This window comes from Cryptomeria japonica, chromosome 8 (assembly GCF_030272615.1).
Source record: "Cryptomeria japonica chromosome 8, Sugi_1.0, whole genome shotgun sequence".
Lineage (NCBI taxonomy): Eukaryota > Viridiplantae > Streptophyta > Pinopsida > Cupressales > Cupressaceae > Cryptomeria > Cryptomeria japonica.
In genome coordinates, this window is record NC_081412.1 from 557,751,875 (window position 1) to 557,896,053 (window position 144,179).

Consider the following 144,179-nt stretch of genomic DNA (forward strand, 5'->3'; position numbering starts at 1 on the left):
CAAGGAATTAGGGTTTGATGTAGATAGTCTTCATAAAACATAGAACATGAATATCATCTCCAATGCTTGAATCTGGACTTCACTTCTGCTCTAATGCTTGATAGGAGATTGATTTATTGATAACTTAGAATGTAATTGCTCAGTTGATTGATTAGGTGATTGCTTATGTTTGAAATGAGAGGGGTAGACATCCTTTTATACTTTCTAGTCGAAAAACAAATTGAATTTTGTCATAGGCTGACATGGGATCTAGGTCCCTACCCAAATTAGGTGACCGTTATGACACCCCAAGATGGGCCCTTTTTGAGAGTAGCATGGTCCTAGTTTAGGGCCATGGTGTCCACCACCATGGTCCTGGAAATCGGGGCTCCAGGATTAAGGAGAGACAATGTAGACAATGAAAAGTTATGTTTGATAGTTGGTATGAGCAGAATCAGTTCTTCAGTCAATCCTTAGAAGATGAATGCCAAAGTGAGGCCTAAGTGAGGACAAAATTGTAGGCAAGTACAATTTAAGATGCTACATCCAGCCCCTACTTTAGCGGGAGTATGAGACTAAGCATACTTACAGTAAAGTACAAAGTTTTGCATTGATAATTTTTATCGAGACATCAAAGAGAAGACACACAAAGCCCCCAGAGACTTTAGAGTCTTACTACTTCAATATCAAGATAAAAGGAACATCATAAGAAAGAGGATTTAGAGAGGGAATCATGACAAATAGCCTAGATAGGTTCACTTACTATGAAACATGAAAAATAAAAATACCAAATTACAAAGAAAAAGGCTCAATTTGCAAAGTAACTTGAGTATCAAAACATGTTATGATGTGTGCATAAACTGAAACATTAAGTGAGTGTATTCCCCCATGTTAAAGTGATTCAATATGCCTCATCGAGAGCAATTGCTTTAATGTAGCATGCATCCAAAATATAAGCACGTTACCACAATGATATGCCCCCAAGAAAGGACAAATCAAAGGATAATAGTCACAAAACATAGCACATAAGGTATCCACTAACTCTAGGGTCAGTATACTCTTATGAAAGAATGTATATTATGAATATTTTCATTGAATTGATCTCAACCCCCAAAGGTAGCAAAACCACAAACACAATGGAAGAAGAACACATGTGTCTTTTGAGTCAACATGGAAGAGACCAAAAGAGATCTCAATGCTTTGCATCATCCCAAGTAGACAACACAAGGGATAACAAATAGAAGAATTGGGATACAAATAGAAGAATGTCACAATAGATTCAACCTCTTTATTACCTCACACCAATGGAGTGATAAGGGTCATCCAAAGAGAACCTAACATAACACATCATAGGAAAAACACATTACGAACAAGAAAGAGAAGAGAGAGAATCTATAGCATGAATGAGGCTAATCAAGCAAATCATCTACCTCCTAATCTTGTTGAACATTGTTTTGGGAAGGTGGACAAGATGCAAGAGGAGCCACTTTGAGCATGGTAGATGGAGCTACAATAAGTTCCAAAAAAGGACCATGCTCTAATGATGAGTCACTTTGTCTTTCACTAGGAGCTAGGATTAATGCTTTTGAAAATTGTTTAGATAAATAATTGTCAACATCAAAAATCTCATACATATCATTTGAATCATTATAATCAATATTTATAGCATGAACAACATCATCATCCATTTCTTCATCAAGATTAATAAAAATAGGATCTTTAACATGAAAAGAGCATGAACCATCATTTTTCATAAGCATTTTTAATCTTGATGATTTAGGTTGAACTTCCTCCCTAGGGTTAGGCAAAGGGTGGACAAATGGGACCAAGTTAAAATTTGGTGTCTTTGGGGAGAAAATGGTTTGAGAAGCAAATTCACAAGCCTTAGCTCAACGTCTTTGTCATCACACAACGGTTTCATTTAGATTTAGTCAAGGATTGTGAAGGTTTAGGATCAATGAATATAGGCTTCTTTTCTTCCTTTAAAGGAGGAGAAATGGGAGAAGGTATACTAAGTTGAAAAATAGGAGATGTTGGGTGGTTCCCTTTATAAGACGTAGGAGGGAAGACTGCAACATAGATAGGAGAAATAGAAGGTGTAGGAAGGATACTAGGTCCATCATGGGGAGGAGGAATAGGTCTAGGATCTCTAGGCTTACTCAAAGATAAGATCATCTCATTTTTCCACCTTTGATAAGATAAAAAGAGAGCATCACTTCGAGGCTTAAGAGGCTCAAATTGTTTAGGTCAAAAGTAATCAAGGGTGACATCTCCACACCTCACCGTGAGTTGGTACGTATTATGATTGATTATTATGATAGTGCCATTATGAGGGAATTTTATACATTTGTGAATATTAGAAGGGATCACTTTCATGGAAGAGAGCCAATGATGTCTGAAATTCACATGAAATTGATCCTATGTAGGAATGATACCAAAAGTCACATCTAAGCGCTTGGTACCAACCTCAACAAGAAGAGTAATAGAACCAATAGCAAGGAAAGAGAAACCATCACACACCTTGACCATTGCATCATATTTATCATATGTTACTTTATGCAATTGTAAAGTATAGAGATATTCTTCAGTGATGACATTCACTATACACATTGGATCATTGAGCACTCCTCATGAGAGTTTGTCTTTGATCTTCACACTAATATATAGTGGGCCATCAAGTGCATCAATAGTCTTACTAAGATCAAAGGTAATGCATAAGTCTTTAGGGGGGGTAGGTTTATCAACAAGATTCACAATATTGTTAGACTCAACACTAAGGTGATCAAGAGAATATGCAAGGGGCTCAGACTCAACCACATTAGTAGAATGGGAAAGAAAAAGATTAGTAATGATTTGGAGGTTTTGATTAGGAGGAGCTATGGATTTGTTTCCTTTCATTTCATTGAAATAAGCTCAAAATTAAATAGAAATTGGTATATTATACAAACTTCACAATTACAATGATTATATTAATAATTATTTGATTTATTTAATATTATATTATTTAAATTATAGAATCATTCAAAATAATAATTATTAATTTTATAGAAAGGTCTTGCTAATAATTATAATAATTAGTAGTAATTTGAATAGAGTTTCATTGAAAACCATCAACATCAATGTGATTTTGTGGCCTTGTGTTTGATAGGATGGCTTCACTTAAATTTAGCATAAAATAGATACTATAATTATTCTATGGCAAGAACAAACAAAGGTTGAATTTTAGAACGCCTATAGGACAACAAATTTGAGAGGAAAGCAAATAAATTTATAAGAGAAATTTAGCTAGCATAGAGTTGTCTAGGTAGTTGTGAGAACTATTGTATATGGTGAAAATGGATAACAATAACAACAATATTGAAAGGCTAAATGAATCCAACCACTAAACCCTAGCCTAACAATGAACAAAGATCCACCATAACATGTGAAGATTACCTAAGACAATGCAAATAACTCAAAATCACAAAGATTATACCAATCACATGTCCACTAGGGTTTTGATCTCCATTCTTCCTATCTCCATTGATCTTGCTTGATGTATATTTGCTCTCAGATTTTTGTATGCACAAGAGCTCAATAAAGAACGGAATGTGGTTGCAAGTAGGATCGTAGTGTAGCCAAGTCTTCAAGATTAATCCTTAGGATGCATTAGGGTTTGACAATGAAGAAAGCATCTTCTTAAATAGAAGACACAATATGAAATGGAGGGATAAGATTGAGAGGTGTAAAAAGAGAGGTCGGCTAGGATTAGAGGGTAGGTAAAAGAAATACCAAAATAATGAAAGAGGTAGGTAGTGTAGGAATTAAGAGATGAATGACATGTGTCATGTGTAGAAAAAGCTAATGAATTAATTAAATAAATAAAGATTTATTTAATTAATAGAAGAAATAGGACAATTAAATAAATAAAATATTTATTTAATTTGGGAAAAGGATAATTTAAATAAATAAATGTATTTATTTAAATGAGAAATAAGGCTAGAAGAGGATAAATGAATTAATTAAATAAATAAAAATTTATTTAATTAATAGAAGAATTAGGCTTAGATAATTAAATAAATAAAATATTTATTTAATTAGACATGACAATTTTGGGTGTCTACATTTTGCCCCTCTTTGAGACAATGCGGCTTGTCGCGTTGTTTCAAAGAAGATAAGATGAACTGATACAAAGTTGCCCCAGAATGGGAATAATATGCCCCCTCGAGAGATTGGATGAAAATGTCTGAAAAGATTACAGACAATCTCTCAATAAGAAAGAAAGGCTAGAATGGACTGACCGGATAAAATGACAGAGTCACGGGATAATGAAGACTGACTCGGGAAATGAGAGCCAGGGCTAGGGTAGGCTATAAGATAGATCACGGGCAAAAGACATCCTCATTGTCATCTACACCCTCACGAGATCACAGTGCAAAGTGAGAAAAGAGCAGTAGCAGTCAGCAGCGATGGCTTTCGTACACAGATTCGAGCGCGTTCGCCGATTTCAGAGGCCAGCAGAGGCAGGAGAGCCGGTAAGTACCACCAAACCTCCTCGTACTTTCACGCATTTCAATTTTTGTCATTAATGCTCAATAGGTAGCAATAAATGCGCTAGGAATAGGGTACTTAAAAAATGCAAAAACGTAGAACCGCGTCTGTGTCAGTGCCAGGCGCGTCTGTGTCCAACAGGCGCGTCTATGCCTGGGACCGCATTTGTGATAAATGCGGACGCGTTTGTGAATTTTAGAAGCGTTTATGTCATGTAGGGACGTCTATGTTCCCTGGCCGCATTTGTGCATGATATAGGCACGTTTGTGTTCAAAAAGCGCATCTGTGTTGCAGAAGCACGTTTGTGCAGTCTATAAGCGCGTTTATGAGTTTAAAGCGCGTTTGTGTGTCAAAAATGCATGGTTTTGGTCTTCTAGGTCAAATCGGCAATTCTGTGATAAACATACGCTGTCGATTGGATAAGCTGCTGAGAGGATACACTCAAACAGGTCCTCTAGGAAGACTAGGATAGATCAAGGCACTTTGTGATGAATAGGGAGCACCAAGATAGAGTACTTTGTGATGAACAGGGAGTACCCAAATATGAGCAGCACTTTGTGATGAACAGTGAGTGCAAATGTGAGTAACACTTTGTGATGAACAGGGAATGTCACACACGTAGTGCTTTGTGATGAACAGGGAGCACTACTAGGATAGATAGCAACACTTTGTGATGAACAATGAGTGTCACTAGGATAGATAACCATATGCATTTAGATAGCAAGTAGCATTTTGTGATAAACAGTGAATGCCACGATAACTGACATGATTGATTGTGTGACTGCAGGAGTATCTGCCTATGTTAGAGTCATGGGAGAGATTCCCGTCTACACAGAGATTGCGACCAGAGTTGTCGCTTGAGGATAGAGCGGCGATCGAGGAGATGGGCCTCCGACATGTACTATATGTACCTGAGTTTCGGGCAAACATGGGTTTGCTGACTGCGCTGGCGGAGAGATGGCACTCTGAGACATGCACGTTTCACTTGCCGATGGGGGAGATGACAGTGACCCTCGAGGATGTATACAGGATTCTACACATACCGATCGATGGGGAGCTGATCCCATATGATCGAGATGGAGATAGAGAGGCGCTGAGACGGGTGTTCCAGGATCCCGGGTTGGAGATGAGAGCAGGGCATGTGGCATGGGATACCATGACCGTTACAGGTTTAGCTTTACTAGCTGTGATCGAAGGAGCCATCAGTGGTTTCTTGTGTCCTAACAGGGCTACACGGGGGTTGGCAGTGGGCTGGGGAGGAGCACTGGAGATACTAGTGACTGAGCACACTAGATATGCGTGGGGGCCATGCATCCTGGCACATCTATACTATGAGCTGCATCAGTTTGTCTATCACGGATCAGTAGGACTGGGCTGCGGAGTGACTCTGTTACAGGTGTGGACATATGAGCACCTTCCTATCACACGACCTATTCATTTCAGAGGTAGAGGACATGGACGGAGCTTTGTACACCTCTATGATATGATTACGTCATAGCCTCGGATTGGCCGGCTAGAGCACTGGAGGCGTGTGATAGATGACATTGATGTGGTCATCTGGAGGTCGTACCTGGGGTGCGAGGAGTGGGAGGATGACGCAGTGGAGCTGCCATATACATTCAGGAGCAGATATCTAATTGGGCGGATGCCCTACATTTTGGAGAGACAGCTGGTAGACAGGGTTTGCCGATAGTTTGGCAGGATCCAGAGGATGCCACGAGGCTCGGGTATGTATGCCCGTACAGTCAGGGATCAGGCACAGTTCGGGCCATTGTTATCGTATGATCAGGCCGTCACATAGCTGGCTGAGATGATGCCACTACCCTGGGATATGTGGCCGGAGGTTGAGGATGCAGGCATGGATGCAGAGTACTCCGCGTATTGGGCAGAGCATCCGTTTCCACGGTTGACAGATCCGGGAGAGCTGCTGGAGGGAGAGGTTGGAGGGGATGATGATGATGATGGTGGAGGGGATGGTGGCCGAGGCCGACGGAGGCGGAGGGGAGCAGTGGGGGAGAGGAGGGTGGCACCTCGGAGAGAGGCGGGATAGGAGGGACCAGCACAGGTGGTGGTGAGAGGTCGCGGTGGAGTGCCCCTACAGGTACCAGCAGCACAAGGTTTGAGACAGGGACAGGTACAGGGATAGGTACCAGTACAGGCACATGGACAGAGATAGGTATAGGTGCAGGTACCTGCAGAGGCAGAGCCACAGGTAGAGGCAGAGGGTGGGGATCCAGAGGAGGATGAGCTGATTGAGCTCAGGGAGATCTGCCAGGGCCAGGCAGACGAGATCCAGGAGTTGGAGCAGGAGAGGGATCACCTCAGGATCAGGCTCAGGGATACTGAGCAGGAGAGGGATTAGGCGATTCAGCGCTATACTGAGGCTGAGACAGCGCTGAGGGCAGGGAGGCAGGCGGCGGAGGACACAGGGGCAGGCTACGCATATGTCTTGCGAGCCGGAGAGGAGATTGGTTACTGGAGGGACCTCTACTATGGTGCAGTGCCAGTAGATCAGCGGGCGAGGAGCTTCCATAGACCATCGCGGACAGCGACGACTACGGGAGGGAGCCGGAGGAGGTAGGCATCTAGTGGTGGGGTCATGGGTCCTCCACCACCACCAGACAGGCAGGGCGATCCTGGAGCGGGTCCTTCTATAGCTCAGCGTCCGTCGAGGCCAGGCGGCTCCGAGGGAGGGAGTTCATCATAGCCATAGAGGGCTCCCTTGTATCAGTATATGTACCATTTTTGTATTGTAGACACCTGCGGGTGATTTTGTAGCCATATGATTCTTTTGACATCATTGTATCATGACACATTTGATTATATATGAGAGATGATTCATTTTTGCGGCAGCTATATGCATGTGTACCTTATGTGATGAGATGTTCTTATGTGATACATGTTTTATGATATGGATGCTTATATGATGCAATACAATATATTTTTGTTCTTTTATGTTGTATATGTGATGCATGATGCAAATGTGAATGTATGTAATGCAAATGAATATGATAATGCAAATGATTAGTTACATGATGGAAATGTAAGATGTGCTAACATGTGTTGTATGCAGAATGTGATGCAATTGTGATATCTATATGTATGTATGAAATGCTTATATGTGGTGATGCAGGTGTAAACTATATGAAATGCAAATGTTTTTGGTGTGTCATTATACTCAGTCATGTGATAGCGGGCTACGCGGACTCGAGAAGGACGACGGAAGTCAATCAAGAAAGGGGGATGGAAGACAGAAGATATGAAAGTGAAAGAGCTTCTTGTGCGTTATCATTATTGAGCTTATTATGGCAAAATAGGTTATGACAATCGAGGCATATGTTCGACCCAGAAAGTCATTGTACCTATTTGCATGGAGATAAGACAGTCACAAACAAGGAATGCTCCAGTTCATACTAGACTTACAGTGTCCTCATATCCTTGGACAAGTCATAGCATTACTAAGAGACAATCCACAGATAGCAAATACAAATAGGTGACGATACCCCATCCTCGCCTTTCTAGTCAAAGACATCCTGGAGATAGAATCTTTAGTCAGAGACATCCTGGAAAAGCTAAAAGACATGTCACCAAAAAGATGAAATCAAAAGAAAACCAAGACTCGACACCAACATCCACTGTAGTCCTCAAGTGTAGTGTCTCTTGTCACTTGTATAAGTCTTATTTGATTGTGGTCACAATGTTTACTTTCACAGAAAGGATAGATAGCACTGAACCATATGTTGTCTGAGTCTGTTGAAAGATTTGATTTGTTGAAGTCCATTGTTGCTGCTGTGTCTCATCTGAAACTGACTGAATCCATGAAACTGATACTTTATTGCGGAGAAGATGAAACTTTATTGCGGATCTGTGATGCAAATGTTGCTTTATTGCGGATTATGCGCGAATAGACTTGAAGAAAACTGTACTCCTCGAAACATGCGATGTCCTTAGTTCCACACCCATCACTAGACGTAGGATTTGCCTTAGTCACAGATAGGATCTGATTTTATTATGGATGGCAAGGGAGTGAAAAGGGAGGGTTATGGATGGCTAACCAATTCTTAGGTAGATCAATAACAAGCCATGATGGGAATGGGTAAGTTTATTGTGAGTGAATAGGTTGTGAGTGTGTGCAATGTGAAGGATGAAAGAGAATCCTGAAGGAGAGAGGAGCAAAGTCTCTACACATGGCACTGGTGACCCAGTTTTCACCATGGTACTTGCCCAGGGTGCCACCGAAGTGGTTTTCACCGTTGGACGAAATTATTTCTCTTTACTTTTTTTGATTTTTCAATTTTTTTGTGTCACAAGGCGCCTGTTTGCCAGGTTTTCACCAAGTAACGATTTTTTTTGTTTTAAAATTTTTTTTTGTATTTTTGAAGTTTTTGATTTTTTTGTATTTTTAAATTAGGATATTCCGAAGAGCTTATGTGTAGAACCTGCGAAGGTGCATGCTGTTGATAGGATCCTCCAAGGGTTCACCTTCTGTAGTTGAGAGTTGATATGCCCCAGATCCATATACCGCTGTGATGATGTAAGGACCAAGCCAGTTTGGTTTGAACTTGCCCTTCTTCTCTCTATCTTGTTGATTCTTGGGATTTTCTCTGAGAATCAAGTCACCTACCTCAAATGTGCGAGGCTTGACTTTGTGATTGTAGCTGCGACTCATTCGTTGTTGGTAAGCCTTGAGATGATTAAAAGCAGTGTGTCTTCGTTCATCCAGCAGTTCTAGTTCTTGTAAGCGAGAGACCCTGTAATCTTCATCGTTGATGATGTTTTGCAAAGAGACTCGTAAAGAAGGTAACTCGACCTCAATAGGCAAGATAGCTTCAGCGCCGTAGACAAGTGAGTAGGGTGTAGCTCCTGTAGGTGTGCGGACACTTGTGCGGTAGGCCCAAAGTGCAGGATTGAGTTGGATATGCCAGTTACGGCCAGCGTCGTCGACTGTCTTTTTGAGGATTTTAAGAATTGTTTTATTAGACGCCTCAGCTTGGCCATTACCTTGGGGGTAATATGGTGTGGAGAAACGATGAGAGATATGGAAGCGCTCACAGAGTTCACGAACATCCTGATTTTTGAAGGGACGCCCGTTATCAGTGATAATGGAAGTGGGAATACCATATCGGCAAATGATATAGTTAAGGATGAAGGTAGAAATTTGTTTCCCAGTGACTTGTGTGAGAGGCACGGCTTCAATCCACTTTGTGAAATACTCTGTAGCTATGATAATGAATTTATGACCATTGGAAGAAGGAGGGTGAATCTTGCCTATGAGATCGAGTCCCCACTGACAAAAGGGCCAAGGAGACGCAAGTGGTTGTAATTCTTGTGCTGGTGCATGTATTAGGTCTCCATGAATTTGACACTGCTTACATTTCTTGACAAACTGATATGAGTCTCTTTCCATAGTAGGCCAGTAGTATCCAGTCCTGATGAGTTTCTTGGCCAAGGTAGGACCACTAGTATGCGGACCACATATCCCTTCATGCACTTCATGTAACGCAATCTGAGCTTCATCACTTTCTAAACAACTAAGGAGAGTGCCATCTAGACCTCGTCGGTATAGGATATCAGCTAGAATGACGTATCTAGAAGATTGGCAAATGAAAGTGCGGCGTTGGTTGTTCGATAGATCGGGAGGTAAGATATTGTCGCGAAGGTATGTGAATATGGAACCATATAACTGGGATTCAGGACCAACAACGCATATCATTTCAGTAGGAGCGATCTCATATGAAGGAACTAACAGGTTGTCTACCAGAAACTCATAGCAAGTCTCATTCTGCAGTAGATCAATTAGTGAAGCAATTGTAGCCATGGCATCTGCAGCACAATTCTGCTCTCTTGGTATCTGCTCAAAATCTATCTTTGTGAAGTGCTGTTTCAAATCATCCACCAATTGCTTGTAAGGCATTAATTTTTCATCTTTTGTTTGGTAATCATCAGTTGCTTGATGGATAACCAGTTGAGAATCCCCAAAAACATGAAGTTCTTGGATCTTCCATTGAACTGCAATTCGTAATCCAGTCATTAATGCCTCATATTCCGCTATATTGTTAGTGCAAGGAAATGATAAGCGGTATGACTTTGGTATAGAATCACCCTGAGGAGTTATAAAGAGAATACCAGCTCCTACCCCATGCTATGTGTATGAGTCGTCAAAGTATAGTTGCCATGGCTTTGCATGTGATATTGTTAAAATGGCTTCATCTGGAAATTCTGACTGTAGAGGAACATCATCTATCATGGGAGCATCTGCTAATTGATCTGCGATTGCTTGTCCTTTTATTGCTTTTCGATCCACGTACTCGATGTCGAATTCACTCAGGATCATTACCCACTTGGCCAGTCGACCAGTAAGTGTAGCTTTGTTGAGAAGATATTTTAGTGGATCAATTCTTGCAATCAACTTAGTTTTATGAGTGAGCATATAATGTCGTAATTTTTGTGAAGCAAAGACCACAGCGAGACATGCATGCTCGATTGGTGTGTAGTTTAGCTCATATCCCACCAATGTGCGACTGATATAGTATACTGCTTTTTCCTTGCCGTCAGCTATTTGTTGTGCTAGGAGTGCCTCCAGTGCTGTTGGAGTAGCTGATATGTATAGTAGCAAAGGCTGATCTGGAACTGGTGGCATCAAAACTAGCGGATTTAAAAGATAATCTTTGAGCGTCTGAAAAGCTTGTTGACAGTTATCATCCCATTTGAACTTTATATTTTTATGTAGCAGGTGCTGAAAAGGATTACACTTATCTGCAAGTTGTGCTATGAATCTTCGTATGGACTAGAGTATCCCTTGTAAAGATCAAAGTTGACTGATATTCCTTGGTGGCTGCATGTCTAAGATAGCCTTGACTTTTGTTGGATCGGCTTCGATTCCTCTTTTAGACACAATGAATCCTAGGAGCTTCCCGAAGGTTACTCCAAAGACATTTCTTGGGGTTTAATCGTACCTTGTATTTTTCCAACCGATCAAAGACGATTGAAAGTATGTCCAAATGTGTATCTCTGTTTATTGATTTTCCCACGAGATCGTCAACATAATCTTCCATGGTAATGTGCATGAGATCATGAAAGATAGTGGTCATTGCTCTTTGATATGTAGCACCTGCATTTTTTAGCCCAAAGGGCATGACATTCCAACAGAAAGTTCCCCACGGACAAGTGAATGTTGTTTTATGTTGATCTTCAGGTGCAATCCTGATTTGATTATAACCGAAGAATCCATCCATTAAAGATAACATTTCATGACCTGCTGTAAGATCAACGATCAGGTCGATGTTTGGCAATGGGAAGTCATCTTTTGGACAAGCTTTGTTGATGTCTCTGAAATCTATACATATTCGGATGCTGCGATCTGGTTTACTGATAGGTACTAAATTGGAGATCCATTCAGGATAATCAATTGGGCGTATGAATCCAACATCCAATAATTTCTCCAGCTCTGCTTTGACTAGTAATGCCACTTGTGGGTGCATTTTCCTTAATTTCTGTCTTGCTGGCTTTGCCCCCGGTTTGACTGTCAAATGATGCATTACCAAATCTGGATGTAGTCCAGGCATATCAGCGTATGACCATGCAAAGTTGATTTGTCGTTCCTTGAAGAAGCTTATGAATTTTGACCTTTCGGATTCTGTTAATGATTGCGCCAGGAATATGTTGCGTGGAGCTTCTTCTGTACCAATGTTTGTCTTTATAGTCTCCTCTACCAACATGGATGATTTTTCCTCATATGATGCTGGGAGAATGTCGAGCCTTCCATCTTCGGGTGCCTCAGAGACGTTTTCGCCCTCAGATACATCCTTTCTTTTTACTTTTTTGGAGTTAGATAGCGCCACAGTGTGGTTTTCACCATAAGACCCTTGTTTTGTTCTTATTTTCACATTTTTGCGACTGGAAGGTCCAACACCCTCACCAAAATATGCCACGTTGTTGAGTTCTATGGTGTATCCTGCTTTATGATCTCCAGGGGGAAGATCATCTCGTATGCCAAGATAGTCGATAATGGCTTCGTCATTTTGAAATGTATCAAATTGTGCTGATCCTTCATAATCCCAGTCAATGAGTTGGGGATGAACAAGGGGAAGGTCTTTAATGTTTTCAGAGTTTGCAGGGCTAAGAGTGAAGATGTGGTTATATTCAGGTATATCGAGGCAATTGTCGAGGTCATCAATGGCACTCTCCTCATCAGTTTCGATCGTAAGCGAATCCAAATTGTCGTCACTAGTAGCGCCTTCCGGGACAGGTGTCCTCATCCTATGTGATTTCGACCTAAGACCTTGAAACGAAGACTGTGGGAAATCCTTATGGGTTGGTTCTTGACCAACTTTGAACCTTTTACAAAATTGCTCTTCTTCTGTGGGTTCATCTGGCTCTCTGAATGTCTCGGTGAGCTCATAGTCACTGGAAGATTTGTCTGAACCCCATTCTCATTCGTTGGAATCTGTGGAATAGTAATCTTCTTGTTGAACTTTAGCAACTTTGATTTGTGATGCCTCTTCTGTCCTTTTAGTGTGGATCTTGGAAGTCAGAAAACCAAGTCCCTTTGAGCGTTCTCCTTTTATAGTCAATTCAGGTTGTAAGGGTTCTATGACGCCTTCTTTGCGTAACCCAAGAGGGATTTTTCCATCATACCCGAATTTCTGTAGAATCTTGAAGCCTTTGCCATATTTCTCACAGGGTATATTGATCTGATCTTGTGTGTCATCTTCAATGTCTTTATATAGCATTTTGTATAAATCTTCCTCTCCTAGTTCGCCCCATTTTTGAAAGGTAGTAGGATCCCATTTGAGTATCATGATGGATATTTGCTTGTTAGGATGTGGCCTTCCATATTCTTTTGGAGAGCTCATGACTTGTCGCAAATACATGGTCTGATTTAAAGTGTATTCTCCCATGCCTTTGTCTTGAAATTTGCCTTTAAGTTCACCTTGTTTTGATGTCGAAGGTTTTAATGACTCAGGGTCAATGTATGCCGAAGAAGGAACAGCTTCACGATTACTGGGAATGATGGTCTCAGTATGTGATCTCAAGTTATTACAATATATGAACAGATTTGGATCACCGTTGACTGTTACCTCGACTCCATTATGAGGAAACTTAATGCATTGATGATATGTTGATGGGACTGCCCTCATTTCATGAATCCAGGGACGTCCTAGCAATATGTTGTATGTGAGATCCAAATCTAGGACTTGACAAACCACATCCTTTGTGACTGGCCCAATTCTTAGAGGTAAGGTGACTGTGCCCTTGGATGAGCACTCTTCATCATCATATGCCTTGATGGTGATTTGATTTTTTGAATTCACAGCTTTATCAGAATATCCCAATTGTTTAATGGTGCTCAAGGTACAAATGTTTAGACCAGCTCCTCCATCTATCAGGACTCGCTTTATTCGATGTTTATGTATGAAGGCTTTCATGTGTAAAGGTGCATTATGTGGCTGACTTACAGAGGCGTCATCAGCTTCTGTGAAGGTAAGGGAGTGTGGTATGGAAAGGTATCCCACCATGGCTTGAAACTGGTCCACGTTCAGATCAGTAGGAACAACAGTATCTCTCAAGATTTTGTCAAGGATAGCTTTATGAGCAGGGGATATGTGTAAGAGCTCAAGAATGGAGATGAGCGCGGGTGTCTTCCCTAGCTGTTCTACAAGGTCATACTCAGGTTTGGTTGATGAAGAAGCGGCATTTTTAGTGGAAGCACCTGGCAAAGTAATTTTACCTCGACGGGTTGTAACATGACATTCAGAGGTATGTTCGGAAGAAGATCCAACACCTCTTAGGACAATCTTAGGTCTCTGAGAAGGATTCTTAGGGTTTTTGTTCTTGATAGTAATAGTAGAGATATGATTGTCCATTGAGATGTGATTAATAGTTGAATCATAGTTGTAAGGTGCTCTAGTATAGTTGGCCTGATCATCTGTGACTTTGGCTTTTCCTTTGTCATGCTTTGGGAATGGTTCCTTAAACATCTCATGTTCTTGATTGGATGAGTGTCCCTCAATCTCAATGTCACCTCTATCAATGAGATCTTGCACAATGTTCTTCAGTCGATGGCAATTACCTATCTTGTGACCCTTGCTCTTATGAAACTCACAATACTCATCATCATTCCACCAATTTGGTTTGACCTTTGGTTCATATGGAGGAAAATCTGGAACTGTGATCACTTTGTTTGCCACAAGCTTTTTGAAGACTGATTCAAGTGGTTCTCCCAATGGGGTGTACTTCCTTCGTGGTCTAGAAGTTTTTTGAGTATTCACTTGATTGTTTGTAGAACTTGATCCCGAAAAGATGAATTTGGGTCTCACTGTATTAGCATCAACAACACCATCATTGACCGTGTTCTTGTTTTTATTCCAAAATCTTGGCTTGTCTTTCCCTTTAAAGTCATCTTTGTTTTCCTTGAATATCTTAATGACTCCTTGTTCAATTAGAACCTTTTCTGTTGCTAAGCCCTTTTCAATAACATCCTTGAAGGTGGCCAAACAAGCTTTCCTTAGATCATACCCAATGTCCTTGTTAACGTTTTGAGTGAACATTTCTACCATTTGTTTCTGTGGGATTTTGCAAGAGCATCTGCTAGCTAGATTTCTCCATCTTTGTAAAAATGACGCAAAAGATTCTCCCTCCTTTTGCTTAGTATTGCACAAAGTAGTGACTAAGATATCTGTTTCTATATTGTAGGAGAAATGTTGAATAAATGCCTCTGCTAAGTCACCCCATGACTTAATACCAGGTGGTAATTGAGAGAACCATTCCATAGCTTGATCGCCTAAGCTTTGCGGGAACAACCTCATCAAATATGTTTCTTCTGCCGCTACCTCAATGCAAGCTGTGAAAAATTGTCGTATGTGTGCCTTGGGGTCTCCTTTTCCTCTATACTTGTCAAATTTTGGCGTCACAAAGTGTGCAGGAAATGGAGGCATTGGAATGCTCTTATCAAATGGATAAGGACATATGTCTCTCATTGTGTATGTTGGTTTTGGTGTACTCATGTCCTCCATTTTCTTTTGTAGATCTCTGATTTGTTGCTCCAAATTATTCTTAGGTGGCGATCGATTTCTTGTAGCATACCCCATGTTTGAGATACCAATTTGAGGAGGAGCTTGTTGCATGTATGGATGATATTGATCATAGACATGTTCATATGGAGGTCTATATTGATGTGGCATATATGGAGCACTTGGCATAACTTCATGTTGAGGGACCCCATATCTATTTTGTGCATATATACCATATTCAATAGGCATTTCATTTTCCATTGTGTTGCCCCCAAATTTGACATGAGGTTTCCTTGTGTCCAAATTTTGAGCATGCCTTTGAGTGTCCAATTGTTTTGGTTGATTCATAGTTTGAGAATATCTATCTGCATAAGACTTCCATAATGGTCTTTGAAGGTAAGTATCATATGTTTGACCGTGTGTATGTGGGATTTCTGGTTTTTGAAGCAAAGCTGATGGTGATTCAGGTACCATATGTGGTCCTCTATTTCCTCCACTATTAGGTCTCCTTTGATCCATGTTGGAGTGAGTTTGTTGCAAAGGCCTATTTTCCATAAGTTGAGACATGTCAAAGTCATGAGGTATTTTAGCTCCACTTTGTGCCATCATGTGTAAGAAGTATTGTCTATCCCTCTTCATTATCTCTTCAACCAATCTATTAAAATGAGGATTCATTATGGATTCTTCTATATCTGCTGATTGTATTGAAAAGTTGTCCACATTGTCATTGTGTGTAGCATTTTTGTTTGTAGTGTCTGCATTTTCCACATTTGGAATGTGTCTATAAACATCCATGTCTGGTAATGTAGTGTGCTCAGGATTATAAAATAAATCATTGTCATACTCATAAGAACTCATGTTTGCGGATTCTTGAGCTTCTTTAGCTTTTCTCCTAGATCTTTGAAGACGGGTTTCAACCATGAACTAGGTGTTTGACCAAGATGTGAGAGACTAGATGAAAAATGGAAAGAGTATGGAAGATCAAGAGTTGTATGGAGTGTAAATGAATCTTGAGGTGTACTTGCAATGTCCAAAGTGTAAGACCAAGTATGTAAGTAGTAGAGTAGGTGTGACTTCCAAAGAGATGATCGTTTCTCTTGATGAGGTAAGCTGACCTTGACTCTAAGTAAGACCAAATGAGACCCAAAGGTAAGAAACCTTGATGAGGGACCACTTAGCAAAGTGTTGTTGTATGTAGTATGTTGACAAAGTATGACGAGGACAAGCAAGTGACCTTTTGACCCAAGTTTAGACAAGTATGAATGTAAAATGAGATGTGAAGCAATGATGGACTGTATGAGACCCAAGGACAAGTTGAATGCTAGATGAAACCTGAAGAAATAACCTAGGAAGCTCAAGTATTCCGAAACTGATTTTCTTTATTTGCTGGACTGTAAAAATTTTCAACTCTGGACACAGACGCTTCTGTATGCTTCACAGACGCGATTCCCAGACACAGACGTGTCTCTGTTCGACACAGACGCTGCTAAAGACACAGATGCTATTCTGCCCTTCACAGACGCGGTTAGATTACCCAGACGCGGTTAAAACAGACACAGACGCGTTTCTGTAAACTTCATGCAATTTTTCCAATCTGTGAAGTTGTTTTTTTGTTGTGACCAAATCTGAATGTTTGACTGTTTTTCGTGACAAGAGGACACAATGTTGTTGAGGACTCAATGTTTGCAAGTGTTTAGACTCAAAATAACTCCAAGAAAAGTGTGTTGTTTGATGTAAAGTTGTTTTGCATACACTTGAAGACACAAAAGACATAATGTTTTGTTGTTTGGTCTTGAATGTTTTGAATGTTTAACATAAGACAAGCACAATTCTTATGGCTGGCCAGGACAATAGTTGTTGATCCCACATAGGGTTTTACCCCCGAGGCTACGCTATTCAGAGCGGATACTTAGATGCTTGACCTCACTGGCTCCACCCTCGGCACTCACTTCTCGGGTCAGCCAAGCATCAGTCCCCATGAAAACTCCCCATGGCGAACTTTGTATCTCTACTAAGAACCGTATGTGTGTGGGCCGCTACCAGAGGTCCGACCTCCTGCCCCAACAACTAGAAGGATTTGGGCCTCTAAAACAAAATGGTGCTAGTAAGGGCATCCGCTCGTGTGGCCATACATGCGGCACTTTCAGCTCTGTAAATATAGAACGCTCCTAGCCGGTAGGGGTTACGCCCTACAAATGATCAAATAAATTTGATCAAACGGGTTTATGGGGAGACATAGTGTCGGTATGAACTAATCAGCACACGTTATTCATAGTTTTCACCATGAATACATTTGATTATAGTGGTTTGGATGAGGTGGGTTTTCCTCGCTACCACTTGGGTCGTTCTCTTCTCACTAGTAGTCCTAATGACCACACGGGAAGACAGGCCCTCTAAAGATTAAACAAAAAGAGCCTATTGCTCAAGACACAAAAGACTGATTCAATTTTAGTGCACCAATGGAAGTGTTTGCTAATCTATGAAAACAAGGCACACAACAAAATTTCAAAACCCTAGCCAAGGACCTGCAACAAAATCTGTTAGTAGTTTGGGTTGTTTCAAATGATAACCCCTTCCTGCAAACACACAAGTTAGGTAAATTTTAGAAAAACCCAAAAGACTTTGTGAAAAGGGGCCTTCAACAAAACGTTTTTGCTTCCAAAACAAACTGCACAAACTTGGTTAGCTAGATCTGAAAGGGTTAGTCCAAAATATAAACCAGTTCTGAAACTCTAAGTGCGAAATCCGAAAAATTGAATCAAAGCAAAATTGAAAATTTCAAAACAGTAAACACAGACGCTGTTATACCAGACACAGACACGTCTGTACGACACAGACGCGCTCAAAACACACAGACGCTCTTCCAGGACGCAGACGCGATCAGATGCAACACAGACGTGTTTCGGATACACAGACGCGGTTCCAGAAACCTACAAAATAAAAATTTGGCAAAAACATAGACACGATTTCTGATCTCACAGACGCTTCTGAAACCCAGAGATGCGATCCGAACGCTCGCAGATGCGGAAATACCTAAAATGCCGTCGAAAAATGTCCGATCTGCAACTTCAAAAACGCAAAATCTGCAACAAAAATGTTAAATGCAAAGGGACAAGAGTCCCACCGGGCGTGCCAAAATGTATATGGTGAAAATGGATAACAATAACAACAATATTGAAAGGCTAAATGAATCCAACCACTAAACCCTAGCCTAACAATGAACAAAGATCCACCATAACATGTGAAGATTACCTAAGACAATGCAAATAACTCAAAATCACAAAGATTATACCAATCACATGTCCACTAGGGTTTTGATCTCCATTCTTCCTATCTCCATTGATCTTGCTTGATGTATATTTGCTCTCAGATTTTTGTATGCACAAGAGCTCAATAAAGAACGGAATGTGGTTGCAAGTAGGATCGTAGTGTAGCCAAGTCTTCAAGATTAATCCTTAGGATGCATTAGGGTTTGACAATGAAGAAAGCATCTTCTTAAATAGAAGACACAATATGAAATGGAGGGATAAGATTGAGAGGTGTAAAAAGAGAGGTCGGCTAGGATTAGAGGGTAGGTAAAAGAAATACCAAAATAATGAAAGAGGTAGGTAGTGTAGGAATTAAGAGATGAATGACATGTGTCATGTGTAGAAAAAGCTAATGAATTAATTAAATAAATAAAGATTTATTTAATTAATAGAAGAAATAGGACAATTAAATAAATAAAATATTTATTTAATTTGGGAAAAGGATAATTTAAATAAATAAATGTATTTATTTAAATGAGAAATAAGGCTAGAAGAGGATAAATGAATTAATTAAATAAATAAAAATTTATTTAATTAATAGAAGAATTAGGCTTAGATAATTAAATAAATAAAATATTTATTTAATTAGACATGACAATTTTGGGTGTCTACAACTATAACAACATACAAGATTTTTTTAATAATATATACAAGAAAACAAGAATGCCTAAATAATAGGTCTAAATATGACGTTTAACCTTATCTATCAACCAATTTTTTTGTGGTAGTTATATATTCATAGTTTCTCTTCAAATATTCTTAGATGTAATTCCTGGGTTTAATTATGGGGTCCCAACTAAAGAAGTACAACTAAAAAAGAGACTAATATAACTAAGACACCCACACCAAAAGGGGTGAAGAAAATTTTGAGGACCCATAACCATAAACATAATTTGCACAAATAAGGCTGAATTTTTTTTCCTATAAGAGTGAAGAACCATGTGGGAGAAACTTTCTTATTTTTAATAAAAGTCCAACCCACTATATCCCCCTTCTCCTCCTCCTCCTCCTCATAATCTAAAGAAACATGATACATAGGAAAATCCTAATTGATTATGTATAGCGTAGATTTTGATATGTTTGCTCATATCCCTCATTCCTCAACTTGAGATATTATTAGAGTGAAACCTAATGTCCATGTCATGGTGCTAGGCTTGACAAGGAAGGAGGGAGAGGCTAAGTAATGTAGAAAATGTTTTGTCATTGATGTTGAGTGTTATTTTTTGTCAGCAGTGTCCAACTATGTTGTGGTTGATCGCTTCTTTCTTGTTGATCTGAGCTTCTCGTCCAACCCGCTTTCTTGAGTTCGTATGTGTCTAAGTGGAATTTTTGTCTCAGTATGTCTTGTCAGTTTGGAACGACAGAAATGCCCAATATTCTCTATTTTAGCTCATGTTTAGTATGAGCAGTTTTCTCAGATCAGTTACAAATTATCCCGTTAGGGAAGTAACATTTTGCTTGCATCTTTTGTTGTAACTGTTGTTTCAGTTTTTTGTAGAGTAACTCTTTTGTTTGTGACAGAGAAGTTTCATATTCTCTGGAAGTTGGTTGCAGAGTAATATAACTCCTATCTTCAGCCTTTGGTTTGTTTGAACTGCTGACAACTCTTATACAACATCTTTTCATTATATATGTTTGAATGATTGTTTGGATTTTTTTTTTAGTTTAGAGGAAGCGTATAAAATCTGAGTAAGATGTGTTTTAAAAAAACTGTATTCTTGTATCTAAAAGCTTGATCTTGTATATCTATGTGTCAACACATAGGGAGAGCTTATCTTTTGTTTAAAAGCTTTTTGGTGATTCACTTTTGTTGTGGAAGTGACTGATTCATTATTTTTTCTTCCGTTGTTGTATCAGACAGTAAGACAAAATTTTGGGCTGAAAAATTAGATGTGGATGTGACAAATATGATATTGTGATGCCAAGTTGATTGTCATTTTTTTGTGAGTGTGCATTGGTGCCTTTTTGGTGTTAGAACTTGTATCTAGCAGTTGTTGGAGAGGATTGCCAGTAGATACGTCTGTGTGTATGGATGAGCTGCTACAGGTTTATTTGTTAAAGATTGCATATGTTTAAATAGTGGTGGTGTTATTTTAATAAAAAAGTTGAGTGGAGTTAAAAAAATGGGTGGAAGCCATATTGGAGACTATGCATAGTTGTAGCTTGAAGAAATGAATGACTAGCTAAGTAATTTATGTGAAGCTTTGCGATTTTAAAAACTGAAGACAATATCGTTTGGAGTGATTTTCTGAAGAAGTTGTGGTGAAATTTTTAGTTATGCTGGGTGTGTAGGCTGTAGTTGATTGTAAAGAATATATTTGTGAAAGCCTATCTTCAGCATGGTCTGTTACATAAATGGGTTGAAAGTCAATTTACTGTGTGTTTCATTTTGATGGCTTTATATATAACAATATAAAGCAGTGTTATAACCTTTGTCATTTTCATATAAATCTGAATATAGTTTTTGAGTCGCAGCTCAGACTGAGGTTGCAGCCTCTGGTATATGAGTTGGTGCTCATCTTAAGTTGATAATTGTACAAGAGTTGGTGCTCTATTGTAATTATGGGTTGGATCCCAGTTCATTTAATGAAGTTTATTCATGTCGTGGTTTTTTACCTTGTTGGGTTTTCCACGAGATAATACTTGTGTTCTCTCTGTGTTGAGTGTCTCTATATGTTTTGGTTAAGGCTATTTAAAAGTATTAAACTACTAATTTACCCCCCCCCCCCCCATCTCAGTAGTTTTGTTTTGTTTTTCAATTGGTATCAGAGCTAGTCATCTTCTGTCAACGCTTAAAAGCTTGAAGATTTGATCCCGATTGTTTGAAATGAGTACTCTAGAAGGTTTAGCAACCAATAGGGCTCCTTTGTTTGATGGGTGAAACTATGTGTTTTGGAGTGTTCGAATGAATGAAAGCATATATTATGTCTCTTGGTTTTGATGTCTATATGACTCTGATTAATGGGTATACTTTTCCTTCTCAACCACCTACAGATCCTGATGGAAAGAGGGACTTTGAAAACAATGTTAAGGCCATGAATGAGATTTTGTGTGGTCTGTCTGAGTTTGAGTTTGTCAAGGTCATGCACTGTGAGTCAGCCCAAACTATGTGGGAAAAATTGCAGAATGCCTATGAAGGGGATGAGAAAGTTAAGAATGCAAAATTACAAACACATAGAATATTGTTTGAAGGTCTCAAAATGCGAGAAGATGAAAATATAGAAACATACTTCTTAAGAGTTGATGAAGTTGTGAATTCTTTAAAGGATTTGGGAGAAACGTTGGAAGATAAAGTTTTGGTTTCAAAATTTTTAAGGTCATTGCCCCTAAGATTTGATGCCAAAGTTTCAGCAATAGAGGAGATGGTAGAGTTGGACAAATTAACAGTAGATAAGTTGCATGGGATCTTGACTGCATATGAAATGCAGACTAATGTTGAGAGTTCATCAAAGAAGGAAATAACTTTTAAAGATTAAAAGAAGGGTAAAGAAAAGGAGCAAAAATCCAATGAGAGTTCTGAAAAAGGCTCTGAGGATGAAGTGACACATCTTGTTAGGGAGTTGTAAAGAGGCTCTAGTAATTACAAGGGCAAGCTGCCATTAAAGTGCTTCAATTGTGGGAAAATTGGTCACTTGGCATCAAAGTGTCCTTATGAAAAAGAAAATGACAATGATGATGAAAAAGAATCAAGGTTCAAAAACAATAAGAAGTTTGTGAAAAGAGAAAGGAAGTTTCAAAAATTTAAGAGAAGTCTCTACTCCAAGGAAGACATTGACTCTTCTCCTAGTAGTGAAGAAGAAAATCAGAATGATGAAATCTTGTTCATGACAGTTGAAGACATTCAAGGAGAAGTGGATTACTTTGATGAAGAAAATGTGGAGGTTGATCTTGAACAAGAGCTGATTAGTGCTCTTAGTGAGATTAAGAGACTAAAAAAGAAAAATCAGAATCTTAAACTACTGCTACAGGTAGAAAATGGCAAAGTTTATGAGAATAATGTTGCACTAGAAGTTGCTGGAAACTTATTGAAGGCCTTAGGGTGCAGATTGAAGAAGTTAAAAATATTGAAGAAGATCTCAGAAAATAATTCAAGGACAAGGAGGCTACTTGTGAAAGACTTGAAAAAGAGATTGTCTCATTGAGAAAGCTTGAAAAATCCTCTCAATAGTTCATTAAGGAAAATACTTTTTAGAATAATACTATGGCACTAGATGGCTTATTGAGCTCTAAAAAATAGTTACTTGACAAGAGTGGAGTTGGTCATGATTAAGGTCAATGTTCTAAATCTTCTGGAGGTGAACAACAGAATCCTAATGCTGGTTTTGTTCCTAAAAACATAAATGGTAACTTCAATAAGTTTTTTAACATTAGACAAGCTTGTATGACTAGTTACAAAAATGCTTATTTCTATGGTTACTGTTTTTCTTACAATTACTATGGTCATAAGGTTGTAAATTGCAGAAAATTTCCTACGAAAAATTTTAGTTTTGTGAATCAGAATTCTTTTGTGCCTTTGATAAATTATGCTATTGTTTGTTACAAGTGCAATAACCTTGGTCATTCTGCAAAATTCTGTAAGAGTGGGTTGACATATTTGCCTAAGAAGGAGGATAAAGAAGAGAAAGGGGAGAAGAATATGGAAGTTTGGAAGAAGAAAGAAAAGTCAGGTCCTGAAGTAGCTTTAGTTGTGCAAACAACTTTCCTTGCTCAGAATGAGAAGGATATTGTTTGCAACAACAATGAGGGAAAACTGAGAGGGGGGGGGGGGGGGTGAATCAGTTTTCACTAGATCTACAAACTTAATCACAAAAATAGATATGATAAACTGCAACAACAACAAAGATAAGCAGATAAATAGCACAACACACAACACCAAGATTTTGACGTGAAAAACCCGGTCAAGGGAAAAACTATGGTGGGAACCTACCCACAATAAGATGATACTCTGCAATAGTATGTGAAAATATTATAATGGGGAATGCACATGTATTTGGGCACACTGCCTGGAGCTCACTGCTCAAAAGATAATGACCTAGAAGGATACAACCCTCAGGGAAGTCTCACTAACTTACAAAAAGATTCGAACTACAATCCGGAAGGAATGAACTGAAAGAATAACATCTCCAAATGCCTGATGACAATTCCGGTTAAGCATAATTGTTTGCTTTGCAACACCAAACTCTGCTCAATCACAATGCCAAATGATGAATCACTTGATCACACATACACCACTCTCTGATAATGCAGACACAACCACCACACCCAATTTACATGACAATATCACCTATTTATACAATTCATCAACCTTGACAACAAGGTTTGCTACACCCTCAACTCACAATTACAAAATTACATCACACGATACAAAGATCAACCACTGGACCAATATAATGATTTACATGACATAACATGGACCTAAATCAAATGTACAAACATACAACACCACCAAAAATCATGCCGAGATCAACCGCAACACGCTACACCACCAAGAAAACCGCATAACACGAAGAACATCACCGGTTCAACAAAATCACCAAAAACTTGCACAACGATCAATGCAGATCATCAAAATGAATAGAACACGATTAGGAAACACTAGCAAGTACGCTAGAATCACCAGTAACAACTGCACCAACACCACTTATCAAATCTTCATCTGTCAACGTCTGAAACTCAAGAATACTGAAACAACAACAACTGTCATGAAGAAAGATAACTTGTGGAGCACCAAGTCATGAACCATCTAAAATGAAGATACACAAGACCATCCCAAATAATATCCCAAAATATCATCACAAGATCTGATCACACCTGAATATATCGGAGGAAATACTGAATTCTATAACGCACTGATCAGATAAACAAACTACAAAACCGGATTATCTGATATGATCAATTAAGCTTCCCGGATCATCAACACTAGTATAGAAGAATATAATGATACTAGAGATAGTCCATACACCAAACCATAATCCCAATAAACCAATCTGCAATCATCGAAGTAGGAATATGTTGACATTAATGACAACAACATATCCTAGCAACAACAATGTCCAACAGATATATTGATGCAGGAGCATCCCCGGTTCATGGCAATCTTGCATCAATCCAAAAGCATTTTATTTCTGTTTTGCTTTATGTTTGTAGTTTCAACATTTCTTTCTGTGTGTCTTGGTTTTCACTCACTAGATCCCGTGGAGTTGGATTCTACTTGAAGACTTGATCATCTTTCTTGCTTCTAGATTGCATCGCATTTGGATCATTTTCCAACAAGATATCACTACCGGTTTCCTTGACAGTTTCATGTTACCGGTTGGTAGTTCTTGTTACCGGTTGCCTGGACCTATTTTGGTGATCTACCGGAACCCCTTTCGAATCTTGTGGAGCCTTGGGCGTTGATTCTGATGTTTCTTGGTGTGTGGTCGACCTTTTCCCACGATCTACGTTTCATCCTTTGGATTTTTCGAAGGAATCTCTTGGCGGAGGTTGACCTTGTTTATTTTGTATATTAGGTCTTGTTCTTCGAGTTTTGATCCCTTTTGGGCCAATTGGATCCTTTGGATTGATATATATAATTGTAATTATGCATTAAAATGAAATAAACCAGAGAATCAAGTAGCTAGACTATGTGTAGAAGATAGATCTCACGATTCAAGGTCCTGGTTGTGACCTATTCTGTATGTTCTACTAGGCCCGTGAGCCAGTATGTTGTAACCGAGTTGTTATCGATTGGATGTAATCAACTTTCATGAAATAAAACAATATGTTCTGCATTGCCTCCATCATATCTTTGTGTTTCCATTGTGTTTACTCTTGCCGACCGGCCTGGATTGATCTCTTTGAGGTCCCTCCTCACCGGTGAATGCTTCATATATGGTACATTGATAGTGGCTATTCCAGACACATGATGAGTGACAAAAGTAAGTTCCTTATCTTAAGAAAATGAATGGAGGTAAAGTCAGGTTTGGAGGTAGTTCTTTCGTAAGAGTTGTAGGTATAGGCACTATTGTTTTGAATGATGGTGAAACAAAAGTAGAGAAATGTGTTATACATCAAAGGTTTGAAACACAATCTGTTAAGTGTCAGGCAGCTATGTGACCAAGGATATGTTCTTTCAATTTAAATTGTTGCACTATAAGCAGAAGTGAAACATTTTATTGCTAATGCTACTAGGGCAACAAACAATCTTTATATTCTTGACGATTCTAACAGTGAGACGTGTTGTTTAAGTCAGTTTGATGAAGCATGGTTATGGAATAGGAGACTTGGGCATATGAATTTTGAAAATCTGATTAAAATCAACAAGAAGGAAGCTATAAGAGACATTCCACAACTTGAGAAACCTGCTGATATTGTGTGCAAAAATTGTCAGATGGGGAAGCAAACTAGAACCAGTTTTAAATCTAAGGACTTATTCAGTTCAAGACCACTCGAGTTAGTCCATACTGACCTATGTGGACCAACTAGGACAACAAGCTTGCAAGGGGAAAAGTATTTTATGCTATTAATTGATGATTTTACTCATATGACATGGGTGACCTTTTTAAAAGAAAAATCAGAGGCCTTAGAAAAATTTAAAGCATTTAAAGCTTTAGTTGAGAATGAAATAGATTTGAAGATTAAATGTTTGTGCTCTGACAACGGTGGTGAATTTACATCTAATGAGTTTGTGAGTTTTTGTGAGTAAAATGGAATCAAAAAATAAGTTTCAACACATAGAATACCTCAACAAAATGGTGTTGTTGAGAGAAAGAATCGAACGGTACAAGAAATGGCTCATAGTATGATAAATGAGGCCAAGGTTAATGATGCTTTTTGGAGAGAAGCTGTTCATATAGCTGTTTATATACAAAATAGAGGTTTGTTAAGAACTAAATATAACAAGACACCTTATGAGCTGTGGAAAGGTAAACTAGCAACAGTTAAATATTTTAAATTTTTTAGTAGTCCTTGTTATATCAAAAGAGATGATGATAATATAGGTAAGTTTGATCCTAGATAAGATGAGGGCATTTTCTTGGGTTATTCTTCTAAAAGCAAAGCTTATAGGTGCTTCAACAAAAGGTTGCATAAAATTGTTGAAAGTGTTAATGTAAGAGTTCATGAGATGACTAACACTTCTTATGAGAATGAAAATGGCAGCAACAATGCTCAAAAGGAGGAGAAAAGTAGTGTTGTTCAACCCTCTTCTTCACAACCACAAGCAAGGACAACAAATAACAACACTTAAAATACTTCTAAATATTCTCAATCAGGAGCCGGAAATGCATCTTCTTCATCTAGTACATGCAAAATGGGACAACAAGTAGTGAAGTTGATAAGACCTCTTTCAAGACTCCTTCTAAATTTGTGCAAATAAATCATCCTATTGATAAAATTTTACTTGAAAATAGAGCTAGAGCCACTAGAAGAAATGTAAAATATTTTGAAGATGAAGATGTTTCTTTACTTTCTATGTTTGAACCTAAGCGTTTTGAAGAAGCAGTTGAAGATAAATATTGGATAGCTGCTATGAAAGAGGAGCTTGAGCACATTCAAAAGAGTGACACGTGGGAGCTTGTGCCTAGACCCAAAGATAAGAATGTCATTGGAATGAAGTGTGTCTGTATAAGCAAACTAAATGAGGAAGGTCAAGTGGTAAGAAATAAAGCACGCTTAGTATGTAAAGGATATGCTCAAATAGAAGGTGTGGATTATGATGAAACTTTTGCACCTGTAGCATGTCTAGAAGCCATTATACTTTTTCTTACCTTTGACTCATATAAAGGATTCAAAGTGTTTCAAATGGATGTTAAATCTGCATTTCTTAATGGTAATCTGAGTGAAGAAGTCTATATTTCAAGCATCCTGATGGATTTGTGTTGACTAACAAACTTGATTATGTTTGCAAGCTAAAAAAGGCACAAATGGTCTTAAACAAGCTCCACGAGCTTGGCATGACAGGCTGGATAAGTACTTGGAGCAACAAGGCTTCAAAAAAGGTGTTGCGGACAACAATCTGTATGTGAAGGAAAAAGGTAACAACATTTTGGTTGTTGTTTACGTGGATGATCTAATATTTGGCAGTGATTGTGTAGGTATGAGCAAAGAGTTCGCTGCAAACATGAAACAAGAGTTTGAAATGTCTATGTTGGGTGAGTTGTCTTACTTTCTGGGTCTTCAAGTTCAATAGTTATCGGAAGGTATCTTCATCTCTCAAACAAAGTACATTAGAGAGATGTTAAAAAGATTCAGAATGGAGAATTGTAATCCAATTAGTACACCTATGGAAGCATGATGTAAACTCAGTAAACATGATGAATCTCCTAGTGTTAATAAGACACATTATAGGTCTATGGTAGGCAATTTATTGTATGTCACAACTATAAGACCTGGTATTATGCAGGCAGTTGGGTATGTTGCTAGATTTTAGGCCACACCTAAGGATACTCATGTGAAAGCAGTAAAGAGAATTTTTAAATATCTCAAGGGTACAAATAATTTTGGCTTATGGTATTCTAAATGTTTAGATTTTACACTAACAACATACACTAATGCAGACTGGGGAGGCTCAGTAGATGATAGAAATAGCACGAGTGGTGGAGCTTTCTTTATTGGTGGCTGTCTTGTCTCTTGGCTTAACAAAAAACAAGCTTCTATTTCATTATCCAATGTTGAAGTGTAGTATATTGCAACAATATCTTGATGTACTCAGGTTATCTGGATGAAACATACCTTACGAGATTTTAAGGTTGAGTATGTTGAACCTATTTCTATCTAAAGTCACAATACGAGTGCTATTGATATTTCAAAAAATCCTGTGTTGCACTCTCGTACTAAACATATTCCCATTAAATATCATTATTTGCGTGAACAAGTTGCTAATCAGATTGTCAAGTTGGATTATGCATTTTCTAAAGAACAAGTAGCTGGCATTTTTATGAAGCTGCTTGCCAAGGAAACTTTTGAATTTCTAAGGGAGAAACTTGGAGTGATTTCACTCCACCACTAATTTACGGATTGAATTTAGGGGGAGCATTTATTGTTTTATTCTATGCCCCATATCAAATATACAGATTGTTTTCAGTTTTACAATTTTGTTTCAGTCATTGATGTCAAAGGGGGAGTAGCGACATAGGGGGAGTTCTCTGGTTTAGTTAGTTTGGAATTGTTCAGGTGGTTTGCCATCAATGTCAAAAAGGGCGAGATTGTAGAAAATGTTTTGTCATTGATGCCAATTGTTGTTTTTTGTCAGCAGTGTCCAGATGTGCCATGGTTGATCGCTTCTTTCTTGTTGATATGAGCTTCTCGTCTAGGCTGCTTTCTTGAGTTCGTATGTGTCCAAGTGGCATTTTTGTCTCAATATGTCTTGTTAGTTTGGAATGACAGAAATGTCCAATATTCTCTATTTCAGCTCATGTTTAGTATGAGCAGTTATCTCAAATTAGTTACAACTTATCATGTCAGGGCAGTTACATTTTGCTCGGCATCTTTTATCGTAACTGTTGTTTTAGTTTTTTGTAGAGTAACTTTTTTGTCTGTGACCGAGAAGTTTCATATCCTCTAGAAGTTGGTTGTAGTGTAATATAACTCCTATCTTCAACCTTTGGTCTGTTCAAACTGCTAACAACTCTTATACATCATCTTTTCATTATATATGTTTGCATGATTGTTTGGATTTTTTTTAGTTTAGAGGAAGCGTAGAAAAGTCAAGTAAGATGCGTTTAAAAAAAAAAGTATTCTTGTATCTAAAATCTTGATCTTGTATATCTATGTGTCAGCACATAGGGATCAGTTGTCTTTTGTTTAAAAGATTTTTTGTGATTTGCTTTTGCTATGGAAGTGATTGATTCGTAATTTTTCCTTCTACTATTGTATTAGACAGTAAGACAAAATTTTGGGCCGAAAAATTAGATGTGGATGTGACAGATATGATATTGGGATGCGGAGTTGATTGTCATTTTTTTATGAGTGTGCATTGGTGCCTTTTTGGTGTTAGAACTTGTATATAGCAATTGTTGGAGAGGATTGTCAGCAAGTACGTCTGTGTGTGTGGATGAGCTGCTACAAGTTTATATGTTAAAGATTGCATACATTTCAATGGTTGTGTTGTTATTTAAAAAAAAAAGTTGAGTTGAGTTAAAAAATGGGTGGAAGCCATATTGGAGATTATGCGTAGTTGCAACTTGAAGAAATGAATGACTGGCTGAGTAACTTATGTGAAGCTTTGCGATTTTAAAAACTGAAGACAATATCGTTTGGAGTGATTTTGTGAAGATGTTGTGGTGAAATTTTTAGTTATGTTGGGTGTGTAGGCTGTAGTTGATTGTAAAGAATATATTTGTGAAAGCTTATTTTCAGTATGGTCTATTACATAAAAGGGTTGAAAGTCAATTTATTGTTTGTTGCATTTTGATGGCTTTATATATAACAGTATAAAACAGTGTTATAACCTTTGTCATTTTCATATAAATCTAAATATAGTTTTTAAGTCAGAGCTCAGACTGAGGTTGCAGCCTCTGGTATATGAGTTGGTGCTCATCTTAAGTTGATAATTGTACAAGAGTTGGTGCTCTATTGTAATTATGGGTTGGAGTCTAGTTCATTTAATGAAGTTTATTCATGTTGTGGTTTTTTACTCTGTTGGGTTTTCCACGAGATAATACTTGCGTTCTCTATATGTTTTGGTTAAGGTTATTTAAAATTATAAAACTATTGGTTTAACCCCTCCCCCAACTTAGTAGTTTTGTTTTGTTTTTCAAGTAATAGCATCAAAACTTATAATTTTTATTGGAGATGTTGTCACAACCATCTTTGAAGTTAAAAGATTGGGAGAAAGCATAGGAAAAACACTTGTCCTTGGGGACACATGAACCACATTAACATAACTAGGAGGTAAGGATGAGACTTATCCCTAAGTTCCTTTTGCAATCATTGAACTAATAAACAATGAATGATAGAGGGGCTTAGACATAGGAAATTGTGTAGAATCTATAGGAACCCATTATACAAGTGCGCATCCACTAAGTAGCTTTTTGGGGTTTATGGTTTACTTAAAGGGTGATCCATTATACATGACCTACTTGAAAATATTTGCATCTAAAAGCTAGTTTTTAATATTTAATAATATATTTCCAAATATTATCCTCTACTTGAAGCCATATTTCATTAGGTGGGCCTATTGACATGTCCTATTCTATTTGAATCTTTACAAGAGTGGAATGGACCAAATCATTAATGTTTGGGTCAAAAGTAAGACTCATTTCCAAAGCATTACTAATACCTTGTAAACATGAATGTACCTAGGACTAGAGTAGAGATAAGGTAGCTACACCCAAATAAGTGAAATTGAGAAGCATTTTGCTAGTGGATTAAATGTAGGAAACCATGATTTAACTAGTAAAATATTTTTAGCCTAAAACCATACGCCTTTTCCAAGATTAAAGTCCTCTTTTCAAGTGATTTATAGAGAATTAAAAAACATTTGAGCACTTGAAAAAAATCTAATGAATCTTGAAGGCTAGAATGAGAAGTTTGAGAAACCCAAGCATTTAGATCCAAAATGCTTGACCAAAAAGAGTTAAGATTGCACTATAGAACTAGTTGGGAATACTTTACCTCTTCTTGATGACATCCTTAGTGCTTGACCAAAAAGTATTAATCTTGCAAATTAGAATTAGTTGGGAATACTTTACCTCTTCTAAATAATATTCTTAGATAGGGCTAAAACATGATGATTTCTCAAATGAGGAACTAGATTTAAACAACCCTTTTGATTCTCCATTGCCACATATGACTTTCTACAATGAGAGTTAGGAATATCAATAAAACATGATTTCTATTGATCAAGAAACTAAATCTAGACATTACATTTGATTTTCCATCACCATATAAGACTTCTTAGGAGGAAACATGAGAATATCAATGTTTGCTCATAAAACTTTAGAGCTCAAAAGATGAACCTTGACACAACAGACCTCGACAAATCACATACCTCACCATTTAAACTCAATTTGAGGGTTGATAAGAGTAGTTGGTGCAAATTCTCTATAAAAAATGGGATCTACAAAGCTAAGATCCAAATTGATAGAAGTGTTAAGGTTGAAAGCAATAGGTATGACATTTTCTAACAAATCATATGAAAACTTGACAAAGCACCCTCTCTCAAACAATCTCATATTATAAGCATACATGTTTGATTATATTAATTAATGCATGACAAAATTAATTAATTTGCATGATATAATTAATTAATACTTAAATGTTATATTGTTCAATTTTATATGTTAATATGATTTTTATATTATTTTCTTATTGTTTTTTGATTTTATGATTAAAAATTATAATTTGGCAATACCGTTTGAGTATATGTTTTAAAATTAATATTATATTTATTATTATTATTATTTTAGTTAAGTACTACCAAGGAGGTAGCTCCCTCTATTAATAGCTTAAAAAATGTACATTGACAGATATTTGTAACACATCAACATGACCATCGACATTAGAAAAGAAATATGAAAAGCTATAAGTGGGTCACATGGCTAAAGTAAAACTGATTATAAATTTATTATTTTAATCTTAATTTCAATCTAATTAGTTTTATATTTTTTTCTTTATCTTTTTCTTCTAATTTTCCTTTCCTTTTATTAGTGACCTTGATCCTTGTGCCACCTGCACCCTCTCTCCCCTTATCTTGATCTGCAACAAGTTCATTTCTTTTCCTCCCAACCTTGATGTCCAAAAAGTTGATGAAAAACTCCTATACAATCGAATTTAGAAACAAGATTGCCCTTCAAAATCAAAACAAAACTATATATATATACAACCACAACTTTGCACTGTTCAATTCTTTGACGGTCAAGGGAAAATCTCCTTGATTTCACGGCAAAAATGCTGGAATACGGCCATACGGTCATCAAGTTTAGGTTCTGGAAGAGGAGGCTGCGAGAGTTATTGGTCACACTGGCACATGTTCTTACCCCGTGTGGGGCTTGCCAGCTTATGGAGAGCGCTCATTATCAGCCGTCTACAGAGAACGTCGGGGACAGCTAAAACCAAAGAAACACAAGAACCGACCTTTGATATTTTCATGTCATTTGGATGACTCAAAAGCACTAAGATATATAATGATCAGATTATGATATTTTCATGCCATTTGGGTGACTCAAAAGCATTAAGATATATAATGATCAGATTATGACAGTTCACAACTCGAAAGTAGTAAAAATGATCTTGTTTACAAACGCGTGGCATGGAGGTAAAAGGTAGCAGTACTATACAATCAAATAATAAGCCCACCGGGACAAGCCTGTCGGGTAACAATTAGGTACTTCGTTTAAAAAAAATTCGTTATAGAAGTTACAATCTTCTGTATGCCCTTCTTATTTAAACTGGATCTCAGTATTGTAATGGCTGACCTCCTCCTTTCACCTGCTCTGCCAAGGATTTTAAAGGTTTAGTGGAAGGATTAATTGGAAATTTATCTATATCAATGGAGAGCCCGGATCGTAGCCTTAATTCAAGCAAGCCATGGAAGGTGGAATACGCCAAATCCTCACGATCTTCCTGCAAAACGTGCAAGAAACCCATCGAGAAAAGCACTCTCAGAATAGCAAAAATGGTCACCGCCAGGCAATACGAGGGAGTTATGCCTGTAATATTCCTTCCTTTCTTTTTCGAGTGGAAAAATAATGAATATGATTTTTTCTTTTTCAATTTATTTGCATTAGCATTTCAAATATTTTCTGGGGTTTAAGCGTTTATTTGGAAAACAATTAATGATAGATGGTATATGCAACCCAGGTCCACTGTACTGGAAAAATGATTTTTTGCCTTGATTTGCCAACTTTACGATGTTTGCTTAATATGATTAGTGTTTGGAACAATTGCTTTAGATGTTGTAGTCATCTTTTTGTGCAAGGGCTATTTTCCATTGTAATAGATATTAGCAAGTCAAAGAAAACCCAAGCAGGCTTTGTGTTTTAGAATCAACACGTGGAACTGAAGTGGTAAAGCACAGCAAATTCTACCCTTAAACTTAGGGTCTAGTCTTGCATGCCATGTCCTAGTGGTAACTGGTAAGGCGAGGCAGCCCTGTTGGATCCAAAAATGTTACCTGTGTTGAACGGCAAATTTTTTAATAGCTTCTATGAAGGTTTTTTTTTCTTAAAAATATGTGAAGGGTGATTTATTATGCATTCCGTGTGATACATATATGTGGGTCTAATAGTTAATAAGTTCAACATTTCAAGAGAACCGAGGACAACATTTTAATGAATCTCAAAATAAAAACATTAGAGAAACTGCAGAAGTTATAAGAGTAAATGAATGTGGGTTTAATAGTTAGTAAGTTCAACATTCCAAGAGAACTGGGGACAACATATTAATGAATCTCAAAATAAAAACACGAGAAACTTCAGAAGTTATAGTAGAATTTCGAAGTTTTGCAGTGGCTATTTAAGCAAACTATTGATAGCTAAATGCATACTAATGGGGGTGTCATGGATAATATCCAAACTCAATTGACAAAGTAGCATGCATTAGCATGTATAACTTATTTGTACAGAAAAGAAATGCCAAAGTAGCATGCATTAGCTTAACCAAGATGCCATCTTGTAACTGTATTAACCATTGTGCAATGACAAAAGAAGCCATAGTCACATATATTCTTAACTCCTGCCATGCATACTTCTGTAATTGGCATCAGAGACATTTCTCGGATTAATGCCTAAAGCTTGTGCTGTCAGAAGCTGATTCTTCTCTAGTATTTTAACCTCGCTAGTATAATAGTTCAAGCATAAGTGACACGCTACATTCGGCTTACACTCTCTTTTAACTGAAATTTTTAAAATGCCTAATTTTAAGCATAATCTCTTCTCCTTTGAAACATGGATATTACAATATATCTCCAAAAACAGACAGGAGAAGTCATTTAAAGAGTAAAATCTCTGCCTTTTGTCCACTGGATGACTAAATAGTAAATGCCACATACTCTAAAATCCACTTTAGGCCATGGAATGTGTTAATTTTTGTGCCCTAGATCAGTAATCAGATTTATGTCTTTTAATTATGCCCTAGTTTGTTAATCAGATTTGTAACATTTTAGTAAACCATAATTCAGTATGAAACAAGTAAACAAGAGACAAACACAGAAATGAAACAAGTAAACAAGAGACAAACACAAATACCCTAGGAAAACCTCCAAGGAAGAAAAACCCAGCATTAAAGACCCACAACCCACAGGTCAGATTATATATTCTCTCTTAATTGCACAAATACAATACTTAGCTTGCTTCTCCAGATTATATATTCTCTCTTAATTGCACAAATACAATACTTAGCTTGCTTCTCCAGATCTGATCCTTTTTGTATGTCAGATCTGCACTTCTAAGCACTTCAAGTCTGCACCAAAAAGGGCCTATGTCCTCTTGGACAAGTTCGCACAATCCTTGGGTAAATTCGCACCTTTTATTTGCTGAGCTAGTTTGCTGATTGCATGAATGAATGTAGTGATTGATTGTGTTTGCACTTTATCTTTATTTATATTGATCTTTGACCTAGGTTGGCCTTAATCCTTTTGGCGCCAATTTATATTATTGTGGCGTGAGGCTTTTTAGTGTAGCGTGGAGGATGGGGCCGGACTTGTCTTGGGGGCACGCTACCCCTTAAAGATAGGACCCAGTCCTAAATGGGTTTGGATGTTGCCTTAAGGCAATCTGAACCCATTTTCCCTAGTTATAAACAACACTCCCTCTTAACTAGGGAAGAAGAGAATACATAATCTGAACCTTTAGAGTTCCATCTAGCACACAAGCATAGAATGGATCTAGCACACAAGCATAGAATTACATCTTCCACCTAGCACACAAGCATAGGATGGTTCTAGCGCACAAGCATAGAAAGTGTAATACACAAGTGGGTCTTTACATAATTACAATTTTCCATCTAGCACACAAGCATAGATTGAATACTATTCATTCTTGCACACAAGCAAAGAATGATCAAAGCACAGCAAATTGAGTCACTGAGATTGGAGCTCCCTCTCAACCAGGGTTTCATTTTCCACAATACCAAGTCTGTCTCTGAAGTATTCGAACTTCACTCTGGATAAGGGTTTGGTAAGGATATCCACAACCTGTTCATCTGTGCTAATATACTTTAGCTGAATGACACCTCTTTGCACCATATCCCGAATGAAGTGATAGTGCGTTTCCACATGTTTGGACCGGTCATGGAACACAGGATTTACTGACATCTTTATACAGCTTTGATTATCACAATGAATGGTGGTAGGACCACTAGCTTGACCAAATAATCCAACAAGGAGTTTGCGTAGCCACAATGCTTCTCTGGATGCAACGGATGCTGCAATGTACTCAGCTTCTGCAGTGCTTAATGCTATGGAAGATTGCTTTCTACATGCCCAAGAGATTACTGCAGAGCCCAAATTGAAGTAGATACCCGAAGTACTTTTCCTGTCCTTGGCATTTCCTGCCCAATCTGAATCTGAATAGCCTTCCAAGAAGATTGAGGTATTAAGTGAATACTTCAGCCCATAACCAATAGTGCCACACAGGTATCTTAGAATGTGCTTGGCAGCCACCAGGTGAACAAGTTTAGGCACATATATCTGGCCTTGTATTGACTAGATACATCAAGGATCCAATCAACTGCCTGTACTTAGATGGATCTGCAAAATCAGAGTTAGCTGCAAAAACACTTAATTTCTTTAAGTTAGATTCCATAGGAGTATGCATGGGTTTACAATTCATCATTCTAAATCTTTTCAGAATATCAATAGTATATTTTCTTTGACTTAGAAAAATTTCATTGGAATTTTGCCATACTTCTAACCCTAGGAAGTAATGCATTAGACCTAAATCCTTCATTTCAAATTCTGAGGCTAATTCTTTCTTACATCGTATGATTAGTTTATTTTCACCAGTGAGAAATAAATCATCCACATACAAAACCAAAATAAGCATATCATCATTATAAACCTTTAAGTAAATGTTAGCATTAGCACCATTCTTATGAAATCCTAAGCTTAGTAAGTACTTATCAATTCTTTCATACCAAGCACGAGGAGCCTGTTTGAGCCCATATAAGGTTTTCTTCAACCTGCAAACATGAGAATCTCTTTTATGGATTACATAACCTTCTGGTTGTTCAATATAGACTTCCTCCTCAATGACACCATTGAGGAAGGCTGTCTTAATGTCCATTTGATGCAGTTCCCAACCTTTGGTTGCAACAATAGCTATTATAGATCTAATAGAATTATATCTAGCAACAGGAGCAAAAGTTTCTTCATAATCTATTCCTTCCTTTTGAGAGAAACCACGAGCTACAAACCTAGCTTTGTATTTTTCAATACTACCATCAGCATTATACTTAATTTTAAACAACCATTTAGAAGAAACAATAGACTTACCTTTGGGTCTGGGTACAATGTCCCAGACATCATTCTTGATGATAGACCCATACTCTTCATCCATGGCTGATTTCCAAGCATGATGGGACATAGCTTCTTCGACATTGTGAGGTTCAGACTCAATGATATTACACATCATAGAAATGTAGTTGGCATGGTTTTGGAATCTCCTACTATCTCTAAAGGTTCCTCTGGGAGCAGCAAATCCTTCAGCATCTTGAATCGTGTTTCTAACCCAAAGTGGTCTCTTCTTGCAGACCACAATATCCTGAGGTATATCGGTAGAGACCATGGGTTCTGTTGGGTCATTCTGAACTTCCTGATTCGGAAGGTCAGTGGACTCTTGTATCTCAGGGTTAGCATCAACTATTGAATCTCAACATACCTTTGACCTGAAATGTAGATCCTGAAGGCTTTGGAAGATTCACTGTATCCCACTAGGATGCCTTTCTTTCCAGAGGGATCCAACTTGGTTCGTTTTTCTTTAGGCACATGAACATACACCGGGCTCCCGAATATCCTTAGGTGGCTGATGTCAGGTTTGATTCCTGTAAAGGCTTCTTCAGGAGTTACATTCTTTAGAGCACGATGAGGACATCTATTCTGAATGTAAATTGCTGTTTTGGATGCTTCTGCCCATAGAAAAGGTTGCAGATCTTGATCATGAATCATGGCTCTTGCAGCTTCAACAATGGTCCTATTCTTTCTTTCAGCAACTCCATTTTGCTGAGGATTGTAGGGAACACAAAACTCCCTCTTAATTCTTGCCTTAACAGAGAAGTCATAGAAACTACCTGAGGTGTACTCACCTCCATTGTCAGACCTTAAACATTTAATTCGATTTCCTATAGTGTTTTCAACTAAGGCTTTAAATTCTTTAAATCTGTTTAGGACTTCTTCAGACTCTTTAGATTTAAGAAAGTAAATCCATGTTTTGCTAGAGAAATCATCTATGAAGATAACATAATACAGGAAACCGCTAGGAGATGCTACAGACATAGGACCACATAAATTTGAATGAATAAGTTCTAACTTTTCTTTAGCCCTACTATCGTTTTTATGAAAAGGATTCTTTACATTCTTACCCATTGCACAACCTTACAAGCATCATCATGAGATAAACTAAGTTTAGGCATACCTTTAACCATTTTACCGAGAGTGGGGAGAGCTTGAAAGTGTAGATGTCCAAGTCTTCTATGCCATAGCTCACATGATTCAGGGGCCTCATGGATGAGATCTTGAATTGGATTAGCTGCAAGCTTATATAAACTATCACATCTATTTCCAATAACACGAGTAGTTTTGAAATTAGATTTCTTAGACCAAGCAAGTACTTTCCCTTCAGAAAATGCTATTTGCAAACCCTTATCTTCTAAGGCAGAAATGGAAATAAGATTTCTTTTAATACCAGGTACAAAAAGAATATCACAAAGTTGTAAGGAAATACCAGAATCTAGTTTTAAAGAGGTAGTACCAGAACCTTTTACCGAGTATCGAGCATCATCACCGATTACCACATGAAGGTTGGTGTCTTTTTCATTTAGATCTGAAAGATGCTCACAAAAACCTGAGATGTGTCTGGAGGCACCATTGTCAATTATCCAAGTATTACTGTCCGTAGGAACATTGCTGGATAGAGCATAGATAAGAAGATAGTCCTCACTTTGATCGGCAACTTCATTTAAATTGACTTCCCTTTCCTTGGGATCATTTTGACAGTCTTTGGCATAGTGACCATACTTATTGCATTTGAAGCAACGAATGTGAGAGGAATCTCTTGACTTCTTCCTTGGATCATAGGAGGAGGATCTAAAATCTTTGCTTTCTTTTCTTTCTTCCAATGTCCACCTTTCCTAGATTTAACTAAGAGAACATGATTATCATCTTTGTGAGAGTTCTTGAGTTTTCCTCTTACCTCAATTCGAGATTCCTCTTCAATGCAATCAGATTGAAGACACTCAAAGTTGGGACGATCAGCTCTTCCACCAATGCTACGAATGAATGGTTCCCATTCATCAGGTAGACCATTTAATGCAATCATAACAAGATCTTTATCAGAAATTTGGCAATCAAGAGTGCTTAGTTTGTCCTTTAGTTCATTGATCGTCATGAAGTAGGCTATGATTGAGTCTTCTTTCATTTTCATGTGAAGAAGCTGCTGCCTTAGAGCAAGAGCCCTGCTGAGGTTGTTGACTTCATACATCCCTTCCAAGTGTTTGATCATTTCCCTGGCAGATGCAAATTTTGATATGACAGTGACAAGATGATTCTTAACGGATTCAATTATGATCTTCCTAGCCTTGAGGGAGTCTTTCTTGAACTGCTTCAGCTCTTCAACATCTTCCGGAGTGGACAGCCTTTCTTCTTCTACGAATTTCAGCAGATCATTCTCTTCAAGGATCAATAGAATACGGACTTTCCAAGCAGCAAAATCAAGGGCTCCATCAAGTCTATCTTCAGCCCTCAAACATGACATTTTAATCTGAAAACAAACAACAACTATATTTAGTAAATGATTTACTAAAATCTGAAGTTAGTGACACCTTAGCTCTGATACCATGTTAAATTTTGTGCCCTAGATCAGTAATCAGATTTATGTCTTTTAATTATGCCCTAGTTTGTTAATCAGATTTGTAACATTTTAGTAAACCATAATTCAATAAACTCAAAAATGAAACAAGTAAACAAGAGACGAACACAAATACCTTGGGAAAACCTCCAAGGAGGAAAAACCCAGCATTAAAGACCCACAAGTCAGATTATATATTCTCTCTTAATTGCACAAATACAATACTTAGCTTGCTTCTCCAGATCTGATCCTTTTTGTATGTCAGATCTGCACTTCTAAGCACTTCCAAGTCTGCACCAAAAAGGGCCTATGTCCTCTTGGACAAGTTCGCACAATCCTTGATAAGTTTGCACAATCCTTGGGTAAATTCACACCTTTTATTTGCAGAGCTAGTTTGCTGATTGCGTGAATGAATGTAGTGATTGATTGTGTTTGCACTTTATCTTTATTTATATGGATCTTTGACCTAGGTCGGCCTTAATCCTTTTGGCGCCAATTTATATTATTGTGGCGTGAGGCTTTTTAGTGTAGCATGGAGGATGGGGCCAGACTTGTCTTGGGGGCACGCTACCCCTTAAAGATAGGACCCAGTCCTAAATGGGTTCGGATGTTGCCTTAAGGCAATCCGAACCCATCTTCCCTAGTTATAAACAACAAAATGTTTCTTCCAACACAGTAGAAATAGTAGGATTCAAAATTTTGCTAATCATTCATATTGAACGAGCATCATAAACTTTAGCCCCCGTTTGATTACCTTTTCTGTCATGCTAGAATTCACAACCCCTGTATTGAAGGCTTTGCAAGCAGCAATACACTAGAAAGGGGAAAGATCTTTCCTTTTCTAGAATATAGAACTCTTACCCAAGACATCAGGCATGCTTCAAGGTGGCTTTCAAAGCCAAAATCTGGAAACTTAGCTCAACATAGTAGGAGGGATGGAAACTGGAAGTTCAGAGAGAATAGGAAACTGACTATGATACTAAGCAACATAAATAGGGCGCTCGACTAAATCTTCATCTTATGAAACCAAAAATGCCCACTTTCTATCAGAGCAAGACCAATTGAAAGCATCATCCTGAATTTAAGCAGACAATCCTATCCTATGTAGTATCTGCATGGGAAGCATATGTTAATCTAGCACTTTTATGTCTGGTAGAATGGATCCTAGATGAAGATGGCTATCGCAGATTACAGTACTATATTGCCCAATCACCATCTGAGTATTAATTAATATTGAAAAAAGGACGCTTGATGGAGCATCTAGAATCTAGATAGATTAATTCTATGCGCTACATACATTCCAGTTATACCAAGAAAAATCTGTGATTGCATCCCATACAGAAGCTACAGAATTTCAAACAAGGCTTTATAAAATGCCAGAAGATTATCCGAGTAGCAAAAGTAGCACACAATATTTTGAGATTTATATGACCAGACCAAAACATCCCTCTTAAATTTCCAGCTCTATATACACAGACAATTAACCAGAATGCATTTCTACAATGGCTCAGAACTCTCTCCAATAGATTAGCACAGTAAAATTTACAGGTACAGGTAATACTCTCTGACTTAACTATTCCAATGCAGAGATGACTCCAGATTATGCAATCTTTAAGACAGATTTTATTACAATATATAGATTAACAGACACAGCTCCACACATAGGCTATCAGCATACAGTATTAATCATGATTTCAATTGACAATCACTCTCAGGCCCTCAGCTAATCGGATCAGATACAACTTGCTAGTTCCTTCAACCGTTGGCAACTCCACTTTAGTGATGTGCGATTAGAAGCAATGCGCCTTATAAGTGGCACATTTAGTGAAGTCAGGTTGATGGGACTGTGCTCAGGTTCAATATGAACTGGATTGTCAATCTGCCATTTGCCATCCCGTTTGTATGTAATGTGTGCTAGGTTTGCCCAGTCATCACAAAATCCTTTTAGAACAGCAGAGAGGAAATCACGCTATCGCTCCAGTTGAAGCTCATCCTTGCACCCACAGCTGGTCTTCTCAGTTCCCTTGGATGGATCCAATCACACCCAGTCACAATACTTAATTTTGCATCCAAGTATTTAATGCTAGGTAATAGTAGAAACTTTGATAAAGAGTGTTCATGCAAGATTTGGCATCCTTCCTGATCCAAACTTCTGGGTTGGCATAAAAGAGCTCAAATGCATTTGTTTAATGCAAACTGATGTAAAAATCTTCGATGCCTTTCCCCTACAACGGCATACGCATATAAACAAATCCATCTAAACGCCACAAAGTCAGTCCAAGAAATAACCCCCAAAAGAAGCAACGAGGTTGGCCTGAAGGAAACCGATGAGATTATTTGATAATTTTATTTATTTAATAAAAATGCAAATAAATGACCCGGCTGACCTAGTGTCTAACAGAGGTCATTACAGTCCGCCTATCCTGGATGTTGCTTGTCCTCAATCAACTTTAGACTTCGATCCACACCTTCCCATGTTACCTTCTCTGTATCCTCATTGGAAATTACCTCTATATAATTGTTTTTGTCTCTTTCCCAAATACCTATGTCCTGGTTGCCATAATTCATGATTCTCTGCATGTGAAGCATAGATTTTCTTTCACAGCTCATTTTTAGACAGCTCCACTTGATTTGCATAGGTGGTAGCATACTCTTTTGAGAAGATTTCTTTGATAGCATAGGGGATGTTTTCTTGGAACTCAATCTATCCTTAGTCATTGAATCTTCAAAATTTGTAGCCCTTTTGATGGCTTCTTGCAATGAGCTTGGATCAAATGCCCTTGCTAAACCTTTAAGGGGTTTGTCTTGACCTTCCACGAAGAAAACTATAAGCCTTTTCTCTAACACATCAGAAATCATTACTGCAACAAGCTTTTGAAATTCTGCTACATAGTCTTCCACCTTACCCTCTTGCTTCAGCTGTGCTAACTTCCTAAAATGAGTCTCTCGATTCTTCCTATCAAACCTTTTTATCAATCTTTGGCTGAAGTCCTCCAAGGTGGTGATAGAATCATGCCCTTGGGTTATCAGGCCATGGTACCACCATTTGCGAGACACTCCTTTAAGATGCAAGGTGGCAAATTCGATAGCATCTTCTTCAAACATTGGATTCAAAGAAAAATGTGTCTAATGCAACTAAGCCCTTGCTGAGGAATTTCCACCACCATCAAAATTAGGAGTGGTGATTTTTCCCAAATGGTGCTGAATGTCTTTCCTCTCTTCATACCTTCTCCTCCTATGCCTAGTTGTTTCCTTCACTAGATGTCACTAGATGTCAAATCTCTGCATATGGTAGGGTTTAAGGCATAGCATGTATCATGAAATATTATCATGTCTTCCTCTGAATTAGGTTATTCTTCCTCCATACTCATTGTTCCTTCTTTTTCCAAAAAATTGGCCTTGACAGTTCGTGTGTTTGTTGAGGCTTTCTCATCGCTAGCTGAAACTTTCTTCTAGTACTTAGTTGCTGGTTCATTTGCCTTAAGAGTTGAACCATCTCCATCGTAGTATCCCTCACACTAGTATGGATCTCTTTGATCTCTTTAATGAATTCTTGGGGATCTGCCTCTTCCCTATAACCCATGGCCTTCTTCTTTTCTCTTTGCTGGTATCTATGATCCCTATCACTGATTAATCCACAAGCTGGCAGAATGCCAACCTCTGATAGCACTGAAATATCCCTCTTAAATTTCCAGCTATATATACACAGATAAATAACCGGCACACAGAATACACAGAAAGCTTGCAATTCAACAGTGGCTCAGACCTCGAGTTCCAATAGATTAGCGCAGTAAATTTACAGCTACAGATAATACTTTCTGCAATTATGTTGTCAGACTTAACTATTCCAATGCAAAGATTTATGCAATCTTTAAGACAGATTTTTGTAGAATATTGAATATATAGACTAGCAAACACAACTACATAGGCTATCACAATACAGTATTTATCATGATTTCTATTGACAATCACTTACAGGCCCTTAGCTAATCGGATCATATACAACTTGCTAGTTCCTTCCACCATTGGCAACTCCACTTTAGTGATGTGTGATTAGAAGCAATGCGCCTTTATGAATCGGATCGTCAATCCACCATTTGCCATCCCATTTGTATGTAATGCATGCTAGGTTTGCCCAGTCATCCAGTTGAAGCTTGTTCTTGCACCCACACTGGTCTTCACAGTTCCCTTTGATGGATCCGATCACACCCAGTGACACGTATCTAATGCTAGGTAATGGTAAATACTTCGATAAAGAGTGTTCATGCAAGATTTGGCGTCCTACCTGATCCAAACTCTTGGGTTGGCGTCCAAGAGCTCAAATGCAAACTGATGTAAAAATATTTGATGCCTTTCCCATACAATAGCATACGCATTTAGAAAAATCCATCCAACTGCCACAAAGTCAACTCAGGACATAACCGCCGAAAACAAAGACGAGGTCGGCCCAAAGGAAGCTGTTGAAATTCTTTAACAATTTTATTTATTAATAATTTATTAAATGCTTTATTTATTTATTTAATAAAGATGCAATAAATGACCTGTCCGACCTAGCGTGTAACTGGGTTCATTACAGGAATTCAATAAATTGATATATAGGAACGTTTCTTGATTTTGCAAACCCCATGTGTAAGACAGACATTTTTCGTTAAAGCTCTGGTACTTGCCAATGATTCTTTTCCATTTGTTGACTTAATGAAAGAAGATGATATATTAACTTTGTTTTTCCATTTACTTTTAATTGGTATTAGTTTTTGGGAGAAAATGGTGCTATTGCCTTAGTTTGTTTGTTCCTTGTGAATTACATACACCAACCACTATCTTCCTACAATTTTAATATTATCAAGGAATTATTCCTATGATGTGGTACGAGTTGGGCTGGTTGATTGAGAGTATCATAAGATCTTGATGTCATTGCAGCACGATTTCAATATTTGTGACACACCTAATGATCACAAGAAAAAATTGATAATCATTTTTCATGTTGTTTGACTCAGATGTGGAATCATGCAGAATGTATTCTTAACCATCGAGATCAATTTCAGAAGTACGCAACTTTGCTTTTTATTGCGCTTTGCTTCTGTTATTTCATGTGCTATCTGTAAATTATGTACCATTATCTATGCATCTTTGTTTCAGTATAGAAGATTTGGAAGGGTTTGATGCTCTTCAAATTGAAGACCAAGAGATGATAAAGAAGTACTTACATGATCTGGAGGACAAATCTATTCTTACTGCTTTTGAAAAGAGTGAAATTGATGGTATTGGCGATTCCTTCATTGAGAAGGCTAAGAGTTCCCGTTCCACTTGTAAAAGTTGCAATCAAAAGATTCTCAAGGGGGAGGTAAGATTTCTTTGCTTTTATCATTTATGCTATCTCCATATAATTGCTAAATTGTATGCCACGTTCATAGTATCAGTAATATTCATCTCATTCAGGTTATTTAAATGTGACTTTTTATTGCCATTTTTGCCTTGAGCTCTCCAAATTTTTTCTTCTATTCATCTCAGTTTCTCTTCTATACCTCAGATTTATTTCTTTCCTCCTGTTATGTATGGTTTCATCATGGTTCAGCTTCTTTCAACCTTCAGTTATGATTGGTTGTTCTTGGATGAAAAATAATGGTTCTGATGCTTTTTTTAAACTAAGCTGATATGTTTCATTTGTGCAATTGAAATATTTTACTGCTACCCAATTCTCTTTAACATGAAGATGGTAGTTTTAGTCACCACGCCCATAATCTATGATTAAAATTTAAAAAAAGCATTTAAAAGTGGGTTGCAATCAGTTTTTTTTCTGACTTTTAAAAAAAAAAACATTGTCCTCAAGGTTTGAGTTTTGGAAAATGCTGTTCAATCTGTTCTAATTCTAAAGGGTTGGCTCCAATATATAATAGACAACCGAGTTAAATAACTAAACTATGATAATTACAATGATCATCAAATAATAATAGAAGGTTGGGATGTAAGGGTTCTAACGTTGCCTCTCCTTTTGGAAAGCTTTGTCCTCAAGGCTTGAGTTTTGGAAAATGCTGTTGAATCTATTGTATAGGTTCCCATTTTGCATACTCCATTAGACCAAAACATTTGTGATGGTGCAGTTATGGGGTGGCATAATTGTTTGTCTAAAATAGCCCTAGGTTTGACATGAATGGAACCTTTGTTTGTCCAATTCGGGAAGTGTTGATTGAATGTGAACACATTGTCTGAGGAGTGGTGTATCCTGGAAGATGGAGGTAGGTTTAATTTGTAGATGATTGATGGAGGTAGGTTTAATTTGTAGATGATTTTGTCAACCCATTGTACACTCAATAAAGTCCATTGAATTTTGGTGCTAACTTTTGACTGCCTCCGAGCTTCAAGGATGTTTGTTTTTCATTACAGCTGTAGGAGATCATGTTCCTTTTGGTGGATGTTTGCTTGGAATTGTGTTGATTTGATTGAATGTGCACGCATTGTATCTTTGGAAAATGCTGTTGAATCTATTGTATAGGTTCCCATTTTGCATACTCCATTAGACCAAAACATTTGTGATGGTGCAGTTATGGGGGTGGTATAATTGTTTGTCTAAAATAGCCCTAGGTTTGACATGAATGGAACCTTTGTTTGTCCAATTCAGAAAGTGTTGATTGAATGTGAACACATTGTTTGGGGAGTGGTGTATCTTGGAAGATGGAGGTAGGTTTAATCTGTAGATGATTTTGTCAACCCATTGTACACTCAATAAGGTCCATTGAATTTTGGTGCTAACTTTTGACTGCCTCCGAGCTTCAAGGATGTTTTTCATTACAACTGTAGGAGATTATGTTCCTTTTGGTGGATGTTCACTTGGAATTGTGTTGATTTGATTGAATGTGCACGCATTGTCTGAGGAGTGGTGTATCTTGGAAGATGGAGGTAGGTTTAATTTGTAGATGATATTTGTCAACCCACTGTACACTCAATAAGGTCCACTGAATTTTGGTGCTAACTTTTGACATCCTTCGAGCTTCAAGGATGTTTTTCATTACAATTGTAGGAGATCATGTTCCTTTTGGTGGATGGTCGCTTGGAACTGTGTCTGTACACTCAATAAGGTCCATTGAATTTTGGTGCTAACTTTTGACTGCCTTCAAGCTTCAAGGATGTTTTTCATTACAATTGTAGGAGATCATGTTCCTTTTGGTGGATGTTCGCTTTGGAACTGTGTCAACAAAGAATATTCCATTTTGACTAATTGTGATGGAGTATATTCCCAAATTGCATCATTAGGACCAAGGTTCCAACTTTGATTATCCCAAGGTTCTAACTTTGATTAACTTCTAAAATTATCCTTGATCATTTCCTTCTCCTTGAACTTGGATGACATCTTGATGTTGTCTTTGGATTGGATAGATGAATCCTTGATGTTTATCATTTTCTGACTTGTCGAGAATGCCATGTTTTATCAAAATATCTTCTTAGGAACTTCAATTTTATGTCTCAGTCACTTCTCTTCCATGGGCACATTTGATATAGCCACAAAGATTATGTCTTTTGAGTTGAATCCACTTGACGGGAAATTGCGCTCCTAGGCACAATTGAGCAGTGAAGGAGGATTTTTTTCCTGAGGAGTTTATCCCCGAAACTTGTGAAATTGCACTCCTATGCATAAATGAGAGGTAGAGGAGATTTTTGAAACTGGAAGAAAATCCTTGGTAGCGAGGAATTTGCTTGCGTCCCTAGGCACAATTTGTGCAAGGGTTTTCCTGAGGAGTTTATCCTTGAAACTTGTGAAATTGCACTCCTATGCATAAATGAGAGGTAGAGGAGATTTTTGAAACTGGGAGAAAATCCTTGGTAGTGAGGAATTTGCTTGCGTCCCTAGGCACAGTTTCTGCAGGCACAATTTCTGCTTGCAGGAGGATTTTGAGGTGAGGGAGGAATTATTGATCATGATGAATTCCCTTTCCTTGGTGTGAAGGATTTTTGGATTTTTACCATGCTTTAGCCAGATTTCCTCACTTTAGTCCTTCACTTTAACTGACTTGGATCTAGATATTCCCCATTCCTTCATTTGTAAACGTTCATTTCTAACAACTATAGTAAGTGTGTCCAAATTCAAAATTAGGCCAAATAGAGGCACAATGAAATTTACTAAAAATAGACTTACTAAAAATAGCAATTGCTAAAAATAGTAAGTTTGTCAGAAGCACTCAAAAAACATCAAAAAAATAGACAAGTTTGTCAGAAGCACTCAAAAACATCACTGCTAGGCCCTTTGTAAGATTTTTCCTTGCCTTGGAAGAAATTCGTTCTTCCTACCTGTTAGTGTTCTAAAAATAGACTAACTAAAAATAGTAAGTTTGTCAGAAGCACTCAAAAAACATCTAAAAAACATCACTTTTACTAAAAATAGACTTACTAAAAATAGTAAGTTTGTCAGAAGCACTCAAAAACATCACTGCTAGGCCCTTTATAAGATTTTTCCTCGCCTTGGAAGAAATTCCTTCTTCCTACCTGTTAGTGTTCTAAAAATAGACTAACTAAAAATAGTAAGTTTGTCAGAAGCACTCAAAAAACATCTAAAAAACATCACTGCACATCACTGCTAGGCCCTTTGTAAGATTTTTCCTCAAAAACATCACTGCTAGGCCCTTTGTAAGATTTTTCCTCGCCTTGGAAGAAATTCCTTCTTCCTACCTGCTAGTGTTCTAAAAATAGACTTACTAAAAATAGTAAGTTTGTCAGAAGCACTCAAAAAACATCTAAAAAACATCACTGCACATCACTGCTAGGCCCTTTGTAAGATTTTTCCTCGCCTTGGAAGAAATTCTTTCTTCCTACCTGTTAGTATTCTAAAAATAGACTTACTAAAAATAGTAAGTTTGTTAGAAGCACTTAAAAAACATCATTGCTAGGCCCATTGTAAGATTTTTCCTTGCCTTGGAAGAAATTCCTTCTTCCTACCTGTTAGTGTTCTAAAAATAGCAATTGCTAAAAATAGTAAGTTTGTCAGAAGCACTCAAAAAACATCACTGCTAGAAGCACTCAAAAAACATCACTGCTTGAAGCACTCAAAAAACATCATTGCTAGGCCCATTGTAAGATTTTAACATCACTGCTAGGCCCTTTGTAAGATTTTTCCTCGCCTTGGAAGAAATTCCTACCTATTAGTGTTCTAAAAATTTTAAAATAGCAATTGCTAAAAATAGTTTTTTAGAAGCACTCAAAAAACATCACTACTAGTCCTTCTTTTAGTGTTCCAAAAATTTTAAAATAGCAATTGCTAAAAATAGTTTGTCAGAAGCACTCAAAAAGCTAGTCCTACCTATTAGTGTTCTAAAAATTTTAAAATAGCAATTGCTAAAAATAGTTTTTCAAAAGCACTCAAAAAACATCACATCTAGGGAAGAAGTAAGATTTTTCCTCGCCTTGGAAGAAATTCCTTCTTCCTACCTACTAGTGTTTGTTTTATCATCTACCAAACATTAGAATAAAGTACCCAAAGATAATTTATCCTCTTGAAAAATCACCGCATATTCTAAGATTGCTAGAAGATCATATGGCAATTCCAAGGTTTCTTTAGTCAGGTCTTGACGTGTGGATAAGCTCAATGGGCGTTGTGATTTGCTGTGCAATACACAAAGGGACTTACGCTTGGACGGATTGTCAACAATTTTGGGATTTAGATGAATTTGACAATTAAAGCTCTCATATCTTTTGGGATATTCGGGATTTAAGACTTCAAAAAAGGTAAAAGAGATAAGGGTTGAGAGATCTACTCTAATCCTAGGAATTCAAGAGACGGTATTGATTTGGCGAACTCAGTAACCACACTTTGCTTCGCCTCACTTAAGACAACTACACAAAGTGGATGCAATCTTCAAGGGATGTGCTTATGATCGAAAGTTTAAGCATACACAAAATGAAAAGCTCAGACTAACTTTGCATAGTAAATGGAAATCATCCATTCACCAAAAGTATGAGCGGAGATACACCATAAACCAATACTTATTAGATCTTTCATTCAATCTAATAACATGAAGTAAATTTTAACTATTTGGTGGAAGAAATTGAAAACCTTGCTTAATCACTCAAACAATAGGGATTACAAAGCCTTAAGAGAAAGCACACATGTAATAACCTTGCTTAATCACTCAAACAATAGGGATTACAAAGCCTTAAGAGAAAGCACACATGTAATATGTTATTTGAAAAAATGACCTTCATGCAACAATATTTCAAGAAACCTCACCACACTCTCCAAATGAGAGGAGGCAACCTTATATAGGAGTCCAAAAATTTTGAACAGCCGAGATCGAACAACAATCAAGGGCCCAGATTGAAAGATAAAACCCTAAATAGGGTTTCCCAAAACTAACTACCCTTCGACCAATGAGAAAATTACATTTGGGGACACCTGTCCTTCTTGCTAAATATGAACCAACAATGAAAATAGAAGGTTGTTGCATTCTTTTGTGGATAATTTAGGTTCATTGAACTTGGACATGTTGACTTGGAACAATCTGATTGGTTGGAAGATGATGAGGCGCCACCTCAGAGTGTTGGATTTCTTCCTTGAATTCTCCAATTTGTGTGAAGAAATTATCTTATGGAAATTTGTTTCTTCTTGTCGCCATCTGATCGTGATTGGGAGCTTGTCCTTAATTCTTCAAGAGAGAAAATCCTCCAAGAAGTTGTCCTGATTGCTTCCATCCATAGGTTTGGTATTGCAGATGAAATCCCCCAAGAAGTCTGAAATTCTTTTCATCAAGTCTAAGGACTTTTCTTTCTTGATGCCTTGAGATTCTTTCAAGTGCCTCGAATTTGGAGAAGAAATCCCCTGTGAAGTATTTCTCATACTAGATTTTGCATTATAACTCCTGGAGGTTCGAAACCACTCTCAAACAACCTGACAGTATATATGGAATATAATTTATAAGTATTAAGAAAGATATACTTAAATGTTATATTCCATATATGAATCCTGACAGTATATATGGAATATAACTTAAAGTATAAGAAAGATATACTTAAATGTTATATTCCATATAAGAATCCTGACGGAGAGACCAAAATGTCAAATTTCGCTCCTGACCCTTCCAAAGGGTCCAAAGTGAATTTCAATTTCGCTCCTGACCCTTCCAAAGGGTCCAGAGCGAATTCCTCTATAGGACATTCTACTTTGATCCAAACTTAGAACTAACTCATTCCAAGGCATTATTGAGGGAAAAACACTTATTTGGAGTGAAGAAATATGAAAATGAAGTTAGGATTTGAGCCCAAGGAGGAATTTCGCTCCTGACCCTTCCAAAGGGTCCAGAGCGAAATCCTCATTTGACCCTCAATTTTGGGCTAAGGCATTGAAAATGAAGATTTTTGAACCAAGTGGATGGCAAATAGACTTGAATATGGTAAGAGGAGGGTGAGTTTGAGCAATTTTGAAGATGGATTGGATGAAAGAGGTGAGAAATCAATCAAGAATGTGAATTTCGCTCTTGACCCTTCCAGAGCGAAATTCTTAGAAGACACCTTTTTCTTCCTTGTTTGCACTGAAAGTCTTGTTCTTTGGGCATGGTGGGGGTAGGTTGATATGTTCTTGCCTTAGGAAGTGATTGAAACTGTTGAAAAGTGAGGATCTTGTCCAAGATTGAGAATTTCAGTCCTAACCCTTCCAAAGGGTCCAGAGCGAAATTCTTCATAAGCCTCATTTGCTTCCTTGTTTAGACTTCCAATCTTGTTCCTTGGGCGTATTTGGAAGGGAAATAACATGTCTTTGCCTTTTGAAGTGATAGAATGTGAAGAAGTGAAGGATTTTGGCCTAAAACTAGAATTTCGCTCGCTCCTGACCCTTCCAAAGAGTCCAGAGCAAAATTCCTAAAATTGATCTTTTCCTTTCAATTTGTGTCAAGCCAAGTGTGGAAAGATTGAAGAGGTCCTTAGGCATGGTTTTGAGTAGCTTATGATCACCAAACGTGAAGGAATTGAGCTAAAACTAGAATTTCGCTCTTGACCCTTCCAAAGCGAAATTCTTGAAGGATACCTATTTTCCCTTGGAGATGGTCAAATCTTTGGTTTTTATGGCATAGATAGGTGTGGAGTAACGTGTCCTTGCCTTTTGAGGTGGTTTGGAGTTGAAAGAATGAAGAAATGTGCTCAAAACTAGAATTTCGCTCCTGACCCTTCCAAAGGGTCCAGAGCGAAATTCCCAAAACCCCTCTTTTCTTTCCATTTTTGTGTCAAGCTAAGTGTGGATCAAGGTAGATTGAGCTTGGAAGGACCCCTAGGCATGCCTTTAAATTGATTGTGGCCACCAATGATCAAGATTTTGAGCTTAATCAAGAATTTCGCTCCTGACCCTTCAAAGGGTCCAGAGCGAAATCCTAAATAGGTCCTGTCCCTGGCCATCATTTTTAGCGAAATTCTCCTTTTTGGCCATTTTGAGGGTCAAGCAAGTGTTGAATGCATGGGAGAGGGATCCAAAGATGAGTCCAAGTATAGAGAGTGAAAAGGATAGACCTTGGTGAAGGAAAACAAGCAAGTCAAGAATTTCGCTCCTGACCCTTCCAAAGGGTCTAGAGCGAAATTCTCAATTTCACCTAATTTGCTCATGATGAAGGTCAGGGTATGGATTCCTAAGCCTAGATGGGGAGAAGGCTAGCGTGTGATTGTCTTAGGAGGCATTTTGGAGTAGAAAAATGATAGAATTTGAGCCTAATCAAGAATTTTGCTTGACCTTTCCAAAGGGTCCAGAGCGAAATCCTTAAAAACTCCATTTTGCTTTAGTTTTGCATCAAGCTTGGTATTGGTTGAGATTGAGGGCATCCTTAGACATGCATCTGAGCGAGTATGGTCACAAAGTGAGAAGAATTTGAGCCAAGAATGCAAATTTCGCTCCTGACCCTTCCAAAGGGTCCAGAACGAAATTCCTAAGTGGTCTAATATTTTGCCTAGGTCCTTGAGCAAAACCTATTCCTTGGCAATTTTGGAGGTTAATGACTTGATCTTGGTGAGGTAATGTTGAGAATGAGGTCTGGTTGAGCAACTTTGTCAAAATTCGCTCCTGACCCTTCCAAAGGGTCCTGAGCGAAATTCTTATAGGGCTTGTCCTTGGGAAGGATTCTAAGGCAAATTCTATCTCGATGCCTTCTTGTTAATAATTTAAGGTAAGAAATGCTATGAATAGGATATAAATATCATGTGTACTTGATCATCTTTTGGTTTGTGTTGCAGGTGAAAGAAAATCAGGCCAGGACAAGGGCGACCTATTCTAAGCCCATCATCATCAAGGACACTCCAAATGCATGGAGGAAGACTCCAAGTGTTCGAGAAAAGCATTGGGAGATTTCAAGTGTTCAAGGAATTGCAAGCTATCTCCAAAACCTTCACTTCACCACACTAAGGAACCACAAGATGACAAAGAAAGGCTTTGCCAGCACTTCAAGGCGAGATATGCTACCGGAGGAAGAAGACTTGACCATAAGGAAGCCTCATCAAGCATATGGGAGTCAAGGAGGTACATCATTTATCGCGTCAAAAGATAGAAAAGATATCAACCAAGACACAGATGTCAAACAAGGTGGCATCTCAGTCATTTTTCCTCCAGTTGGATTGGTCCACCTCAGCATGTCCAGATTCAATGTACTTGACTCATCAGGGATGACACAAACTTCGGTGTACCTACCCCTACTTCCTATTGGTCCTCACTCCTGGAATGTAATTTTCTCATTGGCTAAGGAAGTTTGTTATAACAAACCCTAATTAGGGTTTCTATCCTTTAATCCTAGCCATTGATTCTAAGTCAATCAGAGCCATCAATTTGTAAAGGGCTCTCTATATAAAGCCCCGGCTGTTCATTTGTAAAGGTTAAATAGTCAAAGAATAGTTAGGTGTTAGCAAAAGAGTGATAGTCAATAATTAGTAGCTCAATAGTAGATAGCATTTTAGGGTAGAGTAGAAAGAGAAGGCAAAGATTGTTGCCAAGAGATTGTTGCAAAAGACATGTAAACTTCATTGAAGGAATGGTGAATTCTATGTGTCGATTCTACAATTTGCATGGTCTCTATACTTATCAAGTTTAATTTCCTGTTATTAGATGAATGGAAGAAATTTGTATGATCAATGGTGAAATTTGTATATCCATACTACTAGCGGTTTGTTGATTGCAAACTTGCCTTGCATAGTCAATTGGAATCATTCAACTTAAGCTTAACTTCAATTATTGCTTCTTCATTGATATGCATCAACCTAACAGTGACTATGCTTGTAGTGGTGATCTGAACATCATAAAGCTATCCTTAGAAGATCGCACTAACCTTGTGGAGATGATCCTAGCATGTCAAAGCAAGACTTAGAGTTTCATCAAAGATCATCCCTTGCTCCTACATTCTTAGTGTTAGAATTAGATCCTTCTCCAACCCTTATCCTTTTTCCCTATTTTTAAAATCAAGGATCAGTAAAGACCCACGTTCCAGTGATATCCAAAGCAAATCAGACGCTCAGGTCATCGAATGCAAGTCCCCTTGTGATTCCAGCAAAATCACATCATACCGCAAGAGCTTATCCACATGTAGAGACCCTACATACCAGAACCTTGGAGTTAGTCCGATTGATCCTTCGGCAAGATCTTCAGCAGTCGGGAAACTTTGTTCAAGAGAGGATAAGATACCTTGGTATTTTATTCTGTGTTCACATGCGCATAAAAAACACATCAACAGGTTGTCAGTGACTCTTCATGTCCATATGGCTGTTGGTGAAGATGTAACTGTTGGTGTCTTTTCTTCTTCCTTCGTGGTGTCTCTTCACTTGCAATTCCGGTTCTTTATATTGATTGCTTTTCTTCTTCGGCAAATGGATAGATATATATTGCTGGCTTCTCTTGTTTGTTGGTAGCAAGTTGAGAATATTGTGTATGTAGTCTGTCAGATCAGATATATTATATGTTTTCTGTGTTCTGAATTTTCAGACTTATGAAGGTTTATAGAATGTATAAGAGATGTATCATTTGACTTCATTGTGAAGATTGATTTGTGGAGAATCAAACTTATCTTATTGAGATTGATAGTAATCTGAGACTATCAACAGTTGTATTCATTTTCAGAGATATAATAAAGTTCATTTTCGAGTGGGCTGGGTTTTTCACCCTCAAGTGGAGGATTTTCCAAAGATAAATTCTATGTATTTTGTTTCAGATTTCTGTGTTGCTAAAACATTAACACCTTTAACAAGATGCGAACACTTAGAAATTTTGGAAACCCTTGAAACTCAATCCGATTTGAAGGTTCGGGAGTGAAATTTGTCTTTGATTACTCTGAATAACTTAGTCCCCAAAATCTGTTAAATGAATGTTGAAATCAGATTTGGATATAGGGAAATGTCTGAAAAATAAACTAAGTTGTGAAAACCAACTCCATTTTCCATGAAAATTTGAAAATTAGATTGAAAAACTTAACCAATCTGCCTTGAATACCCTTGTCACCTTTAAAATTTCAGAAAATATGTGGATTTTCTCTTCAAAACAGTCAAGAATCTCCTTCAATCTGTGTGTGAACTTGTGAGCAATGTTGGAGATCTCAGACTTAACTTGAAATATCCTTCAAAATTACTTCAATCTGCGGAAAATTCTTCAAAATACTCTCAACCTGCACAAAACTTCTCTCAAAATGCCTCTCAACTTGTTTCTTGAAATTCAAACTTCATATGATGAAATGAGAGAATGAAAGGCATTTGTATGAAGTTCAAATTTCACAAAGGATTTTCAAAATTTATTTCTAATTCGCTCTTCATTCATCGAACTTGGACATGTCTTCTTTCTTTGTTGAGCTCAGTCTCTTAAGAAGGTTTCTAATTTCATTTTCAGTTGAACTCAGTCACATGGGAAAGTTCTGATTTTGAATCAAGTTTGAGTTTAGTTCCTTGAAAAAGTTTCTACTTTCAGTTTGAGTTCATGAATCGAACTCTATCTTTCTTTCTCCTTCAAAAATTTCGAAAAACTTTCTTCTTTCCTTTAGCAGATTTTCTTGACAGCAAGGTGGATTTTGTCAATCTTTTCCATATAAGGGCGGGCAGATTTGGTTAGATTTGTGCACCATCTCATGTTTTACCTCAGCTTGTTGTGTTAGGTGGACTTCCTTAATTTGTACACCACTTTACTCCTGCTAGGGCGGACTTTGTAATGTTTGTGCACTCAACCTCTTGATAGGGCGGACTTTATAAGGGCGGACTTTAGGGGAGTTAGGCACCTTCCACATGCTACTTCCTTCACCTTTGGGCGGACTTCATGATGTTTAGGAACTTTTCTCATGTTACCTTCATTCCTCTTGGGCGGACTTTATCACTTCCTTGCACCTGTCTCATAATAGGGCGGGGTTGCTTGGCGTTGTGCACCAAGAAGGCAGACTTATTTACTTCCTCGCACCTCAACTCTCCACTCGTGGCATTTCTAAATCCCTTGGGCGGACTTCCTTAACTTAATGCACCTTCTCCATTGCTTTAGGTAAACTTTTTTGAGTTTGATACTCTTATCACATGGGGTGGACTTCATCAAGGTTGAGACCAAGTCAAGGCAGATTTGGTGAACCTTAGGAACCATGGAGAGCGGACTTCATCAGCTTCATGCCACATTGCTTGTTTGCTAGGCAGACTTGGTTAGATTTAGGAACCTTGGAGGGCGGACTTCGTTAGCTTCATGCCACATTTCTTTAGGGAAGACCTTATCAACTTGTTGTACTTCAGCTTGTATGGAAGGGTGGACTTTGCTGAAGTTAGGCGCCATAGACTTGCAGGTTAGGCAGACTTGATTGATGTCATGCACCTTGATTTGAAGGAGGGCAGACTTTGAGATACTTAGGCACCAAATGATATCCTCTTGAGTGGACTTTGCTTGATCCATGCACCATTAATTATCACCTTGGGCGGACTTCCATGAGTTTGTGTACCATCTTGTTAACTTTTCAACCATTCCTAGGGTAGACTTTGAGAAGGTCATGACCATGCTTCCCTTCCATGAGGGCAGACTTTGTTCTTTTCATGCACCACTCAATGCATAGTTGGCGGACTACACCAAAACTCATGGCAGACTTTGTGAAGATTGTGCACCAACTCATGGTGGACTTTGCCAACTTCAGGAACCAAGCCAAGGGCGGACTTCATGAATTTCAGGAACCACATGATCAACTTGAAATTTTCATAAGTTGTGCAATTTTTATCAGATCGCCTTGAAATTTGAAAACTGTGCCTCAATCATTCCTTGAATTCCTCAAGATTCCTAAAATTTAGGAGATTAGCCTTTTGGGTCAAAACTTGGATTTTAGGAGGAATTTGACAATCATTTCATTGTATTTCAGTGTCAATAGTACAAACCCTAGACCCAATTTCTAAAAATAGAAAAAGAAAGGTTCCCTAAAAAATAGGAAAAAATTCTAAAAAATAGCCATTTCAGGGATTGTGCTCAAAATGTCAAAAATGAAACTTCCTAAAAAATAGGAAAAAGCAAAAAAGAAAAACTTTCAAAAAATAGAAAGTTGTCCAAATCCACTCAAATCAATTGCAATCTTCATCCTTTGCGCTTTCTAAACACAATGACAATGTCTGGACTCTGTTCTAACCATGGCTTGCACACACTGACTCATAATGTTCAAAACTCAAGTCATTCAAAATTGGCAAACTGACACAGGAAGGTCACAAGGGACTAAAAAATACCCTAGAAAGTAGGAAAAAGGGAGGGTCCCCATTCTCAATGGGGCGATGTGTGAAAAGTTCAACACTACCATGTACTGACTTTTAGGGTGCAAATTGGAGGCTGAGGAAGAATGTTGTCACTGGGAGAGAATCCTGACATGGCCACAAATTGCCTCCTTGAGTGCAAATATGATCCTGAGGAGGATTTTGTCATTGGGGACAAAATCTTGTTGATTTACTACTTCCTTGTGCACAATTTAGGGGTGGAGGAATTTATGGTGATGGCACAAATCCTCCATGGTGTGGGATTCCTACTCTTGGGTGCAAATTCATGGGTAAGGAGGAATTTATGGTGATGGTGCAAATCCTCCATGGTGATGGATTCCTACTCTTGGGTGCAAATTCATGGGTAAGGAGGAATTTTCCTTGCCTTAGCCAAAATTTGCCTTTTCATTTTGATTTATCCTCTGCCACTACCAATTTCTGACTTGGAAATATTTTTCATCGCAACACTAAATTCTTCCATACAAAGTCCCTTTGGATAGACTTTGTCCAAGATCCCCTTTTATCAATTTTGATCATTTCAGTCATTATATCATCAAACACTGAATTTCTTGATCTGGAGCGCATTTTCACCCTTAGGGAGGAAATTTTCCAGACAACAAAATTTTGGCTGTTTCTCTTTCATTTCTTCATATTAGTTCTTAGGGTTATCTTGACACAGCTAAATATCCATCATTCTCATTCCATTCCTCTGCCTGTGCATTCTTTGTTGGCTGTTTCTCTTTCATTTCTTCATATTAGCTCTTAGGGTTATCTTGACATAGCTAAATATCCATCATTCCATTCCTCTTCCTGTGCATTCTTTGTTCTATAATTGCAATCTCTTCCTTGAGAGGATGATATCATCCTATCGATGATGTCCTCTTCTCAACATCCAAAGTCTTGGTCCCCGCAATGTACCTGAAAAAGACAAGGAAAAGTTGTGAAGTACATAGCAAAATGCAAAGTTCAAAGGATAAAGCAATAAGCACAATGCATTTCTCAATACATCAAAACCCTAATTCTCGACTTGATGACCCTACTAAGATTGTATCATGTATTGGCTGTATATTCCTTAAGAATCCATTCCCTACCTAGTGATTCATTACTTTAAAGATCAAAATCTAGATTGACAAGACCTTACAACTCATTCCTTAGGGTCGGGAGACGACATAGACTGCAAAAGGCTTGGTTTATTCAGTGAAAAGAGGAGGTCCCCATCTGCAATGGGGCAATGTGTGAAAACGTCACAACATCTAGCGCCAATTCGAATAAGTGTTTCTGAACACTTCCTAGATAAAACCTAATCCATACCCAAAATCTTTGGAAAATTCCATCCAACCTATCAAATGACTAGAAAACATACTTGTAAAGGAAGCAAAATCTCAGATTGAATCAAGTCACTCAATCTCAGATTACCCAAGTGTGTGCAATTGAATTCATTTCGGCTCATAAGACCATTAATGCTCCTAGAATCCACCGTGGTGAGCTGCATAATTATCTTAACTCCAAAAGAATCCTGGACATTGTCTCACTACTAGTCAGGTGTACATAGCCTCGACGAGGTTATCGCTGTAATTCCCACAGACATTGCTCCACTGCCAGTCGGGTGTCCATAGCCCTGGTGGAGATATTCGTAGATTCCCAAAGCCAATGACTTTGATTTTTTTTTTCATTTCTCATTTCTTTTTTTATTTCTTTTCTTTTGATATCACTTTTCTTTTTTCTCCAACATTTCCGCAATGAAGCTCACAATGGGTTTGAGAATTATAGTGGCGTTGAAGTAAGATTTAAGATTTTTCACTAACCACGACTTCTCCTAAGAAACCTCAATGACTCAGAGCAATTGATTAAGTGTGTAAAATATAGTAATCACAAAATACAAATGCTGAGACACAATAGGTGATTCCCTTCCGAGTCAAGTACAAATCCTAACCAAATGATAAAGCTAGAAAATAACAACCTTGGATTCTAAAGCACTTTATAAATAGTCATCCAAGAAATGGACTAAACGTGACTAAATACAGATGCTCGAGTGGGCTTGAGATGACAATGCCTTTCTCACAAATGGGATCCCTCAAAGGAAACCTAAAATAAATGACAACGACTCGAGTCAAACGACTCGAAGTAGATGGAAAGGAACCCAAATATATATATCTCCTAACTTGATTTCTCAGGATGTGCAGGAGCAACATGGCATTAGTAAAGAGACAACCTGGTGGTCCTCGTGCATGGGCAGGAAATCTTGTGTGTCATCCACTGCTTCATCAAGAGGTCGAAGCTGATGATGTATCATCCCACTTGCATACGACACATTCTTTTCAGAATTCCAATCCTTAGTAGGCACATGGTGGTGAAATTCAACCAACCCAAATTGCTCATCATTTTCTTCTTCCATTGTGGCAACTTGCTCATCAATCAACATTTCATCTTGTTCAATTTCCCTTAGCAGTTCTCCTTGGATTCTAAATAGTGGGTCAAGCACCAACCCAACTTGCTCTTCGTACTCTACTTCCATCTTGGTGATCCATTGATCATAGAATATTCCTTCTTGCCTTAGGTTGCTTATCATTTCTTCCATCTTGAGCATGCATGAATGAACTTCATCAAAGACCATTCCTTCCTCCAATGTGTTGGAGTCATTTTCTTCCTTTTTGGTTGATGAATCATTTCTTTCTTCCTCGATTGATAGATTTTGGCAATCCTTGTGACCACTTCCTCCATGAGCTAAGTTTTCCACTTCGGATTCTTGATGATTTCCAGCAACTTGCAATTCTTCATGCTTAGATGACTTCATATGTTGACTATCATTTTGGGCTTTCCTTCTTGCCTAGATACCTTTTATTCTTTGATGTTCACTCCAACGGTTTCTTCCTCTAGTGTTATACAAGAACAATCTTCTTCCACTTGAATGCCTAATCTACTTGTGCTATCTTCTTGTAATGCTTGTTCTTCCTTGCCAGGTGATTTTGCAATGCCTTGTTCTTTCGATGGCAGACTCATGTGTTCAATGCATTTGTTCCAAATGCATTCCCTTGGTAATCTAGGTAACCCAAATTGACATCTAGCTTGGTTTATGGCCTCTTCACATATAGGACAAGTGAATTTTGAATGTGGTGCATTGTGAATCCGACACCAACGAGGAAGCAACATGCTTTCAAGATGTTCATTTCCCAATTCTATTTGACTTTGAATTCTCAACTTGAATCTTGAGAAAGGATCACTTCCATTGACATCATTGTTGGGCCTTATGCACAACTCTGGCTTCCTTGTAGAACCAATTCTATCCTTGACAAGAATGTCAAGAAATTTATCTCATCATGCTTGGTGGTTTCATGAATCCAACACCTCCCTGGTAAGGCAAATTGAGACATTCCTAGGGTGCAGTTGTACATGAAATCTTCCTGAATTTGAGTGATGTCCACAAGAGACTGTCCTAACAACAAGAAATATGAAATAGTTGCCCATCCATTGAGAAATCTTATTTTTGATTTTCTATTTTTTGATTGTTTTTTTTTTTAATTTTGGATTTTTTCACTTTTTTTTGGATTTTTTGATATATGAGAGATCTAACATAACTTTGATTTGGCACTTGAAAGCTCATACTAGTTCCAGCCAGCTTGACTTTCTTCACTTGTGAAAATGAACAATTTGATGTTCATGCCCTCCTAATGCCAATTTTGTTGATGGGTGTTTTATGACCACACCAACATAAAATATAGTGCCAAAGGACACTATCCACTCTTGAGCAAAGACCTCTCGTATGCTAAGATTGCAAAGATCATAGAGGCAACCCCAAGGTTCCTACTATGAACATGTGACTTTATGATGAATATGAGCTCGTTTGGCTTGATGTGATATGTTGGTAAACAAAGGGACTTACATTTGGATCGTTCTTTCACTTCACAATGCTATGACACTTCTCAATGCTATGTCTGGAACTTCATCACTGGGTATATAGCAATTTTGTGATGCTTCTACTTTGAACAAACTGAACTGGAATGAACTGAAATTTAAAGGGAAAGGGTTAGAGAACCTGATTCTAATCCTAAGGACAATGATATCGATGGATAGTGCTCCAATGGACGAATTCCACATAAACCGAATTTTGCTTCGCAAAGCTCAGCAACAACTCAACAGGATTGGTGCAATCTTCCAAGGGTTGTTCAAAAAATTTTCATATCATAATGAACACCATCATAACGAACAATGTACATTCAATGATCGAAGTTAAGAATCCATATAAAAAAGGCTCAGGCTATTTTTACATTGCAAATAGAAATCATCTAAGTGCAAATTATGAACCATTCAAATTCATTGTGACATTCTCCATTAACATCAATGCACTTCTAACAATTTGAGAACACCATGAAACAAGTTGAAATAGACAAGAATCCACCATAACTTGAATGTAATCAAGTGTCATTTCTCCAAGACATATGCAACAATGTCTTCTCCTCCTACTCCACTTCTACTCTAAGGAGCATTCAGGCTTCAAGGCAATCTAATTCCATCACAAAGAATATTCCATTTTGACTGATTGTGATGGAGTATATTCCAAAATTGCATCATCTAGACCAAGGTTCTAGCTTTGATTAACTCTTCTGAAATTATCCTTGATCATTTCCTTCTTTCCACGTACTTGGGTTCGGGAATTTGCCTTGGAATATCTTTCCTTGTCGACGACTATCATTCCTTGAGTCTTTACCTTCGGACTTTTGATCCAAGATGTTGTAAATTCTTCTTCTCACTTGCAATTGAACTTTGGATCCTTGAGGTCTAGACCTAGATTGCCTTGATGCTTGAATGTTTGGAGTTTGTATGTCCTCCACATTTGGAATTGGAATTCTTCCTCCATTAACTTCCTGAGACTGGATTTCTCCTTGAACTTGGATGTCATAAACTAGATCTGCTCATCTTGGACCTCCATGCTTCCTAACGTCCTGATGTTGTCTTTGGATTGGATAGATGAATCCTTGATGTTTATCATTTTCTGACTTGTCAAGAATGCCATGTTTAATAAAAATATCTCCTTAGGAACTTCAATTTTGTGTCTCCAGTCACTTCTCTTCCATGGGCACATTTGAGATAGCTACAAAGATTATTTATTTTGGCGCGAATCCACTTGATAGGGGAAATTGCACTCCTAGGCGCAATTGGGCAGTGAAGGAGGATTTTTTCCTAGAGGAGTTTATCCCTGAAACTTGTGAAATTGTGCTCCTATGCGCAAATGAGAGGCAAAAGAGGATTTTTGAAACTGTGAGAAAATCCCAAGCAGTGAGGAATTTGCGCCTCTAGGCACAATTTGTGCTTGGAGGAGGATTTGAAGGTGAGGGAGGAATTCTTGATCTTAATGAATTCCCTTTTCTTGGCGCATCTTGGATGTAGTGAAGGAGTTTTGGATTGTTGCCATGCCTTAGCCAAATTTGCTCACTATAGTCCTTCACTTCAACTAACTTGGATCTGGATATTCCTTGTTCCTTGATTGTCAATGTTCATTTGTAGCCCAAAAATAGACTTACTAAAACTAACCACTGCTAAAAATAGTAAGTGTATTTAAACTCCAAACTAGCCAAAGACTGAGACCTAATGAAACTTACTAAAAATAGACTTTACTAAAATAGAAAATGCTAAAAATAGTAAATGTGTCCAAACTCAAAATTAGGCCAAACAAAGGCACAGTGAAATTTACTAAAAATAGACTTACTAAAAATAGTAAATTTGTTAGAAGCACTCAAAAATCATCACTCCTAGGCCCTTTGAAAGATTTTTCCTTGCCTTGGAAGAAATTCCTGCTTCTTGCCTTGTACTGAATTTCAAAGCGCAAATGTTGTCACTGGGAGAGAATCCTATGCAAATAAGACCCTGAGGAGGATTTTGTCCTGGGACAAAGTCTTGCTTTTGTATTAAACTTCTTCCTTGGGCACAATTTAGGGGTGGAGGAGGAATTTATGGTGATGGCACAAATCCTCCATGGTGAGGGTTTTTGATTTATCCTCTGCCACCAACAATTTTTGACTTGGAATTTTTTTTCATTGCAACACCAAATTCTTTCATTCTTTCATGTTGACTCCCTTATGATAGACTTTGTCCAAGCTCCCTTTTTATCAATTTTCATCATTCCAAGTCATTATATCATCAAACACTATATTCCTTGAAGACTTAGCCAAATTTTGGCTATTTCTCTTTTATTTCTTCATATCAGTTATCAGGGTTATCTTGTCACTTAGCCAAATATCCATCATTCCATTAGTTATCTGAAATATCCCAGACCAATTTTTTTCAATTTTTCAATTACAAAGAGTAATGCAACACACATCCGTTAGGGTTAGCACTTAAACCAAAACGATGCGGAAAACAACTCTAACCAAGAATGTACACCAGGATCCCGGGTTGGGCAAGGCGTGAGCATATGGTCAGAGGGTCTTAAAGCATTCTGAAAGTAACTCTAACCAAGAATGTGCCCAAGATGGACTAACATATGGTCAAAGGATCTTGGTGCATGCTGAAAGCAACTCTAACCAAGAATGTGCCCAAGATGGACTAACATATGGTTAGAGGATCTTTACAATTACAACTGCTGAAAGGAAAACTTGACACCAAGCATGTGCTTTCAAACCCAAGGTGGGAATGGAGCTACCGTATGGCGGAGATGCTAAGAACTTAGAAATGGAATTAAATGTAAATAACAAGCGTGAAATGAAAATGAGAAGAAATGCTGCCAGTACTACTGTTCAGCTTACAATATGATGGTAAATGCTTGCCAAGATCATAGGATTAAGACTATACAATGTTGTAACAATATAGAAGGCTCTCCTGGGCTTAATAAATTTGATAAGTCCAAGAAATTCTACTCAAGGATCAATCTTAATATTCGTATTTATGACAGACCTGCATGTGAAATGCTTAATCAGCAACACATGGAATCACTAAAATGCTCATTACTCTCTCAATACTAGTCCGAATGACCCAAAACCAAAAGCAATCGCTTCCTATGAAGGAGGCGACCCAACCAATACCAAGAAATCAGACATTAACACAACAGATTATTTATCACGAACCCCAAGGCAATTCCCAGCAGTGACGCCAGGCAAGAATGGCGATTCTTCTCTATAAAATAAAACACTTCATATTAGAATCTGCAAATTTGCACAAAGGAGTGCCCAGCCAAAATAAGAGGAAATATGCAATACCCAGAATGAATATGTTTTTATTTTGAAATATATGAGTGAAACTACAAATCTGCCCTGCTAACTGCGACTCCCGAAAATGAAATGAAATGCAAATAACTGAACTTCAAGCACAACTCAAGCTACAATGCAATCCCCACTACAAACTCTCACAACTACACTAAATCACCACTAGTTGCTATCTTTCAAGCAAGAAGCAATGCCAAGGCTAGGAGGCATTCATTCCTCGAAGCAACCCCAATACCATTCCGGTAGAGTAACATTACAATAGACATAAGATGCCAAATGAAGGGAGGAGGCCTCCATTTATAAGCTTAACAAGGGATCTCTAGAGGCTTCTAGAAAGTGCGCCCTAATTTCACATTTGAATTTACCTCCAAGAGTTGGCGCCATTTTTTAAAAGCTTAATTAACCTTTATTTTAATTCACTTCTCTTCATAAAGTTGGCACCCCTTTTCATAAGCAAGATTTTAGACCTTAGGAAATATTAAATCCCTTCCATGATGCGTCCACCCTTGAAGACCACCTTTTAAAACAACTTGATGTGATGAAGCTAGGCCAAGGGGTCAACTTTAAAATATAACATTAAAACATAACATTATTTAAATGAAATGAACTTATCTCTCCAAAAACATCCCAAGGCCAAAAGTGACGAAGCCAACTGAACCAACTGAAGAAGAGAACCAATTGTGTCGAAATAATTAGGACCACTGCCAGAAATTGAATTTACTAAAAATAGTAAATTCCAAAAAGTGCTCGGAATGCAAAGCCGGACATACAACTGCGAAGCCCTTTGAAAACCTAGAAAGAATCCGCGATCCAAACTCTAATTCATGAGCAACAACAAACTCCAAAATTGGAAACCCTAATTTCACCCATTGAGTAGCCTACGGGTTTCCGAAATAGGCCATCGGCCAACTGAAACATTACGCCTGAGAAGGGAACATTACAGTCCGCCCTCCCCAAGATTGCTTGTCCTCAAGCAATTGCAAGTTTGGATGCTGCAAAATCTCCTCATTTTCCCAAGTTGCATCCTCCAAGGGCAAATTCTTCCACCTCACCAAGTATTCCTTGACTGTCTTCTTCTCAAAGAATGCTCTCTGGAATCAATAATCTCCTCCGAAATCAAAATCAACTGCCCTTCTTCGTCCAAAGGTGGTAATTGTGAAGAAGCAATAACATTATGTCCAAGTGCCTTCTTGAGGCGAGACACGTGGAAGACATTGTGCACTTTACTACTCGAAGGTAGCTCCAACTCATAAGCTACTGCTCCAACCTTTTTGATGACTTGGAATGGCCCATAGAAACGAGACTTGAGCTTCTCAGCTCCACTCTTCTTGAGAGTAGACTGTCTGTATGGCTGTAGTCGAAGATAAACCATATCTCCAACCTCAAAAGAGCGCCCAACGCGTCGTTGATTAGCGTACATCTTCTGCTGATTCTGAGCAATCTGCAAGTTTTTCTTCAAAGATTTCAAGATGTCTTGACTTTGCTGCAACAAATCCTTGGCTTGAGGGGCTTTGCTATCACCAAACACCAAATCAGCAAAGCTAGGAGCCTCATAACCATAGAGAGCCATGAAGGGAGACATCCTTATTGACATGTGAAAGGAAGAATTGTAACAATACTCGCCTATGTGGAGCCATTTCACCCATGCTCTTTGCTGCTCCGAAACATAGTTTCTCAGATAGCCTTCCAACCTCTTGTTCACTATCTTTGTTTGTCCATCGGTTTGGGGGTGATAACTAGTGCTTGGAGTAAGCACCGTACCACTCATCCCGAAGACTTCTTGCCAAAAGGTGCTTAGGAACTTGCTGTCCCTATCACTCACAATGTTTTTCGGCAACCCATGCAATCTAAACACCTCATGAAAAAACAAATCTGCAAGTTGAGCTGCTGAAAAAGAGCTCATGATGGCAAAGAAGTGAGCAAACTTTGTCAATCTGTCCACTACAACATAGATACAATCTTTGCCTTGGGCCTTTGGCAACCCAGTGATGAAGTCCATTGATATGCTTTCAATCTTTGCCTTGGGCCTTTGGCAACCCAGTGATGAAGTCCATTGATATGCTTTCCCATTTTTGGTTGGGAATGGGAAGAGGTTGCAACAGATCAGCAGGTAGAGTGTGCTCATTCTTGTTCATCTGACAAGTAGGACGTTTCTGGATGTAGCGTTGAACTTCCCCTTTCAGCCCTTTCCAAGCAAATCTTTCCCGAATCTGCCTATATGTCTTGAAGAAACTCTGATGACCAGCAAGTGGAATGTCATGGAATGTCATCAAAATATTCTTTCTGAGCTTAGAATCAACCACCACAAAGATTCTACCCTTGTAGTGTATCAGCCCGTCAACCACCTTGTACCTTTCATCATGAAAAGTACCTTCAATGATGCTGATTGCCAACTGATTTTTGGCATAATCAGCGAGCAACATGTCCTTCCAATCAGCAGTGAGCTCACACAATGAACTCAGATGAGGTCTCCTAGATAGAGCATCAGCCACAATATTGTTTTTCCCTTTGACATGCTCAATGTCAAAATCGTAAGCTTGAAGCTTACTCACCCACTTTTGTTTTCTCTCATTCAAATCCTTCTGATGCATGAAGTGCTTGAGACTATTGTGATTAGTCTTGACCACAAATTTGCTCCCCACCAAATACTGTCTGAACTTAGCTAATGCATGCATGATTGCAAGCATTTCCTTGTCATAGATGGAGTAGGTCCTTTCAACAACCTCTTAATTTTCTGCTCTCAAACACAATGGGATGCTTGTCTTGCATCAAAACAGCCCCAACACCTTCTCCAAATGCATCACACTGTAGCTCAAAGGGCTTGGAGAAATCTGGAATTGCCAAAACCGGACAAGAGCTCATGATCTTCTTAAACTTATCAAAAGTAGTTTGAGCCTTTTCTGTCCAACCAAAAACTCCCTTTTTCGTGAGGTCAGTAAGAGGAGCAGCGTTCTGTGAATAGTCCTTCACAAATCTTCTGTAAAAACCACAAAGACCCAAGAACCCTTTCAAATGAGTCAAGTTCTCAGGGGGTGGCCAATCAACTATTGCCTTGATCTTTTCGGGATCAACCTTCACTCCATCAGCACTGATTATGTGACCAAGGTAAAGTAGCTCCTTCATTCCAAATTCACATTTGGATTCTTTGGCAACCAGACTTTCTAATTCAAGGATGCTATAAGCACTTTCTGTACGTGCTTGAGGTGTTCTTCCCATGTCCTGCTGTAAATCAGATTGTCATCAAAAAAGATTAACATGAAGTTCCTCAACTGCTTCTGAAAGACTCTGTTCATACAAGACTGGAAGGTAGCAGGAGCATTAGTCAACCCAAATGGCATGACTAAAAACTCGAAGTGACCATAGTGACATCTAAATGTTGTCTTCTCAACATCAGACCCTCTCATCTGAATTTGGTAGTAGCCCGACCTCAGATCAATCTTTGAGAAGAACTTGGCTCCATGTAGCTCATCTATGAGCTCATCTATCCTTGGAATGGGGTATCGATTTTTGATGGTGCTTTGATTCAAAGCACGATAATCCACACACATGCGAATGGTACCATCCTTCTTCACAAGAACAACTGCTGAAGCGAAAGGACTCTTACTTGGATGAATGAAGCCCATCTCCAAGAGTTCCTTAATGTTTTTCTCAATCTCATCCTTTTGCTTCTTAGGGTACCGATATGGAGTTGTGATAACTGGTTTAGCCCCTTCCTTGAGCTCTATGACATGCTCTGAGCCTCGTTCGGGAGGTGGCCCAGGAGGTAAATCAGCAAACACTTTACTCTTCCTGGTGAGTAAGGACTGGATATCAGGAGGGTAGTCCCTCTTTGTTTCAACAGGACTAGCTGGGAGAATCATACATTCCGCAGCCCACTCAACTTGATCATGCCGAATCAACTTTGCCATTCGCTTGAATGACACGATCCAAGGTCCACCATTAGACATTCCTCTTAACACCACCTTCTTCCCATCAGATTGAAACTTGAGCTCCATGGTTTGTAGATTTAGGGAGATCTCTCCAAGTGAACGCAACCATTGAATGCCTAGGATGGCATCCGTATCTCCAATGTTGACTACATAGAAGTCATCCTTGACTTTGTAGTTGCCCAATTGCATAGACATATTTGGGATCTTCTTGGTGCAAGAAATGTGAAACCCATCGGCAACCATAACCTTGAAGCCTTCAAAATCTTCTGTTTGCAGCCCTTTCTTTGCCACCACCACTTCATCAATGAAGTTATGCGTTGCTCCAGTATCAATCAAAGCAACTATTCGCTGCCCCTTAATCATCCCTCGAACCTTGAAGGATTCATTTTTTTGAAAGCTCGAAAGTTGAGCCAAGGTACCCCCACTTCTTTTTTCACCTTCAGATTCTTCGGGAACTCTTTCCACTTCGCTGTCATCACAATCTGATTGCTGGTTTGAAGAATCAAAATCGCTTTCTCCAGCTGAATAGTATTCAATTTGATGAATTTTGACTCCCTTTGGGCAAATATGATCTTGGGACCATTTTTCTCTACACTACAAACATAACCCCTTTCTTCGGAGTTCGTTAAGTGTCTCTGGATCCAGCCTTGTGACATGAGTGTTATGATGTTTGAACTCCTTATGGTGAGGTCCCTTTCCTTTATCCTTTTTGTGAAATAATGGTTTGGATTGAATTTTTGCCTTAGGAGCAGCCTGCTCCATATTTCTTGCTTTTTTCATTGCCTCTTGTAAGGAGGGTGGATTGAAAGCTTTAATCCAACCCTTGAGTGGTTCCATAAGCCCTTCATTGAATAGGATCACCAACCGCCTCTCGGTGATTCCCGTGACGATGACTGAAAGCCTTTGAAATTCAGCTATGTAAGCATCGACTGTGCCATGTTGTCTAAGTTGTGCCAATTCTCTGAAATGCACTTCTGGATCCTTTTTCTCAAATCTCGTTGTGAGCCTATTGGTGAACTCATCATAGGTAGTGATCGACCGATGCCCCAAGGTGACTAGACCATGGTTCCACCATTCGTGTGCTACCCCATCTAAATGAAGCGTAGCAAACTTGATTGCCTCCTCTTCTGTAATGGGTCTAAGAGCTAGATAGTTGTCTAACTTCTGTATCCAAGCTCTAGTTGAACTACTGTCATTCCCGTCAAAATGTGGAAGCATAACCTTGTTGATTGCTTGATGCAAATCCCTCTGTACTGTTGCTTCCCTATGTTCACAATGTCTCCCATGTCCTTTATTCTTCCTTTTATGGTCCACGAAATCATTGTAAGACATGTCTAACTTGATTTCAGCAGGAAGAGACTCATACTCAGCATGATCAAGTCTCAACTGTTCCACAAATGATGCATTCTCTCCCGGATCGGGTTGAGGGTTTATTGGTGCCAAGAAGGTGGGTTTAAAAGGCTTGGAAGAAATGTTTGTTCTATTTGAGGTATGTGGAGCAGCATGTTCACTATGCTGGTTGGAGCCGCTGTGTTCTCCGGTGTGCCCTTGATTGTTCTGTGAATTAGAACTCTGACCCATTTTCCCCATCATGAGAGATACCATATCCAATAAGGAATCCATCTTCCTCTCGAACCTCCTTCCCGGACTTGGTGTTCCTTCCCTTCCTTTTCCACTTTCATCCCGATTGCTTATAAACCTCTCAGTACCACCCACTGGCCTTTCATTGTCCCCCATTTCTGTTTCTGGAGAAGACTCCCAATGAGCCCTCAAAACCTCTGATGTTGTCTGACCTTCAGGAACCTGATACCACTAAAACTGAAACTGACTTGCAGCCTTCTTATCTTCCCTTGCTAAGTATCTTCTTTCTCTGTCACTCATAGAAGGTTTGTTTCATAGGATGGCAGGATGTGAGGCTTTGATACCACTGAAATATCCTAGACCAATTTTTTTCAATTTTTCAATTACAAAGAGTAATGCAACACACATCCGTTAGGGTTAGCACTTAAACCAAAACGATGCGGAAAACAACTCTAACCAAGAATGTACACCAGGATCCCGGGTTGGGCAAGGCGTGAGCATATGGTCAGAGGATCTTAAAGCATTCTGAAAGTAACTCTAACCAAGAATGTGCCCAAGATGGACTAACATATGGTCAAAGGATCTTGGTGCATGCTGAAAGCAACTCTAACCAAGAATGTGCCCAAGATGGACTAACATATGGTTAGAGGATCTTTACAATTACAACTGCTGAAAGGAAAACTTGACACCAAGCATGTTCTTTCAAACCCAAGGTGGGAATGGAGCTACCGTATGGCGGAGATGCTAAGAACTTAGAAATGGAATTAAATGTAAATAACAAGCGTGAAATGAAAATGAGAAGAAATGCTGCCAGTACTACTGTTCAGCTTACAATATGATGGTAAATGCTTGCCAAGATCATAGGATTAAGACTATACAATGTTGTAACAATATAGAAGGCTCTCCTGGGCTTAATAAATTTGATAAGTCCAAGAAATTCTACTCAAGGATCAATCTTAATATTCGTATTTATGACAGACCTGCACGTGAAATGCTTAATCAGCAACACATGGAATCACTAAAATGCTCATTACTCTCTCAATACTAGTCCGAATGACCCAAAACCAAAAGCAATCGCTTCCTATGAAGGAGGCGACCCAACCAATACCAAGAAATCAGACATTAACACAACAGATTATTTATCACGAACCCCAAGGCAATTCCCAGCAGTGACGCCAGGCAAGAATGGCGATTCTTCTCTATAAAATAAAACACTTCATATTAGAATCTGCAAATTTGCACAAAGGAGTGCCCAGCCAAAATAAGAGGAAATATGCAATACCCAGAATGAATATGTTTTTATTTTGAAATATATGAGTGAAACTACAAATCTGCCCTGCTAACTGCGACTCTCGAAAATGAAATGAAATGCAAATAACTGAACTTCAAGCACAACTCAAGCTACAATGCAATCCCCACTACAAACTCTCACAACTACACTAAATCACCACTAGTTGCTATCTTTCAAGCAAGAAGCAATGCCAAGGCTAGGAGGCATTCATTCCTCGAAGCAACCCCAATACCATTCCGGTAGAGTAACATTACAATAGACATAAGATGCCAAATGAAGGGAGGAGGCCTCCATTTATAAGCTTAACAAGGGATCTCTAGAGGCTTCTAGAAAGTGCGCCCTAATTTCACATTTGAATTTACCTCCAAGAGTTGGCGCCATTTTTTAAAAGCTTAATTAACCTTTATTTTAATTCACTTCTCTTCATAAAGTTGGCACCCCTTTTCATAAGCAAGATTTTAGACCTTAGGAAATATTAAATCCCTTCCATGATGCGTCCACCCTTGAAGACCACCTTTTAAAACAACTTGAAGTGATGAAGCTAGGCCAAGGGGTCAACTTTAAAATATAACATTAAAACATAACATTATTTAAATGAAATGAACTTATCTCTCCAAAAACATCCCAAGGCCAAAAGTGAAGAAGCCAACTGAACCAATTGAAGAAGAGAACCAACTGTGTCGAAATAATCAGGACCATTGCTAGAAATAGAATTTACTAAAAATAGTAAATTCCAAAAAGTGCTCGGAACGCAAAGCCGGACATACCACTACAAAGCCCTTTGAAAACCCAGAAAGAATCCGCAATCCAAACTCTAATTCATGAGCAACAACAAACTCCAAAATTGGAAACCCTAATTTTACCCATTGAGTAGCCTACGGGTCTCCGAAATAGGCCATCAGCCAATTGAAACATTACACCTGAGAAGGGGACATTACATTATCTTGTCACTTAGCCAAAAAGTCCATCATTCCATTCCTCTGCCTATGCATTCTTTGTTCTATCATTGCAATCTCTTCTTTGGATGATGATATCATCCAGTCAACGATGTCCTCTTCTCAGCATCCAAAGTCTTGCTCTTTGTAATGTACTTGAAAAGACAATTAAACATTGTGAAGCACAAGTATCAATCAAGTTCATAGTTAGCAAAATGCAAAGTTCGAAGGATATAGCAATAAGCACAATGCATTTCTCAATACGTCAAAACCTTGATTCTCGACTTGATGACAATATTAAGACTATCCTATCTAGGCTGTATATTCCTTAAGAATCCATTCCCTACTTAGTCATTTCATTACTTTCAAAGATCAAAATCTAGACCGACAAGACCTTACAACTCATTCCTTAGGGTCAGGAGAAGACACAGACTACAAAAGACTTGGTTTATTCAACGAAACCAAGGGGTCCCCATTTGCAATGGGGTGATGTGTGAAAACATCACAACACATGGCAAGTATAGTTGTGGTACACATGGCATTTTGAGAAGGTAAAAGGCATGCTCTATTGATTCACACCACATAAATGCATTTTTCTACTCCCAAATGTCACTTTCAAGTTTCAATGAAGTGGTCTGGAGAAATGGAACATGGAAAGTACAAGGACTAATACTTGGTTGAGCAATCCCATCATCAAGTAGCTCCTAAACCATCTTCTCAAGTTCTATTGTTTGTATACAAGGGTATCAAAATGATCATGTAGGGTGGTTTACTACGTTGAATTAGTTGGATTACATGATTTTTTGAGTGAGGTTGTAGTCCTTGAGGTTTTGCAAATACTTGAAAGTTCTTGTTAAGGTTTAATGTAAATCTAGCAATTTAGCTAAGTCCACTATTTCTATCATTTGCACAACATGAATCTGGGCAAGAATCCCTTGATGCACCTTTTAGAAACTTCTCCATGTGATGTGAACTAATAATTTGGGTGGCTTCTATAATCATAGCCTTTAAGATACATTATTATTATCCATTAGTTGTGAATTGCATCCACATTTTGAAAAAATCCCATAGGATGGGTTCGAATGTACAAAGCCACCAACCTCTGAAAATGATGTTGCAATCACCTAATGAAAGTCCGACACGTTATATTGTAGATTTTAGTCACCATTTGAAACCTTGATATTCCATTTTTCCCTTGCAATTGAGTGAACTTCCATTAGTGTCCATCGCCTCAAAGTTGTCACATGGATGCAAATAAGAAGCTGCTTGCTTGGCCATCGATGGGTTGATGAAGTTATCCCAACACCTTTATAGATTGGGGTGTTGTGATCTTTGCTTATGCACACACAATTCTTTTTAGGATAGAGTCATCACCTAGATTAGTCTCTTTGAGTTGTTCATTAATTGGAATTCCTCATAAAGTGCTCAACATGTTAGGTACAGAAGGTTTCTCAACATCTAGTAGATGTAGTTTCTATTCTTTGCGCTTATGACCCAATACATATTTCCCATCAAAATTGTAGCACAAACCTTTTGTATTGAGTCATAAAAGGCCACTAGTGATGCGAAAAATACAATGGTAAGGTTGTTGAAATAGCAAGCATGTGATGTTGCAGCCACATTCTTTTACACCCATACCATCTCATTTCATATTACATATTCTCCATATTTGGGTAAATATTGAAAAGGGCAAACGATTGGATCCTTATATGCCTCCCCTAGAAAACATGATTGTGTAACACCCTCCACAAATAGTATTTCAAGGTGAACTTGTTGGATGAAAAGGTGGAAAAATACGAATAAGGGCAAGTTGCTCTATCCATGTGGATGGGTGGATTGATATTAGAAATTGGTCACTCATTAATTGATTTGTTGCATGTGTTTAGTTGACTCATATTTTCTCTAAGTTGTTGATTTCTCTAGATAGTGCAAGGATGTAGATTTCAAATTTTGTCTTTTGAGGGAGACTATAGAGGAGATTGGGGCTTCAAATGTTGTGCATGTTGTGACTAATTCAACTCATGTTTGTAAGTTAGCTGGTCTAAAGGGTTGAGAGTGTTTATGAACATAATTTTGGGCCCCATGTGCTCATTTATTGAACAATGCTTTGAAAAACATTGAGATGATAGCTTGGGTGAAGATAGTGGTGGCTGAAGTAAAAGAAATCATCTGCACTCTTCAATACCTTTTCAAGGAAGAAATTTAGATTTCAAATTTTGTCTTTTGAGGGAAACAATAGAGGAGATTGGGGCTTCAAATGTTGTGCATGTTGTGACTAATTCAACTCATGTTTGTAAGTTATCTGGTCTAAAGGGTTGAGAGTGTTTACGAACTTAATTTTGGGCCCCATGTGCTCATTTATTGAACAATGCTTTGAAAAACATTGAGATGATAGCTTGGGTGAAGATAGTGGTGGCCGAAGTAAAAGAAATCATCTGCACTCTTCAATACCTTTTCAAGGAAGAAATTGCTCAAACTCGTGGAGACAAGATGAAGCTATTTCATTTTTGATGGAGAGGATGTTGGAGGTGTAGGAGGCTCATTATTCTTTGTGGAGAGTTGAAAAAGATAGTTGAGACTAGTTAGTAGAAGACAAGAATGTGACATAGTATAATCGATGCTTCGTGGCCCATTGTGAGGTAAGAAATTTATAATGTTTGTAATTTATCAATTTTATATTATAAGTTTTAATTTTTATTCTACCTGAAACATCTTTGAAATTTCAATTAAAAAGTAGTGCTTGTAGATATATTTTCTTGTGAGGGTAACTAGTATATTGATACACATTCTCCTTAGCCTTGGAGAGAGTTTTTGATATATTTGACATGTGCATAAATGATGAAGCAAGCAGTTCGTAGAATAGATCATATATCGAATTTCTATGATGAGCATATTAGGCCTTTGTGCGTCGAGGTAAAACACGATAAACATCCCATTTCATATTGTACTCTATGCTCTTAATTTCAAGCAATATTCAACCAGTGGTAGAACACTTTATCCTTTTGATGATCAAAAGTTAACATAACATTTTATGAAGGCCCTTGGAAAGATGTACAATGTTGAGAATGTATCCAGACTTTATGAACAAGATTGTTGGATTTGTCAATCTTGTTAATTTTAGGATCAGAGCAATGGATTGTGTACATTGTGTACATACCCTGGGCAACAAATTCTTAGTTTGTATTATGTCAAAATCAGTAGAAGTCTTACAACTTTGCTACACACTTAAAGCAATATAATCAATGTATTTGTCAATCTTGTTAATTTTAGGATCAGAGCAATGGATTGTGTACATTGTGTACATACCTTGGGCAACAAATTCTTAGTTTGTATTATGTCAAAATCAGTAGAAGTCTTACAACTTTGCTACACACTTAAAGCAATATAATCAACAGATAATAATCTGAATTAGAGCACACAGTGAGATGAACAACACTCAGACTTATCTGAAGGATTCCTGCTGGAGGTGATTGCTGATCAGACACAAAAGTGCAGATCCTTCGCTTGGCAGGAGAACAAATTGCTATGGTGATTCGCTAGACGTGAAGATGATTTATTGCATCAAAAGACACCTTCGCTATCCCTGAGAGAGAGTTCGCTGTCCTTGGATCAGGTCACTTGTTGAAGGTATAAGATCACTGCTTGCAGAAAGAATTCGCTAACCAAGAATGCTGCTCCAGGTTTGCTGATCAATGAAGCTGATCAATCACAGCCTCAAGGAGAAGTTCGCTGCCCCTATACATGCATTTGTTGCCCTAGATAATGCAGTCTTCAATCTTGAATGAAGTCACTGATGCAGAGGAACCAATTTGCTGATTACAAGATAGTAGTCACTGATTGTTGAATAGATGTATTTGATACTTGCAAAAGACTTCAAATATATATGTGTCCAATTCACCTAGACACCTCAGGTCGGCCCTTTCAACTTGGCACCAAAACATAGGGTTAAATTACAAGTTACAACTATAGGGTTGGACCAATATAAATTCTGAGTTACATGTGATAGGGTCTTCCCTATTTCCATTTACAAGTTACAATGTCCATTATAGGGTTGGACTCATTTACAAGTTACATTAATCATTATAGGGTTGGCCTTATTCACAAGTTACATTGCCCATTATAGGGCCAGGGCAAATTACAAGTTACATAATGCGTTTGGGTCCAGCCCAGTACAAGTAATACTTATATTTGATCTGAACTAGCTATTATTTCAATACTCCCTCTTAGCTAGGGAGGATTCTAGCCAAATAACAAATCATCATGGACCTTTCCATGATATCCATCTTGCATTGCCCACAAAGGATGGATCAAAAAAAATGTTATCATGCACACCTGCAAGAAATGAATACACACAATATATAAATACACATCATGAACTTCTTTCATGATATCCATCTTGCATTGCCCACAGAGGATGGATCCACCTTGCATCGCCCGCAAAGGGTGAGAAGAGGTCTTACACCTCAAAACTTCTCTACTGAGAAGATTAACCTGCCACCTTGCTTTCTGCAGAGGGTGGTTCCACCTTGCATTGCCCGCAGAGGGTGGAGGAGGTCTTTCACCTCAACCTTCTCCCAGAGAAGGATCTAAGGTCTTTCACCTCAACCTTCTCCCAGAGAAGGATCTAAAGTCACCTTGCATTGCCCGCAGAGGGTGGAAGATGCAACTTAATGCATCACTAGGATAGAGACTCCCTCTCAGCCAAGGCTGTGTTCTCCACAATTTCCAAGTCTCTTTTTGAAGCACACAAACTTCACTCGAACACAAGGCTTGGCGAGAACAACTGCAATCTGCTCATCGGTGTTGACATATTCAGTTGAATGGCACCTTTCTGTACCATATCATGAACATAGTGATAATGAGTTTTCACATATTTTGGCCTGTCATGAAACACAGGATTAACAAACATCTCAATACAATTCTGATTGTTACAATTAATGACTGAGGGTTCCCAAGGTTGCCCAAACGACCTAGCAAGAAGCTTTGTGAGGCTACATTGCTTCACAATGTACTCAGCTTTAGCAGTGCTCAATGCAATTCAGGACTGATTCCTGCTGACCCAAGAGATTAGAGCATAACTCAAGTTGAAGAAAATTCTTGAAGTGTTCTAACACTTCCTGCCCAATCAAAATCTGAGTAGCCTTCTAGGGTGATGACAGTGTTGATTGAATACTTCAGCCTGTAGCCAACTGTTTATCTCAGGATATTCTTGGTTGCAACAAGATGAACATGCTTAGGTTTGTTCATGAACTGCCTGAAGGGCACTCACTGCATAACAAATATTATGTCTAGTGTTAACTAGATGCATTGAGGATCCCTCACTGCATAACAAATATTATGTCTAGTGTTAACTAGATGCATTGAGGATCCAATCAACTACCTGTACTCCGATGGATCTGCAAAATCAAAGTAAGCTGCAGATAAACTCAATTTCTATAGGATTAGACATAGGTTTACAATCCATCATATCAATGGCATATTTTTCTTGACTAAGGATAAGATCTTTGCCATACTTCTAGTCCTAGACAGTAATGCATTAGGCCTAGATCCTTCATTCCAAATTCAGTGGCTAATTATTTCTTACATCTAATGATGAGACCATCTAATGATGAGACTATCTCCAACAGTTAGAAATAAATCATCCACATATATATAAGAAACATAATTAGCAGTTCACTATTGAATACTTTTAAAGTAAGGTTAGAATCAACATCATTCTAGCAAGATCCTAAACTAATCAAATACTTGTCAATCTTCTCATACCAAGCTCAAGAAGCTTGCTTGAGGCTGTAAAGAGTTTTTCTTTAATCTGCACACATGAGATTCTCTATCTTGATTCTCATACCCTTCTAGTTATTCAATATAGACAACATTAAGAAAAACAGTCTTTATATCTAACTTGCAGCTTGCAACATTAGCTATAATGGTTCTAATATTAGTATATCTAGCAGCAAGAGCAAATGTTTCCTTCTAACTATGAGCTACACATCTAGCTTCATATTTTCAAAAACTTCCATATGGAACTCCCTCTTGATTCTTAATATAAAATTGTGGTAATCAAGTCTCATGAAGATTGCATAATATAAGAATCAATCAAGGAAGGCAGCCATAAATCAAAGATGAGAAATGCCAATCTTTTCCTTACTTCACTTTTACGAAACGGACCCATAGCACAATCGTTATAATCAAGGCATACCTTCAAGTGAAGAAACCAAGCTCCCTCTTAAGCTTGAAGGCATGGTAATTCAAGAATCTCTTGAAGAGAAGCATCAACATGATTAAATATCACCATTGACAACATATGCCAAGATTGCTCAAAAGGATATTGCCAGTCTATGATTAACTTCAACCATAGTGTAAAGCTACACAACATTCTAAAATTGTTTTCCATAGTTGAATAACAGAGAGTTAGCTATATTAGAAAACTAAGGCAAGTGTATGACTTCATAAAACATTTTACAAAATCCATAAGCAAGGTATATAAGCCAAATTGTCTTTCCAGCTAATGCGTAAAATCAGATATGAGTATCAACCACTCAAAAGGATACACATTGTAGGTGAGCACAAGCGTATGATCAAAAGCCAACTTCAATCAGTTAGATACCTCATTCATCTTAGGTTTCATCATCAAGAGAATACTTACTTCAAAGAATGTAATAGGAAGTATCTTCAAATTGAAGAGATAATATCACAATGAATATTATGTGAGGATGGTGAAAGCCATGATAGAAAATGCATTAGAGCTGAAGGCAATTCTCTACACAAGAGGAGTAGAGAAAGGTTATAATAAAAGTATAACAAAGATCATGAGAGATTTACGAAGAGCTGATGAGAACCAAGAGTTGCATAGTCACAACCCTACATGACAACCTTATCCAAATATAAAACACTCGTAGAATAGAAAATACAGCCCATAAAAAGATTTGATGCAAATCAAGAGACACACCATAAGAGTATATAATTCCAGAGCAGCAAGACTATTGAGCATCTCAATACTTAGATAGAATACGATGCATCAGAACTATGCAACAAGTATCATAAAGGATCAAATCATGATATGAAGATAGTAAGGTCATCATTGGGCATAGATACTAAATAGGATGACTAAGACATCTTACCTTTACATGCCTACCACACCAATGACTAAGGTTCCATGTTTTTGAATCTCCTATAAATTTATTCATCTTCCTATTTGTGCTTGCTGTTATATCCATCATAATACTCCTAGATTTATATCTAAATACACATGCTGAAGTCTTAATTGCCAAGGATGTATTTAGATCAATGCATCAATTCAAATCATTACATATTCATAGCAAACCACATCAAATAGGTTGAGAGATAAACATACTCAAAATAGAGAGTAGGGCATAACTAACTTCAATAATTCAAACTGGATTAGAACAAATTCTTAACACAAGAACAAAGCTCGAACTAGGGTGATTGTTACAAACCCTAGGAAGAAAGTTATGCAATCCTAAGATCTGAAAACAAGTGCACAAACCGACATATGAAAGCACCCTCAGATGAAGTAGTTAACAAGCAAGAGAACTTTGTGCACTAGATAAGACACCAATAACAATAAGGCAATCAGATGCAAACCAAATGGACCCTACAATTGAGAATAGAGGAATGAGAACACCTGAAATCTTATTCTTGCTATCATCCCATCAATGCCCTCAATTTGCTAGCAGGTATATTGTCCAGATTTGTTGCTGATTCATGCTAGCCCTAATCCTGCAAAAGAAGTAATACAAGATCTACCTTCAAGATGTTAGGCTTTATAAAAGGAACCTGCTCTGATACCATGTTAATTTTAGGATCAGACTGTTAAATTTAGATAGCAATGGCAGAAAATCAACACAAAGAACACACAAAACACAAGGGTACCCTAGGAAAACCTCCCTCTTGGAGGTGAAAAACCCAACAACAAATTCTCAGTTTGTATTATGTCAAAATCAGTAGAAGTCTTACAACTTTGCTACACACTTAAAGCAATATAATCAACAGATAATAATCTGAATTAGAGCACACAGTGAGATGAACAACACTCAGACTTATCTGAAGGATTCCTGCTGGAGGTGATTGCTGATCAGACACAAAAGTGCAGATCCTTCGCTTGGCAGGAGAACAAATTGCTATGGTGATTCGCTAGACATGAAGATGATTTATTGCATCAAAAGACACCTTCGCTATACCTGAGAGAGAGTTCGCTGTCCTTGGATCAGGTCACTTGTTGAAGGTATAAGATCAATGCTTGCAAAAAGAATTCGCTAACCAAGGAGAATGCTGCTCCAGGTTTGCCGATCAATGAAGCCGATCAATCACAGCCTCAAGGAGAAGTTCGCTGCCCCCATACATCCATTTGTTGCCCTAGATAATGCAGTCTTCAATCTTGAATAAAGTCGCTGATGCAGAGGAACCAATTTGCTGATTACAAGATAGTAGTCGCTGATTGTTGAACAGATGTATTTGATACTTGCAAAAGACTTCAAATATATATGTGTCCAATTCACCTAGACACCTCAGGTCGGCCCTTTCAACTTGGCACCAAAACATAGGGTTAAATTACAAGTTACAACTATAGGGTTGGGCCAATATAAATTTTGAGTTACATGTGATAGGGTCTGCCCTATTTCCATTTACAAGTTACAATGCCCATTATAGGGTTGGACTCATTTACAAGTTACATTAGTCATTATAGGGTTAGCCCTATTCACAAGTTACATCGCCCATTATAGGGCCAGACCAAATTACAAGTTACATAATGCGTTTGGGTCCAGCCCAGTACAAGTAATACTTATATTTGATCCGAACTAGCTATTATTTCAACAAATCTTTAGGGTTTGACATTTAGCAAAGAGGGTAGGATGGATAGGGATACTTTTGATAGAAAAGACTATATAATGGGCGGCACGAGGAGGACACAATAGACTTGAGGTTTCATGCCATCCACTTACTCTCATATGTGGCTAGTTCTTCTGCATAGAGGAGTTAGCACACCTACTCCATCCATTTAGTTGAGAGGAATAGGAAAACTTGGAAAACGTTGTAGTTCAAGAGGCTCTATGACTTTGAGATTGATAGATTCTAGTTGCTTGTTAGGATGTTGATCTTGAAGGTGGTAGATAAATTGATGAGTATGAGATATGGCAAGGATTGGTTGCAGCCTCATTGGACGAGTCACAATTTGTTATAGGGAGTGATTTAGGATCAAATATTAATTTCAATACTCAAAACCTTAATGAGACATATTGTAGTGACCATCCCATGCTAACTTTACAGTTTCCTCAAGTTTGTTGTTTTGGTATATCGACAAATAGTTTTGCATGCATGTAAATGAAAGGGTTTTTGATTTGCAAGTTAATGTTGTAGATTTTGCAATGGTCTCATAAACATTAATCATACTTAAAAGAAACTCTTGTCGTAGTAACAGACATATGCCTTTTTTATATCAAAACAGAGTTACAGATTGGTAGGTGCTGAGCTTAAGATGGTAAACAGTCATCAATTTTCGACCAGGAAGAATATCTGATTGACTTCCCTGAAAATACTCATTTTTGACTCTCCCTTCCTTGATGGCTTAATAGGATGGTTATGACTGCTTGCAACTCTCATTCATGTCTGTAATGCTGCTCCAAAGAGGACAGCTAGCCAGAAGGAACTATTATGGCACACGAAGAGTAAACAATACTCAACCAACATGAGTTAACCCATACCATCACAGCATGTTGCATCCAGCATAGCCTATAATCATATCTAAGCATAGCTTTTCAATCCTAATAACTCACCAAGGATTGGCAGCCCGCTGTATGCTCCCAAACGCCACAAAAAATAACTTAAACTCATGCTACAATGAACAATATTATCGCCCAAACTAAGAATTAAGTTTCCAGCCAAGCCATATCAACCTCCAAATTTCTTGACACGACACTCTTTTGTTTGATATGACTTTTCGAAGACACATCACCAACAAGGACTCCATGAATAATTTGATTCCCTTCTATAGTGTTGTGACTTCCTTAGTATCTTTAATTCCTCTTTATCACAAATCCACTTTTTTTTGTGTGTGGCGAATGAATAAATGGAACCACCTATTCTTCTTTGACAATTGTTGCGAAAGAAATGCACATCCACGACACTAAAGGTCCACCAAAATACAAGGATAAGTTGCGTAGGCTACCAAGAGGACTCCTTAACAAGCAGCGATAAAACCAATATCTCTTAGGAAAGCTGCGACTGACATTTTTGGTTATGCATATTTCAAAAATAAAAACACCAGATATATTTTATATTTTTCTTAAACTGCAGATTGATAAAATCTCACAAACACTGCTTTTGAAGAATCACTTGAAATACTTGGACTTTTTTTAATGAACTCACAAATGCTCAATAATTTTTACCATTCTACAAACCCAAAAACTTGGAAAAGAACCTAACTGGATTGATCATTTACTCCAAATCCTGCAACCTTGAGCACAATCCTGATCTTGAATGAACCACATCACATTAATCAGGGAGGATCTTTTACCATTGTGATTAATCTTCTTCGTCAGGTAAGCTAAGTTGAATCAAGTTCAATCCCATAGGAACTACAAGGCTTTCACTAGAAGAAATACAATGAACTACATAGTCCAAATAAGCTCCCTGAATCACCTTATATACTTTCCCCCTAACCTTTCTGGAAGGCACATTTTAAAATTCACTTTTTAATTAAAAGCTCCTTTTTGCCTCAAAAGACCACTTTAATTAAAATTGTAAACCCATCATGCCAGGTTTGCACCCTCCTCTCTTGTGACCCATTAATGTAATCATCTTCCATGAAAGATCTACTGCAAAAGAATCTCATTAAGGTCGACATCTGAAATTCTATTGTCCAACACGATCCTGGGTAACAGGAAAAATAATCTGCTCAGCAAGAAAACATGGTCCTCAGCATATCTCATCATGGAATCCCAAAAGTAATGTAAATTAGTCCCTAACAAGCGGCTGCTGTAGAAGATGACAGCACTACCAAATCTAATAATAGCTATCTTGGAAATGCTTCCACTGTCATAAATTGATAGCACACCAACTCACCCCATCAGATGCAACCATCAAAGCATCATTTGAAGACATATACGACATCATCATAAAATAATTGTAGGAACCATCACTCACAGAAATGTTTGCCAAACCACCTACATGCAAGGAACCAAAGTTCTATTTAGGCTGATAGGAAGGTGGACAATAGATCCAATTCTGCAATCTAAATCACCACCCCAATCTTGAGACATTACCTTGCAGCTGAAAATTTCACCTGGGTCCCAAATCCTGTGATCATCACCAACCATATCACTTAAATCAAAAAGTGTTCCATCATCCAACTCAAAAAGTGGATTATCAAAATAAGGCTTAGTATCCATTTCAAACAATGGATTATCAATTAACTGAATGCTATCATTATCATCATGTTCAACCAATCCTCTTACTTATCCAAACCTCTATTTAACTCAAAAAGTGGATTATCAAAATAAGACTTAGTATCCATCTCAAACAATGGATTATCAATTAACTGAATGCTATCATTTTCATCATGTTCAACCCAATCCTCCTACTGATCCAAACCTCCTTTTTCTGATTTCTTGGAACAATGGACTAGATCAAAAACCTCTTGTGTGCTATCAAGTTCTTTGATCACTTGCCCAATCTCCTTGTCCCTTTCTTCATTCTCTTGCTCTTGGAACTGTTTTTGGTCACATAAAGTTGATTTTCTTGCCCAATCACATTGGCCCTTTCTTCATTCTCTTGCTCCTTGAACTGTTTGGTCACATAAAGTTGATTTTCTGCTTCAATTAATGTTATTTGGGTGTTGTCCAATGAATCTCTAGTTTATTTAAGTTCAAAGATGAGATCACCAACTTTAGCTTTTGTTTCCTTGGATAAGGATAAAGTCTCATTCACAATCTTAGTAGCCACAATATTTATCTTTGATCATATGCAAGTAGGCTTATTTCATGTCTTCCACTGTGCTCATAATATTTTGCAAATTAGCAAGGGAAACAATTTTCTCATACTGTTTTTTTGGTGTCTTTTGGATGAGATTTTCAGCAAGACTCCATGTCATCCAACTTAGATAATATTTGCACTTCATTTTCAACTGACACCATTAATTGTTTCTTCCAGCTTTCCTCATTAATATCAAGACCATGCAAGTTTAGTGATTGTTGTTATGGTGCGTATAAAAATTGGAATTTCCCTTGTACCTTTCAGCAATGTCTCAATGGCTGTCCCAAGTCTCAAGTGCCTCTCCTTCAAAACTTGTCACATCTTCATCACTAGGCCTTTCTCAAATTCAGCTCTATGCATTACATTTTCTGATTTTCATACAAGATTATGCCTCTCAAAATCAATTCCCTCTATGACATACTTTATGCTCTAAAGTGGGGACAGCACTTTGGTCAGAAGAAAATTCATCCCAGGTTGGTTTTTCATCATATCTTGGTGTAAACCAATCTTGGTGTCAACACACCTCGATCCCATGGATCTATGAGCTGATGGATTTGGTTTGGAAGATTATGCTTATTGTATACCTAAATAAATCACACTACAAATCAAAAAGGCTGAAGCTATTATGAACACTCCTCTCCATAGGCCCTGTTTGGAACACTCCTCTCCATAGGCCTCTCGGGGCTCTCTTACACTCCTCGTGATAAGACATCTTCTTCATCAGCAATTTCTGATTTGAATCCTTCTTCCTCGTGCTCCTCATTTGCAAAGAGAGGTTTTAGCTTCTTCTCACACTGAGGAACTGCCATTTCAGTTAGGACCTGTTCAACTAATAAGATTTCTTGATCATCCTTCCTCCAGTTAGTTGATAGAATAGAGAAAAGTGATTGTGGCACAATATCACTTTCGTTAATAACCAAAGTCATAATGGTTTGCATGGCTGTAGTAACATTATCACCATGATATTTTCTGGTTGTAGCAAAAAAATGGTGAAACATTTGGTGAATCAAATCACCAATCCCAAATCTAACATGATGTTGTTACCCAATCCGAGTTTGCAAATTTCTCAAGTATGGTAACTCTCCTAGTAAAATGAGAACTTGAGATAACATCCAAATCCTCAAAACTATCCACAATAGCCAAAATCTCTTTCAATTTGTTGTCTTGGCATGGACTTTTAGGAGCTACATTTCTTAGAATTTTGCTCAAACAAGAAGTAGTAACCAATCTCACATCATCATCTTTGCTTCTCAACTACTTCTTCTTACCCAAAGAAACCATTGTTGGAACCATGGCTGCTTGTATTACCTAAGAGGGGACTGATCCGCCATGTGCAAACAATCCTCCGCTTCCTTCAGAGTAGAACTCTTTGGCTCATATAAGTGCTCAAGTTTACCTCCTGCATTGAAAAGCTTATCGACCAACTCTTCTTCACCCTTTGGTGCCATGATCCACAACTTGAATGTCAAATCCTGATGAATCTCAAGCTACTGAAATTAAATTACACAACTTGACAAGCTGGCAGGAGAGACTAGTACTGATACCATTGTAGTAACCACCCCTGAATGCTAACCAATTTTAATAGTTTTGCATGTGAAAGGGTTTCTAATTTGCAGGTTGCAAATTTTGCAATGGTCTCATAAACATTCATACACATGAAATAATGATAGAAAAAGGCACACTAGCAATTATTAATCATACTTCAATTCAACTTTGTCATCACAACAAAAATATGTCTTTTTACATCAAAATAGAGTTAAAGATTGGTAGGTGCTGACCTTTAAATAGTACAAGTTATCAATTTTTGAGCAAGAAGAATAGCTCAATTTTGCCTCCGAAGTGCTCTTGAAACCCACACGTTTGCACTCTTTAATTCCTAAGCAGGTACTTCCCCTTCCTTGACAGTTAAAAGAGGATGTTTATGATTGCCTACAACTCTCATTCTTATGTCTTAAGTATTATTATCCCACCCCAAGAGTAATCAATACTAAACCAACATGAGTCGACCCATACCATCATAGCGTATGTTGTGCACACATAGCCTATAATTAACTTAAATCTAAAGAGTTAATCTATATTAAATCTGGCAATTGAGAAGTTATTATATTTCGTTTAAAATTATTAAATGTATATTTTAATCTGTTTCAACATTTAGTATAAAATTCTATTGATTGAAAATCATTAATATAATGAGTTAATATAATTTTAATTTAAAATCTAAAACTATACCAATATAATTTTAAATTAATAAACACGTTGATAATTTTGAGTTTATAACTTCATACTAAATCCTTGCAATTTATTTTAGGTTTTAATTTCCATTTTAATTTTGCTAGTATTGGCATGGTGTGATGGTTAAGTTGTGGCGTTGTTCTTGCCATCAAAGGTTCAAAACCTACCGGGTGTTATTGTGGAATGTTTAAATTTGGGATGATATCCTCCATTTCTGACCTCACTGGTTCATAGGTCTGGGTCAAAAGTGTTAACCCCTTTTAAAAATAATTCCGTTTTAATTTTTTTTAAATTTAATTTTGAATTTAAATATAATATTTGAAGTTTATAAAAATATTTAAACATTTTATATAATTAAATAATAATGTAATAAGTACTTTAGTATCTTATTAAAAATTCGAGATTTATAAAATTATATTCTATGATTTTAAACATGATTTTTTTCTGAAATTTTATTAGTGACTAACTTGTTCCAAACATTTTCCTTGTTCACCTCAAACACAAACCCAAACCACATAGCATGTCAAAATAAGAAACTTGGTGGAAAAATTTGTGTTTTATTATTTCCAAGGTTTCCTTGTTATTTGTTTTTTTTTTCAATTCCTTAATTTTTTTTTGTAATTAACCTTCTATGTTCTTGTTGCTTCTCTAAACTTTTGTCTTTGTAATCTTGATCCTTTCTTTCTTTCTTTGTTTTCTATCTAGATGTAATCCTTTATCTATATGCACAAGAAAACTACAAATGATGTTGGATGGGGTGTAGTAAAATCAATTTGCATGAATGATATTTCATCACTTCATTGTATTTTGGCCATGTGATATTTTGTTTTCATTGGTGCAGGAACGAATATCCACCACAGCCGACCCAGATAATCCATGGTATCATGGGACAATGGCTGCTTGGCGTCATGCCAAATGTTTTTTGGAGATTGGTTGGTGGACCAGTCCAATGGAGAAAATGTCTGGTTGGGACAAACTAAGTGAGGAGGATAAGCAAGCTGTTCAAAGCATGGCGGAACAATATATTGAAGGAGGAAAATCAGGTATTACGGTATTTTCAATCCTACTTCCTGGTAAACTACATATCATTTTTTTGTTTCAAAATCAGTTGATGGTTTATTGAGTATTAATGGCCACAACAAATTGGCTTTCTAGATCCAAAGCATAAACTTGAAGAAGACCAAAATACTAGGCCTTCCCGAAAGAAAGCCAAGAATCTGGAAGGCCACATTGAAGCTCCGAAAAAAATTGATGAAAGTCTTACGATGCAAGTGAAGGTAATGGGGACATTTTGAGGTAGTTTGTAATTGCTACATCAGATATAAGGCGGCTCAATTTTACTTCCTTGGACTGAATTTTATCAGATTCTAATGTTATGTATACTTATAGAGCTAGTTTGTAATTGCTACATCAGATATAAGGCGGCTCAATTTTACTTCCTTGGACTGAATTTTATCAGATTCTAATGTTATGTATACTTATAGAGCTATTTCTTATGTGGAAAAATAATGTATTTTTGGAGTATTAGTTAATGCCTCTTAAATATAAGGCCTCTTTGATTTTTAAGCCATTGTTAAAGTCGCTTTGATTGTTAGATCATGTAGAGTCAAAAAGTGCATATTTCACCTTTTTTCCATTCATGTTTTGCGTCTCTTTTGATGTTCATCACCAATAGACATGACTTGAACCCATTTTGACGCTTCTTGAGTCCAAAACACCTAAGAACACCTCATTTCACTTACGAATGATCCCTTTTGTTGTTTACTCCTTGCACGAACACACCAACACTGATGTCCCTTGACATTTTGAATCATTTTGAATCCTATATCCCTCCAATGGTCATCCTCCTTGCAAAACTTAACCCTAATGCATTTTTAGTGGTCACTTGGTCCTCAGCTTGTTTATTATGAAAAATCCATTTTTGGAAAGGATCTTCCATCCACTCTTCCATTCATCACTTAGCACCTTCATAAACCTATTATTTTTGGAAAATACGATTGTTGTACTTGCACACACCATAATTGCTGTAAAAACTACACTTTAAGGTCTCAAAATTCCATGCCAATACATGCCAAATAAGGGCTTTACAGGCAAGCTCTTAAACGTGCCCTAGGCCCAAATAGTTCTTCCTTACAACTTATGCCATCTTTCTGCAATCTTCACAGCTACTTTTGTCAACTACAAGAACAAATTGGATAGGTACAAGAAAATATAAATAGTGTCAAACATCTGATATCCTTTTCTCCAACAGGTCACTAGCGTCCCTAGAGTTCACCAATGTGACCCAGATGTCAGTAGCATCCCTAGAGGTCACCAGTGTACCCCAAAGGTCACTGGCGCCCCTATAGGTCACCAATGTGCTTCTAGATGTCACTAGTGCCCTAGAGATCTAGACACTAGAGTGCCCTAGAGATCACTAGCATGAGAATCAATACACAACCTTCTCCTGACATTCATTAAGTTCTGCTCACATTATAATCTCCTACAATCATTTCTAGACATAATCTCTCTTACTATATCTTTTTCCTTTTCTAGTTTCTTTTGCAAACTCAAATCTTGTGTTTAATTTATTATTTTTGAATCTGAAATGAATAATTTTTCTGTAATTTGATAAAATCAGATTTATTAGTGGATCGAACACACATACATTACAAATATCATATTTTGTAATGTCCTCAAACTGAATTTTGTGATTTTTGAAAATTTTCACAATGAAAATGCATACACCTTAAAACGTTTTGATCACTAAGATCCTGGTGTGGACAGGGTGAGAGTATATGGTTAAGGGTTATGAATAAGACTGAATTAATATGGTTGTTGGCAGAAAGCCGCACAACTTACAATGGAAGTAATTACAATTACGAATACTGGAAGTAATGATATATTAATTCTGGCAGCAAACATTTTAGTGTAATCAGAAAATCTATATTTGAAAATGATTGGAAATGGAAACTGATTCTGGCAGCAAGACTTCTAGAATAATTACAAGTTCAAACTTAATTTGGGGGAGAACTGCATAGAGCAAGACAAATTAATATTGATTAAATACACAACTCAGATTATATGACAGTTGTAAATCACCAAAATAACCAGTATGGAATGATTCAAATTTAATCTCAATGAACATCTCTGCAAGTACAAATGATAACTGCTGTCATAAACCTTTGTAATTTTGATGCAAAACAATAGATATTAGTGTTCCTGAAACTCTAGACTTCGAAGTACTCATCAAAAAACTTGAGTTTGGCCACACGATCACTCAAGTTAATAACTGATCAGAAATAAAATGAAGACCACAACATGCAGCAATCCATAATCATTGGTACTGCAGATATAACATCCCCCACTAGTATCTCCCAAATATTTGCGACATTTCTTCATACAGCTTGTGTAATGTGAGATGTTTATGTTTGCAATATCCGTGTTTCAGATTTGTTCTTCCCAAAAACTGATATGTCTATACTGTAAGTAGGGCTTTGGTTTTGAAGAGATGTATTAAGCAATTTGGTATATTTTTGTTTGAAGGATTTCAAGTCTCATTGTAAGTTGATCAAGATATTGTGAGTTAACCATGCAACAATGATATGAACAGGATAGCGATTGCTGATAACATAAGAAGAAACTCAAACTCAAATAAAACATCTGCTTGAAACGAAGTAAGTTAATAGTAGCGACAGAAATCAGAGAGAGATCCTCAGTTTAATACTCAGTACATGGATTGTGAAGTGCTAGAATAGAAACAGAGATTCCACTGCCCTAGCACTCAGATAATCTCCACGTTCCAGCAGGAAGCAATGTGGAGCATGAATAAAAATTGCAAAGAAAATCTTTGCTGTAGTAGAAATAAACCCTTCTATAATGATGAGTTTTGAACGTATACTTCTTCAACATATAACTCAATGAATAATCTGATATAATATTCCAGCTGCTTTATGTTGGCTAGATCGCCATACAATGAAAGGAGAAATTCCACACACAGCATGAAGGAGCTTCCTCCCATCACATCCAGCACCCTTATTTTCATGTCAAGCAATTATAATGCATACACTTCAAATTGCTGGCACATACTCATCAATTCGCACCATCCACGGGTTCCTGTGCAGTCTAAAATTGTCCCCATGCGCCCAGCATAGGGCTTACGCCCTTAAAACTCCATGCATCAATTGACCCCTTATTGGTATAGATTAGGGTCACGAACCTGCAGTATCTCTTACGCAAGCAAGGGAGAGGAAGCGCTCAGGATAATAGGTGTTCTTGTTGCCCACGACCTCCAATCACTTCTCCACAAATTTGCTTGTGGCTACTTTAACTTTCCACTAGCTTATAACAACAAATCGACCCATCACCTTGTGCTCAAATCAGTGGAAAATCTGTCTCCATATGTTTGGCTTCGGAGTCGAACCAAAAATCACCTGTGTTGTCAACACTAAAATGAGATAAGAAATCATCAGCATTAGCTGATTTAAGGATGTCAACATATTTGTTTTCAATGTGCCCATCATTTGAATGTATATTAATGATCTCATCTATCCCAACATTTGTACTAGTGTCACCATTTCACTAGATAGCTCTAAATGTGTATTCAGGTTGCTGTTTTGTCAGGTAAGGCTTTTTCTTCATCTACAAATTCTGATTTGAATCCCTTTTCTTCCACCTGCTCTTCATTATATAAGTAAGGTTTTAGCTTTTCTTCACATTGTTTGTACACACTATTGAACAACTCATAAGCAGCTGAAGTAGTAAGCTGTTCTTGCTTCAAAACAGCCAATAGCATAGATAAAATGGGTTGGGAGATATAGTGTCATTCTCATTAATAGACAATACCATAATAGTTTTCATGGCTGCAATAACATTATCATCATGCTCTCTCTCCTAATTGTAGAAAAGAAAAGGTGAAAAATTCTATAGATCAAGTCATTCATTCCCAAATCCTGCATAATGTTACTTAATCTGATTTCTGCAAATGTTTTAAGTATAGCAACCTTTCTAGAATAGTGAAAACTTTTGATATAATCAAATTCCTGGAAACAATCCATCATCAATTGATTTACCTCTTTCATTGTTTTATTATCATAGGGATCTCACCCAAACCTGAAGTAACCATCAATTTTATCTCAGCATATGTGGGATTCACCGCCTGCGTTGACCCAAAGAAGTCACTGTAGGAACAAGAGCTATCTGCAACAATTCAGAAGGTGACTGCTCAACAAGGATCAAACATTCTTCTACTTTCTTAAGTGTGTTCAAAGCATCATCCTCTGGTTGAACCTGAATACTGAACTTCCTACTTATTTCATGGAGTAATCTTGCCAACCATTTCCTACCATTTCCTATCTTCTATTACCATGTTTCAAACTGAAGTCAATTTCTTAAAGTACCCAAAGGCCGGTAGGAACTTTAGCTCTGATTCCACTGTAAGAGCCCCTATGGAATCTTGCTCAAATTTTCAACATTTTCTCATTGAGTAATTTTGTCAAAAAGTTTTGCAAGATTTGCTTGGAACACTTAATGTATTGTTTTCAGTTGGAAAGGAACTGTTTATATATTGCTTGTGCTTTGGCTCAAAATTAAGGAAAGATGTTTGTAGATTGAATGACCATTTCAAAACATGAAAACACATTACTTAATAGCGGATAAGAGCAAGAAAACATGCTAACCTTTATTGCAAATCAGACCTGAAAATAATGCTCAGACATTATATATATCAGTCTGCAATTAAATTTGCAGCATCATTACATATTACAAGCAGCTTCCAATATCAGTTCTGAACTAATATAGCAGGCAGCATTTCACCAACGCATTAGCAATCAAATTATGTGCACACGCCAAGGGAGAAGTTTTACTATCCACGATTTAAGCAGTGATAAACCCCAAAATGTACTTAGCTGCTGCGGGCTATACCAGGAAAGAGATAAGGACCTAAGTCTGGAGTCCTTGTTTGCAAGCAATATTATGCTTTTCTTGGCAAGCAATATCACGCTCTTCATGTGCACTTAGTATGATATTAAGAATAAAAAATTTGCTTTGCATATTGTAGGGAAAAGCTCTACAAGATTTTGTTATAAGTAATTTTAGGCCATAGCCATTCGTTTGTCAACCTCTGTCGGTATATGTTCACTTCCACCTATCTGCATGATCTCTGCATATTTATTGACCAGCTTGATTCTTGATCATTTTTATCCATTTCATTCTAAGTTACTTGTATCGGTTTGAGGATGCTGTTGTGACAATTTATTTTTTGGGGGCCATATTTTAGCCTAAAATAAGGAATTAAATTTAGATAATCACATAACATGAATATAATAAACTAAACAACCATAAAAATATATCCCACGTAGAACATAAAGTCTTCAACCATCGACAGGGGCGGAGTGAGGGCTGAGAATCTAAGAAAGCAAAAGTTCACATACATTGGACATTAAAGACCAATAATTAGAGTTCTGAGAGGTATTATAATGCACTATAAGAATCATGAAGAAACAAAAGGGCCGCAGATTATGAAGACTTTTTCCTAGTTTATTAGGTATAGGACTTGTAATGAACTTCAATATGTTCTGGAATTTGAAAAGAATGAAGGTCCATTCTAATTCACAGAAAGACAGAAATGAATTTGATACCAAATCCCGCCAAAAGTATTTTTAAACCTTCCATTGCTATTAGATGTAGTCATCAAGGCTGCAACTTATCAAACACAGACCAAGAAGAATTCTTACAAATCTACAAAAGGAGGGCCGAATGTCCATTGTTAGTGATCAGTGCCGAGAGCTGACATGTTTATCATCTGGAACGCATGAATGGGAAAAGACGAGCCTGAAATGGAAAATGCAATTACTATCTTTACTACGGAAAAAACCTGACATATTTACATACCTGGACAAATCTATCATGCAAATGCAGATCCCTGTCAGAGTTCACAATGAACTGAACCCGAACTCAAATGGAAAATTAATTGTAGCTGATTCCAGGGTTGCAGGTTCGCATAGCAGTAACATAGATTTCACTTGATAAATTTTAGTTATTTCTTTCTCATTTTTTCTTGTTTCTTTCCATTTTTTCTATTTTCTTCTGTTTGTTGCAGGTGTATCACATTTTCTCAGAATAATAGGATGTCAGTAGTTCCTATCTTTTGAAAGCTTCTCCGGGGTTAACAACTTCTCCTATATACGCTCCTGGAGCAACAAAGCCTCATTGGTCAAGAATGCTAGAAAAAGGAGATTATTCGTATTCCTACTTCTCATTTTTCTCTGGGAGTGCTCAAAGCTTTATCATTCTCTAATAGGGAAGAAGATGATCATCTTTCCATTATCTTTGCTTTTTCTTTGTCTTCTAATCTTGCTCTTTTTTCTCTTAATTCTCTGTTGCTGCTCTCTTCATGATATGACTGTCAGATAGGTGCTCAATATCGTGAATATATTTTAGATTCATTACATTGAACTGAGCTAATTATTAAGTATTACAGTTTGATTCATGGCATTGGTACATTTATATTGTAAACGAGGTAGCAGTTTGCTTTCAACTAGCTAACTTTTGAATCTAGAAAAATCAGCATCCTAATCTCTTCACTCATTTCTAACTAAATTCGATCTTATCAACAATCTCATTTGTTTTTGAGGATGAGACGTTGCACATTAGAAACAGAAAAAATGGACGAACCTCCTTGTTGGGGAAGGACCCCCACTATGAGGTTCAAATGGCGTACCAAGCACACACACAATCACCTTCATGAATCAGTAGGATAAGTTAATGTGGTGAAAAGCTACATATGACTATGTTGAGTTGTCAAATACCTTAATTTGATGAGCCTTGTATTGAATATTTATATATATATATTTACTTTTGCTATGCATCACAAGCATTTTTCATAATAATAAACCCAAGAATTTTGTTTGGGCAGCTCGCAGGCTTGGTTACCAACCCCTTGGAGTTCTTGAAAACTCTGGTTGGAGATATTTTTGGCAGGATACCATTGCAAACTGATGATCCAAAAACCATTGAAAAGATGGAAGATGTTCCAGTTGACATAGCAGATACTGTAAAATACCTCAGAAATGCGAAGGCTCAACTAGAACACCTACAAGCTTATAATGAAGATCTGAAAATGACAAATGCGCTTGCAAAGGAAAAGCTGGAAAAAGAATTTTCTTCTGTACAGTTGTTGGCTATTCATCGGAAAGAACTGGAGACTTTTGCAGATGATCAACGTCCCCTAATGGAAGTTATTTACAAAGCTTGCCAGTACAAACAAATGCAAAAGCTTTAGCAGGAATGCAAATCAAACGAAGATATAAAGTTGTATCACAAAACTAAAATAGGACCATATATGGAGAAAAGCTCCAAACTTGTCAACCATTTTGTTTAACTGATGTATAAGTTTTATTTATAATTCTAATCATTTCATTGCTTCAATCTTTCACATGGCAGCTGCAAATGGAAATTTGTCAAATCAGATTTTTAAGATGGTGTAATTTATTTGGAATATTTGAGTTTTAGGTAATAACATTTTTGGGAAATCAATAGTGAGTCAATTTTCATGACCTGGTTCACAAGAACAATTGTCCACTGGACACTCATTGCACCTAGGAAAATGTCTTTACGGACTCGTGACTCATCTGTCATGAGTATTGGGTCACAAAAACCCAGTTTACGAAGACTTCCTCGGAGGTCTTCTATCTCAATACCTTCCTGGCTCATAGAGTTCCCCTCATTTTTAGGCCTGCTTAGTATACCCACTCCATTTGCAAACTTCATCAAATATCGTGCTTTATGGACCAATAGCTTCCTTTCTCTTTCATTTATATGTATTTAGTGTTTCTGCAGTGCATCATTATGCAATAACATTTTTTGGGAATTGATTGCGTGTCAATATTAAGTCACTTAGCTGTTGATATCAAGTCAGTCATGAAGATTTGATTCGATATTAATAAGCATCTGACGATTTCTAGTCAATTCAGGTCAATCATCAATCTTCATGAGGTCTTTTTTTATATTAAGTATAGGGTATCAAAACATATTACATTATGAGGAGCTACTGCTCCAGATTGTCTCAGTAAAGATCACCTATCAAAGTGTAGCAAAATAACATATTATCGTTTTTACATCTGATAACATACTATATCAAGATATAATCTTCATCATCTAATCCCATGCAACTTCATCACAGTAATATGTGCCAAAGGGTGGCACAGTCAGATTTGGATCAATCTCTATCAATCTCTTTAGGCTCAAACTAGATTTCTATCTTCTGTTTCTTAGGTTGTTCATCTTGTTTAGGTTTGGTGACCTTTCTCTCTTCCAAGTACTTGTTCAACAGCTCAAGCTCCTTTTGGTCTGGGAAAAAGTGTGCTGATATAATCTCTGTTTTGTTTTCTATACTATCGTGATGCCCTATCCTGAATTAGTCCTTTGGAATCTCCTTTGCTGCAAAGACCTGACCTGAAACATGACAGTAGGGTGACAGTAGGGGTGAATTCACTATAGAACTCAGCAATCACAAAATCTCAATAGTAAGAATAATTCAAAATTTATTCAACTTAAGTTAAATGCATCAACTTACAAACGAAAATCTCATGCCAAGAAAAGCCAATTTAAACATTCCAATCAACAAGCCGCCCAAAAAATAAAGACCACATATTAATAGCATACTTGCATTAAAAAAAGAAGTGCTCAAAAGTTTGCAGAGTTTCACCAAATATGAAGAAGTTTATAGGACCGAAAAAATAAAGACCACATACTAATAGTATACTTGCATTCAAAAAGTAACTGCTCAAAAGTTTCAAAAAAATAAGAGCTCAAAAAAATTCAGGCAAGTCAGAACATTCAAGCAGGCTTTTTTTGCTTCTGCAGAGTTTTTTCAAATATGAAGAAGCTTATGGGACCATTGGGTATCTGACCAAGGTTTCAGGACTGGTTAAACCAATTAAATACCTCTCCCAAGGCCACTAGCATCATCATATATATTTTGTTGACAGATATATCCTGAAATTTAGAGCCATCTATCCCAATCTTATCTGATTGATTACATATGAATTTGTTAAGATTTTACCAAGAAACCAATCTCCTAATCCATATAGGATCATGGACTAGGTTTTTTTGGGTCCTCAATTGTTCCCATGAACTCAGTTTACCATTGACCATAAGATCTTGCATCCTCTTAACCCCAAAGAGCATCAAAACTTGGCAGAGTAGCCTTGAGATAGCCCTAACGGCTTCCCATTAGGGTGTTGACAACATAGTAGGGAGGAGATTTACTCGGTGCTTCCCCATTAACAATCAACTGTTTGACCTTGGTCGAAGCCTTCCAAAGAGATGTAACAACTGTTTAACCTTGGTCCAAGCCTTCCAAAGAGAGGTAAAAACAAGAGAGCCAAAGACTCTAACCTCAAAAAACAAGAGAGCCAAAGACTCTAACCTCAAACTAGTTGAAGAAGATGTCATGCCATTGTTTGCCCGCCCTTGGTTTGGACAAGTTGTTTCTACCAATGCTTTCCAATGCTCTTTTCTGACCAATACTTTCCAATGCTCCTCCCCTTCTAGAGCTTTAAAAATCCATTTGGAGGCTAACACTAGCCCTTCGAATTATAGGTCTTAAGTCCAAGGCCTCCCATATTCTTGGGCAAACATCATTCCAAGTTCACATTATGCCTCCTATTACCTTTACCACCTACCATCAGATCATAGGAATTCTCTCATGATGTTCCGAGCCTTATCAAACTAGACATCAGCAAATACATACGAGTGGTAAATTGCATGAGAAGCAACAACTTTCTGCACAACCTGAATTCTGCCTGCAAGGTATAGCAAGTGAGTTTGCCATTTAATATGCTTCCTCTTCATTTTCTGGAAAATCCATTCTCACATGCTATTTAGAGGGAGAGACAAAAAAATGGTATACACAAGTACCTTGTAACTACCTCCTTGTGGCAATGAGGGTCTTTAGTCCACTCTATAACAATGGACTTGTAATTTCTGGAAAATCCATTCCCACATGCTTTTAAGAGGGAGAGACAAAAAAATGGTATACCCAAGTACCTTGTAACTACCTTGTGGCAATGAGGGTCTTTAGTCCACCCTATAACAATGGACTTGTAAGGAGCAATCTTAGATCCAGATGCAGCACACAAGACCTCCAATGTTTATGGACAATGACAAATAAGGTAGGGGCTATGGGCTCTGGGATTTGATAGAATTCTGAAGAGTGAGCTCACCATCACATCCACTTGGGTGGAGTCATCATTAGAGAGGATGTTAAGTTTATAGGGGAAGCCAAAAGCTTTCAACATCTTTATTAAAGTGGCCACTCAATCTTGTCATATGCCTTTTCAAAATCCAAGAGGATCATAGTTACATTTTGGTTGTCATGTTTGGCACAATTCATTCCCTGCCTATTAGTTTTTCTAAGATGTAACCTGCTTTTATGAAGCCAGTTTGAGTGATCAAGAATCTCTATCATCATGCTAGAAAGAATTTTTGCAAGAACTTTATAGGATATATTTAGGAGGGTGATAGGCCTCGAGTTTTTATCAGTCTCTTATCCCCCTCTTTGAGCATTAATTTAATAATCCCCATGTTCATATTATGTCCTATAGAGTTAAATTTTGATAAGGAGCATTGAACACTTTTGACAATTTAGTGCTAGCAATCACTATTTGCTTTTGTAGGACTTCACAGTTAATCTATTTGCTTCTGGGGATTTGCCATTAGCTAGTGATCTAGTGGTGTTTTCAATATCAAAGAGAGTCTTTCTCTAGAGCTCTAGCATCCTTAGAGCAGACCTTTTTAGGAATCATTTCGATACAAAACTCTTCGGATTCAAGGGCTCTCTCATCTTCTTTAGAAGAGAAGAGATTCTGAAAAAAAAGAGTGGAATGTTTCTTTCATAAAAGAGGGATCTTCAGAGACATCCCCATTAACATCAATTGGCTCCCTTGCATCCTTGTTTTACTTATACTTTATCAAGTTGAAAAAATATTTAGTACCCTTGTCCCCCCCCTTTAGCCAATTCATCTTGTCTCTAATCCTTTGACCTTGGAACTTATAGTTTTGTAGCTTCTCGAGGAGAGATTTGGTCCTAATTAGCATAGCCTCCACTTGCATGTTAGGATTGTAGTCAGTAATTGACTGTCAAGAAAAAGCAACTTATGGTGTAGGATATTTTCTAGTCTGTTTCTATCCAGGGCCTTCTTTTTCCCTACTATTCCAAACATTTTTTTCTAGATTGACACAAGGCCATCCCATCTTTGGATAGGGTTAAATTTTTATTTAGTCTAATGGTTCTAATGCCACCAAAGCAGTCTTGGTTTTGGAGCAATGGGGAGTAGGGGTAAAAGACTAACACAAATGGGATATATAGAGGAGTAAACTGATACAAGAGCCCCATCATGATCGCTAGTGCATGAGACACATTCCTTGTTACCATGGAAACTATCCAACTTGCAATATATCCTTTTAGTCAAGGACTAGTTATTGCACCAATTATACCAGATGGAGCTAGAGGATGCCCTTCACTCTGAAGAGGATCTAGATTCAAAGTCCTCTTCATTATTGCCCAAATTATAGTTCATCCTCTTTCTAAATTGATTGTTTGCCTCCCTTGTTATCATGTTTGTTTTCTACCATGTCAAAATCCCCTGTATATACCCATGGGATTCTAAAAGATTCTTTGACATCCAATTCCCCAATTATGCTTTTTCCTAAAATGCATTTGAATCATATAGGGAACAAACACCTAAGGAGACTCCGAGACACGATTCAAAGTAATCTAGACCAGTGTATTACAAGGGGATGAGACCCACTAAGAAATATTATTAATTCATTTAGGGTGAATTAGGATGGTTATTCCACATGTTCCCTTGTCACATGTGGTTTGAGATGAACATTTTAGCATTGTTCCATACAAATTTGAGGACACTCTCAGCTTGAAATCCAAACACTTTAACCTCCTACAAGTACATAAGATCTAAGTAGGGTTTGCCTCTCCAGTAAGATCTCACCACATATTTTCTATCTGATGACTCCAAACCCCTAACAGTCCAACTATATATTTTCAAATTCATTGAGAGTTGGGGTGAGGGAGGTCTTCTAATTCTTGTATAAACTATCAAAGCGCATTGGAATTTTATCTTCCTTGCCCTTCTTAGTAACATTTTTCTTTGAGCTAGAGTCCAAGGTTTTAGGTCTATCATTCAGTTTCCTCTTTTTGGTATCCTCTTTCATAGAAGTCGACTTCTGTAGAGGGATATAGGTGTCAATATTTGATCCTAAGAATAATGGATTGAAACATGATATCACCATTTCCTTCCCAAATGCTTCATCACCTAGTTTGAGATTAGAGCTATTGACTATTGCTCCATCTAGAGAAGTCAATATAAGGCTCTCTCTTGTAGGGTTCCAAGGCTAATTTCTGAGCTTTTTTTGGGTCCGAGGGAAGGTTTTTCTTTTTTTCTCCGCTCACCATTGAGGTAGGCTTGGGAACAGAGGAGTTCAGGGCTTCAATTACCTCAATTTTCTCTTCAAATGGGGGGGTTTTCCAAGGTGACTTTATTATCCACTACCATAGCACTATCTGATTGCTCCATCAAATTATAAGACATATCTACTATTTGGGGGTCTATTTTTTCCCCTTCATTTCTGGCCTTAGCTTGGCTAAAGTTATCCTCATTGCTTGGAGGATTACTATTTTTTGGTATTGGCAGGATGTTTGAGAGTGGTTTCAGATATCTAGGATCTATAATGTAGATTCTAGATTTTAGAAGATCATATTAATTTTTAGATAGTCAAATTATAGTAATTAGCATGCTCCTATCAACATTATCTCGATGTCTCTATCTCACTCTCTTTATCTCCCCCAAACTTTATCTCCCCCAAACTCTAGACCTATAGATCTCTCTTTATCACTCTTCTTCTATCTCCTTTCTACCTCTCTCTATCCCAATCTCTCCTCTCTCCCCTAAGATCTATCATTACATCTCTATTTCTCTCTGTTACCCTTCACTATGTCTCCTCTCTCTTTACACACCTCCCCCTCACTCCCTACCTACCAATATTTCTCTAGGTCTCTCCTACCTTCTTTCCTTCTATACCTCGCTACCCTCCTTACCCTCATCTATATTCATGCCCCCCCCCCCCGCCCCTCTCTCTCTCTCTCTCTCTCTCTCTCTCTCTCTCTCTCTCTCTCTCTCTCTCTCTCTCTCTCTCTCTCTCTCTCTCTACCACTCCTTCCCTATTTCATTATGCACCTCTCTCTCCCCCTCTATCTCTCACACCTCTATCTCTCCCCCTAGGTCTCTCCTTCCCTCCATCTTTACTTCTCTACCACTCCTTCCCTATCTCTCACACCTCTATCTCTCCCCCTCTATCTCTCACACCTCTATCTCTCCCCCTAGGTCTCTCACCCCTCTCTCCTTAGTCTCTATATCTCTCACCTCTTAACTCCCTCTCCACCTCTCTATCTACCTACTTACCCCTTTCTCTCATTGTGAACTTCTCTCTCCCCTCTTTAGGTCTCTTTGTCACTCCATGTCTACCTCTTTCTCCCTCCCTCCTCCCTCTCTTTCTCTATGTTCTTCTCTTTGTCATTTTATCTCTCCGCCCCCTCTCTCAGTCATCACCTCTCCCTCCTTTGCATAGTGTTTAGGGAATGGAGTGTTAGATACAAGATTTAACATTGAGGTTATTAGTATACGGTTTAGTGTACAAGATTTATGGTAAATGGTTTAGGGTACATAGGGTTGAGGATATTTCCCATATTGATACTTCCCTCTATTTATCCATCTCCCTCTTCCTCTCTCTCTTCTCTCTCCCACTTCTTTCTCCTCTCTCTAGGTCTCTCCCTCCCTTTCCTCCCCTCTCTCTCTCTATCTCCCCCTCTCGCCTTTCCCCCATATCTATCTCCCCCGCCCGCTCTCTTATCATCTCCCTCTCTTATTCTCTCTCTCCATTGTCTAGGTCATCACTGCCCGTCCTCTCTCTCTCTCTCTCTCTCTTCCCCCCTTTCTAAGTTTCTTTCTCCCTCCCTCTCCACCTCTCTCGATCCCCCATTATCCATCTCACCCCACTCTCTCCTCAACTAGGTGTTTCACATTTCTCTCACCCTCTATGTATCTCACCTCTCTATCTATCCCCTCTCAAGTTCTCTCCTCCCCTATCTACCTCTCTCTCCATCACCCCTTACCCGTCTTCCTTTATTAAATATCTCCTCTTCTCCCTCCTCCCTTCTCCCTCACCTCTTTATCTCCTCCAAACTCTAGGCTCATCTTTCTCCCTCTCTTCTCTCTCTCTCTCTCTCTCTCTCTCTCTCTCTCTCTCTTCCCTACCTAGGACTCTCCCACCCTCTCTCCCTCTCTACCTTGCCTTACCTCATTACCCCCATATCTATCCCTGCCTTCCTCCCTCTCTTATTGTTTCTCTCCACTCTCTCTCCATTTTCTCGATCACTATCGCCCCTCCCACCCTCTCCCTCTCCCTCTCCCCATTCCTATGTCTCTCCCTCCAAATTGATGCAAGAGGTTGTCCTAACCCTAAAAAAACACCTGAAACTTACTACAACAATTATGCAAATCAGATTTGAAAGAAAAAAATTGTTATTAAACACCAAATTTATGCATCAAAACTAGGAGAAATTTCATTGAAATTAAGAACAATTTTACAAAACAAATTTTTGTTGAGATATGGACCAACTAGGACTCGAACCTAGGACCTTCCATATGTTGCTGGAGTGCTCTACCACTAAGCTACTGGCCCCTCTTGGACCAGTCTATCGTCGGTCCGGGTGTGGCTTATTTCCAACACCAACACCGCCCCTTAAGCCACACCTCTCGTGTGCTTGGGGCTCCTAGCTTGGACTTGGCTCTGATACCATGTTGATTTTATGTTAGTGCTCGTTAACCACAGGCAAACATCAGATCTGTTGCCTTCCCAACCATAGACGATAAGCTCTTATCGTCACCCCCAAGCACACTACACGTCCTTCATGTTATTGAATTCATTGCTATTGATGCAATCATGACCTTGCATATATATGAATCAATACCTCCTAATATACCTCAAGTCGACCATATACTTTTGGCACCAAGGATAGGGTCAAACCTATATATTACAAGTTGCATATGAGTCTCCCTTAGTTGCAAGATACATTTAACTTAATCACAAGTTACACACAAGTGGCTCGCCCAAATAGGGCCTGTCCCAAATTAGACTCATACAATTGAGATATCCAAATGCCAAGGCTGACAAGCCACTTGGCATTTTGTGCACTAGGTCAGCCCTAGAAGGGATCCGACCTAGCTACACAACAACACTCCCTCTTAGCTAGGGAGGATTCCTTCTAAATAATTAAGTCACATAGTGACTACCACCATGGCTACTCCCATGAATAATACGTTCACCATAGCTACTCTCAAAGGGTGAATCATGGAATTTCTTCCATGATACCCACTATACCTACTCGCAGAGGGTGGGCTCACCATGCCTACTTGCAGAGGGTGGAAGAGGGCTCTAACCTCAGACTTCTCCTAGAGAAGGATGCATCTCCACCATGCCTACTCGCAGAGGGTGGATCCACCATACCTACTCACAGAGGGTGGAACGAGGGCTTTCACCTCAAACTTCTCCTAGAGAAGAATGCATTAATAAGGGATTGCACCTCGAGCTTCTCCCTCACAGAGAAGAACATATTAACAAGGGATTGTACCTCAAACTTCTCCCTCAAAGAGAAGAACTCATTAACCAAATCTTCATGATGACGTGGCTCCCTCTGAAGCTGGAATGTCCAGCTTCCTCTGAAGCTGAAATGTTAGGCTCCCTCTGAAGCTGAAATGTTATGCTTCCTCTGAAGCTGAAGCGCCAAGCTCCCTCTCAACCTTCTGACCTCTTCGTCCAAGGTTACTTCTGACAATATGTCAAACTCCCTTTGAATGCTGATTCTTCCTCTACGAATAAATGCAAGCAATCTTCCTTCCTTGAATGCAATCTCTAATTCATCCATATTTAGCATGTCATAGATGCTGCTTGATATCATCCAAAATAGGACTACCATATTCCTTATGTCCCGCAGGCTTCTCCAGCAACAGTCAACATTCCTTGGAAGCTTCTCCAGTCAGGTCTCGCAGGCTAGAAAATTAGCATGAATCTCTAATGCATTCAATATGGATATATGTCGTTCAAGGATATAATATTTCCTTAACATCACAACTCATCCAACCAAAGATTCGCTTCAATTGCATTATTCTCCTGTCGGCTTTGTTGTTAGTCTGCGAAGGTAACGCCATGAAAGCCCAGCGCTGCTAAGAAAATAATTACAGATAATAAGGGTAACTCCAACCTCGATTATTTTACAAGGGCGTACGCTAAACCATCCATGCTTCCCTATGACTCCCTTTAGATTTTACAGATCTGAAAAACATAGTAAAAAATCCATGGCAATGAATGATCTCCACCAAACACGAAGCCTTCAACACTCCAAATGCCACATCACTCACAAAAACTAAATATCTAGATAAAACAACTGCTACAGAAATCACATCTCCAGTAAAGAATCGAACAAGGATAGACGATCAACAATCCTGAACTTAGATTTATCATGCTCAACTTCACCTAGAAAACCATGCCAACTTAAGCTCCAGTAATTAAGGATTGCACAACCTTTGTATTAGACCCCTTTAATGATATTTGTATGTGAGTCGTTGGTATTAATTCTCAGCCCGTGCCAAAATGAGTGCCAAGAATGATATCTTGCAGATAGAAAGGGAGAGACGTTGCTTGAAGAATGTCTTCCCCGATATTTAGCCGAAACGAACCATACCCTTATTTCTAGACAAAGGAAATAATATTTGCAAAGGAAATAATATTCACAATCACAATTGTGCCACACCAAAATTCAGCTATTGGCTACTCCATTTGTGCCAAGCATAAGGAATAGTACTATAGACAAGATCGCATGTTTGTAGAATGGGTTCGGCCTGAACAGTCAAACCGTAAGCTATGATAATGACCCCTTACCGGCCATGAGAATTCCTCTACATGTTGACTCCTAATTCATAGGTGCTGCCCTCAGACTGCAACTACCAGCCGCTATATATGATTGGTTTGGAGTGAGGAAGAAGGCAGGGGTGTGGTGATAAAAGCAGTTCACCCAATTCAAGTGCCCTCACTTCTCTTTTGATAGACTTCAATGCCTTCAATTGCAAGGTGTAATGCCACTAGTTGTAGAGATAGGTGATTGAACTCGACCAGGATGACTCTGGGGTTGCATCAGAGCAGTCAACTCAAGGGTTTCGTCGATTTTGAATTATATTTTGCCTTTCTTCCTTTTCATCACATTGAATGACACACTCCTCTGGAATGCTTAAATGAATATGATCAGATTTATTTGAACCTTGGCTTTGATACCATGTTGAGACATGGACCAGCTAGGAGTTGAACCTAGGACCTTCCATACGCTGCTCGTTGCTGTAGTGCTCTACCACTGAGCTACTAGCCCCTCTTGGACCAGTTCATCGTCAGTCCGGGTGTGGCTTATTTCCAACACCAACACCCCCCCTTAAGCCACACCTCTTGTGTGCTTGGGGCTCCTAGCTTGGACCTGGCTCTGATACCATGTTGATTTTATGGTAGTGCTCGTTAACCAAAGGCAAACATCAGATCTCTTGCCTTCCCAACCATAGATGATAAGCTCTTATCGTCACCCCCGAGCACACTACTATTTAATTCATTGCTATTGATGAAATCATGACCTTGCATATATATGAATCAATACCTCCTAATAGACCTCAAGTCAGACATATACTTTTGGCGCCAAGGATAGGGTCAAACCTATATATTACAAGTTACATATGAGTCTCCCTTAGTTGCAAGATACATTTAACTTAATCACAAGTTACACACAAGTGGTTCACTCAAATAGGGTCTGCCCCAAATTCGACTCATACAACTGAAATATCCAAATGGCAAGGCCAATATGCCACTTGGCATTTTGTGCACTAGGTCGGCCCTAGAAGGGATCCGACCTAGCTACACAACAACAATTTCCAAGCCTATCGGATTCTCATCCCAACATTACAATCTGATAAAAATATGTTCCAAGACCTACTAAATGAAATTCTAGAAGAAATAAATGACCTTCAACTGGTCTTCTTTCTTCTTCCTTTCTCTCCTCCAAAATGCACTTGTAAAAACTCAACTCTAGACAATCAAAATTCAACTTGTAATTGCCAACCTATAAATTTCATTTAATTTGGAATCCCATTAGGGGTATTCCCAACTAATATTCCTACCAATTTCATCATAGAATTTGAAATTGTGATCTCCTATACAAGTGTCTCAAATTAAGCCTCTTATTGATCCCAAAATAGCAAAAAATAGAACCTTCACCTTGGGTGCCAACTTTGCATCTTCCAACTTGTTATAGGGAATTTAATGTGTTTCATAACATGTAAGTGGCTCACTCCCAAATCCAATGCCCAAGTTGGGTAACTAAATATTTACCCAAAAAATACCGTTGATTATACATGAAACTTCACCAACTGACAAATGCAACTTGGCAAATTATTTAAATAAAATAGTTGGCTTATTACAAACATTATTCAACATTATTCCACCAAAAGTATTGAAAACCAAACCAAAAGAAAATAAAAAATAAAAAATAAAAAATACTCTATTTTTTCAGTTGATGCCGATTATCATTGACCATGAATGCTTCTACATCAGATACCTATGGTAGAAAGGAAATGTTTCTCGAGTTGAACTCGGAAACATTTGTAGACCTTATGCTTGTCTTAGATCCATCTCTCTTCTTTTTCCACTAGAATTCTCATTTTCATTTCATTCTGCATCTCATAACATTATTCACTTTTATCCTTACTCCTCTTCTATCACTCATAGCATTCTCAGTATCAAATTTTTCTTCCCAGCAACATAGTCTACCAGAACCAGAATAAACAACTAAATTCATACCTTCTCCTCCAACAAAAGAATGTCTTCTTTTGTCTCCTTTTCTATTCTACCTTTTTCCTCTCCTTCCACCTTGTATCCATGAAAGTTCATTGTTTTGATGCCCCTTGGTAAACATATCAATGCTGCAATATGATTTTCTACACTCAAAACAACTTTAGTACAACAATCAAGAGACTCAATTTCCACATTTTCCAACAAGGAATCAAGATCACTAATCAAGGGGCTCTCGTCTTTACCATTCTCATATTCATCAGAAAACCCTTCATTTACCTTCACATCTTGTCTTTCAAATTTAGTTTCATCAAAAGGAATCACTATTGCAACAATCTTCTTTACTTCTTCATCCTCATGCTTATCAAAGGAAATAGTAAAATTTGATTTTACCTCTCTTTCTATACTGATTACTTCCAAATTTACTTCATTAACCCTAGTTCATGCATTAAATTCATATCATTTCAATAATCACCCTCAAATCAATAAAAGAGTACTAAATTCACCTTGTACCATATTATATATCTACATTGCCTATGTATTGTTTGACCGTTGTGCTATATTAATAATAATAATATCTTTATTACCTCTGTAAATACAATATACTCCATGCACAATCATAGACAAAATAAGATAATTCATTGTCCTACCATATTATATATAAATTAAGATAAACATTAAACAAAATAAAATTCTTCTTTAAAATGGGTTAAAACACTCGTAAAGAGTCATGCTCAGTCTTATCAATTTAAGGTTATGAATTTCTATTTCTGCTGAAATCTACTCTATTATTCAAACACATGAACCTTTCATTGCTAAGAAAATCTGAAAAATTACATGAATGTGATAAAAATTCCCTACATGCAAGAATTTAAAGAAAATGAGGTAGAGGATTCAAATTAATGCACTTGGGATGCTAAGGATCCCATCTTCTTTCCTTGTTAAGCCACACCTTACTGCTTGACACTTCCTCTGCCTCCTTAGCTCGATCACGATGTTGTTCAACTTTGACTGCTAGATCCACCTATGGAGCTACTAAAATAGAGTCATAGGCATATCATGGGACATAGTGTATTATAGTAAGAAATTAATGAATGAACTGAGCATGCTTACCCCATATCTGAAAGTTCTCATAAGAATTGCTACTTGGGGGCTTGCTAGCCCTATTACCATCGCATTGGGATCTATAGATTACAATTTGTCTCTAAAGAAAGGAAGTGGATATCTCTAAAAAGATCTAAGACTAAATTTTGGCATTAACCCAGCTTATTGAATATGAAAGTCTAATACTAGCTTGTCGATCTAAAAGATAATATGTAGTTCTCTTTATTAGAGTGATAAACAATCTAGATAAACCTATCTTTACTGTATGGAATCAAGCACAGGAAGGGCATCACACAAAGACTCACTAAAGTGATGGTAAGAGACAGAGGACTACAACACAGATTGAGAACAAATACAAGAAAATAATGATAGAGATAAAGACAAACAAGAGAAAAAACTAATATTTATATTTATATATATTTTAGAATCATCCAAAAATAGGTTGATGACATAGAACTATTGCTCATTGTATGGACATAAACTTAGAACCAAAATAATTTATGTTTTGACTACCCTTTTTCTGGACTCCAAATTGGCTATTGGTACAACCTTCAATTACATCTACACTCTTTGTTTTTGTTCATACAACTGAAATAAAATAGACCCCCCCCCGTTCTTACTATTGTTGCTACAAGTATTTTAAACTTCTTCTCTTTTTACTGTCTTCCTCTAAAATGAAAATAATTAGACTTTATGTATATACTAAGATAAACTAAGAATATCATTAACAAGGGTATTAAATGCCATCACTATGATATGCATAATAAATCGACAAGGAAGAAGATTGTCTTGCAATATGAAAGCCCATATGAATGTGATGGTGGATAAGGAATGTCTTCTGAAATATGCTATGGATGAGTAGGGGAGTAAATATTGGTAGTTGGTGATTAACTCCAACACTCCCCCTTAATAACAACTCCCATATCTGATTCTCAAATTGTCTCTTTGATGAACAAAACTTTCCTTTTCCAATGGTTTGGTGCAAATGTTTGCAAACTAATCTTCAGACCTGCAATGCTCCAAAACGACTGCTCCATTGTTCATCAACTCTCTAATGAAATGATACCTTATGTCTATATGCTGTCTTCTTTTGTGAAAAACTAGATTCTTTAACAATGTTGTAGTTGAGTTGTTATCACAATAAATGTTTGTTGCCTCTTCTTGCTCATGCTTCAATTTTTTCAACAATCTTCTCATCCAAATTGCTTGATAAGTTGTCCCTGTAGTTGCTACATACTCTCCTTCAACTGATGAAAGAGTAACAATCATTTGTTTATTTGAAGCCCATGATACAATACCTGATCCAAATTGAAAAACATAGTCTGAAGTGCTCTTCCTATCATCTATACTCCCTGTACAATCACTGTCAGTGTATCCTTTCAGTTTGAAATCACTTGTCTTCGAGCAAGAATTCCATAATTCCTTGTTCCACTAATATATTTTAAAAATTCTTTTCATTGCTTGCCAATATGAAACTTTTGGAGAGTCCATGAACCTTGAAATGAGACTAATTGCAAACATTATATCCAACCTTGTGAGAGTTAAGTACACGAGACTACCAACAAGTTTTCTATATAAAGTTGGATTTATATATGCTCCTTTGTCATCTTTGCTCAATTTCAAACCTGTGACAATAGGCATTGGAAATTCTTTGCAATTCATCATGTTGAACCTCAACAAGATATTATTTGCATACTTGGATAGTGAAATAAATATACCTTTATCATTTTGACTTACTTCAATGCCAAGAAAGTACTTCATTAAACCCAAATCGGTCATCTCAAATTCCTTTTTCATAGCTGATTTGAACATGTCACTCAACAAATTACTACTAAATATCATGTCATCAACATATAAAGAAACAATTATAATCTCACTTTGGTCATTCATCTTGGTATACAATGTAGGCTCACTGCTGCACCTGTTGAAGCCATTTTGCAAAAAGATACGAATCAATTCTACTATACGATGCTCTTGGGGCTTGTTTAAGTCCATAGAGTACCTTCTTGAGTTTGTAAACTTTGTTTTCATGGGCCAAAATCACATACCTAGGTCACTGATCCACAGACCTTTTCTTCTAAGAATCATTCAAGAAAGCTAATTTCACATCCATTTGATATACTGCCCACTTGTTTTGAGTTGCTATGTGTTGCACATATAGGTTTTTGCTGTCATTGATGTCAAAACTATGAGTTATGGTCTAGGATGTTGGTGCTCTTGGTCCAGAAGTAATGTTATGGTGAAGTCTATGACGAAGAGTATAGTCTGATAGTTAATTTTGATTAAGGCTAAGTTCCTGGTGATTGGTTATATCTGATTGTTGGTTTGGATTTGGTCTAGATGTCTATTTGTTGGTAATATGATATTGTGTCATGTGTAGATTGATATAGTTTTTTCAAAAATAGTTGAAAATGCTTTTTAGATGGCTAACAATGATGGTACAATGTATTCCAAATAATTAATGTCTTTTGTTTGGTTTGGAAAATGTGTTTCTATCTTCATTGATTGTTTTGGTGAACAATATCTTGGTCTAAAATATATGTTAAATGCATCAGATTTGTATTAGATGGCTATGATTATTGGAGTAGGTTGGTTGTGGCAAATTGATCTCAATTTTCCAATTGAATGGATGTTTGTTTGTGAGCAATATTTATGTCTTGGACCAATGATTAGTATTGTTTCAAGAGTGTGCAGATGAATGCATTCCTTTACTTGTCTTGGTATTGCCTTGAGGTTATTGTGGATCATTTGATATTGTTCCTAACACGTCGTGCTTCTTTCATAGTGGACTGCATATTTTGTTTTTGGGTCCAAATTAAGATACTTTGGTAAAATAGCTTGGTATAAATCGGCTTGTGTTTTATTCCATGTGGTTGTATGTAGAACCTTATGAGGTTTATTGGAAGGGGTTCCAACTTAGTGTAAATCCTCACACATTTTCTTTGCCTTCTACATGCAATGTTTTGGGTTGATAATGCATATACATGTTACATCTTTTGAGTCGACCTAATAGAAGTTATTGATGTACCGGTTGGTATATATAAGGAAAGATAAATTGTGTTAAAAAGTGAAATAGACATGGACATGAGTGTGTGAGAACATGGATAAATGATGTGTGGATGGAGAAAGATATATGATGTGAATTTGAAGAAAAGTAGAGGTCCGTATGTGTTACATAGCAGAGATATTGTAGTGTCATAAAATTGAGACCCTTGTAATTTTAACCACATTTCAAGTCCTCACCTCGACGATGACATCTTCTTCCCCAACCAAGACCTATTTTTGCATTCTCACCCCTTCACCCTTCCTCCTTAAAGACATGTGACTGCTTTAGACCATGTTCGGACCCCAAAATAGAGCAGGACAAGGGAGCAAAACAATCATTATCAACAAATTGCAGATCTACAAGGTATACACTTCCATCATTTATATTTCAGCATTTGCAATTACTTTCTTTCAAGGTTGATTCCTCAACTGGGGTTTGACTGAGGCAAACCCCTATCCACAACCCTTCTCCCCTTCTTTTATGTGTATAGGTTGCAGGTGCACAACTGTAATTATAGTTTTGGGCTCCATTTGCAGAGATGAAAGAACCCTTTTCGTTTCACGGATTTTGTGGAGGACCATGTACACTCTTGCCATGGTTCCGACAAATTTTCTCCAGATTTGCAGGGTAGGTCCATATCAGTCTAATTAGCTCATATCCGAAGTTACAACGCGATCCCAAACCAATAAATCAATCTCTCTCTTTGTTCCACATAGTCAACAAGTTAACTTTCTCATTTACAAAAGAGGGTAAATCACACTTCAACCCTTGCAATCTACTTGGAATTCATATCCTTGTTTCCCTTGGATTTGGATCTAGTGGATTCAAGCCCCTCTTTTGAATGTAAAGTTCCTCCAAGTGAAAATCATCCTAGTGACTTCCTTTCTCTCTCCTAAGTGGGGAGTCACTAGGGTCCAATTTTCCAATTTACATTTTGGTGAACCCGACGTGAAGCACATTAATTCTGATTTCTCATTATTAGATCTAATTAATTACAATTTGAATTTCAAATTTTTATTTCCAAGTTTGATTTATTTGCAAATTTTAGAGGTTAATTGCATAAAAACCCTAATTTATCATTTTGAGAAAATTAAGCTTTTCAAGTGCAAAATTGTAATTGCTTGTTTCAGATCTAATTTCTATTTCAAAATTGCAATTCAAATCTCTCTTTGTTCTGAAAATTCACTGGTTAAATCATAAAACCCTAATTTTTAAGATCTTTTCATTTTCAACCTTTGACTACAAATTTGATTGATCTAGACATCTCCAAATCAGGGTTTTTTTTGGATTCCACAATAATATCATAATACCTATCATCCCTGATAATTTCAAAAAAAGTTGGTCGGACCGTGTGCACTTTCGCCACGGTCCTCGACTTTTTTCTCGAAATTTCAAGAGACAAAATTGACTGTGTTTTTTTTGCTTAAATCCAAAAAATTGGCACACTTTATCAATTTTAACATCTTTTAAGGTCAAACACAAATTCAAATTTCATCAAATGCAAATTTTTAAAATTAATTTTCATAAAAAGGTCCTAATTTTATATCTTCTTTTCCAGCAAATTAAGGTTTTAATTAAGGGACTTTCAATGGCAATTAATAAGTTGGATTTTCTTGCTCTTTCACATATGATGTTATTGATTTTCACATATATTTACTACAATCATGTGTTGGATAAGAGTTTCTTTTCTTTCATGTTACTTCTCTTTATTCATAGCAATTGGTCCTATTGTGTTGATAGGATATCAAAATTATTCTCTTTTCAATTTGATGTCAAAGCTTTCATGTATCATTTATGTTGCATTATGGTGATGTTAACAAAATGCATTTCCTATGTTAATCACCTTAAAGCTTTTGTATATCCCAAACCTCAAGATCCTAACCTTTGTACCTCTCCTAGGGTATCTTGTGTAGGTGAGATGAGACCTAATGCTTTGACCAATGATCTTTATAAAAGAGAGCAAGCATTGGAAAGTGATACAGACCCATCTTCTCCTCATATACATACCCTTGAGCAAGGGGGCAATATCAAAACATCAACATTCTTACATCTTTAGATCCTCCTTATTCTCCTAATACCTATCTTCAACATCAAAGTATATGTAGGGAAGATGATGTCATGCATTTTATTCATGACCTTTCCCCTCGCATAGAAATAACTAAAAATGAGTGTTTAGATGATGGAGATGTTCCTCCTCAATCTCCTACAAAGGATACACTTGATAAAGGAAAGGGGATTGTCACTTCATAGGATACTCCTTCATCCACAAATTTTCCTCCTTATACATTAGATTTCAAAGAAATTCATGATGATGTTCCTTCATCTAGTCAATTGCAACATTCTTATAGTCTTGGCTTTCATATAATGACAAAACAAGGTTTTAAAGAACAAGGAGTTGGGAAATTTGAGCATGGAATTCACATCCCTATAAACCCTCCTACACAAAATACTACAAGAGGCCTAGGAAATGGTACTCCTCTTTCTATGGATGAATTCCTTAGGCTCCAAAGCTTTAAAGACCATCTTCAAAAACAACAAATGAAAAGAGCCCGTAAGAATGCTTCTTCTTCAAAACGTCCTTTTGGTTCATTTCATCAAACCCATGACCATAATGCTGATGATTGCCCTGATTTTCAAAAATCTATTCAAGATGGCATAGATAGTGGCAAAATTAAAATTATGGATAATGAATCTTCTTCTTCTAACAATTCTTCCCCTTCATGTCAAGAAGATATTTACCTTCTTGAAAGATTAGCTACAAGAATCTATTGGAGATTGAAATGTGATAAGAACATTTCCTTTACTCCTTGAAATAAAAACAAAAATCTCAAGCAAGTGAAAGGTATTGAATATTGCATTTTTCATGATTCATATTCACATTCTCTTGGAAAAAGTTATGCATTTAAGAAATTTGTTCAAATGCAGAGGATACACACATACACATACACATACACATACACATACACATACACATACACATACACATACACATACACATACACATACGCATACGCATACGCATACGCATGCACATGCACACACAGACACAGACACATACACATACACATACACATACACATACACATACACATACACATACACATACACATACACATACACATACACATACACATACACATACACATACACGATCTTACACAAATTCTTCTCACAAAAGATCTAGCTGTAATAGTGCCTTAACACTTCTTTTCCCTTCATGTTTCTCTTCACCCTATGACATAACTAGCCAACTTAACTGGGGGCTCTTTATCATTTGTGGATATATTATTTATATTTCATATACTTTGGGGCAACAACATGAAGTCCACTTTCCTTCTTCTTTCTAGACATTTATCTTTATCTTTGAGCATTATTTATTATTAGATCTCCTTTCTTGCATTGGGTTAATCTTATGTGAGCATTTAAATTTTCTTTGGTTTTTGTTTTTCCACTTTGCTTTGAGAGGAGTTTCTTTAATAGGTAATGCACCTCTTCTCTTTCTCACATTCTCGTGGAAAAGGGTCTCTCTTCTATGGTTGTGATTATTCTCGAACATGATATGCTCCCTTGCATGGAATAATCTTTGGATAAGTACATATTCCTTCCTTTGAAGAATTTGTTCCATTAGGAAGGTGTATCATTTAAAAATAAACACCATTGGAAGATGTGTCCCCCTTTTCCCCCTTGTCCTTCTTACTTGGGGGGCAAGTATTTTCACTCCTATTCCTTTCTCTCTATCTTGGGTATCACTATTTCCTTAGGGGCTGCATTTTTCATATATGATTATCATTTCTATATGCTTAATCCCCCTTGGGGAACATGTGACACTTTTTGTTTCCTTCTTTCAAAGATTACCACTTCTTGAGATGTGTATTTTACATATAATAGGGTGTTTTCTTTCATGCATTCATGAAAGTACATTGTGCATTTGCTTATGTTTAATCTATCTCTAGAAGATTGTGTAGCCTCTTCTCATTGTCTACCTCTCTTCCTCTAAGGATCCACTTTTCCCTATTTTGTGGATGGTGTGAGTTTTGTTACTTGATGTCATTCCTTGTGCATAATTGTTGGTGGTTGGCTCAAGGATTCTCTCTTATACAAGAGGTGTAAGTCCTTGACTACGACCTCTTTCACACTTGATAATGTAAATCTATTATAAATTCACCCATCCCTCATAGGGCTAAAAGTGTGTCATCCCTCATCAAGAATCCCTTTCACCTAGGAATAGGGGGAAGGATTGCATTCTTGTTCTCTCTTTGTTTCTTTGTTCTAGAAGATGTTATATTTGTCGAAGACAACTCTTCTTGGAGGAAGATGTCTTTTTGAACATAGATCTCTTCTCTTCCAAGGATCTCCTTTACACTTACAACAAGATATCTCTTTTCAACCATCTTATCCTTTCTTGAAGGGTATTTCGTCTCTTGCTTGGATTTACGACATTGTTGCATAGTGGATATCTTCTTTGTGATGAAGGTAGGTATCCTTGTTCTACTCTCCTTAATATATCAACATAAATCTATGCTGACATCTTAAGGAGGGGGCACCCACACTGCTCCTTTGTACTATACTTCTCTTATGCATTGTACAATGGGACATTCTTAGAACCAGAGGGTAACCTCTTAGAGCAAGATGCCATCACTTTTCTTGTACAGTGGGACATTCTTGGAACCAAAGGGTAACCTCTTAGAGCGAGATGTCTTCACTTCTTTTCTTGTAGAATGGGTCATTCTCGGAACCAAGGCACAGACTCTTAGAGAGAGATGATGCCACTTTTCTTTATGCGGGGTGATTATTCTCGGAACTAGAGCAGAGATTCTTAGAGCGGGATGCCACACCTTTCTTGACACTTGTACTATACATTCTATACAGGTTGTAGTATACTCAGGCATAGACTCCTATGAGGCACTTTGAACCTCACTTGCACACACACACATGAGGTTGGGTGGAACTAATAGTGTTCTCACTTTCTCCCTTTACATGGATCATCTAGACAGGCTCTAGGGGCGAGATTTTTCATGTCCTTCTCTCCATGGATCACCTAGTTTCAGGGGCGAGACATCCATGGTTTCTCTCTTCTTCGCCTTTCTTCTCATGAATCACCAAAGTGTGTATTCATGTTCTCTATCTTCTTCCTCTCATGAACTTGTAGTTTTACTATTGATGGTTCATGGATGATGTAAGTTTTTCTCTTTTATGTGATCGCTTGTGTTTATGTGATGACATTGGTCTTTGTGTCCTAATTAGTTGTTGAGACATATGAGTATTGAGGTCTCTTCGGCTAGTTGGTTTGTCATCATGTGTATTGTTCTTGTCGTGTGTCTTTTGTGCTTTGTCTTTGTTTTGTGTGTCTTGTTCTTGTTTTGTATTCTCTTGCATATGTTGGGGCGAGTTGAGACCCTAAGATTGGGGACTTTTTACTCCTCAATATTAGTGATGTCTTATACTCCTTGTGGTATTGCTCCACGTCCCTCATCTTCATCTTTCCTTTTCTTCTACTTTACTGGTAGTATTGGTGTAGGCCATACTCCTGCTAAAGTGGGGGATAAATGTAGTGTCATAAAATTGCAACTCCTACAATTTTAACCACATTTCAGGTCCTCACCTCGGCAATGACATCTTCTTCCCCAACCAAGACCTATTTTTGCATTCTCACCCCTTCACGCTTCCTCCTTCAAGACCTGTGGCTTCTTTAGACCCCGTCTGGGCCCCAAAATAGGGCAGGATAGGGGCATGGCGCCCCTGTCCCCACCCCTTAGGGTCTCCCTAAGCTAGGTCTGCTTGGTCTCCTATTCATAATTTGCCTTCGGGGTTTGTAATTCCTCTTTGTCGGCCTTCGGTGGTTGAAACTTTTTTCTTGAGGCATGTATAAAAGGGGATTCAATTCCCTCATTTGGGAGGAGGATGAGAGGCATAAGGATAAGATACACGATTTCAAGGTCGTTATCAAGCATTCAAGTCTTCTTCATTCATCCATTGGAGCAACATTACAACATTCATTTGCAAGCATGTGTGTGTGTTAGGGTTTTGTCATGTTACATGCCATTTCATACAACACTTGTGGTTACATTCAAGAAGCAAAGCAATCATTATCAACAAATTACAAATCTACAAGGTATACACTTCCATCATTTACATTTCAACACTTGAAATTACTTTCTTTCAAGGTTGATTCCTCAACCGGGGTTTGACTGAGGAAAACCCCTATCTACAACCCTTCTCCCCTTCTTTTCTATGTGTAGGTTGTAGGTGCACAACTATAATTACAGGTTTGGGCTCCATTTGTAGAGACAGAAGAAGCCTTTCCATTTCGCGGATTTTGTGGAGGACCATGTACACTCCCGCCACGGTCCCAACGAATTTTCTCCAAATTTGTAGGGCAGATCTGTATCAGTATAATTAGGTCAGATCCGAAGTTACAATGCGATCCCAAACCGGTCACTCCTCATTTCACTCAATCTCTCTCTTTGTTCCACATAGTCAACAAGTCAACTTTCTCATTTACAAAAGAGGGTAAATCATACTTCAACCCTTGCAATCTACTTGGAATTCACATCCTTGTTTCCCTTGGATTTGGATCTAGTGGATTCAAGCCCCTCTTTTGAATGTAAAGTTCCTCCAAGTGAAAATCATCCTAGTGACTTCCTTTCTCTCTCCTAGGTGGGGAGTCACTAGGGTCCAATTTTCCACTTAAAAAATATATCAAATGAGTATTAAGCGATGAAATGTTATCTACATGAGCTGGTAGATGCTATTCCTTCTATAGTTAAACTTTCTTATTCCTATGGTATCTAGACAATTTATATATATCTTTCCTTGAAGAAGTGTTGTTCATTTGTGCAAGACTCTTTTTGTATCTTGCCCAAGGTAGTGCACCTTAGTCTGCAAGACTGGAGTAGTGAGCTCCTTGGCCTATGACCTAAATAATTGTAAATAGTAGTTATACATATTGTGAGTTAGATTCTCACCATGGTTTTTTCCAATTTGGATTTTTCACGTAAAAGTTATGGTGTTCTTGTGTGGATGCTTTTGTTGTTTGTTATTTACTTTCATGCACATCTATTGAATGAAGATTATGTTCTTTAGTGCTTTAATCTATTCAAGTTTTAGTTATATGATGATTCACCCCCACCTCTTAGCATCCGGTAGTGTTCAACACTATGGCTAGTATTGTTCTCATAGTGTTTAAATGGGCTACACTTTTGGGATTAAGGTGTCTCAATCTTAGAGTCCTAACATGTCAAATTATTTAATTAATTGTTGCCTAATTGATTTATCTTGAGTTATAAACTTCCTAAGTTGTCATTCACTTTGTGGGACCTCTTGGCGAGGTGGCATCCTACATGGTAGGTGATGAAATGACATATTCCTTATTTTTTAGGAAGTTGGCACCCACTTGGAAGATGTTATGTTTTAGGAAGATTGTCATATATTTTCATTTTGTAGTAAGAAATTGATTTGGCAATTTCCTATGTTGACTAAAACGTCTTGGTTTTAAATTTCTATTATGTATTGGAGTTGTATTTTAGCTATTTGACATTTTTGGTGGAGTTCAATTTTGACAAGTGGTGTGAGGTAAGGAAGGTACCTATTCCTAGTCATAATAATTTTTATGTTGCACTTATATTGTATTTGACAAGATGACTATTATGGATGAGATAGGTGTTGTTGCCTTGGAAGTTTCTATGAACAATGTCTCATGCAATTAGCAAGATGTGTTTTATGATACAACTTACCTCTTAGGCGTTGAAGATGGTTTTTGAAACCGTGGGCACCCACCTCTTTGTGTTGAGCTCTATATATATGTTGATGCCCTAGTTGATTTAAGAGAGGAGACGAGTTCATTTCATAGGGTTGCACTACTGGATTTTCTCCAGGATGGAACATGATGTAAAACTCCATGTAAAGGCTTAGAGCCTGAAAATGTATTGTAACTTGTTGTTGAATAATACATTGGCTCGATGTTTTGGAGTGTGGGGATTTTTACTCGAAAGGGTTTTCCCCATGTATATCTATGTTCTCTATTTTGTATCATTCTTCTTATTTCATGATCCTAAAGTATTAAATTTGTATGCCATAATGCTACTGAAATTTTTCTTAGATCTATAAATTGCAATCACTTTCTTCTAAGTTTTTAATCATGTGAAATCAACTGTCTATTTTTGCTTTTATGGCATAGTAGTATGTGATTGTATTATCATGTTTTAATCCATTATGAAGATAATACATGATACTAAAGGTTCATACTAATCTCGGACGTCTTTCTGAGACGCCCCATTTGCCTTCATACAGGTGCAAATGTCTACTACCCTAGGTTGTTGAGAATAACCTTTGTCTACAAGCCTTGCCTTATGTCTTTGCATATGACCATTTGCATTCAATTTTGTGTTGTAAACCTAGTTTACCCCAATCACTTCTTTTCCTTGTGGAAGATGTTGGCATATGGACACTCCAATGAGACATTGTGTGTGATTGAAGGTTTTGTCATTGATGGCAACCTTGCAATCCTATGGCACCGGCAAGACATTATACCGGCAAAGCATTATACAGGCAACCTTGCAATCCTATGGCACCGACAAGACATTATACCGACAAAGCATTATACAGGCAACCTTGCAATCCTATGGCACCGACAAGACATTATTGTAGCATAGGAAATAGGAAATCATCACAAACATATAAAAACTAATAGCTCAATCACAAAAGCATTCATTGCAACAATCTATCCTAAGCACACTCAATAGAGATATAAAGACAAAACATGTAAAAAGATTATGCAAACCAGATGTTCCCTTCATGCGGCTCCATTGTTCTTCTTTCTTCTCCAAATGGTTTTGTTGTAGATCTCACCTTCAAGTGCATAAACCTAATTGAGAAAGCAAGATTGACATTGACACAAGAATACTAGAAGCGTGATTTGACAAAGTGATTATATGATTAAGGATTAAGAATCAAGGGGTTTGATTGAAGAAATTCATCCAATTTATAGAAGAATTGGAGAGATGACAAGATTAGCATGATTCAATTCAAATGGAAATTGCAAATCAATTATGTCAATTATGACAAATTATGACAAATTATGCACTTTCTATGCAAAATTTGTTGATTGATAATTTATGACAAATTATGACAACTTCTATGTCAAAATTGATTGATTGTCAATTATGACAAATTTATGACAAATTGACATGTCATTTCCATGAATTTAGGAGTGAAATAGGAAGAAATGAAATTAAGAATTTAGAAAATTAGAAAATTAGAAAAAGAGGAATTAGGAAAATTAGGAAAATTAGGTAAATTAATTAATAATTTGTCATTTATTAATTAATTCACAAAGAGGAATAATTAGCCAATTAAATGAACATTTAATTGTAATGAGAAGACTTAGGATAAATAAGTAATTTATTAATCCTAAAGGAAGAAAATGATAAGCAAGGTTAAATGATGAAATCACGAAACCCTAAAGAGATGAATTAGCAATGCAAGAACGACAATTAGGTCTTGACAAAGGATAGTTGATATCGATTCGATCATGATTTTGAATTGATAAATGACCAGTGTTGATAAATGATTTGATTGAGATTGGTTGACAAAAATTAATGACAAATTGACCAAATTGACATGATTCGAAAGGACAAGGATTGATGACGAATCGATCGCAATATGACAAGATTGACAAGGACAAAGATCGACCAAAATCATGACTGAAGGTTGTTGTCGACAAGACCAAATTCGAAGGCGAGATGATAGAAGAATGACTCGATGCTCGCAAATGATAAAAACCAAGTGTGTGACATAGGAGAAATGTTAATGCGACGCAAAAACCTAAAATGAGGCAATGCGCAAATGTTAAAGTATGACCCTGCAAGCGTTGACCATTTTTAGGTTTCTACAATTATACTGACAAAGTATAACACAGACAAGATAATGCACCGGCATCAGAAGATCAATCTACACCGGCACCGACACAGAAGATGTACATCGACATAGAAGGAAATATGTATACCGGCACAGAGGCCGACAGGATTTTTGATATGTAATATTTTGTTTATCATTGTAAGCCGACTTGGCAAATTGTAAAATGGCTCTTGTATATAAAAGAGATCATTGTAGATATTTGTAGGATATGGATATAATGCAATAAATAAATTATAAGGCAGACCTAATGTGCGAATTGTAGGTCAAGGGTATATGTAAAGAATAGAGCAAGAACCGGTACTGAATCTGGCATTGAAGATGCTATTGTAAAGCAGTACAGAATATTGGATTTGTGTAAATCCTCATTGTAAGTCAGTGTGACTTCTTATTGAGTAGTGAGCTCTAGGCAGTTGGCCTTCCTGCATGTGCAGGCCCCTATTGTAAGTAATATTCTCTTATTGGCCAGTAAGTGAATATTGTGGGTCACAAATCCCATCGAGGTTTTTCCCACACCGGGTTTCCTCGTTAAACATCTTGTGTTATGATGTTCTTTTCATGTGGATGCTTTTGATTCTGTTATTTGCATTAATTCTTGCATACCGGTATACTGTTACTTTGTATTCTGCATATTCAGTTTTAAGAAAATTACATTACCGGTTAGATACTGATTCACCCCCCCCTCTTAGTATCTGTGGGAACCCTAACAATTGGTATCAGAGCTTGGTCCTCTATTTTCAAAAGCCTAACAGCTTGAGGAAGATCTTGACACTGGTAAAGATGGAAAATCTTATGAAGCAACTTGAAGGAGCTCTTACTGATTATGATGCAGAGAAGTTGAAAAATATCAAATTAGAAGATGATTTAAAAGCATCTCAGGACATTATTCAGGCACTTCAAGAAAATTTTACTGTTACAAGAAACAAGAGAAGAGAACTTTGTGAAAAATTGCAAAATGAAAATGATGAAAAGGAATCACTAAATGATATGATAAGAAAATTGAAACAAGAGATCATGACAACAAAAAATGAAATGCAGGATATGACTATGAGATTCTGTAAAGAGATTGAGGATAGAAAGAAGAATGAAGAAGAATTGACCAGAAGACTAAGTGATGCAGCAAATGAGAACACAAGACTTAGCTATGAAAATGATATGTTGAAGACAAATCTGATGCATACTCAAAATGACTCAAATGAACTAATGAGACAAAAAGAGATCTTGGAAAGGGAATTGGAAACTGCAAATCAACACAAAGAAAAATTCAAGGAAAGCTCAGAAGAACTTGGTACCTTATTGAAGAATCAAAAACCCAAAGGTGACACTTCTGGAGTTGGATTTGAAGTTGGAGAAAGCTCCAGTACTGCAAATACCCAGGATCAAAGAAAATTGGTAAGACCCTCTAATACTTACAAATTCAATGGAAAATGCTTTAACTGTAATAAATATGGTCATAGGGCAAATGAATGTAGATCTAGGAATTATCAGAACATCAATCCTCCCACCGGTCAATGCACCAAATGCAACAAAATTGGTCATAACTCTGAAAATTGCAGAATGAATGTAAGATGTTATGTTTGTGGAAGATTTGGTCATTTATCAAATAAATGCAGAACACAAACCGGCATAGGTTATGGGAAAGCTATTCAGAAAAATAATGTAACTTGTTATGCATGTAACAAGATTGGTCATATTGCTAAATTCTGTAGAAGTAAAGGTACACCGGTAGATAACAAAAGTACTAGCTTGAAAGGTAAAGAAAAGGTTGAAGAGGTTAAGCAAGATTTTTCAAAGCAATGGATTAGAAAAGGTGATCTAAATATTGGGGTTACTCCTCCACCGGTAGACTCAACAAATGCTTCACCAATAGAACAATATGATGCTCCACCGGCAGGACAAAGCAATGCTCCACCGACAGGATGTTCTTCATCAAATTGAAGAAAATTATCTTGAGGGTTTGGCAATTTAATGACACATGTGCTATTATTCCCTTGGTTAGTTAAAAGAAGTTGAAAATCCTTCATTACCGGCAAATAAAGTTGAGTTAATACATTACCGGAAAACAATTAATGTGGTAGGTAGCAGAAAAGACTTTATAAAATAAGGTTTTCGGCTCCATTTCATTTCACCGTGAATTCAAACTTTCAGAGAGCGCGAAGATTTCCGAGCTAAGGCATTCCGAGCAAAGAGGCAAAGCACTTCAGCAATCAATCCATCGAAAGGTAGAAAAAGGTATTTATCATCATGAAATCCTCCTTTGCACCTGAATTCATAGCAAACCCTACAGTAGTCGAGGTTATAAAATGACCTAGGCCCGTGTTTCAGCTAGTTCCCAAAGTAGCTAAGAAAGATGACAACATAGGTGCTTTTTCCCAAATTCCAAAGGGTGTTGTTTATGCAGAAGACCCTAGAATGTATATTCATTGCAACATAGAGGAATTAGGTGATGAAGAAATCAAAGACATGTATAAATCTATTATATGTGACAATACCGGAAATGTGAAGCCTGAACATAAAATTGTTGAAACCCTAGGATTCACTGAAATCCTCAGCATTTCTAAATTTCCCAAGGAAGTGGTTAGGATAGTTCTTAGTAGGGTACATGGCTCATTCTTTTGGCTTGAATCAGTGCATAAAATTACCAAGGTAGCTGTGAAAGCAATAACAGGGTTACCTTCCACCAGTACCAGACCCGACAAAACCAAGAAGGTCTCCAATGACCTAGTAACAAACTTAACTCGTGCAACATCCGACAAGAGATCATTAAGGGTTAATGATGTGACCGATACAAATGTTAGATTTGTTAGCATGATTCTAGGTTACAAAGCAACTCATGCAAATAGGCTTAACTCTGTTTCTAGTTTATGCATAAAGAGTGCTTATGACATGGTTAAGGACAATGTGAAAATTGATATCTGTGAATGGTTAAAAGATGAGTTAATTGACAATTTGGCAAAAATCAAGAAGGATAAGAAAGGAACCTTTAGATTTGGAAATTTACTTGTATGCTTAATGCTACATATAACCAAACAGGCTCCCAGTATAGGCAACAAGGATTTTGGATTTGACATACCGGTAGAAAAACAATTGTCTGACTTTTTCAACAACATGGGTGAAAACAAAGAAAAGAATATCCACGAGTATTTTCAAGCACTAAAGGTCAGAATGAATAAGAGGATCAGACTATCATAGGAAATTGTCAACAAATACAAGGATGATATATGTTTTGTAATAAAAAAGGATGAGATCTGGATGGAAGAAGTCATCCCAAGAACAATCTGGGTTACAAAGATGGGGTATGAAACAGATGACCACATAGTGGAAACTTATGCCAAAGCACTTCTGAAAGCCCCCTATGAACAAAAGAAGAAGTATTTGGTAGTGCTGAGCACATCGAAAGTCAAATTCAATCTAAAAAGAGAGTAAAGAAAGTGGAGGCATCTATGAGGAAAGGAACCAGGCAAGCAAAAGCCTTAAAAGATGATGTATTAAAGAAAACTGGCATAACAGAAGAAGAGTTGGCAGCCCAACAGCCTGAAACTCATCTATCACCGGTAGATACCTCCTCAAAAGGAGATATGCCAGCAACTTTCAAAAGAGTTTTTAGGAAAAGAGAACCCTCATCGGTATCCACTCCTTCACCCAGAAGGACAAGACAAAAGCGACAAGCAGTAAGGTCTCTAGTCAAGAAAGCCACACCTAAGAAAAAGCTGACCCCCAAAAAGAAGAAGAAGACAGACACTGACTTGGCCCCTTTTGACATATTACTGAATGAGATCACAGAGGAAGGTAAATTGAAAAACATAGGGAAAATCTATGACACTATCAGAAGATGAGAAAGGACAAGTTGAGGAAAGTGTTATACTACACATGGACATGTATAAAAAGTTTTTGATGCAAGTCCTAAATGAAATTCCTGATGAATTATATAAAAGACTTGAGGCCAGAAGGCAAGGAATAATTGAGTTGGAAAAGAAAATTAAAATAGAAAAATTACTTGCAGTATACCCGGTCAACTCACCTAAGGAAATTGATGATTTGATAGCTCAGGCCAACCAGACAATCTTTTCCACTACACACTGATAAATATCATTAATGGCAGGTAGAGTTACTAAAGTTTCAACTAAAATAGAAGATGGTTGGGATAGATTCTTAGTTGAAAAAGAAAAACAAGAAGAATATATGAATCCCAAGCCCATTCTGGTATATCAAAAGGACAAAGGGAAAGGTAAAGTTGGTGGACTGCCAGGTATCAAGATTAGAGACAACTTACCCCCACCTCCTTTAAATACTCCACCGGTAAAAACAACTGCAGAAGATCAACCGGCAGCTGAGAGCATGGACACAAAGGATAATAATCCTAATCCTGAAGTCCTATATACTGTGAATGTTGATACTCAAAAAATCAACATAGTGGTAGATAAGGATACCACAGATAAATCTGATAACAAAGAGCAACCGGCAGCATATTCAGAGAAAAAGATGGAGTCTGGAACACAAACAAAGCAACCACCAGAACAGACTCCATCGGTAAGAAATGATACAGGTAAAACTGTGCTTAAAGAGATGGAGACACAAACAGACCTACCAGAGGTCAATACCAGCATGGTCCCCTCCATCGACACTCAGTTTATTGGGTCACCATCAAATGTAATAGAGGTATTGCTCGAATCTATAAAAAAAATAATTGATTATAGATCACAAGCCTATAAAGCGATAGATGATTCAATTCCAGTTTTGAAATTAATAGCTCCCAATTGTAATATAGCCAACAAAGATTCTTTAAGATAGTTGGATACACTTTGTAAATATATTTCTGGAAATTTTGAGCAAACAAAGGTAGAAATTGTAAAGGAAAGTATAGAAAAAGAGAAACAAAAATTCTTTGAGGAAGGAATAAAGAAGTGTAAGAGGGAATTTGACACACTTCTACCGGAACTGTGCAATTTGTTGAAAGAGTACAAAACTCTGTACAAAGACACTTGTAAGATAAACTTTTTGACCACGGATGTAGACAAAAAGATGAGCAAGGTACAGGAAGAGATCAATAAACTGGCTGATAATTTTGTTAACTCACCCGATACACTATCAGTTTTTGAGGAAAAGATAACAAATTTTGAGGAAGAACTGCTCAAATTAGAAAGAGAAAAAGAGAAAATAATAAACAAGGCAAAATTTTTGAGATCTAAACTAAGTCCAAGATTGGACTATTTAGCATCTCTACGTAAGGAAATCTCAGAGGTACTAACACAGGGTAGCAAGACACCAGCAGAGCACTTGCAGCATCTCACCGGTACAGTATACACAACTGAGATAGCAATAAAGGAGAGCAAGAAGTTTATGGATGGTATAAACTTAATTTTGGGAGACATTCTTCAGATAATAACTACCCAAATACAAGGTTGAGGTTATAAATTGGTACAACTACAAAATCTACTAACCTTTGTCATTGATGCCAAAGGGGGAGTAGCAGATGAGAAAATTCGAAACACAGGGATCACATGCTTAGGGGGAGCTCTCACATTTTTGATAATATACACATTTTTGGATATCTTTTTGAAATTTCTCATGAGTGTTGCCATCAATGCCAAAGGGGGAGATTGTTGGCATATGGACACTCCAATGAGACATTGTGTGTGATTGAAGGTTTTGTCATTGATGGCAACCTTGCAATCCTATGGCACCAGCAAGACATTATACTGGCAAAGCATTATACAGGCAACCTTGCAATCCTATGGCACCAGCAAGACATTATATCGGCAAAGCATTATACAGGCAACCTTGCAATCCTATGGCACCGGCAAGACATTATACCGGTGAAGTATAACACAGGCAAGATAATGCACCGACATCAGAAGATCAATCTACACCAGCACCGACACAAAAGATGTACACCAGCACAGAAGGAAATATGTATACCGGCACAGAGGCCGACATGATTTTTGATATGTAATATTTTGTTTATCATTGTAAGCCGACTTGGCAAATTGTAAAATGACTCTTGTATATAAAAGAGATCATTGTAGAAATTTGTAGGATATGGATATAATGCAATAAATAAATTATAAGGCAGACCTAATGTGCGAATTGTAGGTCAAGGGTATATGTAAAGAACAGAGAAAGAACCAGTACTGAATCTGGCATTGAAGATGCTATTGTAAAGCAGTACAGAATATTGGATTTGTGTAAATCCTCATTGTAAGTTAGTGTGACTTCTTATTGAGCAGTGAGCTCTAGGCAGTTGACCTTCCTGCATGTGCAGGCCCCTATTGTAAGTAATATTCTCTTATTGGCCAGTAAGTGAATATTGTGGGTCACAAATCCCACCGAGGTTTTTCCCACACTGGGTTTTCTCGTTAAAAATCTTGTGTTATGGTGTTCTTTTCATGTGGATGCTTTTGATTCTGTTATTTGCATTAATTCTTGCATACCGGTATACTGTTACTTTGTATTCTGCATATTCAGTTTTAAGAAAATTACATTACCGGTCAGATACTAATTCACCCCCCCCTCTCAGTATCTGTGGGAACCCTAACAGAAGATTCACTAACTCCCATGTTTGATTATTTTCTATAGCATCTATTTCTTCAATTGCATGCACCCATTTTTATTCTTCAAAATGAATTGGATCATTTACATGTGAATATAGAGCAAAAAGAGAAGTTAGCTCTGCATTATTTTCATTATAATTTTTCTCATAAATGTCTCTTAAACTTCTAATTTTTTCTCCTTAAGATTACTAATGTGGGGCTTGACATGTCACTTGAACTTGTTGAATTTGGACTTGATGGTCCAACACAAAGAGTCCTAATTGAAGATGGTGTTTCTTGCACATTAGATGGGTTATTTGCTTGAGTGTGTGGGGGTGTCCTTATGCTTTATTGTGTCATTTGTTGTCTACTTTTTTGGCCTTGAATGGGTGTAGGAGGGGTCACATTTGAAGGAGTAATTGTTGGTGTAAAATCTTCCTAAATTCCTCTTGTGGTATGTTGGTTGCAACATTGATTGTTTTATCCAAAGTTCCATCCCATGCTTCATCTTCTATTAATTGCACATCTCTATTGATTATAACCTTTTTCTAATTGGGTATATAACTTATAAGCTTTGGATTCATCACTATATCCCACAAATATGCATTTTTCTCCTTGTTATCTAACTTTCTTCTTCACTCATCTGGCACATGTGCATATGCCACACATCCAAATACTCTCATATAAGAAACATTGTTTCCTTCCACTTCATTCTTATTCCAGAATCATATCGATGACACTTTTAGTGGGATATCTATTCATTATATATGTTGCACATTCTACAACTTCAACCCAATACTCATTTGACAAATGTTTTGCCTTCAACATGCTTCTTGCCATTTTCATTATTGTCCTATTTTTCCTTTGAGCTACACCATTTTGTTGAGGGTTATACCTTGTAGTGAATTGTTTGTTGATTCCATGGTCTTTGCAAAACTTTATAAATTCATTTGAAATGTATTCATCACCTCTATTCATTCTCAATGTTTTGATGTGATACCCACTTTGCTTCTCATCAAGAGCCTTGAACTGGAAAAAATAATCAAACACCTCATGCTTATGTTTTAGAAAGTAGACCCATATATTTCTTAAGAAATCATCAATAAATGTCAAGAAGTACTAGTGTCCACCAATTGAGGGTGTTTGCATTGGTCCACACAAATCTGAATGAACAATATCCAATAGTTTGTTTGCCCTTATTGACTTACCTACTAGAAATTGTTATCTTTGTTGTTTACCCAAAATGCAACCTTCACATACTCTATCCAATTTTTCTATTAGTGGAAACCCCTTCACCATTCTTTTCTTATGCAATAGGTTTAAGATTCCAAAGGTTAAATGTATGAATCTTATATTCCATGTAACCAATTTTAGCTTTTATTTCTTCTTGAAAGATTGTTTGTGTGACTGCTGCAACTTTTTCTTCATGCACTTGTGGGCTCATTGAGGGGTGTTCTTGAGAAAACTCTAACTTCAAATCTGGTTTTATCCTTAGGGGAAACATTCTACTACTTGTCATTTAGACCTTTGCAATAATCTGATTACTTGGAAATTTATCTAGGATTGTGCATTCTCCATTTTTGAAAAAGACCCTATAACCCTTTTGTACAAGTTGTCCTATGCTCATTAGATTATGTTTTAAACCTAGAAAAAAATACACATTTGAAATATTCTTTTTCTCCCCTTTTTTGGTTAGAATGTTGACACTTCCTTTGCAAATAATTGAAACTTTGTTGTCATTATCCAATGCAACATCTGATTTTACACTTTCATCCAAAATAGAAAACATTTCTAAATTCCCATTCATATGATTGCCACAAACCGAGTCTAAAAACCATACGTCTTTTTGACTTTCTTATGCAACATTACAAGCTATGAAAATATCCCAATTTTGATTTTCTTGGGTAAAATTTCCAATTTGTTGTCTAGAATCATATTGTTTCATTCTACATTTTTTAAGTAATGCTCATATTTCTTGCAATAATGACATTGAACTAAGGATTTATCATACCTTTGGCCTTGAGGTTTATTTTGGGTTGAGATTTTATGGTTGCCTCTTTCACTTGAGTTTCCACTTGAGCTTGATGGGTTGCTTTTTCCACCTCTTTATGAATTTATTCCTCTACCTCTGAAATTTGTTCTTCCCCTACCTCTACCATGGTTGATTGAGACTTGTGTCTTGAAAACATGCTCCAAAATTGAATTTGTTGACCTACTTAGTTTATGCTTATGGGAAATAAGTGATGTGTGTAACTCATTAACTGAAAATCGAGAAAGATTCTTTTTTTCTTCAATGGCCACCATAATTGATTCAAATCTTGTAGGCATATTTCTCAAAATATTTTCAACCACTCTTCTTTCTTCAAGAATTTCATCATGTGATTTGATTTGGTTTACCAGTCCAATGATTTGAGTAAAGAATGAATCTATTGTGTCTAAATCTTTCATATATATTGTCTCAAAATCCCTTCTTAGCATTTGTAGTTTGGTTGTCTTCACCTTATCAATTCCTTGGTAGGGAGTTTTAAGAGTATCCCACACTTGTTTGGATTTTTTTGCTGCTACAATCCCTGGAAAAAATTCTTTTATTCACTCCTTGAAAGATGTAAACGATGGCTTTTATACCGTTCTTTCTATTTTCCTTTAATAACTCTTTCTTTGCTTGAGTTAGAGTATTGCATGTTGTCGCATCTTCTAGTTTTGGGTAGCCATTCCCTACAAACTCCCATAAAAATCTTGAGAATAGAACAATGTCTTCATTGTGATTACTGAGTAGTCATTATTTTTTCTATTAAACTGAGGAATATATGTGGATTTGACAAACTTGTGCTTGAAGCTGCCATGGTTGACTGCAAATAACTTGCTTGAAAAACCCTTTTAACTCATTGGAAAACCTTTTAAAATATTCAACACCACTAACCTTCAACTTTGATACCACTAATGGAAAGAGGCAGAGGACTACAACACATATTGAGAACAAATACAAGCAAATAATGACAGAGATAAAGCCAAACAAGATCAAAACATATTTATATTTATATTTATAGATATTTTAAACTTCTTCTCTTTTTACTATCTTCCTCTAAAATGAAAATAACTAGAGACTTTATGTATATACTAGGCTAAACTAACAATAGCATTAACAAAGGTATTAAATGCATTGACTATGATATGCATAAAAAATCTACAGGGAAGATCATAAAATGAATTCATTTTTAAAAAAGATTATCCTGAAGCATGGAAGCCCATACAAATGTGATGGTGGAGAAGTAATGTCTACTGAAATGTGCTATAAAGGAGTAAATATTGGTAGTTGGCGATGAACTCCAACATAAAGGTGTGATTTGACCTAGGATGCCATAGATTTAGCCTATCGATTGTTTGGAACATATCTAGCTTATGATGTGATGCTTCAAGATCTCATACATTTTGCATGATCTTAAAAAGAGTAGTTACTAAGACGAACTTCAGACATGGATTTTAAGAAAAGCATGTTCTCTAGTTAAAGTTCAAGATTAATTATCATGTTAATTGGATAGCTCCCTAATGAAAATCATACTTACATAAGATAAATATTTGAAATTTGAAATAAAATTCAATAATAAATGATAATAATAAAATTAAAATATTTAAAATTAAATTAAAATATAAAATAAAATAATTAAATATGATTAAATATGATTAATTAAAAATTAATTAAGTTAATGAAAAGTCAAAAGAAATGAAAGGAAAGGTTGCGACTCCCTCAACAATGAGATATAAAAGGGAGAAGAGAACCTCATTTGAGAGGGGGAATAATTTGGAAATGAGAAGTGTAGATCTGATTTAAATGATAAGTGCAGATCTGATTATGAGAGGTTGTATCCCTTTCAAAGGGCATAAATAATGAAGAGTTGCACTCTTTCAAAGGGTTCTAATGGCGAAAGGGTGTGTCTCTTGCCAAAGGGTATACATGATGAAGAGGTGTGACCTCTCCCTCACATTGAGAGATATAAAGGAAAGGAATCAAAAGCATCTAGTAAGATCACCATTGATCAGATTAGATCAGAATTGTTATCAAGTTACAGGCAGTAACATTTGTGTTCTTGGTGGTATGCATGGGGATGTGCTTAATAAGTATGCTTAATATATGAAGCCCAATAATGTTCTTATGCAGAATTAATAGTAATGCTAATATGGACTGCAATATGTATGACAATCATACTTAATTTCATATATATATATTCATAATACATAAGAAATATATATACTTATAGTCTAAATCATGTTATTACTTTCCATATTTAAGAAGATGGGATTGAGATGTTCTAAAGAGGGGCAGTCTAAATCCAAGCAATAGGTTAAGTCCTAAGATAGGGTGAGGATCAGCGACCCATAAGCCTTGAGGGTATAGACCCAAGATAGGTAAGGGCTTGGATCTATAAACTTTGAGGGAACCTATTGTAGTTGGTCTCTAAGCACTTTGGTAACATATGTAAACCCTTCTCCCTTAAAACTGAAGTAGTAGCAAGGTTTGATATCTATATCAAGAACTATGAATAATGAAATTAATTAGCTAATGAGGAAAATAGACAAGCACTTGTTAATAACTTATTGAAGAAAATATATCAATTTTAGTATATTTAAATAGACCAGGTAGGGGACATTACAATGAAACATAAGCTATATAGTTAAATACATTAGTGTGCTAAATGTTTGGCTCCAAAAGCATTATTGGGCCCTTCCAACAAAATTCCTTTACCATTCAATAAATTTATACATTATAATATTTCTATACATCATAATATTTGAAAATGCTCATATTATTCCGCTTTACAAAGTTTAAGTGAAAAACTATAATAAAGATGTCTATCATTTCAATGACTGGAGTAAAGATGTGAACACACAAAACTACACAAACAAATTAAAAAAAGCTTCGTACCATTACTTTTTGTGTGTTGCTAATTCTCTGTGCTAAAAAAAACCTTGCAGCTCGTGAAAGCAATTTATGGTGCAAAACAAAAAATTAAAGATAAAAACAATAGAATTATGATTGAAAGAAGCTTCCATGTTGCCATTGATCATGCAAGTTTCTTTATAAATGTACTGGGAAACCATGCAAGGCTACCTACAAATCCTTCAATGCAAGATATATAGAAGATGATCTTGAGATTCTGGGGATTGATCTTGAGACCCATTGCAAAGATCATACCTCTACATGCACAACTAAAAATTTGCATAAGTTAAATATATAATTCTGGATTTTCTCCCATCCTTTGACCCATATTTTGTCAACTATATTGAAATAAACCCTTCCTTGTTAGTTGTTAATGGCCACATCCATGACCTTGACTATGTATTTATTCCTACATCTCATGTTGATAATGAAATCCCATGCCCAATCCTGAATGCTTTCTTGGAAATAGCTTGTGCATCAAATTTGATTGTAGATAGAATTTGAATTGATATATATCCCAATCTTGTTCAGCACCCTTAAACATGTAGGGAAAATGGTGTCTCAACCTTGCATTTACATGTGAGGTTATTATTTATAGTAAGTTTTTTGTTTGAGCATGAAATGGTGTGAAATCCTCCCCAAAGCTTCAAATTGGCTAAATAAGCATGCTGGTAAATTTTCATCACAAGATCATGGCTAGTTTTGAAGATATTAAAGTTTCCATTTTTGAAGGGTATGATGAAAGGTTTAAAATTAATTTTGAGGACTTTAGAGGATCCAAAATTCCCTAAAAATGGGTGTAACCAACATAGTGGGTTATGAGGTGATAGAACACTTCGCAAGCTTTCCGGTGCATCAAATAGTTCGTCAATCAGACACACGGTTCACAAGTTATGGCCTCTGAAAGTTTGGACTCCTGGAATAGGAAATATAAATTGCATCAGACACAAATGAGCTGCAAAAGGGAGGAACACGTGTTGATGTGTGTTTTGACATGTCATAAAGAATCTAGATTGGAGATAAGGTTGGGTCTACTTTATTGGGTGGTTTTAGCGCATGGTTTTGTAATACCATTTGATAGTTTCTTGTATTGTATCTCCTATATATGAGATGTGTGAGATAGAGGTTGTATGTAAGATTCTTATGGCTATTGAGTTACCTCTGAATCTTTAATTAGTGGTCCTCTTGTGAATAGCTTGCTCTAAAAGTATATTGTAATCTTTTATTGATTGTTGAATAATTTGTTGAGCTACTTTTGGAGTGTGGGGTTTTTCTCCTGAAAGGGTTTTCCCCACGTAAATCATTGTGTTATGGTATGCATGATATTGTGTTTATTTATGTTAAGTTTTTGTAACTGTTGTGATGATCTGTAAAATTTTTGCATTATCCTCCTCTCAAGGTTAGTGTAGGAAGCTGTTCCACTACTTAACTTCCTTACAAGTGATATCAAAGCCCGATCACCTTTGGGTTCAATTGTCGGTTGTTGGGGTTTTTGAACTAATCTAGATTTGAGTGGGAGCTTGTGCAAAAGATACTTTTTGATCATGTTGCAGGAATTTTCAGATGGTAAGTTTGTTAGGGAGAATAGAGGTAGAAAAATTTAATGGAAGTAATTTTGTAGAGAAATTTAATGGAAGTAATTTTGAGATGTGGAAGTTGAAGATGGAAGATCTACTAATAGATTGAGATCTGTGGGATGCCATTGATGTGAATGTATCAAGACATGTAGATCCTAATGTAGCTGCTTAGTATGATATTATGGATCGAAAAGCCAAGGGTCTAATCAGATTGTGCTTGGTATATTCTATTCCAATCAATGTCCACAAAGAGAACTCTGCAAATAAGTTATGAATTAAGCTTGGTGAGATGTATCAAGCCAAATCTTTATTAAATCTGATTTTCTTGAGGAAGTTCCTTGAAGATGGAAGAGGGTGGACGAATTGCAGACCACCTGGAAGCATTTAATATGTCAGCGGCTCAATTGGTATCTGTTGATATTAAGATGGATGAAGAAGAGAAATGCCAAATCTTTCTTTGTTCTTTTCTTTATTCGTGGGATTCTCTTGTTATGGAAATCGGTAGTACTTCTCTTGCTTTGAAGTCTGAAGATGTGGTGGGTACCCTACTTGGTGAAGAGATGCAGAGGAAGGTAGATCCATTAGTTTGAAGGAAGCCCTAACTGATCGTGGAAGACCTAAGGAAAAAGGAAAGAAGAATGAGAAGCATAATAAGTTCAAATCTAGAGGGAGATCGAAATCTCCTGGAAAGTCTAAAGTCATTTGCTGGAATTGTGGTAATTCAGGTCACATCTATAAGGGCTGCAAAGAAGAAAAGAAGAAGAAAAAGGAGAAATTTGATTCTGATTTTGAGTCTGAGAAGGAAGATGGTGATGTATTCATTGCAACTTTGGCTACTAATGTGGGTAATGATGCATGGTTAATTGACTCAGGTGCATATTTTCATATGACTTCCAATAGAGATTGGTTTTTTGAATATGAAGAATTTACTAGAGGTAAAGTGTACTTGGGTGGTGATTCACATTTAGACATTGTTGGTCGAGGTAAAGTTATAATTAGGTTTCCTAATGGCAGAATAAAAAGGATTAGCAGTGTGTTGCATATCCTTGGATTAAAATGAAATTTATTATTTGTGAGCAAACTGATAGATGCAGGTGTGTAGGTAGTTTTTTCTGATGCATGTAAGATGATTAAGGGTGCTATTGTGATTACTACAAGTATCAAGTTTGACACTTTGTATAAGCTAAATGCATACACTGTTGAGTGTAATATCACTTCTATAAAAAGTAAATCTATGGATACTTTGTCCGAAGATTTGAGGGTTTCACCTTCAACAAATGGACATGGCTTTTGGATACCTAAGGTTGCTCTTTCTTCTAAAGTAAAGTTACCTATAGAGAAGACTATGTTATGGTACCATAGGTTTGGCCACATTGGAGAAAAGGGTCTAAGGACCTTGAAAAATAAAAACCTTGTTGAAGGTCTGAGTGATTGTAATATTGACTTTGATTTTTTTGAGCATTGCATTTATGGAAAACAAAACCGCATTCATTTTTAATCGAGTTCTCATAAATCTTGTGGTGTTTTGGATCTTATTCATTCTGATGTGTTTGGTCCTATAGATGTTCCTTCGATTGGAAAATCCACATATTATGTTTAGTTTATTGATGATTTTAGTAGGACATGGGTATACGTTCTAAAGAGTAAATCTAAAGTTTTTAGTTATTTTAAATAATTTAAAGCAATGGTTGAGTTGCAGACTGGAAAGAAAATTAAATGTTTGAGGACTGATAATGATAATGAATTTTTCTCTAATTACTTTGATAGATTTTGTAAAGACTATGGCATTAATAGACAGAAGACAAATCCGTATTCTCCAGAATAGACTGGAGTTGCAGAAATAATGAAAAAGACACTAATGGAGAAGGCTAGGAGTATGCTAAGTAGTGTTGGTCTAGCACAAACATTTTGGGCTGAAGCTGTTGTCATTGCTTGCTTCCTGATTAATAGGTCTCCTACATCAACTCTTGTTGATAAAATGCATATGGAAGCATGGTTAGGTCACAAGCCTTCATTGAGACATCTTAGAGTTTTTTGTTGCAAGGAATATGCACATGTGCCGAAGGAGAAGCAAACAAAGCTAGAGAACAAGGCTATGAAATGTATCTTCATCATATACAATTGTGTGAAAGGATACAAGCTTTGGGATCCTATTGCATAAAAGGTAATACATAGTGGAAGTGTTATTTTTAGAGAAATTAAGTCTCCTTTTGTTACATTGCAGCAAAAATAGATGAAACAAGAAGTTGCGATTGAATTCCCTTCTATGCTTGAAAGAGTTAAATCAAGACCCCTAGATAGGCAAGAAGTTGAGGAGATCTCATCTAGCTCTGAATCTTCAAAAGAGGAGGAAGAACCTCCAACTTAGATTGTTCGAAAGTCGACAAGACATAGACAACAACCTAAAAGGTATTCAATTGATGACTGGAGATGTGTTTTTGATTTGAATACTAATGTGGATGAACCTAGATCTGTAGAAGAGGCATTAGGTTTGAATGATGCAAAATCATGGAAGATTTCTATGGAAGAAGAAATGGTAGCTTTAAAAGAGAATGATACATGGGATCTTGTACCATTTTCCGAGGGACGAAAACCTGTTGGTTGTAAATGGGTGTTCAAGAAAAATATTGGTTGAGATGGAGGGATTGAGAAGTATAAAGCAAGGTTGGTTGCAAAAGGCTACTCTCAGGTTGAGGGTGTTGATTATGGTGAGATATTTTCTCCTATTGCAAAAATGGCATTCATTAGATTTTTTCTTTCTATTGCTGCTGCTTACAATTGAGAGGTTGAGAAAATGGATGTGAAAATTGCTTTCCTTCATGGTGATTTGGAGGGGGATATTTATATGACACAACCATAGCACTCAGTGGTAAAAGGTAAAAGTAATTTGGTCTGTAAATTGAAGAAATATTTGTATGGTTTGAAATAGAGTCCTAGGATGTGGTACCAAAAATTTGATACATATGTGTTGAGTCTGGGATTTGAACATTCTAAATTAGATCACTTTGTTTATTATAAATTTGATGGTGATCATTTTCTATACATAACATTATATGTTGATGATATGTTATTCATTGGTAAAGGGAAAGGTATGATTTCGGAACTAAAGTCTTAGCTTGCTGCTAAATTTGAAATGAAAAATCTTAGTGTAGTGAAACACATTCTTGGGATGAAAATTAGAAGAGATAGAGTGAATAGAAAAATATGGCTAGGATAGAGTAAGTATGTGAATCCAATATTACAGAGGTTCAACATGTAGGATTGTAGACCATTATGTGTTCCCTTTACAGTTGGAATGAAATTATTTGTTTTAGATTGTCCTACATCTCTATCACAGATGAAAGACACAAGAAGAGTGCCTTACCAGAGTGTAGTTGGAAGTATGATGTATGCTATGGTCTGTACTAGACTAGACATTACCCAAGCAGTGGGAGCTCTTTGCAGATATATGTCTAATCCTGGTAGAGTTCATTAGGATGCAGTCAAAAGAGTCTTCAGATATTTGAAAGGTACCTCATAGTATTTTTTGTGTTATCATGGTAATTTGGTTGGAGACATGATTTCCCTTGATATTCATGGTTATGTGGATTCTGATTGGGCAGGTGGTATTGATAGCAAAGGATCCACCAATGCTTATGTGTTTAATTTATTTGGTGCTGCAATTAGTTGGATGAGTAAGCGACATGCTATGGTTGCTTTGTTCACTACAAAAGTAGAGTATATGGTAGCTACTTATGCTTGTAAATAAGCCATTTGGCTTAAGAGACTGTTCAAAAATTAGAATAAAACAAGGCACAATAACAGTTTATTGTGGCAGTCAGAATGCGATCTACCTAGCTAAGAACCCAACATTTCATGCCCGGACCAAACACATTGATGTTAAATATCATTTTGTTAGAGATATGGTTGAGGATGGTAGGGCGAAGTTGGTTAAGGTAGAAACTTTGGTGAATGTTGCAGATTATTTAATTAAGGTTGTGAGTACAGAGAGGTTCAGATGGTGTTCGAAGTTTATGGACCTCATGGCCCCTTGCAATTAATTTATTGTGTTGATACTCCCTTTACTCTTGCAAGGTGTTCGACAAGTGGGAGAATGTTGGGAAAATGGTGTCTCATCCTTGCATTTACATGAGGTTACTATTTATATTAAGTTTTTAGTTTGAACACGTAATGGTTTTAAATTCTCCCCAAAGCTTTAGATTGGCTAGATAAGCATGCCGATAAATTTTCATCACAAGATCATAGCTAGTTTTGAAGATATTAAAGTTTCTGTTTTTGAAGAGTGTGATGAAAGGTTTAAAATTAATTTTGAGGAATTTAGAGGCTCCTAAATGTCTTGAAAAGTTGGTGTAACTAGAATAGTAGGTTATGAGGTGATAGGGAACTTTGTGAGCTTTCCAGTGCATCAAACAGTTTGTCAATCGGACACACGGTTTACAAGTTATGGCCTCTAGAAGTTTGGATTCTTGAAATAGGAAATATAAATTGCACCGGACACATAAATGAGTTGTAAAAGGGATGAACACGTGTTGATGTGTGTTTTGACATTTCATACAGCTCTAAATTGGAGATAAGGTCATCTCTACTTTAATGGGTGGTTTTAGCCCATGGTTTTGTAATACCGTTTGATGGTTTCTTGTATTGTATCTCCTATATATGAGGTGCGTGAGATAGAGGTTGTATGTAAGAGTCTTATGGCTATTGAGTTACCTCTGAATCTATGATTAGTGGTACTCCTATGAAAAGCTTTCTCTACAATTATATTTTAATATGTTACTGATTTCTAAATAATATATTGAGATGCTTTTGGAGTGTAGAGTTTTTCTCCCAAAAGGGTTTTCCCCACGTAAATCACTGTGTTGTGGTATGCATAATATTATGTTTATTTATGTTAAGTTTATGTAATTGTTGTAATGATTTGTAAAAGTTTTGCATTATCCACCTCTCAAGGTTAGTGTAGGAAGCAATTCCACTACTTAAATTCCTTACAAAACACACCATGATGTAATTGTAACTGGAGAGTGTTTGATATTCTACACTTCCATGCATGAATTCCTAATCACTTAATTGAAATTATAATATTAATTGTCGAGAAAATCTTTTTATGTTCATGAATGTCTTTCAACCTTGTTGCGAGTGTAGAGAACACCTCTCGGCCTAATGATGATTTGAACAATTGGTAATTAAATCAATCCATACTTCAATCTATATAGATAAGATGTGAAGTGTTGTTGATACTAGCAACAAACCATGTTCTAGTGAAAAAGTTTTATGTTTGATTCAATATTATTAAATTATGTCCTTATTTGGGTATATCCTTACTAGAACAAGTTTTTTGTTTGATTCAATATTTATATATTATGTCCTTATCAGGGTATATCATTTATAAAATAAAAAATTGTATTGACATTTGTTAGGAACATGGGAGTGAAGAACAAAGTAAAAATAGAGTTTTTATATATAAAAAATTAAAACATCACATCTATTGATTGAGCTATAGCTTTATATCCTTCAAGCATGATTACATTCTTCTTCATGTCCTCTTACAGACTAAAGACAACATACAAACTCATCTTCCTATCTCTAACAACTCTATTAATTCACATAATTGATCACAAAATGCCTCTTGTTATATGGAGGTCTTCTAAACAATCTAGAATCCTGCATACATGCATAGGAGAATTTGTAATGCCCGCAAAAATACCATAGAGAAATAAACCAAAATCTACTAACAAAGGAGATAATTTTTGTTTAAACACCTACTAATGCAACATATACAACTAACTAACCATATACTAGTAAACATCCATTAACGAGATATATAAGTTTCCATCATGAGTATAAACATAGAAATATTATGTAATAGGTAAAAGCTCAAAGTTGTGTCACGTTTCAGGCCAACTTATCAACATGAGAATTTAAGTAAATCTAACTAAAAATTAATATTAGTCAAACATATAGTCTATAGAGATTCATTATAGCTATCTTATATATGGGCCACAACTTTTCCAATTGGAATAGTCTACTAAATGTATATTTTATACCACTTTGGGTCTAATAACCAATTTATTTATTTTTTGAAAAAATTGATGTTTCAACAACTCCTACTCTTATAAAAAATATTTCTTTTGAAATATAAAAATACCCTTTTATAGATCTATAAGAGAATTTTCCAAAATACATATCTTTTAATATTTTAATTAGTTTTTAATATTTTATATTTTATTTTTATTGAAAGTAGGTCATCAACACTAAAATATAAGGTTGATTATCTTGTAAAGGAAAAATACTAAAATTTATCTAAAAATTTTGAAAAAAATAAATGCACTAGAGAAAAGAATCTATGCCAAGATGATATAATTATTTTCTAATTTGGATAAATAATTAAAAAAAATGACACCAAATGGAACGAGTTATATTTTAGTACACAACTTTTCAAATTTATTGAAAAATATATATACATAAAAAATAGTTAAAAATATATTTTCCACTAATGTTTCAAGTTATAAATATACACAAAAAAAATGAAGAAAAAAAGTTAAAATTTATTATATAAAGTGTGATGCCTCGTGTAATTTTAATTTCGGCATTTTATCAACAACTAAATCATAGTGTTTACTTTATGAGAAAGTATATTCAAATAATTTTTTAAATTTTTAAAAAAATTACAAACATAAAATACAAAAAAAAATATACATTTTATTAGTTTACATCATTTCAAAATTCAAAACATGTATTTCACTTTCTATTGATTCAATTTAAAAAGTTGAATCAATATTGGCCATTTTCTTTATATAAGTGTGACACAACTTTGTGCTTTTACCCATATATGCAAGCAAAAATTAACAATCAATCATTAACTTAACTTCATAATTAAACCATATAATGCATAACCATTCCCTAGGGTATCTCAACGTCACTACCTGACATAAACTGACACATCTCATAACCATTTAAAATAACATAATACAACTCACAACCCATCCATTTACTTTTCATCCAACTACATCAAATTCATTAACTCATAAGCTTAATTCAATTACATAGCATAACTTATTCACATAACATGTTCTTTAAATTCCTTAAAAAACAACCCAACAAACTCTTCTAGTAACCATTCTTTACTTCATTTTCTTCACAATCTTACACATACCATTCCTTCTTTAAATATCAATACAAGCAAGTACAAAACATTATTTCTTTCTTCCACATAGCACTATAAAGCGTCATTACATAAATGAGTATCCAATACATCAATGATTATTCCATAAGAACTTCACCTAACTAATACATCTTATCCCTTTCTAATTACATCATAAGAGGATACATAACATAAAGGTACATATTTTCTTTACAAATACAAAGCATAGGATTATATGATCTCATTTATAGACATAAAGCATAATAATACATTGTCTTCTTGCTAAGTACATAGAAATCAGCTCCAAGAATAATCACATGGAGAATAGTCCACGAATCTAATCCATGCACGCTAGCATCCAAGAAGAGGAAAATCCCAATGGAAGAAGGCATTGAACCACCCAACCATTTGGAACCAAAAAGGAACCACCCCCCATTCTAGGAGATGACAAAGGTTCCAACTCACACTTTAGACCTAGGCTGACACCTATCAACCAAAGGACTCAACATTACATCACATGACATCAACCTGAATGCAACAACAAATTAGGTGACCACAATATAAAGAATAGATACCTCCAGAGGCATAACAAGGAAAGAATAAGGAGCTAGGACCTACATGTAGGGATATGAGTGTCATCACATGAAGTCATCATGAGAACCTATTCTCAACATTCATGATACTCATGCAAAGCCGTCTCAACCTATGAGAATAACTAGGGAGTTCGGCTTACCCGGATCACCAAGGTCTTCCCAACCATTCTCGGATCCACCAAGGATGTGAGTTGAGGCCAAAAAATTAATTTTATTCTTTTTAATGTGAAGACCTATTACTATCCAACCCTCATAGATTTAATTTTGTTATCACTTCATTACAAAGAAAACTCCCACGAGATATCCTGATAGTCTAGACTACCGGATCTCCTAGGTGTCTAATCCTCAAGACTCCAATCACTTGCTTGGAAACCCACTCCCTCCTAACATGATCCTAGACCTTAGGGAAAACTCATGAGCATATGAACATCTTCAAAAGACAACATTAAGCTCAACATGAAAAGAAACTAAATGCCATTCCAAATCTGATACAAATTGAACCACAACAGATAACCTATGCACATACAATCAATGCCATAAGACAAGGATCATGCCATACACTCAAGCATAATAAAGAAACAATAAAGGATGCCTCAAAAGTGACATGAATAATGAAATAGGGAAACAACATGAACCCAATAGTATCATAAAGTCCTCAATAGCGAAGCACAACAATCCCTCTCGCTGGAGTTGCAAAAACACATCCTCAACAACAAGGAATGCATACATCTTGCTGGAGCAACTTGCAAATCTTCAATCAATAAGTGCAAAAAACTAGCTAGAGAACAAAATGGATTCATTCATGACATAAAAGCATAGATTAATGCCCAAAAATCATCAATACAACCAACTCTAGCCTCTGGAGACCAAAATCCACCAAAACTAACAAAACCTAGAAAGAAGAAACAATTCAGTGCATGCAAACTACAAAATGGTGCATTGGGGGGTGCAAAATGGAGTGTACACCCCAAAATTTAGTGCATCCACCCTAAACATTAGCGCATACTAGGCAAAAATTAACACATAGAAGATAAAAGCAAAAACAAAGAGTTCCAGGTAGTTTGCAACTAGCAAGTGTGCCCAGGTTCAGGCAAAGGCACAATCAGGATCTGAGTTTGACCTAGGGCTCATAAAAATACATCAAGAGAGCATAATAGGGTTTCCATAAATAAAATAGATCTAAACACACAAGGAAAATAACTCCCATTGACAAAGACTTGCACAGGAAGAGTTGCAGACACAACCACTTCCTTAAAACTGATACAAGAGAAAAAAGAGCACAATAGAAACTAAAATAGGATACATAGGGAAAATAAACTCTCATCAAAAACCAAATCCAATCCATTCAACATCACACAAAGTCTCAGACAAATCCAGGAAACAATTCCCATCCCAACAATGCATAAACTCACATTTTTCCCAAGCAAATGCAAATCAAATCCAATCCCTTTCCTTACAAATTTCTGATAGCAATAATCAAATGAAATCTATTTTGAAACCCCCAAACAATATTTTCAAAATAGAGAAAACAATCTTTTCCAAATCAAATGCTAGTGTAGGAAAACAAAGCCAACCTGGAAAATGAAGAAATGGAATGAAATATGAAGATGCAATCCAAATTCTAGCAAAAATTCTTCAACAAATGAATCCAAAATCAAATGCAAAGATCCTCAAACAAAATCTTCAATGCTTCCGAATTTTTTCCAACCCGTGTGAATGCACAAGAAGCTGAATATATTCAAAAATAAAAACAAAATTGTATTAAACTTCAACCAATCAAAATATTCCATTATACTAAATATTATACCTACCTTTACATAATTCGAGGAAGGTTTTATTAAAATATATTTTATTTAACTACCTTCCCATTTAACCAATCAAATAAAAGGGCAGGTAGATTAACAAATTAACCAAAGGGGTAGATAAACAAATAATTAATTAATAATTTATTCTCCCCATAATTAATTATTAATTACAAATAACAATATATTGAAATGCCAAATGCATTAAATAATTACCTATGAATAATATTAATACCCATTCAATAATAAAATACCAATACATAGGTAAAATAATATCAATTTCTTAAATAAATAGCCATAAATAATTTATACCAATAATGAATTAAGAGACACCAATAAAAATAAATAAATTAAAATAAAATAAAATGAAATAAAATAGAATAAATATAAAACTCCTTCAAACAACATTAAATAAATCTTAAGTAGGTGGAACTTGAGCTAGGTTTTTTCGAACTCCCTAGGGGAAACTTGGTAGCAATGGCGCTGCCCCAATTCTAATCCTAAGATTGTGGAGACTTGGAGACTTACTCTTCTGAATGTTATCTGGAATATTTGGAAAGAGCGCAACAATAGGATTTTCAGGGATAAAAGTGCTACTCCTGAAGTGGTGGTGGATAAAATTTACATGAGTATATTTGAATGTATCTATGACACTGATTATGGACCAATTGCTAAAGATGACTTCAAAGACAGGCGGAACTTCTCTACTACTACCACTAGCAAGGAGAAGGGAAGAGAAGGTCTCTTTTGGTGTTTTCCTCCTCAGGGGTGGATTAAGGCTAACTTTGATGGGTCCTCTAAGGGGAATCCAGGTAAAGATGGATATGGGGGCATAGTCAAGAATTTTGCTGGAAGTTGCTTAGTGGCGGTGGCTGGTCCTTTGGGGAGTCAAAAAAGTCATTTTGTCGAAGCCTCAGCTGCCCTGAACACCTTAATTATAGCCAAGAATC

At 37.1% G+C, this 144,179-nt stretch overlaps 1 protein-coding gene across 1 annotated transcript; it reads left to right on the plus strand.

Annotated features, from left to right (window-relative positions):
- The first annotated feature begins 33,030 nt into the window (after nt 1-33,030).
- LOC131067090 (poly [ADP-ribose] polymerase 1) lies at nt 33,031-95,056 on the plus strand. Its single transcript, XM_058002021.1, has 6 exons — nt 33,031-33,464; nt 44,811-44,860; nt 44,953-45,157; nt 87,492-87,693; nt 87,806-87,927; nt 94,545-95,056. The coding sequence occupies exons 1-6, from the start codon at nt 33,303-33,305 to the stop codon at nt 94,908-94,910; spliced, it is 1,107 nt and encodes a 368-aa protein (XP_057858004.1). The 5' UTR covers nt 33,031-33,302; the 3' UTR covers nt 94,911-95,056.
- The last annotated feature ends 49,123 nt before the right edge of the window (nt 95,057-144,179 follow it).

Excerpts from the sequence above, each read along its gene's own strand:
- LOC131067090 (XM_058002021.1), top strand. The coding sequence starts at position 33,303 with ATGGAGAGCCCGGATCGTAGCCTTAATTCAAGCAAGCCATGGAAGGTG. Across the intron at positions 45,158-87,491 it reads AAAAGATTCTCAAGGGGGAG|GAACGAATATCCACCACAGC; the intron begins GTAAGATTTCTT and ends TCATTGGTGCAG. Across the intron at positions 87,928-94,544 it reads GTCTTACGATGCAAGTGAAG|CTCGCAGGCTTGGTTACCAA; the intron begins GTAATGGGGACA and ends TTGTTTGGGCAG.